The sequence below is a fragment of the Hemicordylus capensis genome, chromosome 2, assembly GCF_027244095.1.
Source record: "Hemicordylus capensis ecotype Gifberg chromosome 2, rHemCap1.1.pri, whole genome shotgun sequence".
In the NCBI taxonomy this organism is placed as follows: domain Eukaryota; kingdom Metazoa; phylum Chordata; class Lepidosauria; order Squamata; family Cordylidae; genus Hemicordylus; species Hemicordylus capensis.
The window spans coordinates 398,674,547-398,786,131 of NC_069658.1; the positions used below are offsets into that span (position 1 = coordinate 398,674,547).

The 111,585-nt window shown below is 45.1% G+C and overlaps 7 protein-coding genes across 23 annotated transcripts; 3 read left to right on the plus strand and 4 right to left on the minus strand.

Annotated features, from left to right (window-relative positions):
• Positions 1-4,641: 4,641 nt before the first annotated feature.
• Positions 4,642-21,917, minus strand: GPS1 (G protein pathway suppressor 1). 3 transcript variants are annotated; one of them, XM_053294590.1, is made up of 15 exons: positions 21,746-21,917; positions 19,508-19,708; positions 15,605-15,697; positions 13,854-14,035; positions 12,930-13,094; positions 12,150-12,285; positions 11,748-11,825; positions 10,783-10,843; positions 10,236-10,321; positions 9,944-10,038; positions 8,275-8,380; positions 7,409-7,489; positions 7,132-7,269; positions 6,437-6,571; positions 4,642-5,684 (listed from the first exon to the last, which is right to left on the minus strand). In XM_053294590.1, exons 1-15 carry the CDS (start codon positions 21,776-21,778, stop codon positions 5,610-5,612), a joined length of 1,665 nt encoding a protein of 554 aa, XP_053150565.1. In that variant the 5' UTR covers positions 21,779-21,917; the 3' UTR covers positions 4,642-5,609. The 3 variants fall into 3 exon arrangements, with proteins under 3 accessions (XP_053150565.1, XP_053150564.1, XP_053150566.1); XM_053294589.1 differs by having other exon boundaries at positions 19,508-19,711; XM_053294591.1 differs by lacking the exon at positions 19,508-19,708.
• Positions 21,918-21,922: 5 nt separating this feature from the next.
• On the plus strand, positions 21,923-39,910 carry RFNG (RFNG O-fucosylpeptide 3-beta-N-acetylglucosaminyltransferase). Of its 3 annotated transcripts, XM_053294593.1 has the most exons (9): positions 21,923-22,062; positions 26,493-27,062; positions 29,567-29,615; positions 32,033-32,135; positions 32,479-32,632; positions 33,170-33,255; positions 33,345-33,510; positions 37,121-37,206; positions 37,411-39,910. In XM_053294593.1, the coding sequence occupies exons 2-9, from the start codon at positions 26,562-26,564 to the stop codon at positions 37,475-37,477; spliced, it is 1,212 nt and encodes a 403-aa protein (XP_053150568.1). In that variant the 5' UTR covers positions 21,923-22,062; positions 26,493-26,561; the 3' UTR covers positions 37,478-39,910. The 3 variants fall into 3 exon arrangements, with proteins under 3 accessions (XP_053150568.1, XP_053150567.1, XP_053150569.1); XM_053294592.1 differs by having other exon boundaries at positions 37,121-39,910; XM_053294594.1 differs by lacking the exon at positions 37,121-37,206.
• Positions 39,911-43,229: 3,319 nt separating this feature from the next.
• LOC128344425 (14-3-3 protein gamma-like) lies at positions 43,230-44,263 on the minus strand. The gene has a single exon (XM_053294488.1). It carries the CDS (start codon positions 44,184-44,186, stop codon positions 43,443-43,445), a length of 744 nt encoding a protein of 247 aa, XP_053150463.1. The 5' UTR covers positions 44,187-44,263; the 3' UTR covers positions 43,230-43,442.
• A 2,795-nt stretch (positions 44,264-47,058) lies between these two features.
• Positions 47,059-54,428, plus strand: DCXR (dicarbonyl and L-xylulose reductase). Of its 6 annotated transcripts, none has more exons than XM_053294483.1 (8): positions 47,059-47,314; positions 47,694-47,791; positions 49,405-49,559; positions 49,967-50,009; positions 50,824-50,923; positions 52,445-52,509; positions 52,887-53,004; positions 53,748-54,428. In XM_053294483.1, exons 1-8 carry the CDS (start codon positions 47,095-47,097, stop codon positions 53,849-53,851), a joined length of 903 nt encoding a protein of 300 aa, XP_053150458.1. In that variant the 5' UTR covers positions 47,059-47,094; the 3' UTR covers positions 53,852-54,428. The 6 variants fall into 6 exon arrangements, 5 of the variants coding, with proteins under 5 accessions (XP_053150458.1, XP_053150460.1, XP_053150459.1 ...); XM_053294484.1 differs by lacking the exon at positions 47,059-47,314 and adding an exon at positions 47,323-47,587; XM_053294487.1 differs by lacking the exon at positions 47,059-47,314 and adding an exon at positions 48,626-48,680 and having other exon boundaries at positions 47,693-47,791.
• RAC3 (Rac family small GTPase 3) lies at positions 54,033-64,371 on the minus strand. Its single transcript, XM_053294490.1, has 6 exons — positions 63,850-64,371; positions 59,570-59,641; positions 58,231-58,348; positions 56,247-56,309; positions 55,147-55,306; positions 54,033-54,932 (listed from the first exon to the last, which is right to left on the minus strand). Exons 1-6 carry the CDS (start codon positions 63,882-63,884, stop codon positions 54,802-54,804), a joined length of 579 nt encoding a protein of 192 aa, XP_053150465.1. The 5' UTR covers positions 63,885-64,371; the 3' UTR covers positions 54,033-54,801.
• A 5,583-nt stretch (positions 64,372-69,954) lies between these two features.
• Positions 69,955-93,240, minus strand: LRRC45 (leucine rich repeat containing 45). 5 transcript variants are annotated; one of them, XM_053294469.1, is made up of 18 exons: positions 93,155-93,240; positions 89,097-89,407; positions 87,868-87,929; positions 86,048-86,118; positions 85,548-85,726; positions 84,688-84,816; positions 84,130-84,242; positions 82,217-82,275; positions 81,064-81,141; positions 80,326-80,461; positions 80,043-80,120; positions 79,749-79,860; positions 79,554-79,624; positions 78,336-78,428; positions 78,011-78,103; positions 76,797-76,970; positions 76,034-76,181; positions 69,955-73,476 (listed from the first exon to the last, which is right to left on the minus strand). In XM_053294469.1, the coding sequence occupies exons 2-18, from the start codon at positions 89,332-89,334 to the stop codon at positions 73,292-73,294; spliced, it is 2,019 nt and encodes a 672-aa protein (XP_053150444.1). In that variant the 5' UTR covers positions 89,335-89,407; positions 93,155-93,240; the 3' UTR covers positions 69,955-73,291. The 5 variants fall into 5 exon arrangements, with proteins under 5 accessions (XP_053150444.1, XP_053150443.1, XP_053150447.1 ...); XM_053294468.1 differs by lacking the exon at positions 93,155-93,240 and adding an exon at positions 93,030-93,142; XM_053294472.1 differs by lacking the exon at positions 93,155-93,240 and adding an exon at positions 92,946-92,966.
• Positions 93,169-104,634, plus strand: CENPX (centromere protein X). 4 transcript variants are annotated; one of them, XM_053294491.1, is made up of 5 exons: positions 93,180-93,333; positions 102,513-102,564; positions 102,778-102,831; positions 103,663-103,788; positions 103,949-104,634. In XM_053294491.1, the coding sequence occupies exons 1-4, from the start codon at positions 93,292-93,294 to the stop codon at positions 103,782-103,784; spliced, it is 270 nt and encodes an 89-aa protein (XP_053150466.1). In that variant the 5' UTR covers positions 93,180-93,291; the 3' UTR covers positions 103,785-103,788; positions 103,949-104,634. The 4 variants fall into 4 exon arrangements, with proteins under 4 accessions (XP_053150469.1, XP_053150466.1, XP_053150468.1 ...); XM_053294493.1 differs by having other exon boundaries at positions 93,181-93,333; positions 103,663-103,751; XM_053294492.1 differs by lacking the exon at positions 93,180-93,333 and adding an exon at positions 93,344-93,610.
• Positions 104,635-111,585: the final 6,951 nt, after the last annotated feature.

The window sequence follows — 111,585 nt, forward strand, 5'->3', positions numbered from 1 at the left end:
GGGAGAGTGTACTCACCCCCCCCCGCCGCATTTCCCCCGCCGGCGCTCTCGGAATTAGAAGCCCCTCGGGACGGCAGCGTTCCTCCCTGCCGTCCCGTCGCCCCCGTCGGCCGGAAGTGGCCGGAAGTCCCGTTCGCGCGTGCGCCCGTCATGCACGCGCGCGTACGGCCGCACGCGCGCATGACGGGCGCACGCGCAAACGGGACTTCCGGCCACTTCCGGCCGACGGGGGCGACGGGACGGCAGGGAGGAACGCTGCCGTCCCGAGGGGCTTCTAATTCCGAGAGCGCCGGCGGGGGAAATGCGGCGGGGGGGGGGTGAGTACACTCTCCCCCGCCCTTAAAGCCCTACCCCCGCCGGCGCCGAAACGCCGAAACGCCCCCACCACCCGAAACGTTTCGGCGGCCTTTTCAATGGCCGCCGAAATGTTTCGGGCTCAAGCCTACACAGGTTAGGAAGTGCAATGGGAATGCATATGGGCCCTTGCCCTTCCTGCCCTGCTCCTTATCCAATTTCTTATCAAAGACCCTTTCCAAACCCTCTACAGATTTCAAATTGGACACCTAAATTGCTGCCCTTGGCCCTAAGTAAGGAATACAAATTATCAGCAGAACTTGCCAAGAAAAACTGGCCCACTTTCTTGAGACAACCAGCCAAGCAGCACCCAAGGGAGGGCATCTTCCCTCTTGTCCACCCTGAGATGCCCCACTCCCATTACAAGGGCTACTCACTCTGCAGCTTCAATCCAGGGAAGGAAGGCTGTAGGGGCAAAACAGTCAGTCTCCGCCCAGCAGGTCTCCTGGGGCAGGACAGATCACCATTGACTGGGCTTTCTCCCCCCCCCCCGCATAGGGCAACAACAGGCCCCCAACTGAGAACAGGGGCGGTCCTCCTGGTTAATTTGGAACTCACAAGGGATGTGTAAGGACTCCAAATATTAGGCTTAGGGGTGTCTATATTTAGCAAAACAGATCCACACAATATGGCTGCTGTGTTTTAAAATGCTGATTTGGTAATCTTTACGGATTCCTCTGTGATTCCTAGAAGCACTCAATTTGAAAACAAAACCCAGACGTTTTCATTTTTAATGGTGACTGTGAACAGAATAGATCAAACTGTTGTTATTGGAGAAACTCTTTCGCCACCAGGCGCTCCTCCATTTCATGACAACAGTGGTTAGCTTCCTGGAGTAATTCCAGTGATGTTACCCATTTATTCAACATATTTTTAAAAACCTTATATTACAGCATCAACAAAGTAATTATTCACTATGATGACTGTTACAGCCCCTTCACAAACTTTTAGGTGACATAAATTGGATGATAAAGGCTTGTTCCCTGGAACCCTGAGATAAGCGACTGGACAGTTATTAGTTTTAAGCTATAGTCTCAAACATGCACATGAGTTCATTGGGACTTGCTCCTGAGTAAGCATGTATAAGATCAGGTTTTACTGGGCCTTGTCCCTTCTCCTTGTTCATTAGAAAATGGATAGCAAAATAAACCATACAATCTCACACATACACACATTCATGTCATAAGTGCAACACCAATGTAATACAATGCCTTTACAAGTATTTGTTCTTCCCACTACAATGCTGGAGATAGACTATTTTTGGAAGTGTCTAGTTACTGGAGTTGAAAATGTATTGTTTTATGTTTTTATTGTCAGTTGCTGAGGGCCTTAATGGGCTGATTACCATGGTAGCAATAAATAAGATAAGAAATGTTATCATTTCTGGAAGGTCTTAACACTTCTTCCTAAGTCAGGGATTCTCAAACTTGGGTGTCCAGATGTTGTTGGACTACATCTCCCATCATCCCTAGCTGCAGTGGTCAAAGGCTGCAGATGATGGGAGTTGTAGTCCAACAGCATCTGGGCACCCAAGTTTGAGAACCTCTGCTATAGGGACTACTAAAGTAAAGTGTGCCATTGAGTCGGCAACCACAGAGCCCTGTGGTTGTCTTTTGGTAGAATACAGGAGGGGTTGACCATTGCCTCCTTCTGCGCAGTATGAGATGGTGCCTTTCAGCATCTTCCTATATCGCTGCTGCCCGATATAGGAGTTTCCCATAGTCTGGGAAACATCAGCGGGGATTCAAACCGGCAACTTCTGGCTTGATAATAAAGTCATTTCCCCACTGTGCCATTAGGTGGCTTGAGAGAAAGGTACTACATCTAGAAAGGTCTATGAGAAGCTGTTAGGAAGGAACTTCCTGCAGATATTGACATCAAGCTCATGCTTGCATTTTAAGTGTTGAATTTGTTTGTAGTACAGCTTCAGTTTCTGATGTAGTAACCTTTCTCTCACCAGAACCTGAAGCCATATTACAAACAAATTCAACACTTAAAATGCAAGCATGAGCTTGATGTCAATATCTGCAGGAAGTTTCTTCCCAACAGCTTCTCATAGACCTTTCTAGAGCAGCCATAGAGAAGCCAGCCATACAAACATTTCGACTTCTCTTTTGAAGGAACAAAAGTGGAGAGAATTCTATCCTCTCACCTTCAGGTGGCACTATATACCACAATGTTTTAGATGAGAATACTAGTAAGCAATATACAGATTCCAACACATGCTGGTCAGTGTCTGTTCATGTCCAAAGAACCTTGGTTTTCATTTATAAACACACACATTTAGTTCTCACAGTTGCAAGGACATGATATATTGGCAAAATGTTTTAAGTTTCAGACTTAAAGCTGCCCAAATCCATGTACTTTTTCAAAAACCTAGGGTGCCTATCTAGACTGAGGCTTTTGTTTGTTTAATAAGAGTCTGTTTTATCTGTAGAGCGTGAGAACTACCGAGTAAGAATATTACAGAAAAAGTGCAACATGGCTATCAGCTGTAATATGGCATGCCAAAATGTTAATACAATATGTGAAATATTTTAGAGTGTACAATTGTATAAAAAAAGTTTTTACCAAAAAAAGCTTACAATGTACTGGCAAAGTGAGCATCAGAGCTGAACATATTGCCTAAACCTGTGCTAGCTCTAAATTTCAGTGGCTGGGATTTGGGTTTTCCAGAAGTCACATTGCAAACAGCAGCATTATTTGTCCAAAGACTATCAACAGTTTTGTCTGCAATAGCTGTAGATGTTCTACTACAGTTCTCATCATGGATTTGGTTTTCAGAGTTGAACTTAGGCCCACAAAATTAAAATGAGGAGCTTCCTTCTCATCCTCTTAAAATATTTTCAACAGAGATGTTAGCTCTGTTTGGTGCCTAGCAAAAATTACCACAATCAGCTGATCAATGCCAATATGCCTCCATTGAAAATTATGGAGATGGGTGCACAACATGAGAGATGGAACATTTGTAGCACAGACATATCACCACTGGCTGAGATGAAGTATTTCTGTGCTGATATGCACAGAAATAATACAGCTATCTACAGAGCACACTGTGGAATCTGTCTAGTGCCCGGGAAATGCAGAAGGGTCCAATCAAAAGGGCCACTTTTGGGCCAGTGTTACAGAACAACAATCCTCCTACCCCACACTTTTCTTCCAGTTGAGCAGCAAAATGTCTCTCTTTCAAATGAGGCTTGTATTGGCAAGTCTTATCTTATTTCAACTGTAAGAGGTTGCTGTGCACTTCTCTTCAAACAAGTGAGCAAATGTACTGCTAAAGGCCCATTTGAAGTTGTCAAGATTAAGAGCTCAAGGTCTGCCAGCCACAAGATGGCATCCTGTAAATATAAGCAAAAGCTTCTGAGCTCTTCTCTCTCTTAATGCAAAAATTTGTATTCTCATTTTCCAATACCTTCAAAATATCCCACATGCCAAAAGGAACTCAGTTTGTGAGGGGTTTCTATTTTACACTAACCCTCTTTATACAATCTTTATTTGTGGGCCTAGGCAGTTGAGGAGGAGATTTACTAAGACACACAAATGCATAATGGATCACCGACATGTAGCCCACTAACACTGTGGTGATTCATGGTTTAGGCTCCTTCATACCTACGCACATCAGAATACTGCTGCTTCAGCCCCATATGATAGAAAAGGGAGAAGCTAGTAACTACTGAAAAGTGTGTGTATTGATGCTTCTTCACCTTGCTTCAGTTAGATTCTAGAGCATACATCAATCATGGAGCAACTCAGCAGGGATTTTTCTTTTCAATTCCACCTTTCTAGAGTAAAATTACAGTGAATAGCAAGGTTGATCTAAGTCAATTTGACCAAGGAGATCTATTTTTTGCTGAGTCATGGCAGCTTTTTCTGGACTGCACTCTGTCCTCTGCGCATTAGAAAGCACTTGGATTCGGATCATCTCGGCTTTCATTAAAAAACCAAATTCATATGGGCCACAGAAATAGATCTGTGACATGGATTCTCTTGGTATTTTATATTTAGTGACACTTTTCTACAAGCATTGCTCAATCTTCATGCTACTTGCACAAAAGTGGCCGAGAGGACTACAGGCTCTGCTCCTTACTGCAACCAATAAAGGAAAAGACTTATGCCACATGCAAGGGCTAACAGTTCAGCCAACCCTTGGTTCCCAGCAGTTTCTGAAACTGGAGACTTCATTCAGCTGCATGGCAGTTTCTTCAGCCACCTGTGCTAGAATACTGTCTCGTTGCCAAGCTGAGAAGAAAACAAACCAACAACCAGAGCAATTCAAAGCTGCAGTTATCTTTACAATTATGCTTTTTAATGCATAAGAGAAAACTTTGTTTTAAACTAAATAGCATTAACAGTGTTTGTAGACCATCTCTTTGAGTTGTTTAAGGGCTAGGTCCAAATTGGCAACTTTGTCCCTGGGATGAACCCCAATAAATGAACCCAAATGGAAATAACTGCAGAATATTCAACATTTAAACTACGCTCATCAACATAACACAATTTGAGTCTGGCCTGTGACCACAACCCCTTTTTATAAAGGATAAATAAGAAGTGGGTGCCAGGCACGCAGAGAGCCAGGCAGAGTCTTGCCCAGATGCAGATGGAGGCATTTCCAAGCCATTTTGCCCACTTTACTGGTACCCAGCAAGGCTAGAAAGCCACCATACACTACAGCAGTAAATCTGGATGAGGAAGATCAAAAACAATAGCCAAAAACCAGGACATGGGGTGTGAGAACAAGCCAGAACACAGGCTTTAAAAAGGGAAGAACAGATTGAAGTGGAGCTGACCCAGGGCAAATGCAAACACAAGCCTTGAAGTGAATAGATGGAAAGGATGTCAGTTCTCCTACTGGTACTGCCCAAGAGGGACTCTATTTCAGCTGGATTCCACATCTAAGTTCCTTGGAATAGACTTGTCCCTCAGCACACACTAGACTCCTTTACTGAATGGAAACCACAAAGCTCTTTTGGCAGTGGGAGGAACCCAAGATCAGCCTCTGTTTGGGAAATACCCTGGGGAAGGAGACGATGCACCCAGCAATCACATGCTTGCATATTCTTGAGATGCTGCATCTAATGGAAGTTTCTGTTCTAAAAGGAATCATCAGACTCTAGAGGCATGCCCCTGGGCAGTCCTGGCCCTCCCACACCCAGAGAGACAGAAAAGGCACCAAGGGGTAGTTGGTGGCTTGGACGCTGGATACACATGGCCCTGGGTGGGTGAGGGAGAGTCTTTGGATGATTCAGAGAGCTTCACATATTGGTGCTCATTCGAGACTGGCTATTTGCTGGAGTGAGTTCACCTTGGCTTCCTTCTCTTGGAGGAGACTGCAACAACACAAAACAGAACAGAGGCTAGAGAGCAATGATCAGGAAAAATACCCTCACTCCCAACCCACCTCACAAGTTGCTATGGTAACAGGCAAGTGGAGGAAAACCCCAGAGAGTCCAGCCAGATGAGCAGCAATCATGTTCACCCAACCCCATCAGAATAATCAGGGACAGGCAGAGCCTTTCCTTGCCTCAGCAGGGAGCTGCGGAAACTGGTGATTAAATATAGGGTGAAGACTTCGTTGACTTTTTACAAGAGAACTGGGGATTAGCAACCAAAGGCTAACACATCTCTCACTCTGATTGGTCTTAGGACCAGTAAGCTGCTGTAAACCTGGTTGCTCTTTGACACTTAGTTACCATGAAGATGAGCAAGGCACAAGGATCTCTTCCTGCAACTGCACTTTCCTCGTATTGCCAAACAATTCTCTGCATATTGACTTGGCTCACCTTGCCTTTAATCGCTGCAGCTGCTGTGTGAAGGGCTGCTTTGTAGTAAACTGAATAGTACTTTTTAAAAAACTCTAACCTAGATGTGGCTTGGAAATATCTACAGGTCTTAGGTTAAGCAATTCAGAACACGTGGGGGGATGGCTTGCCTCTCATAGCATCTACTGAACTGCCCACAATGTTCTTGATTATATCCACAAGAAGCCATCTTCCCTGAGAATCTATCACTTATCAGCTAGCCACAGATAAGTGACAGCCAGCCACACCCCAAACTCATAACCAGAGCTTCCTTTGCTGACCTTCACGTGGATCTGGTTACGCAGGACAGCTGCTCGCAGGATCATAGCCTTGGCGCGACGCTGAAACTCCTTCCCCATCAGCAAGGACTTCTCAAAGGTGGTGCTGCGCTGATCAACATCTCGTGCATATAAAATCTACAAACAATTAAGATATTGCTCTAGAGATATTGCTGAGTTTCTGAAGGGGCTCACAGTGTCTTTGTGTGGTCAGCAACCAAGGAAACACCCAATGCCCATTCCAGGTGAAAGCAATTTGTCAGAAGGCAGGTCACAAATGAAGAGGAGAAGTACAATGCAGAGGGGCTTCCTCGAGTTTGATTTCCCAAAACTCATACTTTAAATTTTAAAAAGAGCATGTTTCCAGTATTAAAATAGTGAGACTCAAGCCTTCTGAAAGTTCAGAAACAAGAAGAGAACTTGTGCAGAATGATCAATTCCTTTTCTGTCCCCATTGCTTTCAACCTCCAACCAAATGCTCCCCAGTGCTATACCAGCCTATCTTCTACCATTCCAGTCCTTGCAGAAATATTCTACACTTTTGTACAACTGGGCTTTTGGCCAGAATATTAATTCTAGGCCTCTTTAGCATACAATGCAGGTTTTATTTTTACTTAACATTTACGGCTTTAGCCGCAGCAAGCAATTAACTTTCAACAGCCATCAAAGATGTTGGCTTGGGCATGATCAGTACTCACCTTGCTGTGAGAGTCTATCCTGGCATTAATCAGTCCCTCTAGGATCAACTGGGTGAGCTCATCCTCCAGAGCTGCCACTGTGGTGTTGAAGGCAGTGGCCATCTTGCGCATGTCTGCCGACACATAGGGGCTGAAATACTAGGAGTGCAGGGGGATATGTAGGGAAAAAAGAGATGTGTCCATCAATGGCCCACTGCACTGTACTCAATGAGGGGCAGAGGGAGAGAAAATGCCACCTTCTAGAATGTAAGAAGGCAAGGATTTGGATTGCAATTACCTGGATGAGGGCCCGGTTTCGGATCTGCGTATAAAGTGTTCTCACATGAGGTGCCAGGTACATATCCAGTAGCAGGTTATCCTATATCAGAATAAGGATATCAAGAAGATTTCCTGTGGAAAGCTCTCCCCAAACCTCCACCCCATACCCTTGACAGAGCTCGTAATGTCTACCTGTGGAGTAGGCAAAATATTGCTACTACTGGAAAATAAGCACTTGATCTAGCCAGTTAAAGATTACAAAAACACTGCTTGATTTCTTTTGCTATTGTAGTTGCTATATTAATATTTACTCTGCCAGCAGAAACTTCAGCTATGTGACATTTCCATTCATACTGCTGTTAACATGGGAGTGTTTAGTCAAGTTAGGACTGAGAGGGAAAAAACCCAAACAAAGATCTGCCCCTCCTTGGCTATTTCAGAACAGGCAATAGTCTCAATGAACAACTGAAGGGAGATATTGATAGAGAAACAAGAGGCAAGCAGAAGGAAAATTCTTCCTTGTGCATGAATTCACTATCAAGATCATGCCACTTCAGAACAGCAAGCAAGGCCACATACAAACAGAACCCTTTCCTCCAACACAAGACAGCAATTATTGTTCCCTTCCTTTCCCACATTTAGGCACCCAAAAGAGCTCATTTTGGAGTCAGTATGCATTCAGCAGGTGACAGTAATTTGTAATAAAGTAGGGGCTGCATGAAGAGGTATCTGCTAAACTCAGACAGGCTCCAAAATAAGCAAAGCATCAAATCTGAATTACCTCATTTAGCCATATATTTGTAGTTCTATCCCAAAAAGACATTTGCCTGGCAGAAAAAGTTTATTGCATTCACTTATATTAATGCTCAGATCTCTGGAACCTACCTTCATCTCATCCAGCATCTTCAGGCATGAAGCATATTTGGATTCGTAGAACTTGAAGATGATGTCACGGACCTGTGGTTCCAGCTCCAAGAAGAGTTTGAAGGAGCTGCAGATATTTATTTAATCAATCATATTTCTCTAGCACCTGATATACATATGACAGACGACAACAGTCAGACCCTGGAGTCGTCCCTCTCCCACACTGAGTCAGACCGTTAGGTTTTTCGTGTCCACACTGACTGGCAGTGGCTTTCAAGGATTTCACATAGTGTTCAATGTCTTCTAGGATAGCTCCCCACTGTGAGAATACTGGTAGGCTGTAGGGATGTGCATGAACGGCTTAGGGCAGCCAGCCGGGGAGCGGTGCCCTTAAAAAGCAGGTAAGGAGCTCTTTACCTGCTCACCCCTGCCCCACCGCTATTCTGGCAGCAGCCCCCACTCTTCAGAACACCGCACACAGCTGTGGCACTGCTCCATGCAACCTCTGCACAGCATTGGCACTCAGCACATGCATGGCTGGCACACATGTGTAGTTAGCATGGTGTTACTCACCACACCCATGCCTGGCGTGCATGTGTGCCAGCCATATGCATACCACACAGAGACTGCAGGGAATGGTGGTGCAGCCACGTGTGGCATTTCGGAGAGGTGCTGCCGCCGGAATAGCGGCAGGGCAGGAACGAACGAACAAGTAAGGAGCTCCTTACCTGCTTTTTAAAGGAACCTCTCCCTGCCCAAGCCAGTTGGGCGCTTCCCAGAGGAGACGCCAAACCAGCTCGTGCGCATCCCTAGTAGACTGGTCTATCCATTTTCACAGCAATTTTGCACTTTGTTGTCTCAGCCAGAAATAACTCTATTGAATCTTGGAAATGTATGTTAGGCTAAAGCCCAGCCTTCCTTGGACTAAATTTAGTGCCAGTGCTGAGGGCCAAACTACATATGATGAGTGGTTCAATGATTCCTCCTCACATTTTTTGCCCTAAAAGAAAAACAGCTGCTGGAAGCTGAAATCAGTAGTGGTGGACCAGCAGGAAGTGGGTAGGTGGCTGCTCAATTCCTTCCCACTGTTTATCTATTCAGTCTAATCCCACCCCAAGTGCTTTTCCACTGGGGGTGAAGAAGATGCAGGACATTAAATACAAGTGTCCCATTCATTATTGCCTCAATTGGCAAGGATTTTACCCTCCTTTTCTTGTTAGTTTAATGTATTCAAATACCAGTTTTAGAATAAAACATAAAAGCTTGCAGTAAAAAGATAAACACATTTCATCAAACAGCAATTAAAACCATGAGAATTAGGCACAACACAGAATGATATAAATGCAAGCAGTAGAGTAAAATGCCTTCTGGAACGGGAAGATCTTCAGTTTCTGCCACAATTAGGAAGGTCAGGGAAGAGGCCCTTACTCCGGTACCTGCCCAGTGGATCTCTGCTAAACGCAAAGAGCAGGGCCTTCAAAGCTGATTGGAAAACTTGGATAGGCTCATTTGCTAATCCTCACACTATCAACCTGGAGAAGTGTTGTCATTCTCTCTTCTCAGACAAGGGGTTAGGGTCTAAATATATATATATATATTTAATTTAACTTTTTTAAAAAAAAATACCACCCGCAACTCAAAACTCCATCAGCTGACTTGTGCAGTACTCGGGGCCTTACAGATCACTCACCTGCTGGAGATGACATTGCGCTGCAGTTCCTGACGGTCAAAGGTGGCTAGTGCACACAGGCCACCGTACACAGCCACATTGCTAGGAGAGAGCAGCTAGAAGGAGTGAGAACAAGTACTTCAGATATAGCTAGAGCTGTAAGCAAGGGAGGGCTAGATCGTCTGAGCTCCGCCAATGCCCAAGAATGGGCTGGTCTTCAAAGCATCCAGCAAAACTAAGGGAAAGCTGTCCCTTAAATCAGGCCCAACGTGGACTACAACTTCCCCTGCTCACAGCACCTCTTCAGCCTTACCTCAGGGAAGTCACAGTGATCAAACGAGGCCAACAGGAAGCACTTTGCCGCCTGCTTGTATTTCCGGGCAGCGAGTTCAGCCAAGCCTAAGAACCAGAGCCAGTTAGTTTTTTGTCCAGGACACTAAGGACTAGTGTTCCCTCTAATTTTTCCCCCCCGATCTGTGCACAGAATGAGTTTTGTTCTGGGCGGCTATACCAAGGCAGTGTGTGTGCAAGTGCATTCAGAATGTGGCCTTCTTGATTCAATCTAAGCGGGATCTAAAATTAACTGAGTAGACATCAACAAACTTGTGAGCGAGCACTGCACGCCTTAGAGGACTTAGAGCACCGCACTGCTAAGGACATGAGTTGGGAGAGGCATAAGATTACACACAGAAATCTAGGGGAACAGTTCCAGAGTTACCCACAGTTCTACAGGAGAGAGTTTTTGCTCTTTGCCCTGAGGTAGAAAACTGAGGGGAAAGAAATGTTGTGCCTGCACTCAGCAAGCCCAGCTACCATCAGAGGCAAACACTATTCATAAGGCATGGAGTGGCCTCACTCACCTGCAGCACACTTCAATTTGGTGAGGATTGCTTGTGTCTGGCTGTCACGTTCTCCTCTTTGCTATTAGGGGAAGAAGAGACAATGAATCAGCAAGTGAGCAGCAGCTTTCTAGCTCATTCCCTCCACTAAACCTCTCCAAGGAAGCCCTTCTGATGTGCGACATCCTTGGCTCTCAGCATGGCCCAAGCAGCTCATCTACAAAAGCAGATGGGTTCACCCGCCCCAGAGCTCAAACACGCACAGCACATCACCCATTAGGATAAGGAGGAATCTGGGTCTCTGCTCCATTTGCATACATCTGAATGCCATCACCACCTTAACATCCAATAATAATTCATTTACCCTCACAATTCTCATCCTAGGCAAGGAAGAGCAGAGCGATTAACTTTTGAGAGCACTTTTAATTCTTGGAGACAGAACTATGTCTCAAGTCATTATTATTATTATTACATTTATATCCCGCTCTTCCTCCAAGGAGCCCAGAGCAGTGTACTACATACTTAAGTTTATCTTTCCACAACAACCCTGTGAAGTAGGCTAGGCTGAGAGAGAAGTGACTGGCCCAGAGTCACCCAGCTAGTATTATGGCTGAATGGGGATTTGAACTCGGGTCTCCCCGGTCCTAGTCCAGCACTCTAACCACTACACCACGCTGGCATTAATTCAGGGCACTGGACAACATAATGAGATCCCATGTGGTGTAGTGATTAGAATGTCAGAGCAGAACTGGGGAGACCTGGGTTCAAATCTGTGCTCAGTTATGAAACTCACTGGGTTTCCTTGGATCAGTGACTATCTCTCAGGCTACCTCAACAGTTTGTTGTGAGGGTAACAGGAGGGGGAAATTTCCATGCTGCCCTGAGCGCCATGATATGGTAGAAGGGAGAGATAGAACTATAATAAAGGAAACAGAAGTCATGGGCCTAGGTTTATGGCAACAGTCGCAGTGTTAAAAACTCACTACCTCTGCAATTTCTGGTGTGGACTCTGCCTTGCTCACATAGCTCAGGACATGGGACCAATTTTGAAGATAAACACTGACCTGCAAGGAAAGAAGCAGAAACACCACAACACTTCAGTGGGAGCTCAAAATAAGAGGAAAGGTACCATCTGCTGGCCATTCCATGTCTTTGCCATAGAAACAGCTGTGAACTAGCGAGTTTCTCTCGTGGGGCTAGTCAACAGTTACCAACTGGTTGGGCCCCTTAGGAGTACTGCTGATGGTCATCCGGCTACATGCTTCAGGGGGCAAGGGAAGATTCATTATGTGGAATGCATGTTAAAATAGAGGCAAGTGCTAAACAAAAAGAAAATTTCATGTGTGTGTTCCCGTTCTAAAGAGCCACTGACATATATTGCTTTTTACCTTGATAACATTGAGGCACATGTTAATAACATGCTTTGCACTGGTGCAGTAATCACGGGCTCGCGAATAACATTTGAGGGCATTGCTGAGGTCCCCACAGTCAAGATAATGATCACCCAAGTCATCATGGCCTCTCCTAGACAAAAGGCAGCAAAATAATCAAGCAAGGATATTACACAAGACAAAATCCTTCCCTCAAGCCTGACCCAACAAGTCCAGTTGCTGGATAACACGCCATGGGGAAAGGATGTTCTTATTTGGGGCTTTAAGGATTCTCAGAACATAGGAATTCCCACAGGAAACTGCAAATATATATATATATATATATATATATGGAGAGAGAGAGAGAGAGAGTGTGTGTGTGTGCACGCACGTGTGTGTGCACGCACACACACACACAATATAGAACAAAAAATTCTGGCTGCAGAATTCTGGCTGCAGTGAGTGCAGACAGCAGGCAGACATTTAACAGCCACAAGGTTGCTTCTTAAATAGTTCTGTGGGCATAAGACACATGAAAACTTTGTCTGAGTAAGTCAACTGTGGAACATTTTCACACAAATGACCCCATGAGCTGAAGCTCCTAGACAGGTCTACTGAATGGACTTATTCACCAGCAAATTGCGTAAAAGATGAAATCCAACAAGGTCTTATTCACACCCACAAAACAATTCCAAGAGGCATCTCACAGACACAAAATATTATTCTGAGTTGGCTGTAGTATTCCTTATTGCTGCATCCAGACTTATTTTTGTTGTAGAGGATCTCCTTGGATGTCACCTGATGCTTTCCTTGATTGAATTCCCTTTATAGTTTTTTAGATCCGTGTCCAACTTTTCCAGTTTGAGAAGAGCTTTTTTACGTGTAGCCTCAACCCAAGCTGTGTCTAGAGGAGGGGGCTCTATTCCTCCATCTGGGACGGCATCAGGCGTATTCTGTAGCTCTCTGGTAAAAGACAGACAAAAGAAGTGAATGAGCCATACACAATCAATTGCTCTGTATAACAATAATGATCTGTAAAAACAAGAAGTTGTAAGAATGTAAAAGGAAGGTTCATCACTGTTAGCAACCATGAATGAGAGAAGCTTCCTAAAGCATCATAACTCTACTTAGTTCAACTTTTAGCTGCTGTCTCTATGTAGGATTTTCCAAACACATTCAGGTATACATACATTATTTTATTTGATGTTAACCAAGACCAAAGCCTGAAATTATAGGCAGGAACAGTACAAGACGACTGCAGGGTCATCGGGGAGAGTCTAACTAATAAGAGTAAGAATGTGCATGAACTGAGGTTCGAGCACAGGTTCAGTGCTGAACTGGTTTCGGATGAGGTCCCGTCTGGTATGGCACCGTGGGGAGAGGAGCGATGAGCGGGAGCTTTAAGAAAGAGGAGAGCAGGTCCTTACCTGTTCTCCACTGCCCCATGCAGCTTCCTGTTGGGGCAGCACGCATCCCAAGTACCCATGCGTGGCATCAGCAGGAAGCTGCTTAGGGCAGCAGAGAGGACCTGCTCTCTTCTTTCTTAAAGCTCCTGCTCACCTCCATGCGGTGCCGAACTGGTCTGGACCTCTGAAACGGTTTGTCTCCAAACCCGAGTTCGAACCTCAGTTTGGACACATCCTTAAATCAGAGTTTTCCTTTCAGGGTTATGCATCCTCATTTCCACAGAAGCCCTTTGAGCCCTTTCTCCATCTTTAGTACCTGGTGGCTTCAGTCAGCTTCCGGTGGATTTCTTCATAAACATCAACATTGAATGTTCTTTGGACAAATGAGAGCGCCATCTTGAGGGCTTCAATGCGCAACTGCGGGCAGTGGTCAGCAATGAACTGCAGCCGCTCGATCCTCATCAGGCCGCTGTAACTTGCTGCATACTGTTCCAGATCCTTCAGGCCCCAGCAGGAAGAAAAGACATCATTTATGCTAGAGAGCAGTAGCCCAAATATCAAGTTTGTTCCTTTTGCTATTAGTCAAACAACAACAGAAGAATAATAAAATTCCAGAATGGGGAGGGATGCCTCAGTGTCTGCCTCTGTAGGAGATAGAAGAAAGTTCTTTAAGGGCAGGAGGCTGTGTTTCTTTATCACTATGATCTAAGTCTCTCTCTCTCTCTCTCTCTCTCTCTCTCTCTCTCTCTCTCTCTCTCTCATTCATAGGGCAGGGATCTCTGTACCAATTCTCTTTTTACAAAATGCATGGATTGGTTGGTACCACACATTCTATCAAAGAAATCTGTAACTACAAAATGCAAGTTGACACAATTAACAATTCAGGCTCAAGCGGTTCCTCTCCTACAAGCAGGCACAGAACAGAATTCTTCAGCATTTGGAATTCATGCCAGCCATGGCCTTGGAGAAAGGACAATCCAAGAGAAAAAACTGCACAATAACAGCCTCACAGAAAGAGGCTCAGAAGAGTGAGTGCCAGGGGGAGGAACAAGAGAAATCTGCCACCCCCAAAGTGTATCATGGGGAGACACTAACTCATTTCAGAATAAAAGGTACTAGGCATGACATTTGTTTACTGATGCTGTAAATCAGCCAGTCCTCACCATGCTACAAATGACTTGAGATGGAGAAACAACTGCAAAGAACTCCCTTCCACAACCATTCTGTACAGGAGATACTGTGGAGCTTCTTGGCTTGAGGAAAGGAGAAAGAAGCATCCAGGACTTCTCAGAGGAGGACAGGAGATTATTGGGGACTAGAAAATTGTACGGCCATGATCCCACTACGTATTCTGAGCCATGGTTTTTTAACAAAATCCAATTGTTTCTGGGACAATATCAACTAGAGTAGTCCAGTAGCGAAGAGACTGATCTGAGTCAGTGAACTTCCCATTCAAATCTCACCTCTACCATGAACTCACTAGGCAGCCTTAGGGAAGCCATCATGTCTCAGCCTCATGCCTTCTATCTTCAATATAGAAATAGTGACCTACCTTGCAGGGTTGTTGTAAAAATTAACACATGCTTTAAACACTCAAACACAACGTAAGAGCTAACTTCTTCTTCTTTTTTTTTTTAAGGGGCATAACTCATACATGGGCAGCTACAAAGAAAGGCTTTGAGTTGCTTCTGTTACAAGGTCTGAAGCCAGAAATGACCTGGGAATAATTTCTGGTAGTTGGGAGCACAATTTCTTCATTATGACCCATTCTTAAGCAATATAATCACATCACCCCTCAGTATCTCAGGAATCTCATGTATTCCCTCTACTGTACTACTGAATTTTAGGAATAATGGGTGAGCCCAGACAAACAATGCAGATTTGCAAGAACAATCATAAAAAATGCAAAGAAATGTGTATATTTGGCAAAAGTCATAAATAAAGCACGATATATACATAAAATGTTGACTTAAAATTTATGGCAGATGTAGAAACTGGATTTTTATGCAGGTAATTCTAAGCAGATTAGCTACAGTCCATCCACAGTTTTTGCCTTCTAGTACATACCAGAGTCGGGTTCTCCACCACATAGTTGATATCAGGTGCATTTTGCTGGTCTTCTTGGGGGTCTACATCAATCTGCATGGGCTCTACTGCACCCTGCAATGGCAATGTGTATATGAAATAAAAGCTAGGTGACTCCTTTCTAGTCCCTTAGGAAAGGGATCCACACATATCAGTAGAGAGGACATGGCTAGAAATGACAGTATTGCACTTTCACATCTAATAGTACCATTCCCTTGAACCTGTTATCTGGACTTGTCAGGAATACTGCTCCCACTCTTAACGGTCATTAGATTTCCCTGCTCTCAGTGGTTTTTCAGGGTAGAAAGAACAGGGATTTTGATTATTTTTCTGAACAGCAGCCATCACAGAAAGATGCAGATCCAAATAGATGCTTGGTTGTACCTTATCAACAAGAGCCAGCAACTTTTCAGTTTCTGCAAAGTCATGACATAATGCTGTGTCTGTTTTCAAGAATGAAGGGGAAATGAAATAACTTTATGTTTGGGATAGAGGGCCATTTAAAAGCAAAATGAGCTTGCTATACAGCTCATTCATCCAGTGAAATCCAATTAAACTGTTGAAAATAATGTTAAAATCCCTAACTCCTCACTGGCTTAATATGGGCTCCCAAAAGCCCATGATGTTTGTTGTGTTGAGTCTCCAAAAGGTGAAAGTTTTGTAATTCTGCACAGCCACTTAAAAAAAAACCCACCACCACTCTGCATACCCCTACTTTCCAATAATGCTACATGGAGGCACCTGCTAAACGGGAACTCTTGTTCAAACTTAAGGACTGCAACAGGAAACAGGCAGTTTCTTAGATGAACTGAGCACCAAGTGGTTTGGGGATTCATGGACATCTTCACAGTACCACTTCTGACATGACTGAAAAATTTAATTAAATATCTTAAGTTATAATGTAATGACAAGGCTTGGCACAGATACCCAGGAAAATATATGGCTTCTGCTGCAATAGTTTGTTAACCTAAAATAAGTTTAAAGTGTCATCCCTGCTCCGGATTCAGTAGAATTTGATCTAAAGCAGATTTAGGCCATAATATAGTAAGAGCCTTGCCAAATCAGACCAAAGACCCATCAAGTCCAGCACTCCATTTCCCACAGTGACCAGCCAAATGCCTCTTGGAAGCAGAGCATGAGAACAACAGCCCTTTGCTGCTGTTTCCCCCTGATCTGTATGTAACCCAGGGAAGCCAGGGTGCCAAGAACATGCATCAGTTGTTCAATAGGGAAGGCAGACAAGCTATCCTAAAAGCAAGCTCACCTACTACCAATCTTCCCTTGCAATGAAAGGCCAGGGGAGAGCACTGAGTATGTTCTAGGTTTATTCTTGATTCATGCAGGCCAGTGGTAAGATCCAACAGGCAGGCTTAGCCAATGCTCTGCATGAAATGAAAAGACTACATGCCACACACAGTAATTCTAGCTCACATATATATCTTGCCTTTCCTACAGTGTATGTAACGGGAAGCCCTGACACTTTTTTCTAAAGTGAAAAGCAGCCTTGAGAATTTGCAATTTTAAGGAGAGTAGTGGGAGGAGTGTTTGACCCTCTCTCCACCAGCAATTTCCCCACTCAGACCTCCACTCCAGTGTTTTTCCCTTGCAGGGTTCCAAACACATAAAGCTCCTTGTAAACATATATCTGAAAGCCTGCAGGTGGAAAACGGTTTTCCCCCCCCATATTTTTTGCACTTATATACAGCCTATCAGGGGATCCAAAATGGAAAAACAACAAAATAAATATGACAAAGTGTAAAAACAGAGTTGTCATGTCTGAGGCTGCTGCTGGTCTTTTCAAAGGCCAGTAACAGGAGCTCCTTGGGGCCTGGGCTTCCTTCTCCCAGGGCATGCAGAAGCTCCTGATGGGAAGGACTGCCTCAAAGGCAGAAACAGAAACTGCGAGCAGAAACATGGCCAGCAGGAAGGGGGTTAAGCACTCTACTTCCTCACTCAAAATCACAGCCATCTGAGGGTCTCCTCATTTAAAAACACAAAACAAAATTAGAGAGGGCTTCATTTCACACATTTGTAGGAAATGTATCATTTACACCTGCATATCACTCTAGTCTAGAGCAGGGCTGCAACTTCCCAGCTCTTGTTGGATTACAACTCCCATTACTCCTGACCACTGGCCACTGAGGCTGGGATGATGGGATAACATCCAATAACAGCTGGAGGACCAAAGTCGTGCAGCCCTGTTCCAGAACATGACCCAAAATCCTCCACAACACACAGGAGTTTCATGGCAGTCACCTGGATGTGGAAAGCATTCCCTGAAGGGAAAACCACTAATTTAGAGAAAGATCCTTCTTGCATACCCTATCACCTAAGGTAGCAGCAATCAGGAAAGCCAGATGTAAATATGAGTAAAATAATGCCACTTTTTCTTTTTTTAAGACTTAAATTTCAACTTTTTAAAAACCTCATGGTTTCAGAGAAAACTAAAAACATTCCAGAATACTATTTGCTAATATTCTCAGATATAAGAAGTAGTCTGATTAGGGCTTCAAAAAATTATATATGTCTGAATCATCCTCAGTTTTGCAAATCTCTTCTATAATTCTCACCACTAGAACATTACTGTTCTTCTCACTGACCCTGCACCAAACTGGAGGGGGTGGGGGGTGGGGGGAAAGACACTGTCATCCAAAATAGTTCTCTGCGAGTTTATCCAATTTTGCATGTAGAAATAAGTTGTAGAAATTATATAATAGGAAATACATTGTATAAGTTGTAGAAATTATATACACATATTAAGACAAGCAAGTCAGACCATGGGTCCATCTATTCCAGCACTTTCTAAGTCAAAGCCAACCCTGCTGCCAAAGATCCTTTTAACTGGAGATGCCAGAAACAGAAGCCAGAACTTTATGTGTGAAAAACATGTGCTGTATGACTGAGCTTTGATCCCTCCCTGAAACCTGAGGTTTCTGAACCTATAACTTGGCAGATTTAAACATGGAATTGTAGCACCTCTAGCAATAATGATCAAGACTGACGCAGAAACCCAAAAATAGTACAGGATGATTCAATGAAGGACTGTCTGTTCCATGTGAACTGAATAATTGGTTGGAGGCCAGGCTTTGGATGCCTCCACCTTCTGTGTTGAAGAAGGGGGCTCTGAGGGCTAGGGCATGCCCAAGCTCCTTAGCTGTGCAAATTCCTCCCAGTCACTCATTCAGCACCGCTTCTGATCATCTTTCGGTACCAAATTTTTTAAAAAACATGCAGATATCCTGGGCTTTTAATTGGTCTGAATGAGACAGGCTGATCCTGCTGCTCTTCCAAACTGCTGACGGCTTTGATTCATTACATTTTAGTTTGTACTGTTTGTTTTAAATTTGTCATAACCTGCCCATGATTGAAAGGTAGGATATAAGTACTTTAAATAGAGAAATAAATCTTCAACCCTTGTGAAGTATTATAGCCAATTCCTCCACCCTCACCCCAGCTTGGTCTACCATCCCACTACCCATTCTTAGACAGAGGCCACAAGTATCTTAACTTAGTGTTATCCATATAACACTTAGATATTTGAATGAGATCTATCCATTTCAGAAAGGGAATTGTTAGCAGCATTATTTTATCCACATATACATGTGGTTTTCCCAATTGCTTTTGCCTTGGCTGACAGAGTAGTACAAAGATCCCTGCAATGGTGGTTGCTGGTGACTACCTTATGTTTCTCTTTAGAATGTGAGCCCTTCGGGGGATTGGGAACCATCTTTATTTTCTATGTAAATCACTTTGAGAACTTTTGCTGAAAAGCAGTCTATAAATATTCAGAATTGTAGTTGTTCTTTAAACCAATATGCCTTAATGCCAGTAAAACTCAAGCCATTCTCACTCAGACATCTTTGAGTGCTTTCTCCTTTGAGATACCTCATAGAGCAGGGTGCAGGCTGACAAGCAGGCACTCAGGCTGAAGTCTCCAGATGTGCCTGGGAGGAAGAGGTCTGACCTACTGCTGCGGGGCGTGTTGTATAGATCTGTCACTGACGAGGAAGCTGAGCTTGGAACTGAACTATCCCTCATTCTGTCCTGACTCTCTGCACCCCCTTGCCCTGACACAGTGCTCGCCGGCTGCTAAAGGAAAGAAAGGTAGTTAATGCCTCCGCAGTCAGGGGTAGAATAATATGCTCTGGCTTTCTTACTCTTTCACTGTAGGCCTTCATTCTTTCCACACTTGTGCTACTGTGCCACACTCCCCCTAACCCATATCATCACATATATTCAGCTGCCACAGTGAATGAGCTCTAGAAAGACAGGATTGGACATGAACATCTTGCATTTCATTGTCAACCAAAGAACAGCATTCAACACCCCCTAAATATGATAGATTGTATATAAGGAGACTGAATACATTCTATGAAATTTTCTGCTTGGCAGCATCTGCAATCAGTATCTCTCAGTTGTGGTCTTGGAAAGCCAGTAGTATGGCAGATATCTTGGCTACAAAATTAAACTATATCTGGTCAACATTTCCCTTGCAGGAAACTTTCCACAGCTGCTTAGAGGTGCTGTAAGTATAATGTGGCTGGACCATTGCAGAGTTTAAAGCTAGAGATTGCAACGTTCAAGTTGAATATATTCTGCACTATATCTTAGCCTTGATCCCCATGGGTAGACAGATGTTTTGTAAGTTTGGGGACTTCATGTTCCAACACATCGCGTTGTTTTGGAAAGTGGGTGCGTAGAAAGAATGATAGCCTGTTGTGTTTTTGGATTTGTTTAAATAGCATAATCAGATACTTCAAATTCCAAGTCCCCACCTGGGAAATTTAACCTGAAGATACCAACCTCACTGAGGAACAGTAGCACAAAAGGACATGTTAGGGGAGAAAAATACATTTCCCCCCATTAAAGGCCTATTATATGTAGGTTTTAAAAGCCATGGGAGATCAAGCATCTCATACAATCACAACATAGCTGAAGAACCAAACATAATTGAGTTAGAAAAGGAAAGGTATGACCCATGTGCTGCAGCTTCAGGGAGAGATCCTTGGGTGCTAAAGGTATTTATTTCTCAGTTATGTCATACTGCAGTACAGAAGTCAAACTTCTTAACATAAAGGTTACTGTATTTCAGACACCATGGTCTCTGTTGATTTTGATCTGGCCACTCTGCTGAGGCAGATGCTCAATCAGGAAGGCCAACACAAAATGAGCAGTTGTTTTGTTTGTTTTAAAGCAGCAGAAGCCTCACCAGTTATTCCAGTTTCCCCACAATTGTACTTATTTTCTCATTATGTGAGCTTCTTAGGAAACACAAAATCTGTAACCAATACTGAGATGGAATTTCAGCATCAGAAGATCAAATAAACCTTCACTACATTGTAGTCCCACTTGAGCCACCATTACATAGATCAGGAAGGATGCAATCTGGTAGGGGACAGATCATTCAAAAAATAGACCGACAACTGCTTCCCCAATATATGCTGTAATGCTCAATTCCAGGGAGAGGGACGATGTCTTCCAGTTAGAATTCTACCCTCAAGGACTGCTTGAAGCATCCATCCTAAATATACCTTCTCCGTTTTAGGAAACGGTGCATTTTGGAGTTTGTTTTTTAAAACCTCAAGGCAGAGCCTGGGCTGTTATAAACTACACGCCCAAGTGAGAGAAAACCCAAGAGTCGCTAGTTATGTTTCATCTGCCAGATACTGACTGCATGGTATACTGCAGCACAGATGCAAGCGGCCCCCCTGGGGTCACACAAACAGTTTCCACAGAAGCAGGGCAAGAGCTGGGAGCAGGAGCGGAAAGCCTAACACGTGAGAGGCTGCAGGGGCGGCGGGGGGGACCCTTCCCAGAGGCAGCCACCGCCGACCGCCTCTCCCCTCATCCAGGCCACGGGTCTGACGCTGCCTTCGGCGTTCGGCCCCGCCGGTTCCTCCTGCGTGCTCCCCCTTCGGGCCGCTCCCCACCCCTCGGGATTTCGCCGGGGGTGGCCATCCACGCGCCCCCCAGCCGAAGGAGCGCCAGCCTCGACAGTCATCATCGCAGCAGGCCAAGCAGGAGCAACCGGCCAGCTCCGCTCGTTGCCCCATCAACCACACACAGGCACACTCGCCACCCCGTGAAGAAACCCGAGCCCGCCCCCCGAAACTTCCTCGGTACCTGTAAATTAAAGACTTGAACGGGTAGCGGCATATTGACCCTCACACCATGCACTTCCGGGTCGGTGCTGCCCGCCGCTTCCACTTCCAGGTCCCTCGCCGCCCCCGGGTCACGTCCGTTCTGCAGGTGAAGAAGCCCTTAAAGGGGCCGCGGCACTGTCTCTCCAGGCCCTCTCTCGTTCCCCTTTGATTTGGTCTGAGGATGGCTTCTACCTCTGAGAGTTGAGCAGCTGGTAAGCAAGACCAGCCCACCCGCGACGGCTCCCACCTCTTCCTCCCGCTTCAAAGGCAAAACCTTGTCGGAGGCGCTGCGTGTAGGTAGGTGGCGGAAGGAGGACCAGAACCTCCGCGGCGATCTCCCGACGGGGGAAGGGGGCGCCAAGGTGTATGTCCTTGTTGCCATGGTGACCAGCTGGGGTGTGGAAGGGTGGCGTTGCCATGTGAACCGGCTGCGGGAGCCTAAAAGATTCGGAAGGGCTGTCACGGGGGGGGTGTTCCGTCTTCTCGGACAGACCTTTTGTCGGGGAAACTGCCCCAGGGAAGAAACCAGCCCAATTTCTATCCTTACTTTGGGGGATTGTTCGCTTATGTACATTTTAAACACATTCCTTGTCTGACATTACGGTTGCCGAAACTGAGGTTGCAATCCTACGACCGCTTATTTAGGAATAGTCGCACTGAATTCAGTGGGTAAAAATGCTCTAGCATGGCGCTGTGACTGCGGCTAGAGCTCTGCTTTCCTCCGTCTTTGTTTGGGAGAAGTTGGTTTTCGAGTTGCCAGCGTCAGGACGAAACTTCAGTATTATTTCGAGCACACAGTGCAGCTTTGTCCTTCACTCTGTGATGTTATATGATTATGAATATAATACATTCATTGATTCCCGCAAATATACATACTTGGAGGAGCTCAGATCATCAACTATGTAGGGCAATCTGGACTTCCAACCCAACAGGCTGATCTGTGAAACCAACAGCCACTATGCAGATTTAGACACACCTAAGCCTATTGAAATCAATTGGGCTTTGGCGCATTGAGCTCTACATAGGATAAGGCTTCAACCATATGAACCAGAGAGCAGTGATATTTGGAAATGAAGCTGTCTTTTTGGTCTGGGTCTTCCCTTTCCCTAGCCGTGAATGAAACACCAACTACCTTTAGTTTACTGTGTTTGTCATCTGTATTTCCCAGCAAGGAAGGAGAAAATTGCACAAAACAAATATAACTAGAAAGTTTTCATTCATGATCATTATTATATTGTTTTAAATGTTGCATTAAATACATTTACAGGTGAAACTCGGAAAATTAGAATATCGTGCAAAAGTCCATTAATTTCAGTAATGCAAATTATTTTTTATAATTGTGATGATCATGGTGTACAGCTCATGAAAACCCCAAATCCACAATCTCAGAAGATTAGAATATTACATGGAACCAAGAAGACAAGGATTGAAGAATAGAACAATATCGGACCTCTGAAAAGTATAAGCATGCATATGTATTCAGTACTTGGTTTGGGCCCCTTTTGCAGCAATTACTGCCTCAATGCGGCGTGGCATGGATGCTATCAGCCTGTGGCACTGATGAGGTGTTATGGAAGACCAGGATGCTTCATTAGCGGCCTTCAGCAATTCTGCATTGTTTGGTCTCATGTCTCTCATCCTTCTCTTGGCAGTGCCCCATAGATTCTCTATGGGGTCAGGTCAGGCGAGTTTGCTGGCCAATCAAGCACAGTACACTGTATACTTTTCAGAGGTCCGATATTGTTCTATTCTTCAATTCTTGTCTTCTTGGTTCCATGTAATATTCTAATTTTCTGAGATTGTGGATTTGGGGTTTTCATGAGCTGTACGCCATGATCATCACAATTATAACAAATTAAGGCTTGACTTATCTCGCTTTGCATGTAATGCGTCTGTCTCATATATCAGTTTCACCTTTTAATTTGCATTACTGAAATTAATGGACTTTTGCACGATATTCTAATTTTCCGAGTTTCACCTGTAGGTTGTCATGCTGGACAGGTTTTTCTGGACAGGTAATAATAATGTATAATGTAATATAATGTATTATTATTATTATTATTATTATTTTATTATTATTATATTTATTATGCTATTTACACACAGTCTACCAGATGTTATTGACTGGATTTGGTACTTTAATTATCAGGCCCTTTCCAAGGGTCTAGGATAACTAAAGAAAAATTAAAGATAGTGTCATAGTATTTGTGCTGTCCCAGTGTGGCCTCCTGTAGTTGATGTGTTGTGATTTTATTGATTCCCAAAGTGTCCAGATGGTGTTCAAGTTCTTTTGGTACTGCATCAAGGGCACCAACAACTATTGGCACCACTATTATTTTCTTTTTCCAGAGTCACTCAATTTCAATCTGAAGGTCCTTATATTTAGTTATTTTCTCCAATTGTTTTTCGTCGACTTGTCTATCCCCTGGGATTGCAATATCAATTATCAGAACCCGATTCTTCTTGATGACTGTCAGATACAGCGTATTGTGCACTAAATGCCTATCAGTTTGTATTCTAAAATCCCAAAGCATTTTTGCCTCCTCATTTTAGGAGATTATGATTATGATTTATTATAGCTGGACAAGTTTTTATTCTGTGGAAAAAATGCCAACTTTCTCTTTTGCTATCAGGATGGCAAGTCCCAGCTGCAAGATGGTCATGTGGCTAGAGAGATCCAGTGGACATTGGACTTTGGTTTATATATATATATTGGTCCCCACCAATGCCTCTTAAGTAAATTTAACAGACATGGGATAAGAGAACAAGTCCTCTTATGGACTGGTAACTGTTTAAAGAACAGAAAGCGGAGAGTAGGTATAAAAAGAAAATTTTCACAATGGAGGGAAGTAAAAAGTAGGGTCCCCCAAGGATCTGTATTGGGATTAGTTATTTTCCCCAATGTAAATACTGTAAACCTCCCCCGCAACACACACACATACACACCTTGGGCCACAGCCAACTAAAACTGTTCCTCCTCCCTCCCACTTTCCCTCACCAGCTTTGCCATTCCAGGACACACACACTCTATCCACCCACACCGCTTCTTGTTGTAGTAGTGTGTACATGCAGCTGCTTCGCCCACCTGCCTGTTTCTTGTCATCACCGTCACTGCTCCAGCTTGCTTCCTTGCTCCTGCTGTCTCCTGCACTACACATGTCTGCTCTGTCATGAGACAGCAGAAGTGAGCAAGCTGGTGCTGGAGCAGCAGTGTCAATGAGAGACAGGCGGGCAAGTGAAGCAGCTGGATCCACATGCTGCTATAGCAAGCAGCAGCACAGAATGCACCCTGGGAGGAGGAGAGAAGAAGGGAAGTGTCTTTGAACTCTAGCCTGGTGGGGTAGGATCCATGAGGGAGGGGATAGCACAGCACATTGTGCCTCACTCAAGTGACAAAAGGCATTGAATTGCCTCCTGGCTCAATGAAACCATCAACCCAGTGTGCATCAGCTGAGAAAAAGGCAAAATCCCTGCTAGGTATTATTAGGAAAGGGATCAAAAATAAAATTGCTAATATTATAATACCCTTGTAGAAATCTTTGGTGCAGCCACAATTGGAATACTGTGTACAGTTCTGGTCATCACCTCTCAAGACGTATATTATAGAACTGGAAAAGCTGCAGAAGAGAGCAGCCAAAAGGATCAGGGGGCTGAAGCATCTTTCTTACGAGGAAAGGCTACAACATCTGGGGCATTTTAGTTTTGAAACAAGGCAACTAAAGAGGAACATGACTTACTTTTACAAAAGTATGAATGGTGTGGAGAAAGTGGATTGAGAAAAGTATTTTCCCCTCTCATGACATTAGAACTAGGTAATGTGATGAAACTGGCTGACAGGAGATTTAGGATGGACAAAGGAAAGTGCTTCTTCACACAGCCCATTATTAATCTACTAGTCTTGATGGCTATATGCTATTTTCAGGCTCAGGAGTAGTCTGCTTCTGAATATCACTGGCTGCCAATAGGTTTCCGGGCAAAATACAAAGTGCTAGTCATAACTTATAAAGCCCTAAATGGCTTAGGCCCTGGGTTTCTAAGATAACGTCTTCTTCATTATGAGCCCCACTGCCCATTGAGGTTGTCCAGAGAGATCCGTCTCCAGTTGCCGCCAGCCCGGCTGGTGGCCACACGGTAACGGGCTTTCTCGGTTGCTGCCCCGAGGCTGTGGAATGCAGTCCCTACTGAAATACAATTCTCCCCATCTCTGATAATTTTTAGAAAGCATTTGAAAACCCACCTCTTCACTCAAGCTCTTTCAGTTCTTTAAAATTTTAAGGTTTTAATTTGTGGGTGATTTTTAAAATTAAATTGTTTTAAGTTTTTGTATATATTTTAACTTGTTTTATGCTATTGTTAACTGCCCAGAGATGAAAGTTTGGGGTGGTGTACAAATTTGATTAATAAATAAAAATAAAATAAATAATAAATATCCATTACAGGTGAGCAACAGTGGGTGAATAGATCTGCTTTGTCTCTTGCTTGTGGACTTGCTACAGGCATCCAGTTGGCCACTGTGGAAAATAGCATGTTGAACTATGTTGAAAATAGCATGTTGGACCTTCACCTGATCTAGTTGGGCTCTTCCTATATTATGTTGACAATAAGTAAGCTTTTAAGGTGTTTTGAATGCTATAAAAATTATGCTGTGTGGCTGCCAAATTCCTCAGACTTGTTTATGTCACATAAAATATAGCAAATTTGTGATTAGTTTTCTTTTCTTTTCTCAGAGGCCTCAACTTCACCTGTGAAACAATGTCTCAGCTTGACAATATGGCAAAGGCCCTTGGGGCTGAAGAATGAGCTTTTCCTGCATTAGGCTCAGTAAAATCTGCTTCCTGCTCTCAGTTATCTTTTGTGCAGTCCTCCTCTTGCTAATTCCCAAATTTCAGGCTAGCTGGAGACCGAGAAATTATCCACAGCCACATCCACCACCTGTTTTTAATGTGTCCAGCAAAAGTGATATCCCACTACAGCAGGTGGAGTCCAGCTCAGTTGATCATTTGGAAGATGAGGCTAACAATATTGTGCCCTCAGTGAGAGAGGAACTGCTAAAAAAATGGAATCGTTATATCATAGACACTGGCAGATCCAATCTGAAAGCTAACAGAAAGATTAATGACAGCCCAACTTACCCATTCCACAATGTGGTGAAAGACCATGTGGGACTTGTTGAAGTCTCTGCTAAGGAAAAGCTGGACTTGAAGGATATCTTTATTGCTGTGAAAACAACAAGGAAGTACCATAAAACAAGGCTGAGCTTGCTCTTCCAAACGTGGATTTCCCAGGCAAAAGGACAGGTAAGGACACTTTCCCCAGGAGGATGAAATCTTAACTTGTTTAACAGAGTGAAAACATTTTATCAGTTGTAGCGCCCTTTTACTGCTCTAAGTGGCTTTGGATATCACGCACAAGGCACAGGAGGCACGTCACTAACTTTTTCTGTTTTCTTTGCTTCATTGCAATGGCTGAAGTTCTGTTCTCATGTCTCTTTTCTGCAGTTAAACTATTCTTGCACAGAGCCATTTGTGCTTGCTTTCTCTTCTCCCCAATGTGGCCCTATTCCGTGTTCTCAAGCCAGCTGTTCCTCAGAATGGGGAGAATGTCATCCGTCTCCATGTGCAAATGCCTTTCTGAATTTAGACAGATGCTTCAGACACTGTCCCACTCTCAAGCAGGATGCTAGTCCCAGCTGGCTTGCTGATTGCTGGCTTTCCTTCTGCCTGTAGGCTGAACTGTTTTCTGTAGGGGGAGATAGATGTATATCCCTGTTGTAATGGAATATTTTCTGGACTGAGAAGAGGACAAGCTTGGCTCCTGTTTGTCCAAATTATACCAAATACCAAATTATTTCTTTTTTACACAGTCAGACAGGTATTATTGACTGGTTTGTTTTATCCAGACATCGAGTCCTTCCCAAGGACCTGGGATGGCTGAATTTTATTATCAGTATTGTTGCTGTTGTTATTATAGATATCGTCACAGAATATAGGCTGTTCCCAGTAAAGTTGCTTTTTGTAATTGGCTGATGGTGATTTCTGTGGCCCCTATGGTGTTGAGGTGCTCTTCAAGTTGTTTTGGAATTGCACCTAGGGCACCAATTACCACTAGGATTATTTTGGTCTTTTTCTGCCACAGCCTTTCAATTTTAGTTTGTAGATCTTTGTATTTTGTTGTTTTTTCTATTTCTTTTTCTTCTATTCTGCTATCACCTGGTATTGCTATGTCGATTATTTTGATGATGATGATGATGATGATGATGATGATGATCTTTATTCGATTTCTATACTGCCCTTCCAAAAATGGCTCAGGGCAGTTTACACAGAGAAATAATAAATAAATAAGATGGCTCCCTAAATAAAGAGAATCACCACATTAAAAGGTGCCTCTTTGCCAAGCTAGCAGGGGTTAGTCTAACACTGTAGTCTTAACACTATTTGTATATAAATCTGCATATAGGAAAGAGACTCGGGTCCCTTCTGTTTTGTGAGTGCTGCTAGAAACCAACAAAATGTCCTCTCTCTCAGTGTCCTGACTGAACCCCAGAATGGTGTCACCAGGAGCGTATCTAAGGGGGGGCAGGCAGGGTACGTGCCCCGGGTGCCACTTGAAGGGGGTTGCCATTTTTTAAAATTATTTTTTTTAAAATGGCTGCCGAAAACAAAATGGCCACCATGCATGCTCAAATGGCCTCTGCGAGACCCTAGGACATGCCAGCCATTTGAGCATGCACGGTGGCCATTTTGGTTTTGGCAGCCTTTTTAAAAAAAAATCTATTTTTAAAAATGGCCACCGCACATGCTCAAATGGTCCCTGTGAGGCCCTTTGCTTTGCCAGGCCTTGCAGAGGCCATTTGAGCATGTGTGGCAGCCTCCAAAATGGCCACCATGCCGATCTTTGCAGGCCCGAACAGGCCCGAAAATCAGCCTGGGACGGGCTGCAGCGGTGAATTAAGAGCCTGGAGGTGGGAGGGGAAACCTTTGCAGACCACCCCACCCCACTCCACGGCCTTTAGGAAGTCCTCCAAAGGGGCTACAGGTAAAAAGTTTTTTTTAACAAAATTAATATAATATTAGTCACTGTACACATATTCAGTTTGGCACTGTGCACAGAGAATCAGGGCTTGTGAATACTAAGTTGAAGCTTATGAGCTAGGATTGTATTCATTTGCTCTTGCTTTGCTTCTTGTGATAAGTGAGTTAAATGTGATGTCTTAATAATATGGCTAGTAATGGTGAGTTTGTCTTTGAATCAGTGTGAAATCCTTAGTATTAAGGCCCACTGGGAGTTTCTTGCTCTCTTTCTCTCATTTTAACTGTCTTTCTGAAATACTAGAATATATTCCAAGCAGTGATACAGTTTACTCTGCATATCCTTTAATTATTTTCAGAGTATCTGGGAAAAGTCAATTTCTCCATTTATTTTTAAAACTTATGTAATAGTGATGCTACAATGCATAGTAGAGAATTAGACAGACACTTCTGTTTAGTTTTCCAAGTACACCTCCACATAGTATTTGGGTATTTCATGAGCCCCAGCATACTGAAATTTGTCATTTTCCAGCATTTTTTTGGTCTGGCTCCATCCACTGCTAAATAGTTTTTGAAATATTAAAAGCTTAAGAGCTTGACTTGTATTTTTCAGCTGATATTATGGTAAAGTTATCTGAGAGATGTGTGTCAGATGTTTGGACAGGGGGCGGAATTTCAGTGCTTGCCCTCGGCGCTATTCTTCCTAGATGTCTGGGTGTCACTGACATTATAAGGAACTGAAGTAGTTTTTTGTTTGTTCATGTTTCCCACAGACATTTATATTTACAGACTGGGAAGATCGGGAGCTCCGTCTCAGAGCAGGTGAGCTGTAGCCCAAATTTCTGGTGGTTAGAGCAAGACCTAAGGAGCCATCTGATACTGAGTCAGACCAATTATCCACTTAGTGTGGTCTACCCTGACTGGCAAGTCAAGGTCTTGGCAGGGACTTTTACCAGCCCTACAGATGCCAGCGCATACAAATATTTAGGAAAGGGCCTATAGAAAATAGGCATTTTTCTGCATTTCTGCAGTCCCTTCCAAATCGGCTATCCCTAAAATATGTGTTACTTTTGAATGGGATTACCACGTCATTTTATTTGGTGCAATGCATGTGATGTGTGCAAGGGAATTTACCTGTGTGATGGGATACAAATTCCACCTTTATACAAATGGCTTTGCGTTTGCTTTCTGTGAGGAGTATTCAAGCTATTCCAAATACGCTGATGTGGTTTGCTGACAGAAATCCTCCGTTGTTCCCTATTGTCAATCCAAAGGATGTTTGCTTTCTTTATGTTTTGGAAGACTGCCCCACATTTCTTCTCTAGGAATGTGCGAAGTCCATGATGCTGGTACCTTTTGGATCCTTTTGCCTCCCATTGTTTGGAAAGCAGGCCTTCATGTGGGATGCCTACCAAAAAAAAAAAAAGATACGGAGGGAGATCCTTGGGTTACTCTCATTTTCTTTATTTTTCTCAGCTTCAGTAAAGCTGTGTGAATGTGAAAATTTGCATTCCTCTTGCATTTTAGTAGTTGTGAATGGGGTTATTTGAGATTAAATTATGCTGGGAGTTAGTACTTCACCCAGGAATTTTTACCTTTTTGCACCTATGGACCTCTCCCCTTAGATCCTTCCCCCCCATTTATATAAAATATTTTCATAAGGCTCCAGTAAAAATGGGTATGCGTGTGTGTAATGAGTACTCTGGATAATTGTTTTCAAGCATTTTTTCCTGGCTCACCAGCAAGCAAATTAAATTCAGTTCAGCAAAGAATTTGCATTTTAAAAGCTCTGGGCCCTTTTCATATGCATTGCTAGGAAAGGCTTGGTACAGTAAAACCTGTTATTCTCTGGTGTCTCTCGTAAGCTGTGAAGGTATAATTACAATTCAAGAAGAAGAAAGGTGGTACAAGAGTTAATTATAAATGATGCTTTGGGGGACCTACCTTTTATTTATATATTTAATTTTCCACATATCACCTGTGTCAAGGTCTGGCCCAAGGCCAGCGAAGTACACGGCTCGGCTGCTTGCTGTGGGTGAATGACAATTGTTGAAACTCAGCAATGAGTGGGAGTCAGAGGCTCCAATTTATGGAGCCAGTCGAAAGCTCCCAGGTGTCAGGATTTACGGCTTGTCAGCCTTCGATAACAGGCGCTTGCTCCTCCGCACCGCCTCCAGTTGTGACCTGCGTTTGAAACACCTGCGTTGCTGTGGCGTCGGTGGAGCTCCAATGCCTAAATCATCCCCCGATTGGTGGCTGACATTTTCTGCTGGTTCAGGCTGTTGAGTCTGTTCTGAACCGTCAGCTAATTCCACTGCAGTCGGGCTCTGCCCTTCAGACATTCCAGACTCGGCTGAAATGCCGACAGCTTCCCTTTCTTCCTTGCTGTCAGAGCTAGGGGACATGACAACCTGGTCCTACCCATTGGACCCCCAGGGAATTCATGGGCCCCAGGTTAAGAAACCCTGATTTAGGGAAGATATGATTGATTGAAGGATGAGGAGAATAAGAGAAAACACTGGGAGTTACAGTTAGGGACTATTCAAAACAAACTGCAATATTCCCCCACAAGGTCCTCCAAACACCATCTTGCTCACAATCCACATACTTGCAAGGGCTTGTACAGTACAATTCTTCCCTGCATTATCTTAGCGTCTGGCCACATGCAGAGCAGGGATGCCACATAATTTCCACATCGCCACCCACTGGCCAGCTTTTGCAATCTGAAGAGAACCTTCCACTCCTCCTTTGATCGGGGAAAGAGATGGGTTGTCCTCAGAATGTAAGTACTGGCCAGTAGGTGGCACTCTGAAAATCACGTGATGTCCTTGCTCTGCATGTGGCCAGAAGAGAAGATCACTCAAGGAAGGAGTGAGCATGTGGGCTGTGAGTAAGACAGTGTTTGTAGCTTGCAGGGAATCCTACATTTTATTGTTATCTGGAAGAGCCCTAAATAAATTCCTCTCATTCCTAATGCAAGCTGCAGAAATACAGGGGGAACCTATATAGTCATTATTTCTTATGAAGACTGTTGTGCTTACAAGTTCTCTATTTCCAGTTCACATCTCTTATAGCCTGACTTACCCCAATAACACAAAGTCTGGTCCTGCTCTGCTAGTCTCCATATTCCCCTGTTAATATGTCCCAGGGCTTTTCGTCACATGCCTGCTCCACTGTGCTTGTGATTGCTCTTACACATCTTACAGTTTTCCCAGTAATAAACACCTTTTGTTTAATAGGAGACCATGTGATCAACACCAATTGCTCAGCCGTTCACACCCGCCAAGCACTCTGCTGCAAAATGTCTGTGGAATATGACAAATTCCTAGAGTCTGGGCGAAAGTAAGTGAGAGCCACTATTGCTGTTGGTGTTTATCTTGAAATTCTCCTCTCTGGTTTCAGTGAGTTAGCATGAGCTACCTTGATTACCCTGAATAACATAAAGGAAGAAGAAATCAAGTTCAGCCAAAAGATGGAGCAGCTGCAGCAAGGAAAGATAGTGGCTTGTGATCTCATTTCTTGGAGTAGAGAATCGCTTCTCGGCTTGCCTCCGAAGAGGCTGTCCAGAGGCCTCTGCCCTTTCACTGCCCTGATTCTGTGAAGGTTTCCCCAAAGAGAATAGAAAGAGCTGACTCTGAATCCCTTGTGGCCTTCTCTGCTTCTCTGACTTCTGCTTTTCCTGCAGGTGGTTTTGTCATGTGGATGATGACAACTATGTGAATCTGCCGAATCTCCTGCATCTCCTATCTGCCTTTTCACACAGCCAAGATGTGTATGTGGGGAGACCAAGTCTGGACCATGCCATTGAAGCAGCAGACCATGTCCGGAACGATGGATCAGTGAGCATGTTCTCTAATTGTGTCACTGCTCCCCAAAATTTGAACAGATCAGACTCTTGCACTCTCCTCTCTCTCTGTCCTCATTCTTGTTTGGAGTTCCTTCTCATGCTTTCTTGTTTTGGAGTCAGGCTTTCCTGCCCCACATGTGCATTTTAGGGGGCCTTCTTTCTGAGTAAATATGCATAGGATAGGATCAGGCTGCAAGCTGTATTTAAGATTCAGGAATATATACAAAAGGCCGACAGCCAGGATATAATTGGATCTGATATTGTCTCTTTAGTATCCCTGGGTATTTTGGAGGTCTGCTCATTCTCTGAGGGCACATAATAAAAGTTTATCATGCATTGTTCTGATGGTTCCTGTTTGTGCTAGCTTGTGACGCACACCAGGATAATGTGGACAAATCTTTTAGGAGTGTTTGGATAAGAAGACTAAGCATTCTAAGATTTCATGTGACTTGGACAAGATCTGACACATTCAACTGACCAAAAAAAAGAACATGAAGCTTTCCTGACAACTCTTTGTTTATCTTGCTAGACAACTGTGAAGTTCTGGTTTGCCACAGGCGGTGCAGGCTTCTGTATCAGCAGAGGTCTCGCCCTCAAGATGAGCCCCTGGGCTAGGTATGTGCAGCTTGGAAAATGTGTTTCTATTTCCACAAGCTGACAAGGACCTAGGAAGATTTCATTCTCTGATTGCTGTCTTCTGGCAGCCTGGGGAGCTTCATCAGCACTGCAGAGAGGATTCGCCTCCCGGATGACTGCACGATTGGCTACATCATTGAGGGACTGTTGGAAGTGAAACTGCTGCACAGCCCCTTGTTCCACTCGCACCTGGAAAACCTGCAGCGCCTGCGGGGTGAAGCTGTGCTCAGACAGGTAATCTAAGGACTGGATGATCAAGTGCCTCTTTCCCCTAGCTTTCCTTACAAATGAATTGCTTGTTTAGGATTGTGGGCAGGTGTATGTAGTGGAACTGGAGACATTAAAAGAATACAGGTGCCTTTTGTGAAGACCTACAAAGGTCATGGGGAGACTAAGGAGGGGAAACTGTGAGAAACGACTGAATCTCTGCAAGTATTTAAGCCTAAAAACATTGATATAGATGCACACTTGAGCGACTGTTACTAGAAGCAGGGCTTGTGGGCTTGGAGATGGTGCATCAAATAAAAGCTGGGAAAGAGACTGAGTTTCAGAGTAGATTTTACTAGTGATAATTGGTAGAAGTGGAAAGAAATGGAGTGAAAAAATAAGGACATATGAGGATATTTGGAACAGAGAGAGCAGTAGTGAAAGCAGGTGGAGGATGTACTGTAATTATGGGAGAGATGCTCCTAGAGATGTCAGAAATTACAGTGGTGAAAGTTATGTGGGCAAAATGGAGGCAAGTGAAGAGTAAGTATATTTATTATGTTTGTACATCGCCCCAAACTTCTGTCTCTGGGCGGTTTACATCAGCATGGATAATGTGCTTGTATAAAAATGGATAATGTGCTTATATAAGATAACCCTGATGCTGAAGGACAAAGAGGGCTGAGGAAAGTCATGGCAAATGCAAAGTTGTGTTGCAGAGCTCTTGGGGTACATGATAGAAGGGCTGCAGGAGAAAAAGGAGGAGGCAACCAGTAACTTGCCTCTCATATGGCTGCTAAAATGGTTAGACTAGCATTCAGTATATGGGTAATGAGCAGCATGCATCTACTTTGTGGGCACTTCTTTGCTCTTTTCTCCAGACACCTGTCATTGTCTTGGCTTCCTTGCAATTAGCAAACAGTATAGCTTGTGTTGCTTACTGTAGCAATGGATTTGGACTTTTGACAGACAAAAAGAACCAGCCTCATCTTGAATCATTTTTACAACATGAAATAACAAAAACTCTGCTCAGGATGAATAACACAGGCCCACTTTGCTGCAAATAAAATGCTTTGATTCCAAAATCATTCATAGCCAGTAGGTTGCACCCCAAAGCTGTCATACCTGTTCCCCTAAATATAATAACCTAAGAACAGCAGCAATGCAACTAACTTTCCTATCCTGTGTTGCACATTCAAGTCCTAAAGACAATTGCCTTGATTATTGTAAGTATACTCCAAGGATATCAAATCTCTGTGGTAATCTTTCTAGAATTAGGGCTGATTTTGAAGTTTTCGCATGGAGGCAGTAAAAAAGAAAAAAATTCCCTGAAGCAGTACTCCATGTGATCGGTATAATGTTTGAACGCCTCTTCCCCTGTGCATTATCTTAAACATGTGCAGCACCTCTACACCAGTACCAGGAATGTATGGAGCTGTGATGTGTTGTTTGGGCAGATGCTTGGTGATAAGCGGTTTTTAAATGCTACACATACCACAGGGAGAAGTACCAGAGAGAAGAGCTTTTTGGCAATCTCCACATGACAGCTACAACATTTAACATATCTTTTACTAAATTTAACTGCATATTAATGTGGTCAGCCTTATGGACTCAGTTTTGAATGCAAGGTCAATTTCAGACGTAGAGATTAACAAATGTCTATCTAGGGCCTCTTAAAGAGTGGACTTCTAATGCAGCTTGAAAGCCCTAAATGCAGTTCCTGAACTGAAGTAGAACTAATTTCCAGAGAAATGCATCACATCAGAGGCTTTGGTTTGTTGATGACTCTGCTGTATACATTATCTGGCTTACAACAAATCATGAGATTTGTACAATGTAAATGCCTGCCTACAGGCAGTAATGGGCTGGATGAGGGATAATAAACTGAAGCTGAATCCAAGCAAGAAAGAAGTGCTCATTGTTGGGGGTCGTAATCTGCAAGAGGGGATAGAACTTCTTGTTCTGGATGAGTTTACACTCCCCCAGAAAGAACAGTTTTGTAGCTAGGGAGTGCTCTTGGGCCTGGGTCTCACACTGGTGCCTCAGGCTGAGGCTGTGACCAGGAACACCTTTTACCAGCTGCGATTGATTTGACAACTCCGCCTGTTCCTCGAGGAGACTGACCTGAAAACAGTGGTGCACCAGCTGGTAACTTCCATTTTGGACTATTGCAATGTGCTCTATATAGGGCTGCCTTTGTACATAGTTTGGAAACTTCAATTAGTTCAAAATGTAGCACCCAGATTGGTCTCTGGAGAGACCACAATATGCCTGTTCTTAAACAGTTGCACTGGCTGCCAATATGTTTCCGGGCAAAGTACAAAGTGCTGGTTTTTACCTTTAAAGCCCTGAATGGCTTAGGTCCGGGTTACCTGAGAGAGTGCCTTTTGATGCACACCGGGGGAGAAAAGTCACTTTAACAGGAGGAAGGCAGGTCTTACCTGCCCCTCTGTTGCTCCCCCACTACCCTTGTGCGGCGCTGTTTGTATTAAGCAGCCGCACTGTCTTTTTTTTTTAAAGCCATGCTGCCTAAGCAGGGTCTGCCCTGGTTGCATATGAATGGGAGACTTGATGTGTGAGCACTGTAAGATAGTCCCCTTATGGAACGGAGCTGCTCTGGGAAGAGCAGAAAGTTCCAAGTTCCCTCCCTGGCTTCTCCAAGATAGGGCTGAGAGAGATTCCTGCCTGCAACCTTGGAGATGCTGCTGCCAGTCTGGGTAGTCAATACTGAGCTAGATGGACCTATGGTCTGACCCACTATATAGCAGCTTCCTATGTTCCTATGTTCTTGCTTGGGAACAGAATGTTCCCTCTTCCCAGAAGCCTATGGGTCGCGTTGGCATGTAAATAGCATCTGCGCTTGTGCAGATGCCATCTTGAGTGATCAGCAACATGCCTAGTGCCTTTCCCTGCAAATTCCCCACCGCTCATTCAGATCGTCAGGAGGGATCTGTCTTTGGATGCCACTGGTTCATCAAGTGGCGACCTGGGTTCGAGCCTTCTCAGTTGTCACCCCTGGTTTGTGGAATGCCTCCCCGTGAAAGTAAGAGGATTATCTTCCTTGGAGGCTTTCAGGAGAGCCTTAAAAACCCATCTTTTAGCCTGACTTTTAATGATATATAGTTTTAGTTTTAATTTTAAATCTGGTTTAAATGTATGCTTGCTTGCTTGCTTGCTTGTTTGTTTGTTTGTTTGTTTAATTTTGTTGTGTGTTTTTTATCTTAGTGTAAACCACCCTGAGCCATTTTGGGAAGGGCAGTATAGAAACTGGATGGATGGATGAATAAATTAATGAATAAATAAATAAATAAGTGAGAGTGAGTGGGAGGCACTGTAAAGATACGCTTAATTCTGGTGTTCATTTTCATACCAGTATGAGGAAATAGACTTTTATCTTAAGCACTTCTAGGCTGGGCTTAATTTGCAAAGGAGAATTTGCTTTCTCCTGAGTGGTGAGCAGAATATCACAACAGCCATCAGTGTTTATGTCAATACACAACTCCTGCCACATATCTCAGAAAGACGATGAGGTCTCTCTTCTCCCCTGCATTTCAGTTCACCTAATCTGGCTTCCTGTAGGACTTGCCATACTCTGGCAAGTGCATCTTTTGAGTTTGTGTGATTTTATTTTTGTCAGGTTACTTTGAGCTATGGGGGTCCTGAAAACAAACGCAATGTTGTGAGCATTGGTGAAGTGTTCAGTGTACAGCAAGATCCAACTCGGTATGTACATAACTGCTTTCCAAATGAAATTCCTAGCCCTTCTTGCTTAACAGATGATAAGAAATCCAAGCACAAGGACAGGAAATGGCATTTATTTGCCAGATATACTGCCAGGTTATGATGTCTCCTGTACTGGTGGGTTTACATTCTTCCAGGCCCAAGTGCTTTGCATCCTGTGTTAGCATCTTATCTTTCTCTTTTCAGATTCAAATCTGTCCACTGCCTCCTATACCCTGACACTGTATGGTGCCCCACTCTAATGGTGAAGTGACATCTGCTATAACCTTCAGAATTTTCTCCTGTTGGGCCTTTCTTTGAATGAGCAGCCATGGTTATCTTTGCAAGAGAATAACAAACATGAAGTCAAAACAAGTCCCCAGAAACATCAGCTGCTATCAGAAATGGTCTTTGGGAAGATATTTGGTCTTGCAGCACATCTTAGCTGATATCTGCAAGGCTCCTTTCACTCTTCCTCTAAACTCATATTATCTAAAGCCTGTTTCTTACTGCATTGCATTTGTACAACCTCAGGAATTCAACAGTCTAGTATTGTAGCAATATGTTTGAGAGCTAATCTTTCTTATCAGCATGTTAGCAGCAAAATACAAAACTGAAATGAGAGTTCTTCTCATTTGGAAAAGTAGTTAATCAGGAAGCTATAGACTGTGGTTTACTGTATTCTGCCATATCATCTGAATCCTTGTGGGGCCACACTGGATATAGCTCCCCCACAAATAAGATGGACCAGTGTCTACAAGACACAGTCCCAGAATCGGCGTGCTCCCGTGCTCTCGCCTATAGCAGAATCTCTTGCCTTTAAACATTGGCTTAGATATGGTTGGTATGTCACCCTTGGCTTGTTTGTCTGAAAAGGTTTACATATAAAAGTCCTCCACTGTGACCTTCAAATTCAAAGCTGTTTTGTCTTGAACCAGTAACCACTTCAAGACAGTTGAAACCCACATTATGTTGGCTGGACCACCATATGATTTTTGCTTTTTGTATTGCAGCTAATTTCCATATCTTGATGTATCCCACAATCAATATGCTAAATATATGAAAAAAATAATATTAGTTAAATCATGTTCGGGGTGGGGGGAAGGGAGAGATGCTATTTAAGGGTCTTTTGTCTCTTCCATGATTGGCTGTAACAGTCCATAGCAAACATTTTTGAGCCCCAGGCTTGAGAATTTTTAATTCCTCTGCAACTTCCCCTTCAGTGAGTATGAACAATACATTACATTGCACTCTTCCCTCTTATAGAAATAATGTGACCCTCCTTGTAAATATTATTGAAGTATTTACCAAAATAAAGAGGGCTGCATTTTGAATTGAGGCAAAGGAACATGGTACATATATAGCTCTGAAATGAAACAAATAGTAGTTGAAATCCTGACAAGCAATCCTCTTAACAGGCTTTTCACAGATTCTACACCAGCACAATGAAGATTTAAATCAATGAGGGAAACAGCCTGACCTTGAAATGGGATATATCACTATATCACTCTCTTAACAATGAATTCTAAGCTTCTCAAATGCCTAGAGCCTTTGGAGTCAGGCGGTACATATAAAAAATAAATAGATTTTTCTGCTGTTAATCATATATATATATGTACTCAGGCATGCCTATGCAGTGTGTCAGGCATGAAGCCTTAGGGGAGACGTACTGAACACTTGCAGTCAGAAAGTACCGGTAAGCAACTCTGGTAATGTTGGGGCAGTGTAAGCTTCAAATATTTCCTCCGACCATTCCCTTTCTGAAGAAGTGCCACACTCACCCTCCTTCACAAAGGAGAAGGAAGTAAACAATGTGCTTAGAATAATTACTTTAAATGTATGTTTGTTTTGCCACTTAAGTGCCCAGTACAGATAAAGCATCTCTGGGGAGCATGACTGCGAGATGTGCTCACAATTCCCAACGGAATTTCTATTTCCAGCTAGCCTGCAGACTTTTGACGATATTAGCAAGTAGTACAACTCCTTTTACTGCAGTGGTGGCAATGTATGTATTACTATCCCCATGCCAGGCACTCCTGCCACAACTGATGCAGCTAACTAGTACTATGCCACAACTGCCACCCAGAGGCTGAAATGGGGGCAGAATATTTGTTACAGACCTTCTGTAACGCATAAAGGTATGAGATTATAATGTGGAATTTGACCCCAAATTTGGAATCGAAGAATGTTTGCTTTTTAAACTCTCATAATTGTAGAGAAATGCTTGGTAGTGTATACCTCTGTTAAATATTTATAGCGGGGAGTTGGGAAGGGGTCTTCTCCCACAATAGTCTGCCCACTGTTCAGTTGTATATCTCTTCTTTATTATTGCCTCTGGTTTTTCTCTGTTCACCTCATCCCATTTGTACCCACACACACGCCCCCCCCATTGCAATTCAGTAAAAATTCAGATTTGGCATATGAAAATGTGTCTAAATTAAGCAGTTTCATGCATATTTGCATGACTTTGAATACAGAATTTCGTTTCTATGGCACATAACTTTGCATTTTAGTCTGTAGTATATTCTTTTTTTTTTGTTCGTTTGTTGTCAGCGCAGAGCACTGACCTAAAGTGAGCTGCTTGGACTGTTGGACTGAATTTGTGTATTATTCGATGGCTGCAGCCTCTGCTGCCATAACTGAATGCAGGAGCATTCACAACGAAGTTTCTATCTCTTTTTCAGCAAATAAATATTTTTTAGAAGTGCATCGTTTTCTTATCGTCGTCTCTGAAACACTTTGAAAAAACTAGTTGCACATACACAGCACTGTAGTGCCAATTGACCTGCTAGCTTTTTGTGAGCCTAAACCTCTAATAGGGAACAAGCAGGAACCAAGTCTGCCATACCCCGTGATGTCTTTGAGGATGACTCTGAGGCACAGGAGGAATCGGTTTTCAAGCACTAGAGTAGGTGACGGGAGAGAAGGGCTCTGAGTCCATTCCTTTATTGTCAATAAAGCAACACTCAGAGGCTGTTTACAACGGCAGCCCTACCCGGGCTTGCACAGCCCACCTGTGTGGAGCATCAGGATCAGACCAATCCCAGCCCTGCCCTGCCCTGCCAGGTATCCCGAGGTTTCCCTCTGGGCTATTACCAGGGTAGAAGGATGTGAGCATGCCCTTCTACCCCAGTCATGTGTGTGCTCAGGCTGCCTGCAGCAGGAGCAGACACAGAACCGGGCACCTAGAGCTCCCAGCTTGCAGGAGAATCCCCCAAGGCACTGCACTCCTGGAGGGATTTCTGGAGGCCAGCCCCCAGATGGCTGTGTTGCCGGGAGGGAGCCGCGCAGATCATGTGGGCAGGCGAGCCGTGCAGCCCAATTCATACTAAAGCTCCTCATCTGGGAAGAAGGTAAGGTTGACTTGCCTCCTTCCCCCATGCCCTCCCCACCCCACTCACAGGTCATGTGAGCAACCTTTCAGTCTGCTGCTGTGTCAGCAGTCATACTATTTTTTTTAATTTAATTTTATTTGTTTATTCGATTTCTATACCGCCCTTCCAAAAATGACTCAGGGTGGTTTACACAGATAAATAACAAATAAGAGGGATCCCTGTCCCCAAAGGGCTCACAATCGAAAAATATTATTTCATCTAAAAATATTCAATATTAGTCAAATCATGTCTTCAAGTATTGGCTTAACCATTACCACTGCTCGTCCCTCTATAAGAATATTGTTAGACTTGATTCGAAACATTAGTGGCCTATATATGATGAGGAGAATTACTCAAAGTAGCCCCATTTAAATTAAAAGGGAAAGTTAGGTATTGTGAAATGTACGTTTAATTTCAACTAGTAGGCCCGGGCACAGAGCATCTGTGCCTCTAGCTGGCCCGCCGCCTCGCCTCCACGGCCGGGCCCACCTGGCTCCCCGGCCATGGCCGCCGCCGCCGTTCTCCTGGGTGCACCAGCCAATCAGGCGCCCCGCAGCCCATCCAATCAGCTGGGCTGCCGGGACGCATTTTTCCCTGGCACACCCAGGAGAATTAAATATATAGATGGGACTACTTTGAGTGATTTTTTTTCTGTAATTCTAACACACTCACATCGAGAATAGTTCCTCTCCAGATAACTTCTCACAGGAACTTCTGAGTAAAAATGCTTACTATTGGGCAGAGAGTTGATTTCTCTGTTCTTGTGAGTACAGATTCACAATTCACGCCCCTTGCACATGGCTGCCAGCTGGTTGTCTGCCAGACAGCTTTCAGCCTCTGAATGAAGTACGTGGGTACTTCACATGTGTCCTCATTTATGATGGATGTGACGCTTGCTAAATATATACATTTAGCAGATTCCCCATTTAAAACCAAGCAGTAGAATATATTTTAAATGTTGACTATAAGCTTGTAAGCATTTCAAAACATTTTAATAGCGGACTCTACCATTATTTACAGTCTAGTGCTTAATATTTAATGAAGAAAATATGTCCATTTAGAAATCATCAGTGGCTGCAGCTGTGACTCATCTTCCCTGACAATGTGTTTGTATCACCATGGACATAATGTCACAGAGGAGCTGTTTTTCCAGTGACCAGTGGTAATTAAACTCTTAGGGTCTGCAAAAGCACATTGAACTCATTACTACATTACCATTTCCCCTTAGAACATTAAACAAATGTGTTTTAACACAGTGTTTGCCAATGTTTAAACAATTTCCATGGTAGGAGCGCAGTGGCTAAGTACAGCATCAGAACAGGCATCACATGCAAGTGTGGCTGTATAATGTGACCTCCTGCTAATGCCTTTCAGTAGTGGTCAGAACTTTTTTTTTTTAAGCATGTTTTGTTTTCCATCCACTCTCAGATGGAAAGTCACAGAGCTCAAGATGTTTTGCCCAAACTTGTAGTGGGGTTCTTGGGTGGCCCAAGACAAATCTCGGTCTCAGCCATGTGCACTTTGGGGATTTAAATGTCTTACTTGGATAATTACTATGATAAGATCTCTAGCCATTTCTGCCTTAAAATGTGCTTTATACAGAATGGGAATATGGTCGAGCCATCCTCTCTCTCTGTGGGAGTTAAAAGTAGTCCCGTTGTCCGACATGAGGACAATTATTCAGAGCAGTGAAATGAAAATAACAAGTTACACAAAGCCTAACCTGTCTTACCATTGCAATGGCACTATGTTGAATAATTTCCCTCATCATGTCAACCATTCAGTTTAACCCTGATACTTGTCAGGATCCGTTTAGGGTTCTTTCTGTAGCACATTAATGTCCAGTGGTCTCCCTTCTTCTGCAGCACTTTAACTGCCTTGCACCATTGCATGCACTTGCATGCACTTGACTTGTAATTCTCATGGAAGTGGCATCTTACTGGCTCCTGCTCCTGCTTTCCTAAGAGTCAACTGAACAAAGATCCTGTAATGGAGAATGCTACTTCTTTTGGGCAGTCTGCTGCAGCTCTTAATCATTAATCACTTAACAAGCAGTTCCAATGGGCTGCTGCATATGACAAGGGGGAAATCTAGGTGTGGCATCAGAGCAACATCAAAAGTCAAATGGTTGCACTGGTACACCAAAACCGGATGTTGTACTGGTACAAGTCAACAGCAATGTGACTGCTGTTCAACTGCACTATGCAAGGTATTGCAGAAAGAAAGCATAGTAGGAGAGCGGCAACACTAAGAGCAATTGTATCCATGTCAGCACAAGCAAAGTCACATAAACTCCTAGCTCCACCAAAGCAATCTTTCAATCAAAAAGCATAAGCATTAACTGAAGGCCTAAACAGACCCCCAAGGGAACATAATGCCAAATGAGAAACACACTAGTGCTTGCATCTTTGGAAGTATTGGGGTGGCAGTTGCCCGTAAGACCCCTCGTCCAGTTATGCAATGCCACTGCTAAGGCCCTATTTCAACCAAAGTAACTGCCATACTGGATCTGCCCAATGAACCTTCTGTATTTTGGAATTTGGCAATTACCAGATAGATTGCATGAGAAGCTTGACAGGCAGAACATAATTACATGGTTTTGTTAGTCCTCGCATCAGATAACGATCTGGAAGATTTAAGCATCTACAGCAGTTGAATCAAAGCACATCAGGAATGGGCTTTTATTTCTAATCAGGAGATAAAGGACCACAGACACTTATGCCTATGTTAATCATCATGGGAATGGGCCTGATACCTGGATGAATGCAAGACAAGTTACAGACGGCACCTGTATCCCACCCACACACCCTTTAATCTTATGGTTCATTTCATGGTGGTTTAAGTGCCAGTTTCAGGACCTGGCTATTAGCCTTCAAGCTCTCCCACATTGTTCTCCACCTGTGGTTGTTGATCACTAGTCCACTGCACAATGCTGTCCCTCAGGTGCTGCATGATGACTGTGGATTCCTTGTAGAACTCTAGGCTGAGGGTCTCCAAGCCAGCAATGGCCTTATCAAAGGCAGCTTTGGCTAGTTTGGTTGCCTGCTGGGGGTTGTTGAGGACTTCATAATAAAGCATAGAGTAGTTCAGGGCCAGGGCCAGGGCCAAAGGGTGAGTGGGTTCCATGTACTTCTGACTAAGTTCTTGAGCTTCTCCATAGGCTTTCTCTGCAGACTTAACGAGTGTCTCCTTGGCATCAGGCAGGGCCACCTCAGCTAAGTAGCGGTAGTTGTCTCCTTTCATGATCAGGTAAAAAGCCCGGCTTTCATCATCTGACTCACTGCAGTGCTTCAGCAGGACATTGTCTAGCAAGCTAAGAATCTCCCAGCATTGTGCTTCCAGTTCTTTTTTGATAGCCTCACGATAGGCCTGGGCTTGCTCCTTCTGCTTTCCAACCCCTTGCTCCACTGAGCACTTTAGCCGCCGCCAAGAAGAACAATGTTCCTGTATTAGGAGCTTGTGAGCCTCAGAGAGCAGGGTCTTCTCCTCGTGAGTCAATGGCTCCTTCCCTTCCACCACAAGCTGCTTCATGGCAGTGGCCATGTCCTTGTATCTGCCACATTGTTCTGCGAGCTGTGCTGCCTGCACCAGCTGCTTGCGGCTCAGCATTGACTAGGAGAGACCAGGAGACACAGACTGGCCTGTCTGGGCCAGGAGGAGGTTCTAGGTGAGTGTGGCAGGCAACACATGATGTCATAGGGACAGGAAGGTTCTGGAACATTCAAGAGCAGACAACTCATTTCCATATAAACTGTGTGGCACATTCATCTACAGAAATTATGCTGAGTTTAGAATAGACGATTCTGCTCATGCTAGCTGTCCCCTAGTATCACAAGGCATCTATAGTATCTGGACATATGGTGAGGCTGGTGTTGCAGTGCAATCACATAGAAATATGGGCTAGTAAGAATGTGGTGGCACAGCCCAACTGTGCTTATGCCAGATTTCAAGGTAGGTGTTAAAACCTTTAAGATATGTGGGTCTTAGGAGAACATACCAGATGTTATGATTTACCTGTTTTATCATGAACAAAACAAGAAAAACCTATAAGGTTTTTCGGTCCCTGGGTGTGTCTGTTACACTTATTCAGGTATCTGTTTATCTTCTATCTTATGAACATAGCTTCTAACAGGTTCCTAATCCTATCTAACCTCAAGAACTAATCTACCCTCCACCCTCATCCCAAATCTCAATCACACATCAATTGCCCCAAAACTGTCTTTTCCCCACATATTCCACTAAGTATTCTCCCTCTTACATCAACATTCCATATGCCAAACAATCTCCCCACCCTGCTCAATAAGAGAAGCCTCAGACCAAAGATCACTACAGTGGTAATGTTCAACCACTGTTCAACCATCAGGCTTTCCATTAAGTTGCAGATGCCACACAATGTGTTTTTGGCAACCACACAAGTGGTTGTCTGAAACCACTTTTAAAAGCCTTGTGGTAGCTTTTATTGGAGCATAAGTCCCCAAAACATCTAACAACAGATAATCCTCTAATACATTTATTTTTGTTTAGATATTTGTTACCCGCTTTTCATTTTTTATTAATTCCCAAGTGGGGACCAGCTATAAAATAGCAAACAACAAGAAAACAGTAACTAATAACTTCTCAATATGACACAGAATAATTAAAAATACTAAATCAGATCCATGTATGGGCTTACCAAGTCATCAAGGGTGAACACTGAATATGGTACAATATAGTCATCATCTGTTTTAAGTGAAATCTAGGCTAATTCGGAGGAGCAGTGGGTGAAAGTCTGGATTGTTAAACATTAGAAACACAATTCTGGCACCTTTGAGGAGAGCTAGTCTTATGGTAGCAAGCATGACTTGAGCACTGTAAGATATCCCCTTAAGGGATGGAAGTGGAGCGCTCTGGAAAGAGCATCTGAGGTTCAAAGTTTTCTCCCTGGCAGCATCTCCAAGATAGGACAAGATTATTTTTTTTATAGGACAAGAGAGATTCCTGCTTGCAACCTTGGAGAAGCCGCTGCGAGTCTGTGTAAACAATACTGAGCTAGATAGACCAAAGGTCTGACTAAATATATGGCAGCTCCCTATGTCCAACTCATATTTTATAGAAGCACAGATCCATAAAACTAAACAGAAGAAAGCTTTAAAGGGAGAACTCCATACACACTTGACTGCAATCTGATCCTGCCAGCAGGTACCCAATGCTTGTTTTAACCTTCATTACTGCCTGGGTTCAAGAGGCAGGTCAGAGCTGTGGTCAGTTGTGGGGGGGGGGCAGTGTCCAGTGACAACAAAATTAAGGAAACTTGAGAGGAATGAAGAAGGACCATGGAGCATAAGATCAGAGCCAAGATTAGGGTGTTTTCCATATAGACATGGAAAAAAAGTAAGGTAAAACACATTCCTTGGTTTCTTTTATTTAGACTGAGAGATGTAAAAGCAGGAGGTGTTTGCATATAAGTGAATAGAACACAACGTTCACCATGACTTCAATATTTTATTGAATATTAGAGGCTGGATTTAGATTAGGGAGTAGCTGCTTCTTGAGGCAATAGATGTGGCAATTTAAGTAGATGCAAATGTATGTGTGTTATTATTTTTCCTGTTTTTGGCATACTATTAATTATTTCAGATGATTTAGTTACATGGATATTATTAGCAAGATTAATGCACTTGATATAGCAATATACGCTATGTAATGGTTCTATCTGCCACATGAGAACACTGGTATATTGAACAGGAGACTTATCTGTGATATATTTTGCCAACAGAGAACAATCATCAACTGGAAATGAAAATTCGGCTGCCGTCCCAAGCATGCGTTCTTGAAATGTAGACCAAAACCAAGAGAACTTCAGAGAACTTCTATCAAAAATGCCATTTCTCGGTCAGAAGTGTACACCGCCTAGAGATATGCATATCAGGCGGTACAGAAATATGAGAGAGAGAGAGATAACTAACTAACGTGCGGGAGCATTGTCCTGAAAAAGATATAGCAGCATCTCTGATAGATGTTCTCTTGGTTTGGGTGTACGTTTCAAGAACGCATGCTTGGGACGGCAGCCTAATTTTAATCTCCAGTTTATGATCGGGCAATAGGTTTAGCATTGAGGGGTCACTGAATCCGCACTGAATAGCCCTGTGCCTCTTTCGCGCCCCACCCCAATATAGATTTCTCCCCCAGGTGCCGCCACCAAGAGATCTTTCTCCCACTTAGCCCTTGTGCGAGAGTTGTTTTCAGCGAAGCTCCATCTCAGCCCCCGTCTGATTTGTGGAGACCCTCCTGATGATGATGAGCCTGGTTGACGAGCCCAACTCTTCTCTTTGGTTGAGCGGCGGCGGGAGGCGAGGCTGACAACCTGCCTCCAGATCATCACAGCGCTGCTAGACGCCCTAGTTCCCCTCGCTGTTGTCTCGTAGGAGCAGCTGCCGCTTTTACCCCGCTACCGAGAGAAGAAAAGCATGGCGCCAAAAGTAACTAGGACAGGACTCCTAGACTCCAGACAAAGGAATGGTCGCTCTAGTATTGTTAAATGGCGGGAGGTGGGTGGGGTGAAGAGCGAGCACCCGGCGTAAAGCAAGAGGAAACCATTTCGGGGCGGGTGGGCTGGGCAGGCAGCCACCGCGCTAGCCTCCAGCCAGCAGCACACAGACAACAAAGGGTCTCGCGGGCAGCTCCCCGCAGCGAGGAGGGCTCGCCATTTGTTCCGAAGAGGAAAGAGCACTCGCGTGACCTCCCCGGCCCGCGGCGGGGTAGCGCTCTTAGGGGGCGTGCCCTCCCTGGGGATAGGGGAAGGGCGTCTTGAAGAGGGCCGCCCAAGCAAGCAGGAGGCCTGGGGCCTGTCCCTTTGCAAGCCCTCCTCCCCGTCCCCCCAAACCCGGGGCAGATCTTGCATCGTCCCACCCTTCCCTCCTATCTCCGCCCCCGAATCGCGGACTCTGTACTCCTCCAGACGGCTCTCCGCCTCAGGAAGATGGAGCGCTTCTTCTCCGGTCGCCGGGCTCTGGTGACAGGGGCGGGCAAAGGTAGCGGGTGGTCAGAGCCGCTACGGTGGCAGGCGGAAGGTTGCAGCAGGGATCCCTTCCCCGCCCTGTCCGCCCTTTTAACCACTGTCTTGTACCCCCTTTGCAGGGATCGGCCGGGCTGTGGCGGTAACCTTGAGCCGGGCCGGGGCCCTGGTGGTCGCGCTGAGCCAGACACAGGCGGACCTCGACAGCCTGCGGGAGGAGGTTAGGAGGAGGTGGCTGGCCAAGGCTCGCCCTAGCTGCAGTACATCTCGCAGTAGTACTTCCTCCAGTTACACAAAAGCAGCCCTGCTGGAGCAGGCCCATTTAGTCCAGCATCTTGGTTCCCACAGTGGCCCACCAGATGCCCCTGAGAAACCCACAGGCAAGAGGCGAGGGCATGCTCTCTCTCTTGCTGTTGTTCCCCTGCAACTGGTATTTACAGGCATCTTGCCTCTGAGGATGGAAATCACCTATAGCCACCAGACTAGTGGCCCATTGATAGGCATGTCCTCCATGAATTTGTCTATGCCCCTTCTAAAGCCATCCAAGCTAGTGGCCATTCTAGTCAACCATCTGGCGCTTTCCCTGGCCCCAATTCCTACAGGAAGCCCACCCATCCCATGGTCGCCAGCCTAGCAGCTCCAAGACTCCTCCATAGGCTTAAGCCAGGGATCCTCAACGTTGGGCCCCTCAGATGTTCTTGGACTTCAACTCCCATGATCTCCAGGCCCAGTGGCCTTTGGCTTGGGATTATGGGAGTTGAAGTCCAAGAACATCTGGGGGCCCAACGTTGAGAATCCCTGGCTTAAGCAACCCTCACTTACAAGGCTCCAATCAATATTCTTTTCCTGGGCAGACTTTCTAGCATGTCCCCAGACGGAGAGCCTGTTGATCGCAGTACCACCATCAGAAAATTGTGAATAGGGTTGCCAAATGGCTTCTGGCCAGATATGGCTTGGGTTACCTCCCCCCCCCCCAAAAAAAAAACTTCCTGTGCCTTTAGCAACTTTGTGATAAACAGAAATTCAGTAGTGGAATGAGAACTTTTTTCCCCAGCATAGAGATGCAGTCATGAGAAGAGCTTCTTCTGATCAGTTCTGCCTGCATGCAGGTGCTTTTTAATTTGACTAGTTTTTATTGCAAATTGTAATGGTTTTATTTATTGTTATTGCTTCTTATACCTGAGAAAGGTATAAGAAGCAATTATGTCCTGAGAAGCTGTGCCTGAAGGGTTGGATAAAATAATTCTATTAACAGGAGCCTGGCCAGAAAAAAGTTTGCAACCTTTGGAATGCCTTTCTCCATCACAACATTGTTGTTACAGGAGAACTCACATTTTGCCCATCCCCCTCCTTCTATACAACTCTTAGAATATTTTCACATGACACTAAAATGTATCTTTACATCTCTTGGGAACTATTTTTGTACATATGTTATTATTGGTATTGTGAATACAAAAGAGAGAAAACCATTCGGAAATCAAAATTTACTTTTTTATCTTCAAATTTAAAATCAAAGGTACATTTTTAAGTAACCTGTGTAGATCTTACAGGTGCAAGGTGATGCAAAACACATGTTTAATGTCACATGTGGAAGTACCCTTAAAGGTACCAGATCCCTTTCAGGGTCTAATGATTGGATCCTACTCTTTGAACCATCAGCCCTAGTTAACTGGAACAACATCTCCTCAAACTGTCACATTCCATCTTCATTAAATCTCCTTTCCATCTGCTTTAGAACCACAGAAGCCTGAGTGCATGTGTGCGTGCACGCACACACACTTCCCCTGCAGTCCCACTAGCTTTCTCCCCCTCTTCCCTCTGCTCTGTCCCCAGTGCCCTGGCATTCAGACGCTGTGTGTGGACCTAGGAGATTGGGAGGCTACAGAGGCAGCACTGAGCAAACTGGGGGACATTGACCTGCTGGTGAATAATGCAGCTGTAGCATTGCTGCAGCCATTCCTAGAGGTGACCAAGGAAGCCTTTGACAGGTAATCCATGACATGGGCTTAAGGGTGAAGTCCCCGACCAGTACTATTTAGCTAGAGAGAGATGCAACTCACTTCCTATCACAAGTTGCCAGATTCTGATTCTCATTTCCTAAGGCCTTTTGCATCTCATCTTGAAAAGGATGTATAATAAAACCTTTGTCCTAGACTGGTGTTTAAATATGAATCTCTCTGTTTGAAAAAAAAAAAAAAATCTGGCTCAGAGAGGCATAAACCACACATGCTTCTGCTGCCCTGGGAGTAGAAGGGGACTAGGTAGATATGCTGGCAGGATTGGGGGAGATCTATTTACAGATTACAAATGCTTGAGGACTCAACGGTCCTCTCAAGCTGCTGCTGTCTGTTTATTCTTTAATTTGCATATTTAATCTGATTTGGATTTTGTATAGGTCTTTCAGTGTCAACCTTCGGGCTGCACTGCATGTCTCGCAGGTGAGAAGATGTCTGTCTGGTGTTATTATTATTATTACATTTATATCCCGCTCTTCCTCCAAGGAGCCCAGAGCAGTGTACTACATACTTGAGTTTCTCTTTCACAACAACCCTGTGAAGTAGGTTAGGCTGAGAGAGAAGTGACTGGCCCAGAGTCACCCAGCTAGTTTCATGGCTGAATGGGGATTTGAACTCGGGTCTCTCCAGTCCTAGTCCAGCACTCTAACCACTACACCACGCTGGCTCCCTAGTGTTGGGAGGGCAACACTAGCTTCTGAGCAACATGCAGGTGATCAAGCAAAAAGCTTCCTTGAATGTCTAGACTGGTATTTTAGCCACTAGTAGGATTTGTAGTTACAGCTCAATCCCATGCATGTTTATTCAGAAGTCAATGGGACTGAATCCCAATTCAGTGTGCATAGAACTGCAGCCTTCCGGTGGTGAACATGCAGAACTTAGACTATGCTGTTGCTTGCCCAGCAGGTGTATTAAATCTTCACCTTCTCCTCTTTCATCTGAGCTCTAGTCTGTCTTTGGTTATGCTGCTAAAGGCCTGGGTTAAACTCTAAGCTGTCAGTATGGTGCAGTGGTTAGAGGGTTGGACTAGGACCGGGGAGACCTGAGTTCAAATCCCCATGCAGCCATGAAACTCACTGGGTGACTCTGGGCCAGTTGCATATCTCTCAGCCTAAGCTACCCTACAGGGTTGTTGTGAGGACCATGTACACCTTTTTGGGCTCCTTGGAGGGAAAGCGAGATATAAATGTGGGTTTTTTTAAAGTTTTCCTTCCTTCCCTGATATTGCCCATTTCAGATTGTTGCTCGGAAGCTGATTGCCCGGGGGGCACCAGGTGCGATAGTGAATGTCTCGAGCCAGGCTTCCCATCGGGCTCTTGCTGATCACACAGTTTACTGTGAGTATAATTCTCAAATCTTCTGTGCTGTCCTTCCCCCTGAAATGCAGCTGGAAATATCAAGTAGGGTATCAAGTTTTCAGATTGATTGTAATTAGAACATTGCTTCAAGCCATGTTTGCTCAAGAGTATGGCTTCTGCAAGGGCAAGTCTTGCCTCACACCAACCTTTTGGAGTTCTTTGAGAGGGTCAACAGGTATGTGGATACAGGTCATCCAGCTGACATAGTATTATTGGGTAAACTTAGCAGTCATGGGATAAGGGGACAGGTCATGTGTGGATTGGTAACTGGTTGAAGGATAGGAATAAATGGATAGTTCTCAAAATGGAGAGAAATAAGAAATGGGGTCTCCCAGGGATCCATACTGCGAATGGTGCTCTCTAACTTGCTCATAAATGATCTAGAAGTTGGGGTAAGCAGCAAAGTGGCCAAATTTGCAGATGACACTATACTATGTAGGGTAGTAAAATGCAAAACAGATTGTGAGAAGGTCCAAAACGATGTCTCAAAACTGGGTGAGTGGGCAACAAAATGGCAAATGCAGTTCAATGTTAGCAAGTGTAAAGTGATACATATTGGGGCAAAAAAACCCCAAACTTCTCATATACGCTGATGGGGTCTGAGCAGTTGGTGACTGACCAAGAGAGGGATCTTGGGGTCGTGGGGGACAGCTCATTGAAAGTGTCGACTCAATGTGCAGCAGCTGTGAAAGAGGCCAATTCCATGCTTGGAATCATTAGAAAGGGGATTATAAGCAAAACTGCTAATTTTATAATGCCCTTATACAAATCTATGGTGCGGCCAAATTTGGAGTACTGTGGACATTTCTGGTCACCATTCCTAAAGGAGGACACTGTAGAACTGGAGAAGGTGCAGAAGAGGGCAACCAAGATGATCAGGGGGCTGGAGCACCTTCCTTACGAAGCAAGGCTACAACACCTGGGGCTTTTTAGTTTAGAAAAAAGAAGACTGAGGGGAGACATGATAGACGTCTATAAAATTATGCATGGTGTGGAGAGAGAGAAATTTTTCTTCTTCTCTCATAACACTAGACCAGGAGTCATCCCACGAAACTGATTGCCAAAAATTTTAGGACAGACAAAAGGAAGTACTGTTTCACACAATGCATAATTAACCTATGAAATTCTCTGCCACAAGATATGGTGACCACCAACAGCCTGGATGACTTAAAGAAGGGTTTAGAGAAATTCACACAGGCCTATCACTGGTTACTAGCCAATGACTATAGGCCACCTTCAGCCTCAAGATACCTCTAAATACCAGTTGCAGGGGAGCAACAGCAAAAGAGAGGGCATGTCCTCATCTCACGCCTGTAGGATTCTCGGGATCATCTGGTGGGCCACTGTGGGAAATAGGATGCTGGACTAGATGGGTCTTGTGCCTGATCCAGCCCTGATCCATGTTCTTATGTTCTTAAGATGGTCACAGACATGAGAGCAAATGGGGAGGAGGGAAGAGTAGACCATGGACAGGTTCAGTGCTGCTTTTGTTTGTTGAAGGTTCCACCAAGAGTGCCTTGGACATGCTGACAAAGACAATGGCTCTGGAACTGGGGCCTCATCGGGTAAGAGCCTAACCTTCCCGAATAGGGGAAGATGGATATTTGGAGCAGGAAAAGCCTTGTCAGTGACAGGTAGATGGCAGCCAGAGCTGAGTGAATAAAATGAGATAATAACAAGGGTATATAGCTTCTTCTGTGCCAAAGAGGGAGACTGTTAGGATCCTGTCTCTGGAGTGAACAGGTTGAGTGAATCAGAGCCACATATATCCCTGCAGGCTAGTTGGAGGGATAAAGCTCTCTGGCTCTGGAGAAGACAGGATTAGGAGGTCCTGTTTTTGGACAAGAATGGACAGAACAGTCTTACCACTAGAAGAGGTGATCTGATGGTATATACAGGCTCAGGCTGTGTTCATACTCTATTGCCTTATTCTTGCTTCAAGATCCGGGTAAACAGCGTGAACCCCACTGTGGTCATGACTGCCATGGGACGCCTCAACTGGACTGATCCCCAGAAAGCTGGACCAATGATTAACCGCATCCCACTGGGGAAGTTTGCAGGTCAGTTGGCACACAGGGCCTCCTGCCGGGCCATGCCAGTGGCCAAGAGAGGCCTATTTGGACTTTGAAATCTGGTAGAAAAAGATGGACTCAATTCCTAAATGGCAATCTCTCTTGGGTAATAGACTGCAGGGCTGGGTGAGGGTCAAGGCTGCAGTTGTGCTGGGAGTCTCGGACCAATGCTTGTGCTTTCTCAAACCCACTCTGCCTGGGATGGTGGAGGCTAAAGGGATTACATCTCTGGGATGGAGAGAGAGCCTTCTTTCTATTTCCTCTTCAAAGCACTTATGTCAGCTGGGGTATCCCTCCAGGGACAGGAAAAACTGCTGTTTTTTCTTGGCAGAGGAATTGATATATACAGTTGCCAGGAGACACAGTTTTCATGCAGGGGATGTACCCCCTCATGTATGGCCTTGTTTGTGTGAAAGCACCCTAAAATGATAACCACATCAAAGATGAAAAAGTGACATGGAAAAACAATTATCAGGTGGGTGCCCATTTTGATGATTGTATCACTTCCCTATCACATGGTGCAAAATTGACTCACAAACTCCAGCTAGCAGCTGCCAAAGGGAGAAATGCTGGTGCTGTGCTGATCTGGTCAGGAAGGGTAAGGATGGGAAGGACAATCTTGGTTGGAGAGGGAGGAATTTCTTCCCACCTGTGAAAGGCCTAGAGGACTCAGCTCCTCTGGTTGCCTCCTGACTCTCCTTCAGCTACTCTGGGGACCTGTTTCCTTGCAGAGGTGGACGATGTTGTCAACAGCATCCTCTTCCTGCTGGGTGACCAGAGCAACATGACAACAGGGGCCATGCTGCCAGTCGACGGTGGGTTCCTTGCCTGCTAAAGCATGGTGTTGGCTTCAGTCTCTGTGGAAGCGTATCCGCTCTGTGTGAGGATCCTGTCTCATCATCCAGAGTTGCTGAAGCGGCATGGAAGGAGTGAACAGAATGGAGTGGGAGATTCCAGAACTAGGATCCACAGAACTAGTGAAGAAAATGGACTGCGCCTAAACAAACCACACCCACTTACTTATGGAGAAATGTTTATTGTATAAAATAAGAGGTGTTCAGCTCATCACTCTACACGATGATTAAAAACTGGACCTGTCTCCCTCCCAACCCCTCCAAAGCTCTCCTTGCTCCATCCCCCATTCCACTACACTCAACAACAAGGAAAGGGTTGGCCATCACCCTCCATCCTACTTTTTGTTTGGTTTTTACACAAAGATCCCTGCCCTACGGCCCTGTGCTGCTGCCCAGACTGGACAAAGCAGAGAGACCTTCCTCCCGATATTTGGGAGAGCTCAGGAGCAACACACAGGCTGATGTCCTGAAAGGCAAAGGCAGCTTTGGGTGGCACAGAGCTGCATTGATCTCTTGGTTCCTGTCTCACACAATAAAGCGCTAATGGCTCCTCCTCCAGCCTGTGTCCCATTTGTCTGTTTCCCCCACAACTGGGGTTAGTTACCTGCTCCCACCACGAAGCTCTAGCACCCATAGAAACAGCAACACAGGGCTGGTCTTGCTATTCACGCACTACCCCCTGGCATGGAGTCCTGGAGAGCATGCTCCTTTTGCTGCTCTGCTCTGGAGGTGGGACAGCATCAAGCTCCTCTTTCTCTCATGCGGCCCTTTTACACCGACACAGACGTTAAATCAAAGAGACATTTAAAAAAACACTGACTTCGTACATGATGAAGGGCCCCGCCTCTCCCATTGCGGGAACACCCAGCAAACGCTCCCTCCTCGCACGCGCAAGGAGGAGACACCCACAACATGCTGAACTCAGATGCCCTTAGAACACGGTGCACTTCTTGCCAGGCTTCTTCACAGGTGGGGGACAGAGCACAGCACGGATAGCTTCGTCGAAGACAGTCTTGAGGCCTCGCTGTGTAAGGGCAGAGCATTCTAGATACTTCACTGAACCTACAGGAATGGAAGAGACGACAAGGCTTAGTGGGGAGATGTGATTGCTGTCCTTCACCATCAGAAACCTGAACACTTTAGTTTCATTGTTTTAAAGCAAGTTTCTAGTCCTCATGGTAGGGAAAAATTGTGATAATTTATTCTAACTGTAGGAGGAATATAATGCTCTCCACAGATCCAGGCCCGTTTTGTAGCCCCTATTTCCCAAACTCACCAATTTCCCTGGCCATGGCTAGGCCCTGGGGGTAAGTGATGGGGGCCAATTTCTTGTCACGCAGCCTCTCAATGGTGTCCTTGTCATCTCTGAGGTCCAGCTTGGTGCCCACCAAGATGATTGGTGTGTTGGGGCAGTGATGTCGGACCTCTGGGTACCACTAAATGTGTGAGAGACAAGGGAATGAATTGGAGTGGAAGAAAACTGGTACCTAAGATAAATAGGACCACCATAAGTGGCACAGCAGGGAAATGCTTGACTAACCCCTGCTAACTTGGCAAAGAGGCACCTTTTAACGTGGTGATTTTCTTTACTGAGCAGGGGAAGAGTAACTGGCCCTATCCACCCCCTGCACAGTACCTCCAGTGACTGTTGCTGGTGTCTAATGTTTCTTTTTAGATTGTGAGCCCTTTGGGGACAGGGATCCATTATTTATTTATTATGTGTCTGTGTAAACTGCCCTGAGCCATTTTTGGAAGGGCGGTATAGAAAATCAATCAAATAAAAAGCAGAAAGTTGCCGGTTCAAATCCCCGCTGGTACTATATTGGGCAGCAACCATAAAGGAAGATGCTGAAAGGCATCATCTCATACTGTGCAGGAGAAGGCAATGGTAAACCCTTCCTGTATTCTACCAAAGATAACCACAGAACTCTGTGGGCGCCAGGAGTCAAAATCGACTTGACAGCACACTTTGCCTTTAAGATAAATAGCCATTACTGAGCAAGGTGAGGAGGTCCTTAGAGAGAGAGAGAGAGAGACAGATTCTGTGCCACTTCATGCTTCTCACTACCTATCATGACTTTTAATCCTGTTCCAAAGGCTCTACTGATCTGCTCTGATCAGCAAGGAGGAAGACGCCCTCTGCTACTCTGTAGCAAGGCTGCTACTAGGGGATCAGGAAACTGTCATCTACTGAGTCAGGCCATTGGTCCATCTAGCTAAGTATTTACTACTCTAGACTGGCAGCAGGGCTTCAGGCAGGAGTTTTTCTCAACCCTACCTGGACATAAGGACTGAAGCTGGGACCTTCTGCATGCTAAGCAGATGCTCTGCCACTGAGCTACAGCCCCACACTATGTTATGAGAAGAACGTGTTACCTTGGCTCGGACGTTTTCAAAGGAGGCTGGGCTCACCAGTGAGAAGCAGATCAGGAAAACATCCTGTGGAGATAGGAACATGAGTGATATGACTAGGACGGTGTGTGGCTTCACATGCAGCAGGATAGGGAAACATAATGTCAATCCTTGGGTTTCTCTCCCCATACTTCAGTCCATTCACAGTCCCTGATCTCAACAGTATCCATTCTATTTCCAAGCCCTGCTCCTCAAATACCAGATGTCACAGAACAGAGATATGTGATATAGATTTAATTGTAGTGGTGCAGTGATGCAGGGTCTTCTCTTTTTCTCCTCTAGGCTCTCAGCAGGGATGCAAAGCCCTTTGCATTCTAAATAGAAATCACAAGGCTGATCACATGACTGCTTGGGCTGGAGTTTGGGAGGGCTGGGCAGGAAGCTGGGATCCTACCCACCTTCCCCCAAATGAGCAGGGCTCCTGGGCTTCGCCACACCACGTACCCACACAATCGCCTCGGTAGCGAGCACCACGGCAATTCAGAGCCACAAGGAGCAAAGCCCAGCCACCAGGAAGCCCACAAGGCACCACACGAGCAGCACAGTGCATTAGGAGAATGCCTGCTGCCAGGGTGCTCCTCCCACCCAGCTCTATGGTCAAGCTGGCTGCTGGCAACCCAAAAGGAGCTGCCAGCAGTCTGCTTGCCCACATGACTGGGCAGCAAGGTTGGAGGGTGCGGGCAATCCCGGCAGTCCTCACAACCAGCTCTACCCATGTAAGGCAGTTCTAGCCCAGGTAGGGCTGGTTGTGTGAATGACCTTAATATGCTGCTGATGCTGTCCCAACAGTTTGTTACAGAACTAACTATTGGACAACAGTTGGTTTTATTACTATTCATCATGTGTTCTGTTGCAAGGACAATTTGTTATGGGGTGGCTAGCAAATAAGAGATTAATAATGGTAATAATTATTTTTAATAAAATTATTACATCATCATAATATATTTATTATTATTTCTTGTTTACAAAGTCAGACAGGTGTTATTGACTGGTTTGTTTTATCCAGACATCGAGTCCTTCCCAAGGAACTGGAATAGCTGAATTTTATTATCAGTATCGTTGTTATTATTATAGATATCGTCATAGAATATAGGCTGTTCCCAGTAAAGTTGCTATTTGTAATTGGCTGATAGTGAAGATGATGATGATTTCTTGATTACACAGTCAGACAGGTGTTATTGACTGGTTTGTTTTATCCAGACATTGAGTCCTTCCCAAGGACCTGGGATGGCTGAATTTTATTGTCAATGTTGTTGCTGTTGTTATAGATATCGTCGCAAAATACAGGCTGTTCCCAGTAAAGTTGCTTTTTGTAATTGGCTGATGGTGATTTCTGTGGCCCCTATGGTGTTGAGGTGCTCTTCAAGTTGTTTTGGAATTGCACCTAGGGTGCCAATTACCACTGGGATTACTTTGGTCTTTTTCTGCCACAGCCTTTCAATTTCAATTTGTAGATCTTTGTATTTTGTTAATTAATTATTATTGTTGTTGTTTTTGTTGTTGTTGAAGTATGCTCTACCCTTTGTGGTTGACAATCCAGACTGCTGTTCTGGGTGAATAATCCACATGAGGTTCAAACTCTGTAGGATTAGGAACCTATCCTAACAGAACTGCCAACATGACTACATCTATCTAAGTGAGGGGTGTGGCCATTAGGTGGGCGTGGCTATGGGGTATGGCTGTTGGGGTGGATGTGGCGATGAGGGCTGTCATGGAGAGCCTTCTGAATTTGTGATGACACCCTTGCTTAATTGACATTAACATGCCTGAACATGTGCATCATGGCCACAGAATGCAGACTTTGTGATAGCAGGTCATGGAATGTATTTGGTGCAGAATTGACTGGGACCAGCACCTGTTTGGGTAAGCAGGAACTGGCAGGTCCTTTCCTAAAAAGGGATACAGACCCCACCCCACTTGTGAAGGAGGGAGCAGCCTCAGCACTTACCGTCTGTGGATAGGAAAGAGGACGTAGCCTGTCATAATCCTCTTGGCCTGCTGTGTCCCACAGACCAAGGTTTACTGGCTTTCCATCTACCATGACATTGGCAGAATAATTATCAAACCTGGAAGGAAAACGCTTCTGTCAGCCACAGAAAAATCTACCCCTCATCACATGCAGATCACTTCATTTAATTTTAGATAATTGCTTCAGAATAATTCACACACTCTAGTTCTCTTAATCAGTAGCTACTGAGTACTGCACACTTCAGAAAATCTTCTCCCTCACTTTACTTTGCTAATGTAACTGCTGACATACTTAAATCAGTTCTAGTATATAAACAAACAGAGATTAAATGGTAGTAAACCTGGTCTTCCACCGCTTAATACCCTTGCAATATTTAAAGTACAATCCCTAGGTATATTTATTCAGAAGAAAGACCCACTGAGCTCAATGGAACTCGCTCCCAAGTAAGTCTGCTTTGGATTGTGCTGGAATCTCTGTATTCCATTCCAGTAAGTTACTTAACGGCAAGCGGATGCACTCACACACACTCACAAGAACTCTCTGTGAGCAAAAGGATGATTAAAACTAGTCTGAATTAAGTGACTGTGGACTTTTAAATACAGCAGGCTTCACCGTGAGTTTACAGAGAAGCTTTACTGTGAACTTGAAGTTGTCCCCCCAAAAACGACACAAATAGGGGATATTTTAAAACCCAGATATAAATCAGGCTACACTCTAATGCACAGTGAAAAGCCCGAATTGTGTGTGAACTGCTCCCCAATAACTCACAGGGACTTTGCGGTAAATCTGGCCGATATGTGAACGCACCCCACCATTCCGGGCTTTAAAAGCCCTGTGTGAAAATTTTCCACTGTGAACACTCTCCATAGTGAAACTGTGCTTGGAGCAGGGCACAGTTTTGGAAAGTCACTATATCCAACACAAGCAAGACTGCTTTGCTCAAAAATTCCATATATGAAATAGCATGCAATTGCTATGTGGATTGCTATGCTCACACAAGTATATGTTTTTGCTGTGCATACACAGGGAAGCCATGGCCAACCATGGCATCTCATGTAACTGCAGCAAAATAATATACATGCACACTCGATACACATGATGATCTGCACATGGGCGAGTGTACTACTCCAGATACAGAAGTGCTGTCAATATAGGCATTTTGTCACACCTGAAGTGGATCTAGAAGTTTAAGTCTTCCAGCACTCAGAAGATCAACATTCCAGTGGGCGAGACTTACAAGCAAGAATGCTCTTACATGCATTCCATCCCACAACAATATAGTAGAGTGTGTGCCTTGATCCCCACCCCCAGTACTCACACAGTGGGGATGTACTCTCCAGGGAAGGCATTGGTTGTGTAGCTGATCAGCAGACAGGTCTTCCCGACAGCCCTGAGGAAAGGAAAGCAGAGCCATAAAGCATAGCTACAGTAGGATGGCAGGGGGCTTGGAGGAACAAACAATGTGTCCATTTACTGTACTGCCCTACAGCTTATTAGATCCTGTCTAGATTTCCTTGTACCATATTCCCAGCACACCCAAACTTCTTCCACCAAGGATTTCATTAATTGTTCTACGGTGAAGGGAAAACACATTTTGTAGAGTGCTTGTTCCCACAAACTGTCAACCCAGGCTCATAACGTAAGTAAAAAGCAAGATAAAATATATAGGCGAGTTTACAAAAGCAGATTAAAATGTGAGAACTCAAGAATAATCAAGGGGTGTTGTATGCCTCTCTTCAACAAAAAAGTTCCCAAAGTGGTTTATGTAGCAAAAGGTCCTTATCCCAAAAGAAACACACAGAAACACAAGGGCAACACCAGCAACAATCACTAGGGAGATACTATGCTGAACTTGAAAAGGGACAATTGCTTGTCCCTTTCTAAATATAACAAAGATTCCACTTTAAAAGGTTCTTCTTTGCCCAGTTAACAGGAGTATACACTGTTACTAGATGGTGGAGCTTTGTGACAGTTCCTGTTTAACAGGAGCTATTATATGGAGTCCCTCAGGGCTCCATTCTATCACCAATGCTTTTTAACATTTAAATGAAACTGCTGAGTGAGGTCATCAGGAGATTTGGTACAGGGTGCCATCAGTATGCCTATGACACCCAAATCTATTTCTCTTTATCATCATCATGAAATGGCATTCACTTCCTAAACGCCTACCTACAGGCAGTAATGGGCTGGATGAGGGGTAATAAATTGAAGCTGAATCCAAGCAAGATGGAGGTGTTCGTTGTAAGGAATCAGAATTTAAGGGATGAGTTAGATTTTCCTGTGTTGGATGGGGTTGCACTCCCCCAGAAGGAACAGGTACGCAGTTTGGGAGTGTTCTTGGATCCTGGCCTCACCCTGGTATCTCAGGTGGAGGATATGGCCCCAAGAGCTTTCTGTCAACTTCAGTTGATTCAACAGCTGCGTCCATTCCTTGAAGAGAACGACCTCAAAACAGTGGTGCATCAGCTAGTAACCTCCAGGCTCGACTACTGCAATGTGCTCTACGTGGGGCTGCCTTTGTACATAGTTCGGAAACTTCAGTTAGTTCAAAATGTGGCAGCCAGATTGGTCTCTGGGGTAATCTGGAAAGACCATATTATTCCTGTCTTAAAACAGTTGCTCTGGCTGCTGATATGTTTCCGGGCGAAATACAAAGTGATGGTTATTACCTTTAAAGCTCTGAACGGCTTGGGTCCAGGCTACCTTAGAGAGTGCCTTCTTCGGTATGATCCCCATCGCTCGTTGAGGTCATCTGGAGATGTATGATACGTCTGGCAGCAACTCAGAACCGAGCCATTTCTGTAGCTGCTCTTGACCTATGGAATGCACTCCCAGCAGATATCCACAGTTTAGGCTCGCGGTTGGCCTTTAAGAGAGCCATAAAAACTTACTTGTTTGGCCTGGCCTTCCAAGGTTTGTAATTTTTTAAAAAGTATTTTAATTAGTTTTGCATGGTTTTTTAATTGTCTGACAGTTAACTAGGATTAAACTATGATCAGCAGCGAGTGTAGGTGTCAATTGTCGTTTAATCCTAAACTGGGATTATGATGGGACTATGATTGCCACAGTCAGCAATTTGCCAGTAAAACACGGGTTCTCGTGTCACGCTCCATGGGAGTGCAACCGGCTCAGCAATAGTACTGAACCCTTTAAGTATGACCATGCAGATTGTGAGAACAAATCCAGGGCCTTAGTTATCATGTTTTGCTCACTTGTACTATGCGCTAGCATGCACCTTTACTTGTTGCATGTTGTTTTTCTCTTGCTTTGCAATTGGAAATGATCCAGCCACCATGTCTCAGAGATAAAGGCACAAGCAATGATTTCATCCATGCAATCACAAGAAAAGATAGGCAGTGATGGAATGCCTTGCTTCCTAGGTGAGAATATGTCTCAAAATGAAAATCTAGAAGATTTACTTCTCACTGTTCTTGTCACACACACACAGAAATGATGCTTGCGAGAACATTTCCATTACAGAAATAATGATCTTGTGATCAGCACCAGCATTCTAGATTGACAAAATAAAGTATGGAGAGAGGACCTCTACCTGCACCTGCCCATAGTGTCTCCTTGCTTTGTGTTATGAAATGTTCAGTGCTCCTGGTTGCTAATCTTTATTTTGCTCTGGGTATGGCTTAGCAATTAATCTAACACCTGCTTAAATAAAGGTCTGGGGAAGCTGGGTTAATGGTCCAATCTCATCTTTTAAAAAATTCTGCATGCTGTAATAGAACATTTCACGGTACTATAAAAATATAGGAGGGGCATCCTCTAATATCAGCCAATAGAGCAATAGTCTCCAGGCACCCACAAATGGAAACCACAAATCTTACTTTTTTACAAGCTGTTTGGCCACCTCCCATTGTATACATTTAAATGAAAGCTACTATAGAATACTTTATCAATGATATTTAATGCCTTGTAAAAACAAATAGTAATAATAAACTGAGATGCTGCAGTGCTTACCACTTAGAGCAGATATTATACATTGCTGGTGGAATTGCACAAGTTTTGGGAAAGAAGTGGTAAGTAAGGTAAGCGATATGATTAATTATTCTCTTCAGCAGAACACAGTGACTTAGTATTGTGGTAAAGATACCAATAGCAGCAAAATCACACAAATTTAATCTTATCCCGTTGAAGCCCTCAACATAAGGACCAGCTATATTTCACTAAAGGCAGTCTTTGTGTATATGTCTGAAGGCATTAATATCAAATGCAGTTTGAGCAGATTTGAACAAGTTATATAAGCTGCCATTGCAGTATGAATATTGATCTGTATAAACCATCTTCACTTTTGGGGCTATAGTTGCTTCTTTTTTCACCTGATAAAATAGGGTGTTTATGGAATCTCTTGTTTTCTGAAAATACGTGTAATACATTAGTTTATATCTTGGTACAATACCAAGCTGAAAACAGATAAATATGAAATTTGTGTACAATAGCAAGATATAAGCTAAAAACAGATAAATATGAAAGATGTTAGTTGCTATATTGATCTGTTCTTGTAAAATTTAACACAAAAACAAACGACTATCCAACATTAATGGAGTTGGAGACACTGGACTACCTAATGTCCTCTTATCGTGTGACATTAACATAATATGTAATGTTGGAGGTATCCAAACTGTGTTTCACATGCATTATCTCAGCACTAGATGCAGCCACTATAAGGTATGTCAGCACTGTTATTATTGGTGGAGCTGGCTGGACCCTCCACCCAAAGAATCACAGCTTTTGAAAGAGCCGTGGCTTAGGAACTTCATCAGGACTTCTCTTCCTGGCGCGGAGCACTGGCTGTTTCTGCCAAAGTGCTGTTCTTTCTCCCTGCTCTGAAGCAACGTGGCTACATCATCCTCACACTCAAAGCACATTTATATCCCAACTCCTGGCACAATGGCCGTGATCTTGGAAGAAAAGGTGTGTGGGATCTTACCACAAGACAAGCAACCGCCCGGCCCTAGTTCCAGCTGCCAGGGAACTGAGTGACCGCGGAGCGACTAAGCGGGTTTCCTATGCCATCACCAGGCCGCATGGCGAAGCTCTGGGACCAGGAGGAGGGCACGAAAGGGAGCAGAAAAGCTAGCGCGAGGGTGATGAAAGTCCTCCCTGGAGACTGCAGCAGGCAGGGGCGGGGGGAAGCAGAGCGAAGAGGGGGCAGCTCCTGTCAGCAGGAGCAGCAGCAGCAGAGGGCGGGAAGGGAAGGGCTGGCGCGGCGGCCCGGGGAAGGTGGATTTGCTGGGGCAACAATAGATCCGGGCGGGCAGGCGCTTGCCAGCTAGATGGGCGTGTGTGGAGTCGGCGGCGCTCAGAAGAGGATAATCGGCGCTGAGGGAAGCCTGCCCCCCGCCCCTGCCCCCGCCCCGCAGGATCCTCCCGTCCCGGGAGCGCCGAGGGAAGCGGCGCGCCGTGTCTCCTTCCCCCAAGCATCCTCGCTCTCTCCCCGACCGCCAGAGCCCCACCCATGCTTTTTGCCTAGCCCGGCGGCGCTGCTGGCGGCACATGGTCTGTGCTGCTGCTGCTGCCGCGCTGCCGGGCTCCAGCCTCGTCGTCCCCACCGCCACCCCGATGCCGATCCTCGCCGGCGGCGCTCACCCGTCTCCCACGACCACACACTTGATGGCCTGCATCTGCCCCGGGAGCGAGCTGGGCTGGGCTGGTGGTGTCGGCGGCGCTGAGTTCCCTGCCTCTTGGTCTGCCTTCCTCGGCGATGGATGCCGCCCGCAGCCGCAGTGAGCGAGCGACACACAGAGAGAGAGAGAGACCCGGAGCCGGGCGGGGCCGGGAGGAGGGGACGAGGAGGGAGAGGGATGGAGCCGGAGCCGGAGCGGGGAGTCCTGCGGTGGCTCGCCGCGCCGGGTCAGGGGGAGGCGCGTGAAGGGAAGCAGCAAGGCGGTCGGATGCACCCTCGCCCGCTAGCCCAGCGGCACCTCCCTTGCGCCAGCGGGACCCTGGAGCAGCCGCTGCCTTAGGACCCAACAGATGCCTCCGAGTTAGGGAGCCGCCGCCGCCGCCGCCGCCGCCAGTATCTTAGCAACTGACGAGCGCCCGGGCGCCTCCTTGCACGGCTGGCTCCTCCACCAGCAAGAGGCGGGAAGGGGCTCAGCGCGCACCACGAGGCCGCCGAGGGGCTGGCTGGCTGGCGCAGCGCCTCTCCCTCGCGAGGGCTGACACGGGCACCTTCTTTCTAGAGCCCGCCCGCCCGCTACGAAGCCCGAGGGCGCGCCAGAGGTGTGGTGGTGAAGCACTGATTAGCAGCAAGGAAGAGGAGGCGGCGGCGAGCTGCTTTTGTTGAATTTCTGCCTGTCACACCTTGACTGGCACAAGAGCCCTGCTGCCGGGGGTGGGGGAGCAGGGGAGCAGCTGTGGTCAGCAATTAGTTTTAAAGACCGCTACTTTGGAAACCTTCAGTAAAAGGGATGGGAGAGTCCTATCCCTCCTCCGCAAAATCGTCCTGTTACTGCAGCCAACAGTCTTCTTTTCCATAGACCTGGGGCCTCCAGATGCTGCCGATCCCTAAAACAGGGCTAGGTGTTATGATGTTATTTCTGCTCTGTTCTATGGCTTATTGTTGGATGGTTGACAGCCCTGACCTCTAAAGGGTCAGAGATCCTCAAGTGAGCAGCCTCATGGAGGCATCTGGCACACACAGAACCACCCTTCCGCTCCCCACCCCCGGAGGCCATGTCTTCTCCCGTTGTAGGCAGGCACACAACTAAACACAAGCCGATAGAGAGAGTTTCATCTTCCCAATGGGTTCGGTGTATACTTGGTGGGAAAAGTCCCTGAAGATGCGTTGACAACCCTATTGATTTAGCCTGGTTACATCCAGAACTTCTCTTTTGTGCTTATGTTTTTCCTTAACATCCACTCTTCATACTCAATCTCTGGCATTCTCAGAGACTGTCCCCACCCCACAGGTGATCTGTGACTCCAAGCTTGAAATTGGAGTGGCCATTCACAGTTGATACCTGCTGCAGGCAGAGTATATGGATTTGCTTCTATTCTTAGCTATGACATTCTCTGACTAGGAGTCAGTTTGGGAAGTCAGTGTAGTCCTCTGGATAGGTAGTTTGGGTTTTGGCCTTAAAGTGGGTGTGGTGTGGTGGGAGGGTTTAAAGCCAACTTCAGTCATGTGGTGGAAGGACTCCCCCAAGCATTTCAGATCACATCTGATTACATTTCTAGCCACCTCATTATTTCTATGCCATACTAAAACTAATGAAACTGGCCTATATATAAAGGTACACATGCACAAATTCCTTTTTCAAAATTTCAGGTAAAATGAGCTAAGCTTTGCTGAATCAGTCCAAAAATCCTGTTTCCCACAATGACTAGAAGTGAGCATGTAAATAAATAGCCCTCTTCCTCTGTTCCTTCCCAGCAACTGGTACTCACAGGCATACTGACAAAGGCAAGAAGCAAATATGACCTTGACCTGTGCTGAGAATATTGCTATACTTACTACAAACAATAAATAAGTAACCAAGTAAATACTCTTTATAAATGTAATTTGCAATTTAACCTGGAAATACATCCAAGAATAGGCTTTTAACCTTGCTGAGAATCTTCTTCTCCCTACCAAAGTCTCTTTGCACTGCATACTTCTGAAATCTGGAATGGTGTCTTCAGCATCAGTTCCTCCTCTATAAAATGGTAATAATTGATCTAGTCACATGACTGCCCGGTTAACTGAAGCAGTTGAAGAGCACTCCCTCCTTAAACCAGTTCAGGGTTCAACATACTAACCTCGAAGGAGTTTTTTGCTTGCGGAGGAGCAGGTTGGCTTAGGGAGAGATTGGTCCATCACTGACAAGTGCCTAGTTCCACAACATCTGAGAAATATTCCACCCATACTACAACCTCCCTCTATGCAGCGTTTATAGACCTCAAGGTAGCATTTGATTCTATCTCATGAGTCAAACTGTGGGAGAATCCGGAAGCTTCCTCAATTGACAGACGCCTGCTATACCTCATCAGATGATACATCCCTGAAAGTAAGCTACAACCTCCAAGGTCATCTATCAAGCACTGTTCCACCTGTAAGGGCATCAAACAAGGCTGTATTCTTGCCCTGCTCCTGTTTTAAGTTCTATATTAATGCCATGGTGGGTCACCTTAATAAACTAGACTTTCACCTTCTCAAGTGCACAGAGACACATATTTCCACTCTGTTCTATGCAGACCATGCAGCAATTCTCTCTAGGACCCCCATAGGTCTCAGAAGAGCTTCTGCAAGACAGACCAGCTGGAAATTTACTATCACAAAACCACTATCATAATGGCCTTCATGAAGAGACCCAAGACACACTCCTGGCATATAAACAGGCACAATAACTGAGCAGGTATTCTGCTTTAAATACCTGGGGTGGTTTTCCATGCCTCTGGCACCAGAAAGGCTCATGGCTCTCATTCTACCCAAAATGCCCAGAGGAGTGCCACCGCCATCCTTGAATTATTCCAATCAAGTGGAGGCCACTACATCTCTGCAGCACAGACCTTAAACTGTTTGAAGCTAAGTCACTGGAGCAACCTTGTACTCAGCTTCACCCCATTGGAGCTTGTCCAGTACAAATTCCTAAGAGCAGTTCTCCAAGTACCACAGTGCGTCTCTAACACTAGCCTACTCTAGAGACAAGTCTGGTGGATGTGGAAGCCAGAGTTTGGATGGCCATACTCAACTACTGGTTAAGATTATCCCTCCTCCCACTGGGTCTAGCCTCTCTAACGCTACAGGACAACTACCAGTCCACTTGGAAATGAACACTGCTGACAAAAATGTCAACCCTGGGGCCTTCCCCCCTTATTTTCTATGAGCGATGAACACGCAAAAAATCACTAATCAAACAGCGCATAATGGACACAGAGCACCAAAACAATTTAGGAAAGATTCAGAACGTCCTCATCAAAGAAAGACTAAGATACATAGCTACTTCTGCTGGAAGTCCCAAAACACAGAAGGGCCTTCACTCTGGCCTGTGGTGCCCCTTCCATCAGCCATGCTAGAAGGCAGATATAGGAAGACCCCCTTCTCAGAATACCTGTGCCCCTGTGATTCTGGACAAGTTGAAACAACAGAGCATGTCCTCCTCCTCCATTGCCCATTCTAGAGACATTTGTAGTGCCCTAATCATTCAGTTACCAACCAAGACCCCAGGTCGCTCAGGCCAATCCTGCTCTCTGACTCTAACCCCGTTATAACACATAACGTTGCCAAGTTTTGCATGGCAGCGTGTAAAACTTGCCAAGTCCTGACCGACAGCAAGAACTAAGCAGGCCTGACAACACCTTTTTATCCCTTGTAAGACCTAGTCAGGTCACTTTTATATTGAATAAGTGCTTGGATCAGTTAGCCATATTATGTTAGTTAAATGCATGACATGAGTCTGCTTGCTTGAGGCAGTTTAGGCCTCGACTTTGGGCAAACGCTGTCATAAAAGGTGGATTCCCAAATCCCACACAATACATCCAAATTAGATATCCTCCTTCACGGTCCAGGACATTCTCCCACTCTGGGCCTGTCCCTAGCCTCCCACAATTGGTTGAAATTAGACATCCTTGACCATGCCAAACTCCCCGTTCCAGCAACCTTCCATTCTGTCAAGAGCAGCCCCATTTAAAGCTCTTGTCTAAAATTAGAGAAAGTCGGCCTGTCAGCTCAGGCAAACTTCCTCATTTTTCAATGTCTCAGAACGAAAGTGCGTCAAGGCTTGATGTTCCGTTTGAAAGGGGGTCGCCTGGCCCATGCCTTATTCCTCTTTCACATACAGGTGAAACTCGAAAAATTAGAATATTGTGCAAAAGTTCATTAATTTCAGTAATGCAAATTAAATGGTGAAACTGATATATGAGACAGACGCATTACATGCAAAGCGAGATAAGTCAAGCCTTAATTTGTTATAATTGTGATGATCATGGCATACAGCTCATGAAAACCCCAAATCCACAATCCCAGAAAATTAGAATATTACATGAAACCAATAAAACAAGGATTGTAAATAGAACAGTATCGGACCTCTGAAAAGTATAAGCATGCATATGTATTCAGTACTTGGTTTGGGCCCCTTTTGCAGCAATTACTGCCTCAATGCGGCGTGGCATGGATGCTATCAGCCTGTGGCACTGCTGAGGTGTTATGGAAGACCAGGATGCTTCAATAGCGGCCTTCAGCTCTTCTGCATTGTTTGTTCTCATGTCTCTCATCCTTCTCTTGGCAATGCCCCATAGATTCTCTATGGGGTTCAGGTCAGGCGAGTTTGCTGGCCGATCAAGCACAGTAATCCCATGGTCATTGAACCAGGTTTTGGTACTTTTGGCAGTGTGGGCAGGTGCCAAGTCCTGCTGGAAAATGAAGTCAGCATCCCCATACAGCTCGTCTGCGGAAGGAAGCATGAAGTGCTCCAAAATCTCCTGATAGACGGCTGCGTTGACCAGGGACTTAATGAAGCACAGTGGACCAACACCAGCAGATGACATGGCTCCCCAAATCAACACAGACTGTGGAAACTTCACACTGGACTTCAAGCATCTTGCATTGTGTGCCTCTCCATTCTTCCTCCAGACTCTGGGTCCTTGGTTTCCAAATGAAATGCAAAAGTTGCTCTCATCAGAAAAGAGGACTTTGGACCACTGAGCAACAGACCAGTTCTTTTTTTCTTGAGCCCAGGTAAGACGCTTCTGACGTTGTTTGTTGTTCAGGAGCGGCTTGACAAGAGGAATACGACATTTGAAGCCCATGTCCAGGATCCGTCTGTGTGTGGTGGCTCTTGATGCACTCACTCCAGCCTCAGTCCACTCCTTGTGAAAGTCCCCAACACTTTTGAATGGCCTTTTCCTGACAATCCTCTCCAGGCTGCGGTCATCCCTGCTGCTTGTGCACCTTTTTCTTCCACACTTTCCCCTTCCACATAACTTTCTATTGATGTGCTTTGATACAGCACTTTGGGAACATCCAACTTCTTTTGCAATTACCTTTTGAGGCTTTCCCTCCTTATGGAGGGTGTCAGTGATGGTTTTCTGCACAACTGTCAAGTCAGCAGTCTTTCCCATGATTGTGATTCCTAATGAACCAGACTGAGAGACCATTTAAAGGCTCAGGAACCCTTTGCAGGTATTATGGATTGATTAGCTGATTGGAGTGGGACACCTGGAGCCTAGACTGTTGAACCTTTTCACAATATTCTAATTTTCTGGGATTGTGGATTTGGGGTTCTCATGAGCTGTACGCCATGATCATCACAATTATAACAAATTAAGGCTTGACTTATCTCGCTTTGCATGTAATGCGTCTATCTCATATATCAGTTTCACCTTTTAATTTGCATTACTGAAATTAATGAACTTTTGCATGATATTCTAATTTTTCGAGTTTCAACTGTATTTTCTAGCCAATAATATTAAATGTCAAAAGGAACAGGTTTAACTGAAGGTCATGGATGGTCAAGACCCCTTCTTTATCCAATCACTATTGACACGTAAGTGGGATGAGTTAGGGTACTTAAAACCCTAATCTGGGGATAGAAGTGGCCGATCGGTGGAGGTAGAATGTGAAGAGGATAGAGGAAGGAGGGAAAGGATCGATCGCTCAACTTGACACACCTGACATCTGGCAAAGGAGGAAACACCAGTTTCCTTTTGGTAAGCTCAGGGGGATTGAATGAGCCACAAAAGAGTGAGAGAAAGTTCTGACAATCTATTGGGTGTCAGCTTAATATTGTTTAATTGCTGTGAGGAAGAGAGAGGTGTTGTGCTTACTACTGCAATTCATCCAAATTTCGGTAAGAAAATAAATCTGTTTTGATTAAATATAATCTCTTTATTCTCCTCGTGTCTTCTTGGGTCTTGGGATTCTTGACAGCCAGGACCATCAAAAGAGCCCATGGTCTCTGTTAGCATGAGGATTTTTGGGGTCCCCATTTATTCCTGGCTGCAGGGGTTTGGGGGCATCTAAAAAAATCTTACACCCTTTTAGCATATTTTGCTTAGTTTTAACCCCATAGTATTTTATAGTTTTATACTTTTTATTGACTTCACAGACTGAGTAGATTTTAACCACTTAAAGCTTTTATATAGTCTTTACCCATTTGACATTCATTTTACCTGTTTTAACTATAGTTTTAGGATAGTTTGCCGCAGCTCAACAGTAGCTGTATAGCAGTGTGTAGCTTTTTGCTTCTCTGCTGTTTGCACAGTTCCGGGCATAGCTGCCTCAGTGTTACCCTCATGCTGTTTTAATGCCTCATGCTGCCTCAGTGTTGTTTTAATGTAATCTACTTTATGCTTGTCAAAGACCGTAATAAAGATTGATTGATTGGAGTTTTCACATGTGGATTTTTTAATTGGCTTTTGCATTTCCTGCATCAGTAATTAAAAGGTAATACCTACATTGACTGAAAAGCTCTTGTGGATTTTAAAACGTTTTAAAGAGACTCCTTTCTATTTTCAACCATTGTGATAGCAACATTGCCAATGTACTTACATTGCAAGAGAGGTTTAAAAGGCACTTGAAGTGTCATGCGTTCTTGATTCTCAGATGCTCATTACAGAAACCGCAAATGGGCACTGACACACAGTCAACAACTAGTGCAGGGCAGGCAAGACTTGGTTGTTCAGGTGGAGCTATGTGACAGTGAAGATGAATGCTGATTTGCTGCCCTTTTCTATTAATTCCCCCAAATCCAGGACAAGCCCAAGAGGGAACAAATTTCTGCTTTCCCATAGAATAAGTCAAATCCTATTAAACAGCAGAGATGTGATTTTTTAAGCATCTGCTCAAACCCCAGCCCTGGTGCACTGTCTTGTGTGTGCATGCAGAGGGTAGGGTGGGGGATGTGTCTTTGCCCAAGGGCAGTAAGTTGGAGGGCACTGATTGTTCCAGACAGGCGTGAGTAAACAGCACTCAGTTCCCTCCAGAACCACAGAAATGAAGCTTGGAAAGAACAAGGGGAATCCTCATTTAGCTTTGTCCTTTTTCTCACCCCACTGACTTTGCCAACACTTTCTCACTACCCCCCAGCTGTGCTGTACAGTTTCAGTCATCAACCATGTTGTTTTTCTTATGGGCAGGACACCGCATTATTGCTGATGGGGGAAAGGCAGTGACCCGAAATTCTACCTCAAGCACAGTACAAGATTTCCATGCATTCTTTGGCCAGTACCAAGAGATCATCCTAAAATGGTCAAAAGTTGGTTAAAAAATTCAAAACGCCACCATTATGTCACCACAGGGTGAGTGTGCCACAAACCAACCACTGGCCACCAAGCCATGTGAAGAAGGTACCCTACTTTGTTTGCTTCTCAGTGTTCACCTAAAAATCCATAAAACACCTTGATGCCAAAGGATTATTCTCAATTTGATTGGGGATTTGGAGAGGAGGATGTTTCGGTGTCTTGAAAGCACTTGACCCACTGGTGTCCAATAAAAACCAAAGCAAAATGCAAGCTGCATATTCCCTGAGGTTAAAATGCACTTATCCTGTTGTGAAGTTTGAGGGAAACAATGTCCCGAAGTAGAGGAGGAGGATTTTGCCTCCTTCCAAGAAAAGAAAAGAAAAAAGCAACACCTCTGTTAAAATATAAGTGTGGCTTTTCATTTTCATAATGTTTATGGAGGATGGCAAGAGATTTACCAAGTTGTCAAAATTGTCTCATTTCATTCTAGTTATAAAGCTGACAATAGAAATTAATATCAAACTTGCCATTCCCACGTTCGTATCCTCCAGGGAAGGCACACAGCAACATCTTGATGGTCTGGAAACAATCCAGCCTTTACACCACAGCCCACCGTCCTACCCAGGACAATCCTGCTGTCAGTGATGGGAGGTGATTATTCTTAAGACCAAGACTGGTAAGACTCCACAGATAAGAGATTCATGCCCCTATTAGGACACTCCAGGCTGGTTCTCATGATCCAGTGATCATAGTTAAGCTGCCAAGTGTTGGGCAAAAGAGGGAGGAGGCACACACGCTCTTGATTGTGTGGTGAAATGACCAGGAAATGATCTTGTGCAAAGGTTCAATCATGGTTGCACAGTATAGCAAGCAACATCAACCGCCCTACTTCAAATTTAAGATTGCCAATATCGGATGTCCACACTGAGCAACCACGGTGGAATCCTCCCACACAATCACTTCCTGGTCATTCTCACTGTGTGGACAACTGAGAATCGGGAGCGAGCACACCTCATCCTCTTCCCTCTGCCACCTAACACTCAGCAGCAAGAATGATTGTGAAAACCAGCTCTTGCTTTGCACCATTTTAAGGCCAATGGAATCACATGCTGGTGGCAGAGGCTTCATCTCTGTACTCCCTGCTTTAGCAAGCTCCAGCAACAGTGCTACTCCCAGATATGGAAGATAAATAAGGTTTTGCTAAAAGAGTCTGTGGATCAGGATAGTGGGCTATATTGAGCAACTCTTTCTCCAAATTCAATCCTTATGATTATGTAGGGATTAGGGTATTTCCCCTGCCGGCATCAGCAGCCTCCTCACCCATCCACCCGTGGAAATGAAGGATTGACATGGGGAGTACTTACATGACCCGGGCAATAAGCCAGCCCAGCACTATGCCTTCTTACCAATGAGAGCTGATCACATGGAAGCATTTCCCCAGCAGAAATCATGAGACACAGGTAAAGCATAAATTGGGCCTGAGATTGTGGCCAGTGTCTATGCTGTAAAGGATCTTTCCTGCCTTGAGAGAGCAGACCTTTCTGTGGGCTACAAGTTGGAATGGACATTTTTTTACAGTTTAGTTCCTGGTTACAGAACTAGGAACAAAACCTAGTTCGCAGATTTAAATAAGACAAAGCTGTGGGGTATACCATGAATATGGTTCTTAAGGCAATGATTAATCCTCCAAGGACTTCTCAGGCCCATCGTCAGGCAGCTGCATGTCAACGCAACCAGATACAGGCTCTCCCAGCTATATAGGAAGTCAGAATCCATGATCCCCATATGCCTCATAGCCTGACCACAACAGCCATTCTGGGATTTCTGTTCCTGCAGGTCTGGATTTAGGATCCTTCCAGATTCATGCTCACTTCTTGGGGGTGAGGGAGCCCTGCACATAGGTCATGATGGCATTTTGAAGAAAACTGGCTCGCTGAGCTTCCTCCTCTCTCATCCTTGAGATCTCTGCTTCTCGAACTCGCAGCTTCTCCAGCAGGCTGGAAATTTCACCCTCTTTGTCCAGCAGCGCCTCCCGGTGGTTACTAGACAACACTGCATGGAGTGAAATGCAGGAATAAGCACATTCAAATTTTCTGGTGTCAAGATGATTGTGGTCAGGAAAATGCCCGAGGCAGTGTCTGTCCTGCACAGCAAAGACAGATACTATAACACACAACAGGCCCAAATGCCTCTCCTGGATAGAGCAAGATATGTTTGTTCTCAGAGATGATGCCACAACCTAACGCTAAAATAATGTGCGTAATGGAAAAGGTGGGATTTGGCCCCATTTCCTGTTAACTGTGGCAAATCACGCCCCCAGGATGCTGCTGGCATAGCTGCAGAATAAAAATTTAAGCAAGTTGCTGTTTGTGGAATTTCTAAATGGTATATCCAAGGAATAGAAGTGTGACAGATTTTCTCAAAGCAACCGGCTGGGTGTGACATTTGTCTGCAGCTAGTAAACAGCAAAGATTCCATTCGCCATTCCCATCCCAGCTTCACACCTCCTGCCCGCATATCAACTAAACCATGCTTCCCCTCTGCCAATGCTCATGTTTTTCTTTATGTCCCCATCTCCTCTTGGGGCAGCCACAGCCACATCGCTCCAGCTCCCCAGGAAGCCCTCTCACCTCCTCCTAGACTGTTCTCTCACCTGTCATGGCAGACAGTCTCTCGCCCCTGACAAACAGCTTTGGCAAACTCTGGCTTTACAGAAAGCAATGGAAGTGGAGAATGGGCAGGCACTTGGTTGTAGGGAGAAACTGGCCTCTGCTTGAATCAAGCAGCAGGATCACGCAAAGGCAGAACCGTGCAAAAGTTGCCTAGCAAAAGGTGAGGCACGCTCCCCCCCCGAAGCCTGTGCATGCTTAATGAAGCCAGAGTGCCAGCAAAATATTTTGTAAAGTTAAAGAGGATTTGAGGCAAGAGAGCCTTTAAACCATCAAAGCACGCACCCCAGGATGCAATCAAGGCTGAGTCCCAAGTCAGTGCTGCCAGCCCTTTTCTCCGGTGCTTCCTTTTGAAACATAAAGGACAAAGGGTCTGGTCCTTTTGTTCTTCTTGAAACTTAAATGTTTCCTCAGCATTGGAACTCTGCAGCATTTTAGAGAAGGTCCCAGCCCCAAGACACGTGTGTGAAGCCTCCAAGGAGATGTCTTTGCCATTCCGGCTGTGGGAGTCGTCTGGTGGCCCAAGCTGCCTGTTACTGCCCTAGAGCCTATCCAGCCGAGTACCTGCTGAGTACTCCAATCCTTTCCCTCAAAGCTGACTCCCTGGGCTGCTGAGCCCCAACCTGGAACATTGGACTGCAGGGTCCAGAACGACTCCTGAGCTGAAATCACTAGCTTTGAGCCTTCCTTGTGTGGGCCTACTGTAGGGAGACCCGCACTGGGCTGGGCGGTCCTGGACACTCTTGGGAACTGGAGTCCTTGGGCCGCCTTCTGTGTGGGCTTGTCTCAGAACTGGCCCTGTGCCTGACGATCTGAGAGCCCCTAGACTCCCTGGAGAGACCTTGAGGTTGGCTCATTCTCCACATAGGCTTGCCGTGGGCTAACCTCTGTGCCTGACTGCCTGGGAACTCCAGCGCTCCCCTTTGCGAGCTGTGGGCACACATAGTGCCAGCAACCCTGGTGCCACGCTGGTACCCCACTGCCTCTTTGTGCCCTAATTTTGACAACACCTTTGCGGGGGACCCCAGATCTTCTCTGAATGGGAACGCATCCCTTTTGGCATTGTGCAAGAAACAGCAGATCCGGACAAGTATCAAACTGCTCTTAATTCTTTCTCTTTTCTCCACCCCCTTCCTCCAGCTTCTTCTGTCCACATTTCAGTGCCTGCCAGCCTCACTCCTGCTCTAGTCCCTGAGCACTGCCTTCGCTCCCTGTGTAACTGTGAGCATATAAAATTTGCCAAGCACTACCATTTACCTCTCCTTTATCAAGAAAAGGCATTTCTTTGTCTCAAAAGACTTGTCTTTGAATCTGAATCTAGCATTGGCATTTGCCTGTGTCCAGATTGCAGTCTGTTTGTATTGTCATACTTGCACATCTGGTTGTGAGCTACATCCTTCCAAGTCAACCTAAGAACACAGACAACATGTGGGTCACGTGCCCACAAATGAGTAAGTGGGGTAACAAGCCTGAGCCAGCGTGGTGTAGTGGTTAGAGTGCTAGACTAGGACTGGGGGGACTCGAGTTCAAATCCCCATTCAGCCATGAGACTTGCTGGGTGACTCTGGGCCAGTCACTTCTCTCTCAGCCTAACCTACTTCACAGGGTTGTTGTGAAAGAGAAACTCAAGTATGTAGTACACCGCTCTGGGCTCCTTGGAGGAAGAGCGGGATATAAATGTAATAAATAAATAATAATAAATAAATTTATCATCTTCAGTCCCAACCTTCCTAGGAGAGGGACACTGGATGCAAATGGTCCCGTGGGCCAGATCCAGGTTTGGGTCCACCAAATGAAACATACTGAAGGATGAAAAGAGCACCTGGTGTAGTCAGCAACGGAGTATGTCCCTGAGGAACCTGAGGAACTCTTTGCCACCAGATTGTGGCACTCCACACCAATTCCTACAGCTTTGCGGGCTATCCTTCCTGCACGATTACCTTTCAGCTGTCGTTCCAAGGCGGCAGTCTTCTCTCGCAGCCCTTCCTGTGCTGCCCTCTCAGCCTCCAGGTGTCCAATTTGCGTCTGCAGCTCCACGCGCACCTTGTTGACTTCAGTGACTTTTTCCTGCTCCTTGCCACTCAGCTCCTGCCATCCATAGTACAGGGGGGCAAAGCAGTCAAAGGGCAGCAGCAAGCAGTCTCACAACACCCCCATACCTACTGCACCTTCCTCACCAAACAATAAACCTCAGCAGCTTAGTAGTCTCTCAATTTTTGCTGTATGTTTTTCAACACAGCTGGGATGAATACAAGGGTGGTGGAAGATTATAATGGGAAACCAGTGAATAGAAGTTACTTGTGTAGCTGTCATGCTGATATTTGCTAAATTCCACATGCACATTACCATTACTAAAAGCCTCTGTATTTGGTCACACCACATGACACAAGATCTAAGACCTTGTACGTACTCAGTTTGAATTGGTTTTAAAAGAAGCTGCTAGTCGTGGCTATATAAGAAGTTTGAAAATGGTTTGGGAATTCTCCAGAAATGGATTTTCAGCAGTCAGAGAAGCTGCTCTTCCCTGCCCTGAACTAGTTTACATTTCTACCATCTCTCCCACTCCTGCATCCAATCATTCAATCAATAAAAATCCCATTTTTAGAGTAAGTCAGTACAGCAATCAGAAGACATTAGGAACACTTAAAAACTGCATTATTTAACTGGAGTGCAGCATTTGGGTTTCCTTGCTTTGCAATTCACCTGCTGAAGCTCTTCCACCCGCCTCCTGAGTCCTTCCATCTGCAGACCCAGCTGGCTCTGTTTCACATGTGCCTCAGACACAGTTTGTTTCTGCTGCAGACAGTAATGCTGGGCCTCATCACGGGACTGTGTCATCAGCCGCAGCTTCTCCTCCAGGTGCTCCAATCTCTGTTGCTATGAATAGCAAAAAGGGAGTGAAGGAGCCCTAAGGCCATAATGCTGGATGTGCTAGTTCTGTCACCCGATTAATAAAATTGCGCAATCAATTTATCAAGTAATACATTTGCAGATAATAGTTCTGAAGCAATAAGCATACTTTATTTTTGGATGATACTTGCATGTGTCATAAGAGGCATTCCCTCCCTTGTATGAGAGAAAGGGAATGCCTCTTTTAAGATGGTGCTTTGCTATTTGCAGTTTTTAATAAGTATTTAAGTGTAGAAAGCAACCTATTGTAAAAAAACCAACAACCCTGCTACCAGATTCATCAATGCACCTTTGTAGTCAAGCAAAGCTTTTAAAAAATTGATTAATCTAACCAATTAGTCAGTTAAATGCTGTAGCCCTAGTGGTATTGCAAGTCTCCAATAAATAGGAGCACTATGGGAGTTTCTGATGGGAAGCTGATAAACGGCTCCTACAGGTTTTAGCAAATCAGCAAAGTACAGGTCTTGTCTGTTAAGAGTTTTCTTACAACCACTCTTCCTCCAAGGAATCCCGAGTGGTGTACTTGGTTATGTTTATCCTCACAACTTTGTGAGGTACATTCATAGACTTCCCCTGTGTGACTAAAGGGAGGCACCTGACCTGACCAAGAGCCATCAATGGAGGGGTGTTTAGTTTTGGAATGAGATGCTGCCGTCCACTGGATAAAAAACATTCCTCTAGTTACTGCACTACATGAGCACACAAATTCTAATCAAAGTGACCCTTCAAAAGTTGTATAGAACTCAGAAGTGGACACTCATGGGGGGAGTTTGAGGGCAAACTCCCAGTGACATCCTGGGGGGTGTGACAGGATCTGAGACAGGCTCAGAATTGCGATAGGGGGAAATGAGCTATTTTTCCAAGTTGGGGAAAAATCGTTCCTTCTTTCCGAGCCCAATTCTGAACCTGACAGAAGGTTTTCACCCATCACTACTTTTAAGCAGCTCCGTGTTTGTTCTACCATGTTGTTCTGGAAGAAGCTTTCACTGCCCGCCAGCCACACTCACCTCTTCCCACCTGGCTTGGTTCTTGGCTTTGATGAGCTCTTCTTCCACCTGTCCTCGCTCTGCAAGGGCAGCCGCTTTCGCTCGGCTCAGCTCCTGGTTACACATAAAAGACCAACAGCATGGTGGCTTCAGGTTACAGAAAGGGACATGTGGTGAGAGCAGGAATCCTGTCACAACCAACAGGCTGCACTGGGGTGCAAGATTCTAGAGGAGGTCAAAGTGAAGGTGGAGGGGAACTGGAAATATTGTTCATGGAAGGCCAACCATGGCTGGAAGCAATTCATGCTTGGAATGTGGCACTCCAAGCTGTTCCTGCTCCACTCACCTCCTCAAGCCCTACACGGATGGCCTCCAGCCTCTGGATCCGCTCCTGCAGGGAATGCTCACTTGTCTCCATATGATGTGTCAAGTGATCTACCTGTATCACAAAGGGCACAGTTCAGAGGATACTTACCAACACCACACCTGCAATTTAGTGGTGCCTGCCCCTCCCTTCAGCAGATGGGAACACACCCACCCACACCCCAACCCTCGGCTACAAGCAGTGCTGGGGTAAGATATTGGCTCCCTTAGAGTGCACCTAGTAGGAACACAGGAAGCTGCCTTATACGGAGTATGACCATTGGTCCATCTAGTTCAGTATTGCCTACATGGACTGGCAGCAGCTTCTCTAAGGTTGCAGGCAGGAGTCTCTCTCAGCCCTATCTTGGAGATGCTGCCAGGGAGGGAACCTTCTGCCTGCAGATGCTCTTCCCAGAGCGGACCCATACCTTGAAGGGAACATCTCTTCTTACAATATGCTCACACATGTAATCTCCCATCCAAATGCAAACCAGGGCAGACCCAGCTTAGCAAAGGGGACAATTCATGCCTGCTACCCCAAGACCAAAAAACCAGAAGAGCCAAAAAAACATGCTAATAACAATGCCCTTGAAACAGAACTGATCTTATGGTGAAACGACGAGGCCTGGACTGGAAGTGCTGAGCATTTTCTCAGAGCAGGCTCAACCCAATACACAACGCAGGAAGCTGCCCTGGGGCAGGAGCATTCCAGGGGCTGAGAAATCCTTCAGGAGGGAACTCAATCCCCTCTTGCCTGCCCCAGACTCTTGGGCAACAGGATTTGAAGTGTGTGTGGGGTGGTGGTAGAATGTGGAAATATCCACATGCTTGAATGAAGCAGCAACTGGGGAAAACACCAAGCTGTGGGGGGGGGGTCTACACTTCCTCCCCCAGCCTTAGGAGCCTGCTGCCCCAAAGGTCTTCCTTGACAACTCTGCCCCTTCTCTCCAGCCAGTCATATGGAAGATGGAAAAGAAGCTATAATTCGAACCCCCACAGAAAACGTAATCGTAGATAGCAAAAGGAAGAAGGAGGGGGCAATATTAATTTTCACCCGGGGCAGTAGAACCGGGGAGCCAGCCTTGCCTCCACCCTCCTGTTGCTTCCCTGAAAGAGGAACGTCCGTCATGGCGCTTCCCTGCATAACCTTCCCCTCTCCGCTCACAGTTGCTTAAGGTCCCAGCAGCAGCCCTCCCCTCACCTCCTTCAGCCGAAGGGACTCTGCATCCTCCAGGCTCTGTTTGAACCTCCTCTTTTCCATCTCCAAGCGCTCTGGGGACAAACAGGGAGGACTACCAATGAGGTCTGAGCAGCTTGTGCCTTCCATCCCTTTCCCCAGGGGATCTGGGCTCCAACTTGCGTTCGAAAGCTCAGACGCCCACCCACATCCACTCACCTTCGGCCTGTACAGCCCGCAGTTTCAGTTCCGCAGTTGTGTGGGTCAGGTCCTCCTTCACCTGGAACAGCCGCTCCTGCTGTGTCTTGCACTTCCTTTCCAGCTCATCTACCTAGAAGGAAGCCACTCCCATGGAACCAAGACAGGCCCACTATCTATACCCCTGGCAAGAAGAGGGTGGGCTGAGAGGACATTGTGAAAAGGCATGAGTGCGGTTAATCGGGCAGTGGCAGGTCTGGGCTGTGGGGCTCTCTGGTAAGTGAACCATTGGGGATGCTCAAGCCACTCTCTTACCTGATTCCGGAGCAGGAGATTTTTCTCATTGGCTGCTGAAAGTTCATGATGAAGCTTTGCCTCTCGATCAGCAGAATCCTGCAAAGCAAGCCAGTGGGAGCAGTCAGTTCTACTGCCCCGCCTCCCTCTTTCCATAAGTTCCCCTTCCATGGCCAAAATCCTCCACACGGCTCAAGCACCGCCTTCTCTACCCTATAGCTCTGGGCTCCTTTCCTGGGTCAAGTGCTCTCAAGTTTCTTGTCATGCCACGTGGTCCCAGCCTGCCCAGTTCACCCTGACCCACCTTCCTGTGCTGCTGGGTCTCCTTGGCTTGCTTGTCCACCAGCATTGCCTGCTCCTGCTTTGCTGCACTCAGCAACTCCCCCAGGTTGTACACCTTCTGCTCAGACAGGGCCAAAGCTGCCTCTGTCATTTGGAGTCTACAAGGCAAGGAAAAAGCACTCTTACCATTCGCTGTCTCGAGAATGGGCACCAGTGAGCTTGCGGTACTGCAGAGAGCACCTCAGCGACACCACCATGGCCTTTCATGTTGCATGGCTGCCCTGGCGGGTCCCTTAGACCAGCGTTCCCTTGTATGGAATGTTGGCCACTCTGTGATTGGATATTGTAGACTGGAGTAATAGTTCACATTGATAAGAACACTGGGAAAATGTAAATGTTTTAATGTAAACCGCCCTGAGCCTTTTGGAAGGGCGGTATAAAAGTTTTAATAATAAATAATAAATAAAAATAAATAAAACCCTTTGAGTAAGCACACACACACACACACACACACACACACACACACAGAGCCTAGAAGCATGCACAGCACTGAATCCAGTTGCTGGGCTACACAACCAACTCACTGGCCTTTCTCTAGGCTTTTTCTGCCCACTCCTCTAATTCCACAGCTTCTGCTCTGAACGACGAGGCTGAGCAAGAGCCACATCCATGGAGTGCTCATCAGACCAGGATCCCATTTCAGCCACAGCAATAATGGCAATCTGCCCCGCCCTTCTCCCAGAGGCTTGCTCCTCCTTACTTTGCTTGTAGGGAGTTGATCACAGAATGACGCTCGGTCAGGGCCTCCTGCAGCTGCCCGACACGTGTTGCTGATACCCTGCATAGAGAGCAGAGGGCATAGCCAAGTATTGGACCATCAACAATAGGGGAGGGAGTAGCAGCATTGTGACAAATTGCATGGTCACGCAAACAGTCTCTGCGCATGCATAGAGGTCACTAAAATGGCCTCCACACATGTGCAGAGGCCTGAAAAGGACCACCACCAGCCTGGCCTACTCTGGGGAAGGCTAGTGGGGGAAGCTGCGGTCGCTGCTGCCACCCACCCACCCACCCCGCGGCCGGCAGCAGCACTGCCAAGAGAGAGCCAGCACGGTGTAGTGGTTAGAGTGCTGGATTAGGACTGGGGAGACCTGAGTTCAAATCCCCATTCAGCCATGATACTAGCTGGGTGACTCTGGGCCAGTCACTTCTCTCTCAGCCTAACCTACTTCACAAGGTTGTTGTGAGGAGAAACTTAAGTAGGTAATACACCACTCTGGGCTCCTTGGAGGAAGAGTGGGATATAAAATGTAATAATAATAATAATAATAATAATAATAAGTAGTAGTAGTAGTAGTAGTAGTAGTAGTAGCAGTAGCAGCAGCAGCAGTAGGAGTAGCAGTAATTTACTTCTCTCCTACCCACTCTACCCTTAGGGAAGCCCGCCCCACCCCACTGCTTTACTGGTAAAAAAGGGAATCCTCACTGGTTTCCCATTTACTAGTAGAACTCTGAGCTGGCTCAGTATGAACCCAGCCGGTCTGACTCTGAACACATTGAGCCGAGCTGGCTCACACACCCCTAATAGTGGGAGGCCATAGTTTCTTGTTACGCCTGAACCCAGCCATAGGGTTTGAACTCCGAATCACCCACAGCACATATGCTGATGGCTGCTAGTCTGGAAGAACCTACAGGATAAGCAGAGAGGGCTCCATTACATCACCCCAAAAGGACAGCAATTGTTCAAAACCCCTACCACAGAAAGACCTTCTTTTTTGAGGTATCGCTTGTCGTGCTTTCTGTTTGGTGCTAACAACAGTGTTTGGAGCAATATTCAGAAGTACCCAAGGCAACGTCCAAGCATCTTGGACCCAGAAGAAGAGCTGAAAGCATGTTGCCCCTAACTCACTTACCTGCCCCCGCGGGTTATCTCCTCTCGCTGTCTGTCAATAGTGTCCATCAGGTCCAGGAACTGAGAAGCACATATGTAAAGTCTGCATCATGAGTTTGAAATACAAGCAAGTGGCATTCACACCTACTCAAGAGGTCAGCTGAGGTAATGTCATAATTGGCCGAAAGTAACTCTTCTGGGCGCTTTCCAGGCTAGCTGCTCAACAGCAGCAAAATGCCTCTGTTCAGGCAAGTTGCATTCTAAATGTGAACAGCAGGATCAGCAAGTCTCGCAGAAAGTAACGGAGTTAGTTTCTAATGCAGAGTTATCTTAGAGAGCGCCTTCTTCTACATGATCCCCACCGCACATTAAGGTCATCTGAGGAGGTCCGTCTCCAGTTACCACCTGTTTGTCTGGTGGCGACTCAGAGGCGGGCCTTCTCTGTAGCTGCTCCCGGGCTGTGGAATGCACTCCCGGCAGAAATCCGCATTCTTTACTGACCTTCAGGAGAGCCCTTGAAACCTATATGTTTGGCTTGGCCTTCCAGGGTTTTTTAATTAGTTTTAATTGTTTTAATACTGTAACCTGCTTTTCAAGGGTTGTTGAATTGTTTTTTAAGGATTGTTTAATTGTTTTTTATGATGTTTTAATTGTTAACTGATGTTTTATATTGTTTATATTTCTGTTTTAACCGTTATTGGTTTTAATGGTTTTGTTTTTAATTGTAAACCGCCCTGAGCCATTTTGGAAGGGCAGTATAAAAATAGAATAAATAAATAATAAAACAAACAAACAAATAAATAAATAAATACAACCCCCCCAAAAGCAGCCACTTCTTTATGCTGGATATACAACGTCCTAGCTCTATATCTCAGCCATTAAATCTGAAGCAAGGCATTGGAAATGTGAATGGCACCTTGCTGTCCACATAGGGACTGCAGTGTCACAATGCAGGGAGTGTGGAAGCACACTTTCAAGATCCAAGATGACCCTGTCTCAAGGTTTAATCTGGAAAGTGCCCTGGACTCACACCACCAGAGACGAAAGATAATCACCTACTCTTCCTCTCTGTTCTCTAGTCAACATGGACAATTGTCTATTTACGTAGTGATTACAGTCTCATCCCTCCCTTTCCCCCATGACCTCAGGGGTAATCACATGGGTCTCCTGACATTTTAACCTCACAACAACCCCGTGAGGTAAGCTGGACTGAGAAATAGCAACTGGCCCACGGTAACTCAGTGAGTTTCACGGCTGACTGAGCAGAGTTGAACCTGGGTTTGTGCCAGCTTGTCTGCTAGGGAAATATTAGAAGGTAAACTCCAAAATGCTGAATAGTACCTGTTAAGCAGCATAGGCATCTTTGTCAAGTATGGAAAGACAGGTGAATGCCTTCAGTTAAATGGGTTATTTGGAGGAAATTTAAAGAACCAGTTTTCTTAGCTTGATTAGTATGGAAGGCTTTTCTGAGAAGTTTTGCGGTCCAGAGGGATTCTATTTGGGGTCCTGAGGGATTCTCTGCTATTTATTTCCAATGCTTTAGCTCCTTGGCCACAGGAATTCAGGGGGCAAACATCAAAAGATCCATTCTTTCCCAAAGCAGACAAGACAAACTCTTGCTCTAAAAGCCCATGCCTTATCCTGTTCCTAGTTTGTTCAAAGCCAGTGGCATCAGAGGGGGGTGGGGGGAACCCAATAGGTCAAGATGGCTTCTTCCAACAGCTCAGAAGGAACGGCAAGGAAGGTTAGAAGTGCAGGACTACTGACCGCCCTCCAGCACTGTGGAATGGAAACCTTTCAATTCCTAGGAGCACCTGAGCAATGCAGAGGTCTCTGTAGTGCTGTCCCTGAAGCCAGCCAGGAGGAAGGACAACTCTCCCACTTCCTATCCCTCTGATCAGTACATCCTTAGAGACTGCAGTCAGGCTAACCAACCTGTTTAGCTTTCTCCTCCTTCAAAGACAGCACCTCTTTGCTGAGCACCTGCGTCCTGTTCCGACTCTTGCAAAGGATGCTCTGACGCTCTTGGTTGTGCTCCATGGCTTGATCTGGGCCAAAGAGAGAAGCTGTCATGAAATCCTTTCTTCCACATTCCCTGCTGGAGTTGCCAGAAGCATTGATTGTTTATTTTAAGTATTTATACCCTGCCTGGTGAGATAAAATCTTCACAAGGTGATTGCCAAAGTTGAAAACACAAATAAAATAACCATAGTAAACAGGTATTGACATTTTTGACACCAAGCCACCAACAGGAAATTCAGCAGTGGCCACTGGCATGCTTCCTCTGCATCCTGCGCCAAAGAAAGAGTTGAGAATCTCTCCAAAGATCCACGGTTTGCATTTTCCTTGGTTACACACACTGGGCGGCATCCTCTTGTCCACCCTGTTGTTAATTCCCTCCGTTGGAGAAGGAAGAGGGTCAGGTGCCACTGACCTGCTTCAGCAGCACAATCTAGAACTCAAAGCAGAGAGGGAGTTGGCACACTTGCTCACCTACAGCCTTCAGGATGTCACTGGGCACGTTGTTCCCAGCCAGTTCTAGTTGTCGGAGGGCTCGGTTGCTATGCAGACAATTCAGGAGAGCGCGGCCCCCCAGGAGCCCAATGTTATTCCAGCGAAGATCTAAGGGAAAAGCAGAGCATCACACGTGGCTCATATGAGTGGGGAGACCTGAGAGTATAAGACCAAACATTGCTTACGCCGGGCAACCCATAGAGCCCAGAGGCCAAAGGTTCCAGGCCAAGCAGCATGGAAGGGGCCACTAAGGTGGTGTCTGCAGTTTCACATTTCTGTGCTTGGCTCACTCATACATGGGCCAAAGAATATCTTTTTTTGAACAGACGCGGTGTAGTGCAGGGCTGCACAACTTCAGCCCTCCAGCTGCTGTTGGACTACAGCTCTCATCATCCCCAGCCACGGTGACCAGTTGCAAGTGGTGACCGGAATTGTAGGCCAGCATCTGCAGGAGGGCTGAAATTGTGCAGCCCTGGTGTAGTGCTATATATCTGGCACCTTGAGAGGTGTGTTCAGCTGCCCCAGTATCGTGCCCAGTTCTGCAGATTCTGCCCCCAAAGCACTTAGTGGATGAATGCATGAACAGATCATCCCAGGACCCAGCCAAGTGGGTCCCTGGGCAGTTGGCATAGGCTAAATGTACTTCAGTCTAGTGACCTGCAGAAATCTTCAGGTAGAGACACAGTGTGAGGTTCAAGTCAGCTCGGCAAGTTTCTCAATACAGATGGTTATAGCTTACTAGGATCATGAGGCTCCCAGGACAGCTGTCATCACCTCCCTGTACAGAGCTCTGGATTTAGAGAGAATTGAGTGGACAAAATGGGGAGAGTCAGTCTTACCAAGTTCCTGTAGAGTGGAATTGTTTTTCAATGCCATGGACAGCTCTCCTGCCCCCTGGTGGTTGATCTGATTATTGCGTAGATCTAAGCGTTGGAGCGAACTGTTGGCTCCAAGCCCTGCACAGAACAGGGCAAAGCTTTCCTCCCATACACCCAGATTGTTCCATTCTAGAGTGAGACTAAGGGGAAAAAATAAGTCAGGTCCAATTAAAGAAACTTCACAGCCCTTAGAGTACAGCAAGACTCAAGCTACAATTGAAAAAGAAACCCTGACTCTCCCTCCCAAGTGGATAAAACATGAAGAATCTCACATTCTGTAACAAGTCCATCTAGTGTGGCATTCATTCAAATTTGGTTTTGGTGGGCAGCAACAGAAGAGGCTGCTCCCAGCCAGTTGCCTAGACTAGAGGACTCTAGAGTCTCATACAGACATGTGCACACCCCACCAGCAAGGTCCCAAAGGAGCAACACCCTTAGCACACTTCCCTGTTACTGCTCACCTTCTGATCGACTTGTTTTGTCTGAGCAGTTTCCCCAGAGCTTCAGCCCCCACAGCTCGTAGGTTGTTTCCCTGAAACAAAACAGACCCCAGTCAGCTGCCTGCTGCATACCTGACACTATGTTGTACATCAGTTTTGGAACCATGGGTTCACCCAAGGAACCTCAGAGACTTGTGAGGATGCTTGCAAATGCTCTCTTTCTAGAGCTCTTTTGCCTCCTCACAGAACTGCAATTCAAAATGAGTTTCAAAATTCCTGCCAGTTTTAATGGTTATGAGCTACTGTTTTGGTTGTTTCATTGTTGATTCTTGCTGTTAGGCTCTTCTGGATGCTCAGGTTTTTTTTAAATGTTATTCTCCTTTTATCAGCTAAGAAGGCAAACGCTACTTATAATGTGGCTAAATTTTGTGTGGTGGCAGTTAAGATCTGGCAACAACTGACTGCCGACCCCTGAGGCCAAATTAGTATCAGTGATGATTGTGGACTGCACTTCTTATCTGTTGATATGAAATGTTTATTTTATTTACTTTTATTCTGTATTGATGTCTGTATTTGATCTAAGACTGTAATAAATTCTTCTCCAAACAGAATGGGAGAACAGAAATTTAATAAATCTACCAACCAATCAAATCCCAGACGGTCTTTGGGAAGAAACCATGACATCTAAACTGGGATCAATCTGTAACGTTGGCACAGACAACAGACTGTGTATAAGTGAAGTCTGAGCTAGTAATACACTCTGCCTTGCACTCAGCCCTTCGCCCGCCTCTCTTGACTCAGGTGGCGCAGTGAGGAATTCTGTCCTTCCTAACTGGCGCATTCCGCTAACGAAGCGAGGTGAGGGGGTTGCCTCAAGTGGCAGACTGGCGGAGGCAGCAGATTGGCCACCTCTGCACATCTGTCACTGCTTCCAGCCACCTCACCCTGCCTGGATGCACAGCTGCCAATGCAACCTCCTCAAACGGGTTTTTATAAGGTTTTTAATTGTTTTATTTTTTAGCTTGCTTTATTGTATTTTAAAATTTTCACTCCCAATCATGGATTGATTTTAACTGTTTTATTATATTTGTGAACCGCCCTGAGCTATTCTGTAAGGGCAGTCTGGAAATCGAACAAATAACATAAACAAACAAATAATTTTTTTTTTCCTTTGTGGCACACCAGCTACCATCCCTGTCTTTCCTCCTCCTCCTCCCTCCCTGCCACATTCTGCCCTCTGCCTGTTCAAAGGTGGGGGGGGGATAGGCAAGTTGGAGCAACGGGAAGTACACTTCCAGCTGCTCCAGCTTCCCCACCCTCTGCTTTTTGAACTGGCAGAGGATGGGAGGATGCAGCACAAAAGAGCAGGAGCGGGTCTGGTTGCTTCCACAACCACCAGGTAGGGGGGAAGGCCGGCATCCTTTACACTCCAAGAGTTTGCCAGGATTGGACTGGGAACTCCCAATCTGGCCCTGTTAACCTTTCCAAAGGCGTTGCATGAGGAAGGGAGCTGCTAGCAACCTTCCTTCCTTGCAAGGATCGGAAGACAGTTCCGGATTGAGCTCTTGCAGGCTTTGCAAAGGTGCTGTGCAGGGAAGTGGGCTACTGGCAACCTTCTCTCCTCACGTGGCACCCTTGCAGAGCCTTGCAAGGGTCATAAAGGGAGTTCTGGATCTGGCCTTTGCAAAGGTGCGGCATGGGGAAGAGGGACAATAAAATAAAGAGGAAGGAACCTGGGATAATTTTTCTGTGCATTAATCCTTTCCTAACTCTGTTGCCAAAGGCCAAGGATTGTGCTTAGACCTGACCGGGCTGCAATGCTTGAAGATGAGCAGTCTCACCTTCAAGTCCAAGGATTTCACAACAGTGTTGCAGCAAAGTCCATGCAGTAGCAGCTTGGCCCCTGCAACAACAAAGGAAGGGTGCTTCATTCCCATTTGTACTACAGCTTTGATCTCTTAGCCCGCGATATGCACAGCAAAGGTCAGAAGCTACTAATTTCATACTGAAAACATAGTAATGAAAGTTCTGCTCTTAGCAAAGCCTTACTATGGTGTGTCTCCGGGACTGCAGCCTATCATTTAGTCGGGAGATGCTGTTCCAAAGTGTGTGTGTGGGGGGGGGGGGCTTGTGAGCCTACTACATACTTCACTTACAACATAATGCCACATGTTTAGAATTAAATCCCACTGTGTTCAGAGAGCCATAGAGTTGCAGGGGGCCATCTAGTCCAACCTACTGCTCAGTGCAGGAAATCCACCAGATGGCTGTCTAGCTTCTACTTGAAGACCTCTAGCGAGGGGAACCTAGTTTCTTCAACCTTCCCTCACATAATTGGTCCAGACCCTTGCCCATATTAGCTGCCCTCCTTTGAACCCATTCCAGTTTATTTAGGTTCTTCTTAAAGTGGGATGGCCAGAACTGGACTCAGTAGGCTTTATTTAGAGCAAATAAAGATTCATGTGCACAGGATTGCAGGGGAAAGTGGCTTCCATGGGCACATCTTCTCTTGAGAAAAAGAACAGCAAGGCAATGAGGGAAGCAACAGGTCTTCTCTACTCACCACATACCCACTCCCCAGCTCTGGACATTAACAGGCAATGTTTAAAACCTGCATGTACAGTTAATTAAAAACAAACAAAAATCACCACCACTATCCCCACACACAAAAAACCAAACACCACTGGATGCTGGATTCTGCACCAAATGAGAAATCCTCCACTAATACAGTGGAATCTCAGAACTGCAGCGTATGTCCAGCCCTGCTTAAGAGAGCAAAGCATGTAATGGTCAGTGGAAGGATTTTGCATTGTTTTGACAAAACCCGGTGTGTGATTTAAGGTCAAATACAGTCACTCTTGGTTAATCTTCACAGTGACTTGTCCCCGCTTATGAAAACCTGCATGTATTCCACGTGTAGCAGAGAATTCCACATGTGCGACATTTCAACACCTGGTGTATGATGACAAAACCAATTTAAAAATGAGTAGCTAAACCAGGGCAAGAGGCCCTGGACATGAGTTTTTACTCTCTGGGCCCAGGTAAAGATAGGACCAAGAAGGACCCCCACCTTCTTCGCTCAGCATGCAGTCGCTCAGCATAACCTCAGTGAACTGGAGTTCATCCATCAAGAGCTTGCCCAGGGCACCACATGTGTCCACAGAAAGGCTCTGTGTAGCAAAATCCAAGCGGCTTCTCCCGGTCGCTTCCTGCAAGTGCTGCAGGACACTCTCCTGGGGCTCAGCACCACTCTCCTTGCACAGCCTCACGTAGGACCGCCGGAAATCTTCCATCTCTGTGGCAGGCATCAGGGTCACTCATACCCCGCACCCAGAGGAGGAATGAAAGGAGATCCTGGTATGAAAGGCAGCAGAGGGTAACCTGGTGGACAGCAAGAGAGTCAGAGGTTATCAGCATGACACAAGTTGCTGAGTGCTTTCTCTCTGGCAATCGTACGTCAAGAGTAGAAGTAAGCCCCAGACAAGGGCACCAGTAATGACAGCAGCCCACCCATCTTTACTCGGGGGAGCTGCAAAACAAGCAGCTAAATCACTTTCCAAACACTCAGCGAGGGTTGCTAGAAAAACAGCCTCACCCTTCAACGGCCAATTTCAGCCTCTGTAACTAAGGAAATGGGGCATGATGGGAAATGTAGTTAAATCCTTCCCCTCCCAAACCTAGTTATCAGGGAAGCACAGAATGTTGGGAGCCGTAGTTCAGAGACATATTTGACTGCTTGCGGGGCATTCCTTCCCTCCAGCAAGTTCTCATGCTCTTTACCATTTCACATAAGAAAACAGGGACATGTCACCTCTATTCTTCTCACATCAAGGCTTACTGCCTAAGTGTCTCCAACCTCATTACCCATTGCTAGAAGTACTTCTGCTGCACCTGCTGTGTGCTGTATTAATTTATTCTGCAGTGGCCTGCCATGAATCCATTTAAAAACTAAAAGTGTTCACTTTTCTGGTTAGCTATCACTTAAACTACCATTGCTGTTCTGTAGTATGTTATCAAGAGTTCCACAGAGTTCTGCACCCATCATGCCAAACTACCAAGCTGTTCACTGCATGGTGCGTTTGTGTTTGTGCACAGGCATTCACGTGGATGTGACCAAAGGGCGGGGGAAGCCACATGGCTCCACAAAAATGCCAAAGTATCACACACAACCATTTTCAATACTACCCCAAAGTGTAACTCTTAAAAGACACATATATTACGCATGAAGGGCCAATCGTTATGAAACAAAGCTGAACAATGTCGCTGGCTGTATGAACAGCACCTTGCTGTCACCATATTGAAATTGCTGTAAATTCTCCCCTTGTCTAGATTCTCTTAACCCCAACTGTGTAGTGAAGAAGGAGTAAATAACTATTTGGAAAAATTTCCTGGCCAGTCTAATGTATGTGGCTGTTCTGCAGGATCCATTGGAATTCAGTGTGTGTCTCTGGCTGTTCTGTCACATTATGTGGAGTTATGAGATGCTGAAATCTGGGATGCACATTCTGCAAAATATGGAACATCTGGCAACCTTGCCTAATTCTTGACCTGTGTGTCATCAAATTAATTTCTTCATTTAATTTAGCCTGGAGGAATAGAACCAGTCTTTAACACAAAGAGGCCAACTTGCTGCCTCTTTCCCTGAATGTTTGTTTTGGAGTAACTCCGTTGTCTGTGAAATAGTTATAGTGCTGTAGGCTAAAGCAAGACACCTTGTGTTTCTGTATGCCAGAAAATTCACAATCCACTGTCCTGAAAATTAGTTGCAACTAACACTTCAGTCTCAGAATGACTTCAGACATCTCGCACATCACACAGTAACTGTAGCATGTGCAAAACAGCCATTATAGATGGAACACAAGAAGCTGAACCTTCACATCACCTCAGACCACCAAAACATTGTTCTTTTCAATGAGGACAGTTTATGTGTTCATCTGCAAATCATTATGTGATAAATTATCAACTGAGGGGAAGTAATTTGGTTATTTATATTGAGTCAGTCTTCAGAGAACTTCTATGGGCTATAGGAGCTTTCCCTGAACCAAACTAATCTCATCTCTGACCTTTAAAATTGCATTGTATTAATTAATTTTAACGCACACACACACATCTCAATAATAAGTTATTTGAAGCAGTTTAATATGCATAAAGTATGCTTATGAATGAAGTCAGTCAGCCCAATCTTAAAGCTGTTTACATGGGTGTAAATCTCACTGAATTCAACAGAATTCACTCTCAGGTAAATGTGCTCAGGACTGCAGTTGTGCAGTCTGATTTTATGCCTGTTTTCTCACTACAAATGATGTACTCACAAGTAACTGTGCTTAGATATGCAGCCTTAGGCCACAATCCTATGCACAGTCATCTAGCATACATCCTATTGAACTTAATGGGCTTTACTGCTAAATAAGCATGCATATGATTAACACTTTTTCTTGGCAGGAAATCCCACTGATATAAAATAATTTATGCATGAGTTTAGAATTGGGATTATGATCCACTAACAATCCAATTCTGCTAATGTCCCCATTGAAATCAGTGGGGCACCTTGAATAAACAAGGTGCAGTTCAAACTATTAGTGGTGGTGGTGGTGGTGTGAATGAAATCAGTACATAAGAACATAAGAACAGCCCTGCTGGATCAGGCTCAAGGCCCTTCTAGTCCAGCATCCTGTTTTGCACAGTGGCCCACCAGATGCCGCTGGAAGCCACAGGCAGGAGTTGAGGGCATGCCCTCTCTCCTGCCATTGCTCCCCTGCAACTGGTACTCAGAGGCACACCCTTGAGGCTGGAGGTGGCCCACAGCCCTCTGACTAGTAGCCATTGATAGACCTCTCCTCCATGAAGTCATCCAAACCCCTCTTAAAGCCATCCAGGTTGTTGGCTGTCACCACATCCTGTGGCAGAGAGTTCCACAAGTGGATCACATGTTGTGTGAAAAAGTACTTCCGTTTGTTGGTCCTAGACCTCCTGGCAATCAATTTCATGGAGTGACCCCTGGTTCTAGTGTTGTGTGAGAGGGAAAAGAATCTCTCTCTCTCCACTTTCTCCACGCCATGCATGATTTTATAGACCTCTATCATGTCTCCCCGCAGTCGTCTTTTTTCTAAACTAAAAAGCCCCAGGTGTTGTAGTCTTGCCTCGTAAGAAAGGTACTCTAGGCCCCTGATCATCTTGGTTGCCCAGTAACTGTTGGTGACAACAACAAAGTTGGAGTTTAGGGGAAAATGCTATTAGGAACATAGGAATATAGGAGGCTGCCACATACTGAGTCAGACTATTGGTCCATCTAGCTAAGTATTGTCTGCACAGACTGGCAGCAGCTTCTTCAAGGTTGCAGGCAGGAATCCCTCTCAGCCCTATCTTGGAGATGCCAGGGAGGGAACTTGGGACCTTCCCTGAGGGGAATATCTTACAGTGCTCACATGTGGTCTCCCAGACTCTGCTTAGCTAAGGGGACAAGTCATGCTTGCTACCACAAGACCAGCTCTCCTCTCTGTCTTATTGACAGCAATGGAACAGATACATTTGGCAACGAGGCAACAAAAATACTTTGGCACACATGCCTAGGAGGATGCAGCTGTAGGCTGTAGGCTCAGTGAGAGAGCATCTGCTTTGCTTGCAGAAGGTCCCAGGTTCAATCCCTGGTATCCCCAGGTAGGGCTGGAAAGACTCTTGCCTGAAACCCTGGAGAGCTCCTGCCAGTCAGTGTAGACAATACTGTCTGAGTTAGAGGGACCAAGGGTCTGACTCAGTATAAGGTGCCTATGGATTCCCCTGCCTACGCCATATGTCGCCACTGCTGTCAGCAGCAGACGAGCCACACTTCCCCTTCTCTCTCCTGATCAGCGGTCGTGTCGTGCCGTGCCTGTTACATTCCGATCGTCTCCCCACTCATTTCACTTTTATTCCTCTGTACCCCCAAACCGTGGCAAAGGCCAGCCTCTTTCGCCCCTCGATAAGACAAAGCTTTAGGATCCTAGCCACGTCCTCCGTTACTTACTGAATACTGAGCCAGACTGACAGACCACGGAGCGGGCACTTAAGAGAGGGAGATGGGAACCAACTACAACTCCCAGAATGCCCGACGGAGCAGAGGCGGCTAAGCAGCAGGCCTCCGCCACTCACCGGAAGTTAAAGGGCGGACATGGAAGAGACTACATTTTCCGGCATGCTGTGTGTTGGGGGGCGGAGCGATCTTGATCGTCCAAGTCTCTGATCTAGCGACGGATTGGAAGGCGCGAAGTGGGTGGATCCCCTGCGAAATGGAGAAGAGGGAAGAAGAGCGCGCGAAAGGCTTCAAAAAGGTCGGGAGGGGGAAAAAGCGGGGTTGGGTCAAGAGAGCTCGCTCTGGAAGCCAGAGGACCGGGCGAAAGGAGATGGAGAGAAGAGGGAGACCGGGGTGGGGAAGCTGGCCGGGTGTCGTCGTCCTCCCCCTCCTGCCGCCACCGCTCTCTCCCTCCCAGTCTCAGTTTGGGAAGACGGGTGCTCCTGTTCCCAGCACGCCATGGCTGTGAAGTCCAGGGCAGACTGAAGGGTGTTTCCATCCTGGGCATCATGTCCGGTTCTGCACAGCAGACCTTGGTAAAGGAAAGGAGTTGGCCCGGGGCGGGCCAGGGCGCTCCATCGTGCCCCAGGACAGCCGCCCTGCGTATGGCAGAGGCAGCGTCACGCTTGACTCGGGTATAAAGGGGAGCCAGGGTTAGTAATAGGGTGCTATCGGGCTTGGGAGGGATACAGAGGCTGAGGGAGAGAGCGCGCTTGGCGGATTGTGGGGCAGCCGGAGCAGCAAGCGCGGTGTTGTTTTTCTCCCGGATGGAGATGGGGGGTGGTGTTAGGAACTGGGGTTGCTTCCTTTTAGGCTAGGCGCTAGAGTGGCGGTGTGGGGTGAGGACCAAGGACGTTCCAATGGAGTGCGGCTGTATGTGACTGCCTAGTGCTGCTTGGTCTCTAGGGTGGCATTTCTGAGCCCTCCTACCTGCTGCTTCAGGGAGCCCTTTGTCCCTGTATCTAGGTGTGCAAATCAGCAAGTGCCTACCTACCAAGATATTGTATCTGCTTGCAAATACTTTCACTTTGCTAGACACACCTGAGGGGTGGGCATGTAGAAATAATGGTAATAATGGGTGACTTCAGCTACCCTCAGGTTGCCTGGGTAAATGTGTGTTCAAGTGTGGCCCACAGACATTTTTAGACTTGATGAAAGGCTGTGCCAACTGAGCAGTTGGTCATGGGACTGGTTAGAGGGGAAACACTTAATCCAGAGTGATGCCCAGGTTCTAGTGTGAAGTGTTGCTCCAGCTGGGAACAATGAACACAGTGTTATCAAATTCAACATGTATATAAGTGGAAAATTGCTGTGAAAGTACAGTGTGCTCACATCTCATCTCGAGAGAGGACATATCTCAAAAATGAGGATTAATTAAAGGCAGCTGAAAGACAGAATCAAGAGGATAATGTGTGTTCAGGAAGCTTGAAGGTTATTTAAAATGAATATAATAGTTGGATGACAGAATCATAAGATTTTAGTGTTTGAATGGACCTCGAACACCTCCTAGTCCAATCCCTGCTCAGTGCAGGAAACTGCAGATGGCCCTCCAGCCATTGTTTGAAACCCCTTCGAGGACAGCCTACCACTGCAGGAGGCAGACTGTTCCACTGTCAAACCGCTCTTGCAATTAAGTGATTCCTCTTAACATCTATCCTAGATCTGCTCCCATGTAATTTTGACCCATTCGTCCTAGTCCTGCACTAATAAGTGACAGAGAACAAGTCTGCTTCTTCTAGAAACCGGTTCAGAGAAGGACAACAAAGATAGTCAGGGAACTGGAAAGCAAAGCCTGTGGGGAAAAGTTGAAGGAGCTGGGTATGTCTAGCCCAGAGAGGATAAGACTGAAGGGGGATATGACGACACTTTCCAAAAACCTGAATTGCTGTCACATAGGAGGCAGCTAAGACTTGTCCTCTACTGCTTCAGAATGCAGGATTTGGATCTAATGGTCCTAACTTGCAGCCAAGTAGGTTTCTGTTGACCATTATGAGAAACTTTATTTATTGATTTGATTTATATATCGCCCTTCCAAACATGGCTCGGGGGGGTGGGTGGGTTGCATTAAAATAAAAAACCAATTAAACAGTTAGAATTACAATTAGAACTAAATAGTATTAAAAGTCAGGCTAAAAAGATGGGTCTTTAAGGCTCTTCTGAAGGCCTCAAACAAAGACAATCCTCTTATATCCATGAGGAGTGTGTTCCAGAACTTAGGGAGTGAACAGAGAAGGCCCTATCCCAGGTCACCACCAGATGAACCGGTGGCACCTGAAGACAGACCCCTCCTGATGATCTCAATGAGTGGTGGGGATCTTTTTAACAGTAAGAGCAGCTTGCCAATGGAACCAATTGCCGGATGGCGGGGAAGCTGTCCCTCAATGGAGGTCTTCAAGCAGAGGCTAAGTAACCATCTATTGAAGATGCTCTAAGCTCTGGATTTCCTGCATTATTCCTAATGGCAGTAGTGGCACAACAACAATTACTTACAGCAGAGTGTGTACAGAGCCTCCCCCAGGTCCACTAGTGGTGAGGATGGGCTCTTGGCTGGCTCACAAGCCATGCACACACATCTCTCTTTGGGTGGTGTGCTGTGTGGTATGTCAGCCAATATATTTTGTTTTTCCAAAAAGCTTCTAAGTAACAGCAGTCAGATCTCTTTTATGGATCAGTAACTGGCTAAAGAGCAGGAACAAACAAACAGTTCTTACAGAAGGGGGAAGAAAGAAGTGGGGTCCTTTAATGAGCTTTTTTGGGATCTATTTGTTCCTAAATGATCTGAAGTCAAGTGTGAGAAGGGAGGTAGCCAAGTTTGCAGGTGACATTTCAGATTATGAAAACCCAAGTAGAATGAAACATTTCAAGGAGATATCTCAAAATTAGGTGGATGGGCAACAAAATTGCATATGAATTGCAATATCCCTAAGAGTAAAGTGATGCACATTCAGGCAAGGGGGGGGGATCCTGCCTCCACATATAAATTGGTAGGGTCTAAACTGATGGTAAACAGCCAAGAAAGAGATCCTGGGTTCATGACTAACAGCTCAATGAAACAATGCTGTGGGCAGCGGCAATTAAAAAGGTGAATTCCATGCTAAGGAGTATTAGGAAAGGGATTGGAAATAAACTATCCTGTAACAATGTCTTTATATACACTATGATTTTGATATTTTGCTCAGTTACTAAAATGACAGTATGTACTAATTAATTATTCTTTTGGGTGAAAGTGAGGTTGCTGAACTAGTACAATTCTTTAGAGCATTTCTATAAATATGCAGCAGAGAGCGCTATTGCCTGATTAATCTTATATTTATCTCCTTCAGCAAGTCTTCATGATAAAACCCATAAACCTGCAGCCTTGTGTAAAAGTATGCATTTTTTAAAAAAAGCTGTATTAATACCCTTGATGAATTACAGAAGAATGTGTTTCAAGCCAAGCTTGTTTTACAGCTCAATTGTATGCAGATTTAGTCATACTCAGACCCATTTATTCCAAAGGGTTTAGGCTTGCCTAATTTTACATAGAGTCAGGCTTTTAGCTGAATAGGAAGGCTCTTGATAGCTTTAAAGTCAAACAGCAGTGTTACAGCTAGATACCTTTATGACAGATCTAACTATTTTGAAGAGGGAACCTCCCTTGCTCATGAAGATAACCCTCTTTTATCAACCATCTGACCGTCATTTATGCAGATTCTCTTCCTAGACTGCTCCAGCCTCCCAATGCTGGCTGAAAAGAACTCTCTTTTAGCACCGATCTCCTCAAGGTAGTATTTTCTATCTGGATTAAGCTTGGAGGAAGAGAGAACCTGACATCTAAAGAACAGTTTAATTATTTGAATGAGAAGGGAACTTTTGGGCCATCTGGTTCAACTTCTTCCAGAAGCAAACCCCCCTCAATGTGAGGTACATCCAAGTCACCCTTTAAAAAATCAACACAAATGTCCTGGGTAACTTGTTCCATTACTCGGCTGTTCATAAAAGTAAGAAGCTTTTCCAGATAGCTTCTAGGTTGTACTTGGGTTCTGTTCTGTGGGTTTTCATAGTACCACTGTATTTTAGTTGAGACTCTGGAGGTCGTGTAGTCCAACCTCCTTTTCTACAGCAGCCCTTACAGATGGCTGTCTAGCCCACTGTTTCAAAGCCTCCATCAAAGAAGAGCCATGTGGTTAGTTGCTGTTTTCTTAGAACAGAAAACTAAGATAAGAGTGCTTGGGTTTGTTTTTTAAAGGTGATCATCATCCTCTTGTTGTCCATTCCTCAGTAACTTTGGAAGATGGCTCTCCCTTTTCTCTGACAAGCTGTTAGACGTTTAACAACAGTTATTATATCTTCTCCAGATCACTTTCCTAAGCTAAAAGTATCCTATTCATTCCATTTTTCTCATGCCATGTGCTCCAAACCATTAATTAACTTTGTCCTCTAAATCATCTCTACTCTTAGTCTCCTGAACAAAAGGTAGTTGAAGCCTAAGGTAGTTGAAACCTAATACTTACTTTTTGCATAATTTAATTGCACAATTTTTTGTTAATGTAACAAAACTTTCTTTCTCAAATATACTGTACTGTTTCTTACATAATGCGATGCATGTCCTGTATTCATTACTTAGCTGCTAGATTCTCCTATACCAAGCTGCAGATTTCTGGCTCCTTAGATGGTTGAGGCTTGAGCTCAGGAGTGCAGCACATATTATATTATTAAATACATATACAGATGTTTTCTTAGTAACTTTACATTAACTCACTATAACCCCTAGTCTTTGTACCCCACTCTTCTTATACACTTTGCTGCTTTTAGTGTGTAATACTTATGTTCACATTTTTAGCCTACTTTCTGAAGGGAAGGCTTATGAGATCATCATGTCTGTGTGTGTATCCCCCTAATCACTTTTGCATTTATAGTCAGATACAAACCAAATAAGAGATGGAGACTAAAGAACTGAGACAGATAGAAGTGACAAGAGATGGTGTTCTAAACTGTCTGGAAAAACTGAAAACTAACAAATCACCAGGGCCGGATGGCATCCATCCAAGAGCCCTCAAATAACTCAAATGTGAAATTGCCAACCTCCTTGCTAACATATATAACTTATTCCTGAAATTGGACTCTGTACCAGAGGACTGGAGAGTAGCAAATGTAACACCGATATTCAAAAAGGGATCCAGGGGCGATCTGGGAAATTACAAGCCAGTTAGCTTAACGTCTGTTCCAGGCAAATTGATGGAAAACATCCTCAAGGATAAAATTGTAAAGTACATAGAAGAACAGGCCCTGCTGGGAGTGAACCAGCATGGCTTCTGCAAAGGTAAATCTTGCCTCACCAACCTTTTGGAGTTCTTTGAGAGTGTCAACAAGTGTGTGGATCAAGGTGATCCAGTTGACATAGTATACCTGAACTTCCAAAAAGCTTTTGACAAAGTTCCTCATCAAAGACTCCTGAGGAAACTTAGCAGCCATGGGATAAGGGGACAAGTACATGTGTGGACTGCTAACTGGTTGAAAGACAGAGAATAGAGGGTTGGGATAAATGGAGAGTTTTCACAATGGAGGGTAAGAAGTGGGGTCCCCCAGGGATCTATACTGGGACCGGTGCTTTTTAATTTATTCATAAATGATCTAGAAGCAGGGGTAAGCAGCGAGGTGGCCAGATTTGCAGATGATACCAAACTCTTTCGGGTAGTGAAATCCAAAACAGATTGTGAGGAGCTCCATAAAGATCTCTCCAAACTGGGGGAGTGGGCGACAAAGTGGCAAATGCAGTTCAATGTTGGCAAGTGTAAGGTGATGCACACTGGGACGAAAAACCCCAACTTCAAGTATACGCTGATGGGATCTGAGCTGTCGGTGACTGACCAGGAGAGGGATCTGGGCAGGGTGGATTTGATTTAAATCACTAGCAGGGTGGATAAAAATAAAAAAAATCCGATTTAAATCAAAAAAATCTGATTTTTTTTAATTTAAATCGGATTTTTTTTTATTTTTATCCACCCTGCTAGTGATTTAAATCGTGATTTAAATCAGTTTGATTTAAATCAAATCCACCCTGGATCTGGGGGTCGTGGTGGACAGCTCATTGAAAGTGTCGACTCAATGTGCGGCAGATGTGAAAAAGGCCAATTCCATGCTAGGATCATTATGAAGGGGATTGAAAATAAAACGGCTAATATTATAATGCCCTTATACAAAACTATGGTGCAACCACACTTGAAGTACTGCGTACAATCCTGGTCACCACATCTAAAAAAGGACATTGTAGAATTGGAAAAGGTGCAGAAGAGGGCAACCAAGATGATCAGGAGCGTAGAGCAACTTTCTTATGAGGCAAGACTACAACACCTGGGGCTTTTCAGTTTAGAAAAAAAGACGACTGCGGAAAGGCATGATAGAGGTCTATAAAATCATGCATGGTGTGGAGAAAGTGGATAGAGAGAAATTTTCCCTCTCACGTAACACTAGAACCAGGGGTCATCCCATGAAATTGATTGCTGGGAAAACTGGGACTAACAAACGGAAGTACTTTTTCACACAATGCATAATCCACTTGTGGAATTCTCTGCCACAAGATGTGGTGACAGCCAACAACCTGGATGGCTTTAAGAAGGGTTTGGAGGAGAGATCTATCAACAGCTACTAGTTGGAGGGCTGTGGGCCACCTCCAGCCTCAAAGGCAGGATGCCTCTGAGTACCAGTTGCAGGGGAGTAACAGCAGGAGGGAAGGCATGCCCTCAACCCTTCCTGTGACTTCCAGCGGCATCTGGTGGGCCACTGTGTGAAACAGGATGCTGGACTAGATGGGCCTTGGGCCTGATCCAACAGGCCTTATGTTCTTAAATTCACAGCACATGAGAGTCAGTCCTAGAGACCCAGATGGGTTTTGTTTTTGGTTTTCTTTTGCTCAGCCACCATGTTGTTTCACAATGATGGCCATTCAAATATGGGCAACATCCCTTTGTAAACCATGTACTGACAGCTGGATGCCAACCAAAGTAACAACACATGGGAGGGAGTTCTTGCCAAGAGTCACATGCTAAAAGAAGCAGAAAGTAGGATCCATTAGTTCTATTTAGAATTACTTGTTAAAACAGTCTAGGAGTTGAGTCTACCATCGAAATCCCACTGCACTAGATCCAATGTAATTGTATCTCTACTGAGAACGTGAAGCTAACTTTTATCACATGAGTCCCAAACTGTCCAAGTTATGGAAATGAATTCGTTCATGGGAATTAGAGTCAGTTTATTCTGATAATGCTTAGAAAGCTGCAGTGAAGTTCAGAAACTCAATGTGCTGCTAAGAGGTACATGGGTTATAGCTAGGGAATGTGCTCGAACAGGTCCAGCGCCTCCTTTGGGAAGCACTGAACCGGCTCAGGTGCCCACAGCAACACCATGCTGACCACACAAATGGCCACTGTGCACATGCGGCAGTCATGTGCATGCCAACGCCCCGCACACAGGCTGCAGGGAATATAGCCTTTGGTAGAGTGAGCGCTGCACCCAGAAAAGAGGCAGGGCTGCAGCAGAGCAGGTAGGGACCTGCTTTGTAAGAAACTGCTTGCCCGCATCTGCATGAGCCGTTCATGCACATCCCTATCTATTGATTGATTGATCGATTGTTAAATTTATATACCACCTTTCATTAAAAACAATGCCAAGGTGGTTTACAAAAGTTAAGAAACATATAATAAAAATGACAATTAAAAGTATTAAGCTAAAAATATGAAAACAAATCTGATTTAAAATATATAATATACAAATACAAAAACTGTGAATAGATAAAAACACACAGAAGCAGCAATAAAACAATCATGTAAAGGCCTGGATAAAAAGCCAAGATTTAACAAGCTTTTAAAAAACTGTGATGGAGTCAGGAGTGAATGGCCACTGGGAGAGCATTCCAGAGTCTGGGGGCAGCAACAGAGAAGGCCTTGTCCCACGTGCACAACAACCGAGTCTCCCTCATTGCCGGCACCCGGAGCAGAGCCCCCTCAGATGACCTCATCAAGCGGGCAGCAACCCTTGAGAGCAGGCAGTCCATCAGGTATCCCGGGACCAAACTGTTAAGGGCTTTAACGGTTAAAAAAACAGCACCTTGAATTGGACCCGGAAACACACTGGTAACCAGTACAGCTCTTTCAAAATAGGTGTGATATGATCACACGGGGCAGCTCCAGATAGAACCCTAGCTGCCGCATTTTGTACAAGCTGTTTCCAGATATTCTTCAAGGGCAGCCCCACGTAGAGCACATTACAGTAATCCAGCCATGACATGACTAAGGCATGGGTAACTGGCCAGATCTTCCTTCTCGAGAAAGGGATGCAGCTGGCGCACCAGCCGAAGCCGTGCAAAGGCATCCCTGGCCACTGTCTCCACCTGAGCTTCCAAAAGCAGAGCCGGGTCCAGTCATACCCCCAAGCTGCGTACTTGCTCTTTCAAGGGGAGTGCAACCTCATCTAGAACAGGTAGAATCACCTCATCCCAATTGGCTCTCCTACTGACCAACATTATCTCCATCTTGTCCGGATTCAGTCTCAGTTTATTAGCCCACATCCACCCATCATGGCCTCCAATCCCCGATTCAGGACCCCAGTTCATAGCTAGAACTGCAATCTTTGATCAGTTTAATTGGTAAATTAATCAATTAAAGCTAGTTGGTTAATTGAAAGTCACCAATTTTAATCCACAAGGGCAAAATTCTAACTGTGGGCCTGTGATTTTAGGGCATGTTAATTTTTTTAGACTGTTCTAGTTTGTTATAGGGGAATGAAAAACAAAATATTTAAAAGGGCTCTTCTCTCTTGGTGGCTTTCCTATGTAACATTGCAGATAAAGCACCTCTGAGGTATTGTTTATATCAGGGATTCTCAACGTTGGGTCCCCAGATGTTTATTGGACTTCAACTCCCATAATCCTCAGCCCCAGTGGCCTTTGGTTGGGGATTATGGGAGCTGAAGTCCAATAACATCAGGGAACCCAACGTTGAGAATCCCTGGTTTATATGAATATTTGCATGTAGTTGGATTAGTTATCTAAAAATTGTTTAATATATTGAGCCTCTAGTCATACCAAGAGGTGGTTTTCATCTCAAGAATGTGGCCTTCAACAGATAAGACAGTTGGTGGGAGAATTATGTCCTGCTGGTTCTTAAGAGCTAAGTCCTCAGCCATGTAAACAAATGCTGGGCTGGGCCAGTGTCATGGATTCCATAGCAGGATGGAGGATTGGTCCCGGTGGTAGCTGCTGTCTTGGTCCCAGAGACTAAGAGGCACAAGAGGTAAGCAAATATCTTTTATTGGGCCAGTTTCATTTGAAGTATTCCTACGCCAGCAGTTGATCTTATAAAAGATATTGCTTTACCTATTGTAGATCTCTTTGAAATGGAAAGACAGGGAGATTCACTTTTTCTCCATTAACGCCCCTTAACTGGTTCCCTTTCCGTGCAGGAGACTGTGAACAAACTGCTCCAGCTTCACTTCAAAGATGACAAAACACGAGGTAATTGCTTTCCCTTCTGTCTCAATAAAGAAGCCAATTCCAGCTGGAGATCTCGCCAAACTTTTTTGTACAGAGATCGTGCCCTGGAATACTGGAGGTAATAGAGATCCAGGGTGGCTGCCTGCTTAGTCCCAGGTTGAGGGGGAGACAACTATGCCGTGGGGAGAGGCACTGCTGGGGGCTTGTCATGGTAACTGTTCCTTCCTCTTTCAGTCAATAGTGATGCCCTGTTACTGGTGGCAGAAATGCTCAAAGTGTTTGTTCGAGGTAAGTTGGTAAGGAATGCATCCTCTCTTCCAGTGGAATGGCAGAAATATGAAACTTAGTGTAGAACTCAACATTCTATGAAATTTCACTTCTCTTTAAAAAGGTGTATCTTTATTTTCATTCACACCTTCACAGTATACCAGAAGGCAGCAGCAGCTAAATTCAGAAATCTTGAAGGCTAGTCAGAGCTTCCAAAGGTTGTTGAGTTTTTTTGGTCTTTGTCCTTTGGCCATCTGTCTTCTGGTTTGACCACAGCTTGGCATCTCAGTCCTTGTAGAAAGAATGAAGTTGCGCAAAACTCCAAATCTTAATCTTGGGAGAAAGGAAGTGGGTGGGGATATATATATACACACACACACTTCATGCAGCCATCTCTTTATTCTGATTGTGCAGAATTTGATTTCTGCTGCTCTTGGCATGAATATACACAGCTTAATGTAAAGAAAGAAAGAATGTTCTTAATGATGTCTCCGTCCGATCTTACAAGGCCTAGAACTTGTGCAAGCTATGAGTTATGGCTAGATCTCCATGGCTAGTCAGTGCTAGGTACAGGCAGGGCACTGTCCTTTGATTAGGATCCTTCATCCCTGGAGGTTAAATGTGATCTTGGGTGACTAAAGTGTACTGCCTGATAGGAATCCAGCTTCCTAAGATGAAACTCTTGTATTGGTACACTGAATTGTATATTTTTAATGTACAAGGCTGGCAAGCGAAAACCTCACCAGCATTTCCCTTCCCTACCCCGGGGACTTCAGTCTCCCCTAAAGGCCACTCCTGCTGGCTTCCCTGACCCCCACCTGCTGTCTCCTGCCTTGTTTGTGTGTCTTGCAGAGGCTGCAGCCCGAGGAGTGCGGCAGGCTCAGGCAGAGGACTTGACCAGGGTGGAGGTGGAGCACGTGGAAAAAGTGCTGCCGCAGCTGGTATGTAAAGCACAGCTCGGATTCCTCAGTTAACAGGGTAAGGATGTGGGCGAAGGCGTCTTAATACCCTTCCTTGAGGGGGATGGTTGGCTGGTTAGTAATATCCTTGCTGGGCAATTGGAACTAAAGCAAATCTGTTAACCAGAGAGCTCCTTGTTACTCACATGAATTGAAAACGGATGCTTTAACATTCACAGCTTCTGGACTTCTAGAGACCTAAGGGTGCAAAGAGAACATCCCTGATACCAAGAGAACTTGACCCAGCTTCTGGAGTGAAGTGGATCACAGACACTTATGTGGAATCTGGCACACATTACTTCAGTTGCTGAGATAACAGTCTTGTTAACTTTCCTGTCCCTGTAGTTACCACTATATTTCATCTTTCTTCTTTTCTTTGTCCAGCATTGCCCAAGGGCTGAAGCCTACCTTTCTCTTTGCAAGAGACAGAGGCCTAGTCTCTGAGGCCAGGCCCCATCCTGCTGTTTCCCATTCACAGCCAGGCAGAGTCTATACTTTCTTTTCCGATGGGAGAAACAGGTGCCTTTCTGTAGGGGTGTGTGGAAAGAGTGAATATGCCTGGAAGCCTTCCCCACACCATGGGCTCTCATCACCTCAGCAGGCATTTAAAGGCCAGCTCCAAGGCTGTCTGAGCTCTTAAACAGGAGCCTAGCCCCAGGTCTATGCCAACAGCAGGTACCTGATCTTTATTTTATAAATAAACAGTGCCTGTCCCTCAATCCTTTCCAGCATTCCACTGGGGCCATGACATCAAAGAGTGCTTGGAACCTTTTAACCATTTGATATTTCTCTCAGAAGCTGCTTCCCTCTGCTATAAATTTGTTCTCACAAAGAAACTTCAATAAATCAAAAATAGTCTCCCTCCCTTGTGCGGGCTTCTTGTTGCAATTAATCATAAAAAGTCAAGTGGCTTCAAAGAGTTGTTTGGCCTCCCCCCCCCCTCCGCCCCCTCTTTGTAGGACGAAAGAAAAACTTTCAAAAAGGGGCAGAACAACAAACAGCATGTGTGAGGATCCCACATCACGCATGGCCCAGCCCCTCTGTCAGCAGGGGAGGGGGAAGCTATGAAACAGTAAACCTTACACATGGAGGCAGGCGTACCCTAACAAGCCTGGTTCTGCTGAGAAATAAAGGCTAAGCTTGCTGAGGGAGAAGCAACTACATCCCCAGGTAGTCAACTCCTTCGAGGCAATGCTAGTGTCAGTGGTGAATGGAAATAGCTTGCCAATGAGGGATTTAAGGTAGTAGCGGTTGCATCTTGGTAATGAACAGGGACTGACTTTGTTTGCTGACATGATGCTGACTCCCTACAGAGCATAATTCGCAAAGAAGGAGCCAGCCTCAGAGACGCATTCTCCTGCTTCCCTTCTCTTGGCAGTCCTTGCACATGGTTTAGTTTTAGTTCTGGGCTGCTGCTAAGCAGGGTTCCCATCTTACTGGGGAAGTGTGATTGCTCTTATATTTACAGGAGTCCTATTTGTTTTAGAACTTTACACCCTGCCTTTCCATTAAATTCTCAAGGCAGCTTACAAAAAGTGCAGCCAAATCAAACAACAAGGAATCAATATAATCACTATCAAGTCCAGAGACAGGGCAGCATATGATAAAGTCTCCCTGTGAAACACCCAACAACCAGGAGAAACCAAGACCTTACAGGGCAAAATCCTGTTTTAAAATAAAGGTTTTTGGCCAGTGGTAAAAGGCCAGTAAAGAAGGGGCACGGTGCTCTCCCCTCAGTAGGGAGTGCTGCAGCAGAGATGCACCAAGGCAGCCATCTCTCATCATGCAACCTAATTCTCTTTTGTCTCTTGTGACTCAAAAGCCGGCAATTCTGTACTCTAATGCATTCTGAAAGCTGTGCTTCATACCACCGACACACCTATTACCCAGGCACACCTTCATACCACCGACACACCTATTACCCAGGCACACCTATTGACTAGCAAGTCAGTCCTGAGTTGAATGGGATGTGCTTCAGAGTCAGCATATTGACTAGCAAGTCAGTCCTGAGTTGAATGGGATGTGCTTCAGAGTCAGCATGTTAGGATCACACATCTAAGGCTGCATAGAAGAGCTGAAATCTCCAAGGCCAAGGCTAGAAATAAGAACTGTCAAAATATCTAGTCAGAATCTGAACAGCAATCTGTGAAGGCGATCTTCTCCAGCACAGCTAGATATTGAAGTATTGTACTGAGTGGCAGACATGTACAACCGTCTGTCTAAAAGCTAGCATTTATTCAAAAAGTAACTGTCTTATAGTCTAACCCTCTGCATGTTTACTGAGAAGGAAGTCACACTTAAATGTGATTTATTCTCAAGTATGAGGCTACAGCCTTAGAGGCTAATTGGTTTTTATTTTTTTGCCACATCTTCTAATGTGGCATAGAAGAAACAGATCAGGAATCTATTGCAGTTTGATGTTGTCCATCCTATGGAACAGCAAATGGCCCAGGCAGCTGCTTCATGTATTGCTTTAGCTTGTATACAATAGGCTAGAAGCCATCAGAATTAAGGAGCTTTTGAGACACACACTCACTCACTCACTCACAATCTCCACTACACAAGGGGTGTAAATGTACTTAATATGAACACTTAATAGGGATAATGAACACTTAATAGGGATTTAAACACACATGTACCCACAGCAAAGTTAAACTAAAAACACATGTAGGTCTCTTCTAAATGTCCTTGCACATTGACTTTTAATGGGATATCTACATTTGGATTTTTTTCTTGGTTAAATTTAGATTGTGGTCCAGGCTTGGTCTTGAAAAAGAGAGGGGAATTATGGTAGTGTCTCCTTAACATGCAAGCTGAATGGAACTAAGCACTCACCCAACCCCAATTTCATGATGGGTCCAAGGAAGTTGACACTTTTGGTCCCAAGGCACTTGAAGTTCTGGTGCATTTATTTTCTTGTGTGGGGAACAACATTTGGTCAGGTAAGAACATTCTGAATGAGGTAATTAGCAATGTGGTTGGTGAGAGGCAGTGTGCCACCTGTTTACCAGAGATCAGGTCTTCCTAGCATTGTATTATCCTGATTATGAAGCCTTCCTTTGAAAGCCATTAGGATTTTTCTTCTGGGAATCTAGTGGTGCTGCTGTGGCACCTCTTTGCCCCAGGCTACACTCAAATAGAAACTGTGACAAGCATCTATTAATAACCACAGACGGGGAGCAAGACATTTGTAAGGATCATGCTTGGAGTACAGGCCCAGTACCCTATACTCAATTAAAACTACTCTCTCTAGTCACCAATCATCAGCCTACATAAGACATGACTGTTCATTTCCCATGAGAACTAGTAGACATTTTAAATACCAATGTCAAGCTATTGAAGCAACTGATGGCTAGGAGAAAGATGGACTGAAAAAACCTTACGCCAGCTGGAGGTTTGAAAAAGCACACACAAAACACAGAGGTATGCTTTGCCTTTAACTCAAGGTGGATCATAAAGACAAGAAGCAGAATGGCTTCCCAGGGCAGGCTCCTTATCTGCCGTGCAGGTTCAGCCTGGAAAAGGCAACTAGCTCAGCCAAGCAGGACACAATATATCTTAATGCAGCAAGACATTTTTAAAAGCAAGAATTTAATGACCATTCAAAAATGGTAAATAAGGTTGTCAGTTTCAAAATGCAGTCATTACTGCCATTCACAAAATTTATCAGTGTTAAGTGTTTTTTTTTGGGGGGGGGGTTGGTAGCCATTTCTATTGAGCATGAATTTAGGTGGGTAAAAATGAGAGAACCAAAACCACATATCCTCAGTGTTTGAAATATAACGACGATGCTCAAAAATCCAGAAACAAGGCAGAATTTGAAGTGTTCACCATGGGGCTTCTATTCCCATGGTGCCATCTCTGCCCTGAGCACCCATTCCTTCCCTCCAGCACTGGTAATAAAAATACAGTACAGCTATAAAACAAAAATTATAAATTCTTTACACACACACACACCCTCACCCTCTTTCAACTAGAGACCCATATGCTATACGGTCCCTCCTAATAGCAGTGTGTGTGTGTTCGTTCTGTTTGAACGTTGTGTGCAGAATGCTGACTGCTTGAATATGTAACTAATCTTACATTATGAAGATAAAAGGGAAGATCACAGGGGAAACCAGAAAGCAATTTTGGTGTCAACACAAACTAGCCCCAAAGAAACAATTTCAAACTTACAGCATAGAATACAGAAGAAGAGGTTTTCCAAAATCCTAGCCAGAAAGATGGACTACTTGAAGAACTACACAGACCACATTCTTCCAGGTGAGGGTAGTAATGCTAGAACATTGTAACAGCTCAGGTAGTTTCTACCTTGCATTTTACAACAGCTACCCCTCCCTGTACCACAGATGGCAGCAGAGTGTGTAGAACTAAAGTTATCAGAGAGCATCTCATAGAGTTTTAAGAGAACATCTTCACCATGAGCTCCACCACCCATTGAGATCATCTGGAGAGGTTCGTCTGCAGTTGCCACAGGCTCATCTAGTGGCTGTATAGGGACGGGCCTTCTCTGTTGCTGCCCCATGACTCTGGAATGCGCTCCTTGGTGAAAGAGCCTCCCCATCTCTGGCAACTTTAAAGAAGTCTCTAAAGACTTATTTTTTCACCCAAACTTTTTGATTGGATTGTGTTTTTAAATTGTTTTAATGTTTTATGTTGTTGTAAACTGCCCAGAGAAGTTTGGGGTGGTCTACAAATCTGAAAAACAAATAAGCAAGCAGGACTCCATTTTTTGCTGTTGTCTTATACACTCTCCTTTGGTGGCTCATTTCCGGTTGACATTAAAGATCCGTTATCTTGCTGTTTTAACGACTTTCTGCTCCCTGTGCTCTGAAGCTTTTCTCCCTACCTTTTCCCTCCCTGCCCCCCCTCCGGATTTTCTTCAAAGCGGCTGGGAGCATTTGGAAGTAATTAGACCTGAAGGGAAATGTTGGCCAGTCTGGGAGACAATGACAAGTGCCAGGAACCCTTGGTGCCCCTTTCAGCCACTTTGAAGTTCATTCAGATGGTACAATGCTCTGTTTTCTTTGTTGGAAAAGAGGGGGCAGGAGAGAAATGGGCCATGTCAGGCCCACTGAATAGGAAGCAGGTTACTGTGAACCAACAGAGAACCCAAATGGGGTGGAGAGGATATATAATTCAAAGGAAAACTGACTGAAAGGCCTATGGTCATCCTGTTTTATTACATCCACAAATGATGCACACTCACCCACAAGCCAAAACATGTAGCACCCATCTAACATTAAACCAGCAGTTCATAGCATCTGTGTTGCCAAACAGGATAAGGGCATTAGCAAAATAGGAAGTGTAAGGTTCAACATTTACTTCCGAAACAGGCACATGCTTCTTCCTTTCCTTGCACACAGAGTATAGAAGAACCAGAGCCCTTGTATACTATTGCACAGGCTAAACTTAGCTCAGTCTTGCACACCTATTTACCAAGGGGGAGGGAATTGCCTCTGCTCTCTCTGCTACTATTCTTATCACCCTTAAACTCAAGAGCCCTTGAAGGCAGTGGTAGTGGGTGTCACTGACTTTTGTCATGTCAGCATGTGTGTGCGTGCGCATGGTCTGACTGAAAGGACCAGTAGCCCTGAAGGCCCTAGTCAGCCAGCTGTTCTAACAGGAGCCTCATTCTGAACTTAGCAAGGGCTGGAAGTGGAATGTGTCCAGTTGGTGCAGTACTGCCTTGTGTTCAATATAGGACAGCACTGAGCTAGTTTGTTACATCCATGTCTCAGTTTATAGCACCCTGCATGTCCCCAAAAACATCATTTGCCAGTTGGGCACCCAGCCAAGGATGTACCTTGCTTCTGCTGTAATGTGTGCAGTGGCCCTGAGAGCTAAATGAAAACAAGGCTCCAAGGAGGCTAGAGGTGAGATTTTTGGGCCAGCCCAATGGAAGACAAAACAAAGCAAGAGCACATGCCATGTTGAGGGAGTTTCTCCCTTTCTATTAGCATTTGCAGATTTGACATTTCCTAGCAAAAATAAAAATCTCCAAGGGAACTATAAGACAGTTTGACTGTGCGTGCGTGCATGCGTGCATGCAAGCAAGAGAGAGAGAATTGTCAAGGATAGAAAGACATGTTCAATATTCTAAAGGAAGACATTTAAAAGTCAATGGATATCAGATTTATGTATTACCGCTATAGAAGAGGACTAGAAATATGTATGGTTCTATTAGGTCATTTATTATTTGAATGAGATAAGTAATATAATATTAGGCTGAATTAGGATGGGTATATCATGACGATTCAGTAGGATTCATACAAAAATTTAAAAGCTGGAAGGGGGATGTAAGGGATGTCAGTTTTATACATATGTGAAAGAAGTGCCCTTTGGTTAGTGAATCTTGGTGGAAATTATGATGTTTGTAACAGTCTGGGCTAAACTGCAACCTGAGCCTTTTGTGATGCTGTTGGATTAAAAAAAAAACCCACCACCCTAATGTGTATGAGCTAAGGCTCTCACTGAGAATGTGGTAATGATTGCAAAGACTAATTGCAAATCAGTAAAAATCTAATGGTTGCATATCGTAGAATGACCAGAGAAAGCACTCTCCATGGCTGAAATAGGCAAGCTAGTTAAACTGATAAGATTCCAAATAGAAACAGAAATTGTGGTGAATTGTTGTACAGAAGGGTCCCTTTGGTTGCATATTGGAACACTGGAACAATCATTGTAAAAGTTTTAAATTAGAAGAACATTTTTTTGTTTGGCATTTTTATATAATAAAACAATAATAAAGAATGTTTTCATCAATCAAGAACACCAGAGGTTTGAAAACTACTGCTGCAATTCCACCCATACACAATGCTTACTAAGGAGCCAGTGGTGTTTCACCCCTCTTCTTTCATATTTCACTCAACAGCTGGTTTGGCAAGGAGGCTGGGTTTGTCGGTGATGCAGGAAGCTTGGAACTATCTTGGGAGTGTTCTGGACAGTGCAGTATTAATGGCTGGCATGATTGGGCACCTGCCAGGGCAGAGGACCAACTGTTGACTGGAGCAACCTGAAACTGCTGTTGCATAGAGGTGGTATGCTGCTGCTGCCACCAACCCATCTTCTGGACACAAAGTCTACCTTGGGATGGCAGCAGGCAGTGACTGCTCCTTCCTATGGATTTATTGGGTGTAAGGTGTGAAGGGGGCACAGCAAGTTTAGTGTGAAGGAGAGGGGAGCTCTACTGCAGGTTTTTTGCTTGAGTCTCACAGAAACCTGGCCCTGGCTTCTAGGCTGGGAGGGCAGATGTTGGGGAACTCCACACTCGAGTGAAGGAGAGCACTGTGAAAACAGGCAATGCAGCTGCTAGTAGTAGGATCTGGCCTCTTAGCTGCTGGTAGTGAAATGTGACTGTTGTGAACCTAAACATGTCAGGGCCAGGGCCATCATCCTGGTATGGGCAAAGCAGCCCTGGGTGTGCCCCTCTTCCAAAGGGGCTGCAAAAGAGAGTATGGGGATCCACAAGGGAGATATAAATGGCACACTTGGGTGAAGAGAAAAATGAAAGCAAACAAAAAAAACCCACACAAGTTGTTCCAGTAAAAACTAATCAGCCTACTTTCCTTTCACTGTCTCTACATCTAGACTAAATCTGGTGCAAATCAAGGTCCACAAGTTAGATTTCTTGCGCCTCAAATGTTCATGTGTCCGCCGTCTAGGATCAGGGTGGATGTCGTCATTACAAACTGCACCATTGAGTTGTCCCAGTGTATCATTCATTACAGCTGTTCCAAATTTGATTCTAATCAGTTAGACAGTCCTCTAGTTAGTGCACTTGTGCTTTCAAAGTTTATGTATCCACCATCTTAGA

Coding starts and splice junctions, on each gene's coding strand:
- GPS1 (XM_053294589.1), bottom strand. CDS start 21,778: ATGCCGCTACCCGTTCAAGTCTTTAATTTACAG. Junction 11,826..12,149: donor TGTGCCTCAATGTTATCAAG/GTAAAAAGCAAT, acceptor CTTTCCTTGCAG/GTCAGTGTTTATCTTCAAAA. Junction 7,270..7,408: donor GAAACCGGGCCCTCATCCAG/GTAATTGCAATC, acceptor CTGCACTCCTAG/TATTTCAGCCCCTATGTGTC.
- RFNG (XM_053294592.1), top strand. CDS start 26,562: ATGAGCTTTTCCTGCATTAGGCTCAGTAAAATCTGCTTCCTGCTCTCA. Junction 32,136..32,478: donor TTCCTAGAGTCTGGGCGAAA/GTAAGTGAGAGC, acceptor CTTTTCCTGCAG/GTGGTTTTGTCATGTGGATG. Junction 32,633..33,169: donor ATGTCCGGAACGATGGATCA/GTGAGCATGTTC, acceptor TTATCTTGCTAG/ACAACTGTGAAGTTCTGGTT.
- LOC128344425 (XM_053294488.1), bottom strand. CDS start 44,186: ATGCTGAGCCGCAAGCAGCTGGTGCAGGCAGCACAGCTCGCAGAACAA.
- DCXR (XM_053294483.1), top strand. CDS start 47,095: ATGGCGGGAGGTGGGTGGGGTGAAGAGCGAGCACCCGGCGTAAAGCAA. Junction 47,315..47,693: donor CCTCCCCGGCCCGCGGCGGG/GTAGCGCTCTTA, acceptor CCCCCTTTGCAG/GGATCGGCCGGGCTGTGGCG. Junction 53,005..53,747: donor CCCACTGGGGAAGTTTGCAG/GTCAGTTGGCAC, acceptor GTTTCCTTGCAG/AGGTGGACGATGTTGTCAAC.
- RAC3 (XM_053294490.1), bottom strand. CDS start 63,884: ATGCAGGCCATCAAGTGTGTGGTCGTGGGAGACGG. Junction 59,642..63,849: donor TGTGTGGTCGTGGGAGACGG/GTGAGCGCCGCC, acceptor TCCTTTCCTCAG/GGCTGTCGGGAAGACCTGTC. Junction 55,307..56,246: donor TTGAAAACGTCCGAGCCAAG/GTAACACGTTCT, acceptor TCACACATTTAG/TGGTACCCAGAGGTCCGACA.
- LRRC45 (XM_053294469.1), bottom strand. CDS start 89,334: ATGCCTGCCACAGAGATGGAAGATTTCCGGCGGTCCTACGTGAGGCTG. Junction 80,462..81,063: donor ATCAACTCCCTACAAGCAAA/GTAAGGAGGAGC, acceptor CTTGCCTTGTAG/ACTCCAAATGACAGAGGCAG. Junction 76,182..76,796: donor GGGTGGAAGAGCTTCAGCAG/GTGAATTGCAAA, acceptor TATGGATGGCAG/GAGCTGAGTGGCAAGGAGCA.
- CENPX (XM_053294491.1), top strand. CDS start 93,292: ATGGAGAAGAGGGAAGAAGAGCGCGCGAAAGGCTTCAAAAAG. Junction 93,334..102,512: donor GCGCGAAAGGCTTCAAAAAG/GTCGGGAGGGGG, acceptor CTTTCCGTGCAG/GAGACTGTGAACAAACTGCT. Junction 102,832..103,662: donor GCTCAAAGTGTTTGTTCGAG/GTAAGTTGGTAA, acceptor TGTGTCTTGCAG/AGGCTGCAGCCCGAGGAGTG.